This window comes from Mastacembelus armatus, chromosome 15 (genome assembly GCF_900324485.2).
Source record: "Mastacembelus armatus chromosome 15, fMasArm1.2, whole genome shotgun sequence".
NCBI classification, from domain to species: Eukaryota; Metazoa; Chordata; class Actinopteri; order Synbranchiformes; family Mastacembelidae; genus Mastacembelus; species Mastacembelus armatus.
Genome location: NC_046647.1, coordinates 15322207 through 15446233, shown reverse-complemented (window position 1 = coordinate 15446233; position 124027 = coordinate 15322207). Strand labels below are relative to the sequence as shown.

The following is a 124027-nucleotide window of genomic DNA, read 5'->3' as shown; positions in this document are numbered from 1 at the left end:
AAAACTGATGGAACCAAGTTGATAATTGAATCATAAAACAAACCTCTAATTTCTGTTTGCAGTTATATTAATATGCACCATCAGCTGGACTACACTCAGAATGCTCATTGTGTACAGCGGTGTACAGCGGCCCATGTATATAGATTTGCTTGTGGATTAGTATATGTACTAGAGTTACACATGCATGCTAAATCTAATGTAAGGAACATTAAAAACCAGTTTCTACAACAACAAAAAGGCAAGAACAACAAATACAGTAAATTAAAATAGAGTGTAAAGTGCTGCAATGCCTTGCCTCTTCAGTCTGTCTAATCACTATGTGAGTGAAACATTCATGGTACACTAGATCAGTTCAATATTTAATTTCTCAACAAAGACTACATGATGGAACAGATGCTCAAACTTTGTATGCTTCTCAGGAGAGCAAAACTCACTTTCATGGAAGCTACTGAGTACAGTAATTGTGATTGTGTACAAGGTTTGTCTTGACTTCTTTGGGCTCTTCACCTATTCACGTACAGTCGTGGATAAAAAGATGTTCAAACATACTAAGCGTGCATAGTGAGTCGGCGCTCACACCATGGACTGAATATATCAATTGTTTACATCCAGGGGCAGTGAGAACTCATGTGTGGAACCACATTAGTGATGCACCAAGGTTGCCCTTTGCCTCCATGTCACATTTCAAGTGAAAATTTGATTTGGCATGTTTACATAGGATTTCTTCATCTCCCTTTTAAAGCCCTATGGGCAAGCTGAAGGTGAGGGGAACTAAGATTATTATCCCTCGTTTCTCTGAGGAGCTTTTCTTTATGCACACCCTCACAGATGTCGACATTTGGTTAGGCGGTGTACATAGAAGCCCCAGATTATCTTGTGCTTCAGGAAGTCTGTTTAGCTAAAGTTAGGAGTGGTTACTTTCCTGCACCTTCCTAATTTGCTCTTGTGTTTTATAACCTGGAGACATCTGTGCTTAGGTATACATCTTTACCAGAGTGAGTAGTAAAAAAAAAAAAACAGTGATTGATTGATTGAATATTGCTGACCATTCAAGACCACAGGTCTTAGTTGTAATAATGTTCACATCAATAGACTCCACTTGTGCAGACGTAGACCTAGTCACAGGAAGCGTAACAGATGGTGTACTATATGTCATAATGCTATAAAATCCAACAGGAATTGACAATTGAAATCCCACCCTGGAGTTTGCCTCTTTTAGCTTTGGCATAATCTTCTCAGGATTTCAATTGCAAAGTCAAAGAGAATAGCACATGGGGACTAGTTATCTGGGGCAAATGCGGTCTAAGGTTGACAATGCAAAGGCTATGTTTATGTGCATCACACTTGCTATACTGAATGCTTCCCAGAGTGCAAGAACATCCTCCCCTGAATTCTATTCCTCTTCCCACGTCCCAGTGCTGCCGTGGAAAGTAGGCCAAGTGAGCACCAGGGCGTTGCTTTTTTAAGATGATCAGTTTGTCAGTGTGTTTTTGTGTGTGCTCAGGATGGCTATTCATGTGGCTTGACTCTGTAGAACAAAGACCAGCATTATACAATTTGCAGCACTTCCAATACCAAGGAAAGGGGAGAGGTTGGAAAATAGGGACAGGACAAGTGTGGATGAAATAAAGACAAAATCTGGCTTGTACTCTAATTCATTTACTTCCTCTTTTCCACCTCTTTGTTGCAGCAAAAAGGTCCCTTGCCAGTAACTCTCCTCTGCAGAATCATACTGTACTCTAGCTGGCATGGCTTATTTTTAGCTATTGCTGTGCAGCTTTCACCTTGACTCCCTCTCTGTCTTGACATCGTAATTAACATTTCTGTTAATAGTATCACAGTTCAATATTAATAAGGATTTCTGACTAAAATGAAAATGCAGTTGTAGAATGGGATTGAATTGTGTTTCATGGCTCATGCAGCATTTTAGATGCCCTGCCAATCACCATCACTTCTGTATCTCCTTAATGTCAGTAATCCCTAATCCCTGCAGATGTAAATTAGAGTCACTGATGCAACATGTTGAAAATCTACATTTTGCTGTGAGTGTCTTGAGAATGACTGGACTCCTGCAGGTGGGACGAAATGACTATAGGATGGCAGTAGCTCTACCACAGGGGTCAACAAGCATATTAAAGTTCTCTAAAGTGATGAGGCAGAGGCTGCTGCCTGTTTGCACTTGCACACACACACATGCGTTTGCAAAAAAAAAGCAAGGTTAAAGCTGATACTTCCCCTTTTGGAGGCCACATTGTCCAATGCAACATGTCCTTATAACATAATTACTGGTGAGATTTTTTTAATGACCTTTAAAGTCATATTTTCGCACCGTTTTCTTCTGAATGGCACAGTCCGTTTGGCATTAGGGCGCCTATCTTAACATAAGTTAATATGTTCCGATTTAGAGCTGAATAATCAAATTTACCTCACTTCCATCAGCACCACTGAGAAATGTGAGTCGGTGTGATAACTTTTTAAATAAAGAATTTTAGATAGGCCTACAAAACAGTGATGGACACAGTGAAGACGGGGGTGCGTAAGAGCGAAGGTGTCCTGGGTATTTGGTCATGTGTATTTTGGTCTAATTTTCCAGGGGATATTTTAGATGTTAATAGCCCTGAAGTGGTCTCGGTTTCTTATTTAATTTCTCTCGCCTTCTTTAAATGTAATTCGCCCACAGACTGCGCCGCGAGGCTCTAAACCGCGCAGAAACTCTCTCATCATTTCCACAGCAGAATGGAAATGCAAATTGTGCGCACGGGCAATGCCCTTGACAGAACTCACCACTGCACACAATTAACATGAGCACTCTGACAGAAGTTAGTGACGAAATGTGAGGTCACACCAGCTGTGTGTCAGATAGTGTGGTTGTGTTTGTATGTGACTATCCCACGTTAAAGGCATCAAAAAGATACACAAGTGGACTCTGTGTAATAATAATAATAATAATAATGATAATAATAAAAAGAATAATATTGACTATGTGACTATTTCAATTTAATTTTAAGTTGTTTTACCGCATAGAAAAACAACACGCTCAGCTCTCCTTAACCTTTGAGCCTTATAAATATGTATGTTTCTAAAATCTAATTTCAGTTTTTATTTCGACTGCACGCTGGTCAGTGTTTTGGTTTTTTAAAGAATTATCTTCCAAAATATCGTTTTATTATTTGGCATAATTTGTCCTACACACCTAAAAACAATTTATTTAGGGGATCTTAGATAAACCTATGTTGAGATTTAGCTACCTTGTCATTGAAGACCACAGCTGCCTCATATCGACACAGTGATCTCAAGTGTAACCAACGAGGGGCGCTGTCTGTCTATCAGCCATAACTAAACACGAATAACCCACATGATTGATCCCATCACTCTTGGTCATTTGTGTTTTACCCCTTATAATTAAAAATAACGCCTAAACTGTATTTTAATATTATATTTGAATATGTGAGATCAAATTTCAGGCAGTTCATTAATTAGGTTAATAGCTCCTGGAAACAAAGTTTTTGCAAGGAGGTTCTGACTGTAATGTTGAACAAACATTTTCACTAATTTAATTTTAGAAAACCAATTACATTTATTCTCAAGTTTATTTCAGCTCTCGACGCAAATCAAGTGATAGACACTTTCAAACAAAAGCTGCAAATCTCGCAGTAAATTTGTTTTCACGCGTTTTTATGCACATGCCACATGAACCCAAATCGATAGACAAATAAATACATATATTTCAGACTCTAACGATAGACACAAAATATAACAAGACTATATGGATGAAGCAGTCTTGGCTGAGTTGTTGTAAACAATAAGTGGGCTGACTGCCTATTTGTTCCATTCGGAATTTGAAATGATGCGTAACTGTAGGCGTATTTGATTAATATTTAATGGAAAAATATCACTTTAAAACAACCTCTGTGATAAGGCCGTGAGCGAACTTGCTTGGTGGGTGCTAATAAGATTTCTCTTCCCCTTTTCGCCAATCAATCCATTAGGAAACAATGCAGGTGAGCATAATGAAAGTGTTGTCCCAATAAAGTGCATCGATGGACAGCTGGGCAGCGGCCGGCTGATTGACTTTGCCTTGACATCTGGGAGGCCCGCTGGCCCCTGGCACGCGTATAGGCTGATGTCGCCATTTACATGCAAATGTAAGGAGATCATGAGGGCCTCGCCCCGTAAATTCACACAAAAAAGAAGACGTCACCCTCAATACGGAGGAGGCTCGTCCCGTCGAGACGGGAGGTCTTCGAAGTCACCGTGTACATTTTTATTGGGAGCCACGCGTCCCGAGGAGTTTTTTGGTTTTATACCACTGGTCAGGGCCCAAATCTTTGGGGGTTCATTCATTGTGGCCACTGAATAGAAGAATGAGATAACAGGCGCCCGTGTCATCAGCCGGCCATTGACAGAAGCATGCAGCCTGCCACTGCGACCAAGATGCAGAGATCAAACAAATAGTTTGCACTTGTTTCCCTGTTTGTCACCCATCACTTACCTCCGGCGTGTTGTTGAGAAACAACATTTTTGTATTGAGAAACTGTGACTAAGATCCTCTAATTCCACACCCGTGCAAAGTTATCATGCACGCAGCCACTAAAACAAACGGGGGATCAACATTTCCTTTATTTTGATGCTAACATTTCACCTAATGATGGAGAGCGCATTTTCCACGGTGTAAGCCCACCACGCAGATGATCCCACAGAATGAGCTGAGACGGATTCAGGCTCCGCGCCTCAGTGTGTGGAGCAGCTGACTCCCTCTCTCCACGTCCAGATGGCTCCTGCACACAGATTTGCATTCATTTTCCTCTAATATCTTCTGAAATAGCGGGGCAGCTGCATTTGTTGTCAAATACGGTTTAAAACTCCCTTTCAGGACAGCATCGTTACCTACGTGACGGGTGTGGAGATCCATTTTCCCTCTCCAGTCAACAGTATCAGATCTAAGAGGATTTGTCTCAAAGTCTCCTAATTTGATAATCAGATTTAAATCGCCTTGGTGCGTGTAATCAGGGGTTAAGTTCTAATAAGCGACTTGAAACTGTGCAAAAAAAAGTAAAAAGAGTTCTGTGCAAAAAAGATATTTGCAATCTCGGTGAAACAGACAAAACATTTGCAGCATGCGACTCGGTTTTTGTCATGTAAAGAAAAACAAAGATCACATTTTAACAAAGAGGCCACCTTTGAGTTTTTTCCGGATATTTTTGTCTCCACAAATTGAAACTTGGATTTGTCTTAAATAATAAAAAGGTAAAAATCCACACCCTCATTTTGTGACTGGGCAATTTGGCAATAGATTGTGTAGAGGTGAAAGCAACAGCTTATAATTCACTTATCTTTGGCAGCAGCTATTAACCCTCAGCACCAGCTAGATAGATTGCTCAGGATATAGCACACATCTCTCTTCCTCGCACCCTCCCCTCTCTCCCTCCATCCTCTCCTCCTTTTCACCACTAATGAACCGAATTGCCTGCTTGCCCCTCTCGGACAGAGTCGGACATGTAGGCAGTTGGCTCTTTAAAAATGATTAAGATGTTTCTGATTATTACTGATTTTACATGACGAGCATGAAATAAAGAAGACACGGAACCATGGATTTCCTGAAGTTTGTTTAATGTCATGAGACACCGTGTGCTCTGGTTTTTTTTAGCCCATTAAACGAGGTCAGAAGATCTGACTTTATCTTCTGTAAATGGCAGCGATATGACTGGTTTGTTTTCACATTTATAATACGGGCTACGTGCGCGTTTGCGAACTTTCTTCATATTTAATTCCTTACAGCAATGAAATGACACATTTTCTCTAGACAACAAAATCAATCACGTGTTGTTTAAAAATTCTCAATGAAAAGTTAAACGAGATTAGTAGATTTATAATCATGTCTGAGCCTCAGAAATCAGCGTTATATTAATTACATTTTAATTACACAGAATTAGCCGCAGCCCAGAGTTAAAAGTGCCCAATAAAAGCATATCAGTTATATAAAGAAACATGATGTGCTATTATTGAAATATGATTTATGGCCTGGATTCACACAGCTATTATGAAGTTCATTGAAATTAGTGAGAAAACAATTTCATCAAGTCAGTTTGTAATGATAATAATAATAACAACAAATCCAATCAAATGAATATATCAAATGCTATTCATTTTAAATATTAGAAACCAAAAAAAAAAAAAAAAATCTAATTACGGAAGAAATGCAATCATCAGGCCAGCTAAAAATAATAAGCAATGAATCCTGAATCCCGAGTTATTATTATGTATTTTTTATTATTATTTTTTTCCTCATTATGTGTGATGGTTACACCCGGTTGAATTTTCCATATCATCAAAAAAATCAAACTCACCACATATAGGGCCTAAGCAAGAGGAAAAGTGGAGCGAATGAGTGTTCTCAGGCTGCTGCACTATTGGGCTGTACCCGCACAGTGGAGCGCCACTGCTTGACAGGAACCGTCAGAGCGCCATATATGGTCAAAGCCACGCCCCTTCAGCGTCATATTCTGACAGCGCCTCTCCCGTGGGTTTAGAGTTTTGGCTCCCGGGAAAGATTTCAGTCCTCGGGGAAAGAGGGCTTAGTTTTGCATGTTCCCATCCATCCTGCACGACGCGAAAGGGCCCCTTATCCACCTCTCCTGTGTACTAGGAACACCTCCACTGGTGATCAGCCTTTGCCTGTGTTTGTCTTGTGGAGAAGCAGCAGCACCTTTTCAGGAGTGGGTTTTTTATTCAAGAAGAAGTCCTGAAGGTTTTGGATGCGGTGCTTCAGGGATGTGGGCACTTTGAGAGCAGCATCACCCACAAACACAAACAACTGCCATCGATTTTTCTGTGAATAGCACAAAAAAAAAGAAAAAAAAAGAAAAAACAAAGAGGAACAATAGCAACACAAAAATCTTGTCTATTGAACAATTCACTTTTCCAGTCTGTGGATACCGCTCTAACTAAGTACAGCACTTTGAGAATTGTTCACATCGGACGGACTGAAGAGGGAGGCAAGACCTGTGGACCGGGTTTTCCCTCGCAAGTCTGAATCGGCTCTCGCTACTTATCCCGTGAAAAAAAAAACCCTGAAGGATAACACGCTTGGACGTTTATTTCTCTAATTTCGCAGGAGGCTCTTTTTCACGCAAATTGTTCTAAATGTTTGGGATTCAGGAAACTATACCGCGGGGTGGGACGACGATGAAGGAGGAACCGCTGGGTGGACTGAACTCGGTCCGCTCCTGGATGCACACAGCTGGGGTGGTGGATGCAAACACAGCCGCCCAAAGGTACGCATGCCAAAAGCATCTGATTTTTCTCACGCATTCCCTCCTCATCATATCGACCCCTCAATCCCCTGAATACTCTGTATCAATTACGGTCTCCCAATAAATGCCCCCCCTTCGGCTTTCCCTTCTTTCATTACATCAGATTACCCATTATTGTGACAAATCAAGAAATCTCCCCCGTACTCAAGCGTGCTTCTGCATCTCCAATGTTTCCATCAGCTTCTCCATCATCTAGTATCCCCGGTGTCCGGTGCTTAACCGAGATGGTCTCTTGTTTTCTCCCCGCAGCGGTGTCGGCTTGGCACGGGCACATTATGAAAAGCAGCCCCCTTCCAACCTCAGAAAATCCAATTTTTTCCATTTCGTCCTGGCGCTGTATGACAGACAGGGTCAGCCCGTGGAGATCGAAAGGACAGCTTTTGTGGACTTTGTGGAGAAAGAAAAAGTAAGCGCTGTATTTTAGAAATACATGCACCCCTGTACATAATCAGCACATGTATCGAAATTATGTTCTCTGAAATGGCAGTGGGTTAGTAAGGGGAAGCCACGTGTAATATTGATTTAAAAAAACAAAAACAAAACTCAATTCCTTGATGACAGAGTCGTTTTAACAACTAAAGCTGTTTCTCTTCTTTGGCACAGAAACCATAAATATTTTCCCCTCCACACACGGACATGTGGTAATGATGAGCAGTTGTTTTGTTGATGCTGATTTTCACAAACTGTTGTCTTCTACAGGAACCAACCAGTGAAAAAACTAACAATGGGATACATTACAAACTACAGTTATTGTACAGCAATGGTGAGTTAAAATGTCATTAATATTCCGCAAACACGTGCAAATACATCAAATATTAGTTTGTCTGTTTGCACAAAGCCAAATAATAATAGGTCATAAAAATATTATTAATAATAATAACAATATGCCTAATAATAATAATAATAATAATAACAATACAAATAAAAGCAGAGGGGTCGTTATATAAATGTAGTAAGAAGAATTAGAATCTTTTATATTTTTATGACATGTTACTAAACTTTTTAGGGGCTTTCGTCTTTTTCTTTATTGTCGACCATTCTTCAAAATTCACACTGCTCTTGTTTTTCTCTCCCCAGGCGTCAGAACAGAACAGGATCTTTACATACGGTTAATCGATTCCATGACGAAGCAGGTAAGCTGCTGCTACACTTGTTTCTATGCGCACAGTGCAAACCCTCCTCATAGCCATGATTCACTTGTGCAAAACCTTAACATGCCGTGCAAATTGTAACAGCTGAGACACAGACACCACACGGGTTTTCAAAAAGAAGAAGAAGAAGGAAAAAAAAAGAGAAGCTTTTCAAAATGCAGTAGTGACACAAAATAAATTCAAATCAGCAGTGCAACAAGAAAAGGCAGCCTGTGTTTTGACTGTTTACGTTTGGCCATGGACATATTGCAAGAGTTTAAAGTCAGTTTTTATTCTGCCAGAGTTAGGCTGCTTTATGTCCTCAGTTTATTCAACATTAACATTTAAACACCACGTCTGCTCCATATGATCTGATCTGGCGACGCTCTAAATACATTTTTAAAAAAATCTACATCAAGTCTTATATTTATAAATTTCATATTAATAGTTTTGCTAAGGTGCTGATGTACTCCACTAACACATGGGTGGCTTTTAAGCCAGAGCCCAACGCACAAAATGTTATTATAAAGTCTTAATGCGCGTTTTAAGCCAACGCAGAGATTTTTAAACGTAATTATAATTAGGGAAATAAAATCAGGCGTTCTAATTTCAGCTCTGCAGCTTATGTTTTGTCAATAAATGAAGGGTTTGGGTATAGCCTTTCTGAATAGAGCCGTGAAGCCTGGGCCACTGGTCACAGACAACATTCCTGCGCGAATGATCCGAGTCAATGACGCAGAACAAGCAATTTATGGATTTCTGTTTCTACAGCTGCAAATAGCGACGTAAATCAAACCAATATAGATAATCGCCCAGTTCCCAGAAAAAAAGGGGGGCGAAAAAAAAAACACATCAGGTCAAGTAGGACAGCTTTAAAAAGCGAGAGAGTGATGCGACCTGGTTCAGATATGTCACTTTTCAAAGTCACTCTTTCATATTGGCCTGAAGCGTGCCAGAACAAAAATCATAATAATAAAAATAATAATAATGATAATAATGGAATTTAGTCATGGCAGCAAAAAATGCAAAGAAACGTCAAACTGCTTATTTATTGCGTTTTTGTTTGTGTTGATTTATAAAGTATTTTGTCAATAATGTGGTGCTTTGCTTGCGTTTACACTTGGTGCCGGTTCAGTACGAGGGAGTAAAGTGTCTATCCTTAGAAATGGAAGAAGGAGGGAGGGATCGAGGGAGGGAGAGAAGAGCGGCAGAACTGATAGCTCCACGCCATCTGTTTCAGCCAATGCTCAAAAATTACTCAACCGTACCGCCAGACACCGCTTTTTATCCACAGAAAGATCATTGTTAGCGGCTCAAAATAAACAACAGATTGCCCATTAACACTTTCCCCCAAATATCCCCAGATTATAAGCATATTGATGACACTTCTATTGGATCTCTCCTTATGAAAATCTCTCTGTCTCTCTGTCTGTGTGAGCCACAGGATATTATCTAGATTAATAAAAATACAATATATTTTTTTAATCTGTCTTTTGCATTACCATTAATTTTATAATTATATTTTTGATTATTTCTATCACTAAAATGTTGTTGCTGTTATTTTTAGTAATAGTTATTTTTTTATAATTTTGTTGATGTAATTGATGCTTATATAAATGAATGTAATTTATAACACTGGGGGAATTGATGTGATTATCTTAACCATATTTCTTATTCAGCCTTGCTATTCATCTAATATATTGTGTTGTCCTAACATCATGTGTGTTCATGCTCTGATTTATTTTATGAAGTGCAAAAACAGAAGATGTGTAATTATTTGGGAATTCAGAGTGAATTAACATGTGTTTAAGAGATGACTGTGTTTTCACCTTTTTCCATGTTTTCTTTTTAAAGGCCATAGTTTATGAGGGCCAAGACAAGAACCCAGAAATGTGCAGAGTTCTTCTTACTCATGAAATTATGTGCAGGTAAGCATTATTTTTGCTCTGTCCATTTTGCAGATCCAGGCACAAAGTAATTCCCTCCCCTTCAATAAGTTTTGACACTCATGTGATGCAGCAATCCAGAGTGTCCTGTGGTCCTTCAGCAATCACAGAGAGAGAGAGAGAGACAGAGCTGCTGTCATTTCTAACTTTGATAGGATGTGATTCAACTTTGATATGAATATGACAGTGAAAATGAACTGTCTTTTTCAGTGAAGGGGAATTGAATGTGTAATAAACAGTCAGTGACACAGTAGATAAATTCTGTTTTTCATTTTTTAGTTGATTTATTTTTCATGTTTTAAGATCTGTATGTCATCATTTAAGCCTCCCAGAGACAACGTGTTGTCTGTTAACTTATGCATAGACATTGCTCACTATGTAGCAGTTTTTTTTTCTTTTTAACACAGCTAGTCAGGTCTTGGTTGATCCCACCTGTCAACAATGATCAGCGAGCCTTTTAGCGTCATTTAACCACATAAATCTCAAGCTCTCATATTGCGCTGCTATTCAGCGGTGTCATTGATACTAAAAGGAAAAACGTCTTTTGTTGTTATTGTTGAGCTCAGCATGAGCTTTGTGAACATTGAATTCGGATACTGTCGGTTAACCTCTCCTTTGTTGCACCGGTGCATTGTTCAAGTTACTGGTTGAGAGCAAGTACAGCATGAGAGCTGAGAATGATTTGTCTTTTTCCATGCATAAACTCATCACTCACGCTCAATTTATACATGCATCCATCACTTATTTGTGACACGCTGAATATGCTTGTGCTCTAGAGGTAATATTTTTTTTGTCAAGCAAAAGTGTGTTTTGCTGCTGGATAAAGAACTACTTTAACTGCTACCTATTATCAGATAAATTGATATACATAATAAAGGCAACTTTAATAAGAATAATTTTTTAATCTGATCCTATATCTTAATTTGTATGCACATATATAATACTAGTTTTTGAGTTACATTCCTGCTCTAATACTTTGCAGCGCCTTCGCTATAAAACACATCTTTATTATTGCTGCTAGAAAGTCATGTAAATCAGGCATATTTAAATAGCATGTGGTTGACTGACAGTAGCTTTGCACAAAATCTTTGTTTTTCCTTCTGCACCATATGGCATAAATCAATCTTACTCACATATGTTTATATGTTTTCATTTCAAATGGAAGCTGGAATGATGTATTTGTTTGTTTTTGCAGTTTTGATTCAAGTCCCAATCAAAGAAGTGAAAGGCAGCTAGCTATAGGCTTAGGGAGGAGATGGTTGAAATGTGGTGGAAGATAGATTAGTGCTTTTGAGGCCATAATTGATAAATGCCCCGCAGAAATATTGGTTGAGGGTGGCACCTTGCATCTCCCTCAGAAATAGCAGCTTGGCAATTAGAGGTAAACAAAAGCTGAAGCTGTGAAAAGTGACTCCCCTGCCTCCTGGCCCAATCCCCACTCCCCTCCCCTCCAACACTAAGCCAAACAACACAACATGTTGTTTTCACCATTTTTATCAGCCATCAGCATCAATGGAATGGATAGATTGAGTGAAGGAAATCTCATGGCAATTTTTTTCCCGATATCAAAACCACTCCAAGGCACTTAATAAATGTATGTGGTTTTGCGTGCATTATTTATTTATTTTTATTTATTTAGCAAAGCATTGCTTGTTCTGACTCACTGTCTATGCTCCTTTAGCCGATGCTGTGACAAGAAAAGCTGTGGAAACAGGAACGAGACTCCATCAGACCCTGTGATCATTGACAGGTAGGTTGTGTGCAGCTTCCTCCGTGTTTGTGAACAGGGAATGAGTGAGTGAATGAGTGACTGCCTGACTGACTAAATGGATGAGTGACTGAGTGGACGAGCTAGTGAACAAATGAGTTCCCTCCCGGTGTGCCAGACGGCCCAGTTGGGCTGACTTGCATCTTATAGCCCACAGTGTGGGAACCGTGGGTGATTCTGTGTGAGCGGCTGAGGGGCGTCTTTCCCAGGTACTTGTGCACTGAGGGGCGGTCACCACCTGGATAGGGTTTGTTCAATCACAGGTGGTTCAATCACTAGAGGATCATGGTGGGAATACACCTAATTAGCTTAGGCAAGTTCACATTTATTTGGCTGGCTTCCCTTCTTTGTTTACAACAGTGATGCTTACACTGTCAATAGTTGTTTTTCATTGACTGTTTCCTTCTCTCAAGTTAGCTGTGAGCTAGATGCCATTAAAGTTTCGTTTTAGAAGGGATAAACATTTTATGTCTGCTATTTTGTTCTGCACCTTTAGGGAAGTTACATCTGCCACATTTATATTACCTTCAACACTTTCTAAAGAGGGAGAATAAATGGTCTTCTTTCAGGCATTGACATTTTTCTCACACTGTGAAACTATATGTCGTGGTCAGTCTGAATATGTTTAGGCTGGTGGATGAGAGCGCGCGCGCGCGCGTGTGTGTGTGGTGGATATAGGGGTGAGGTAGGGGGTGTAGTTTGAGCGTCGATCTCAATGTAACTCTCACCACGTAGTAGGGAGAGACAGCAATGCTAATGTTTGACTAGCCAGAATCACTGTTTGCTTAGCGGAGAATGCCTGGTATCTGACAGAGGGGACAACTCTCTTATTAGTAATCAAATAGGGCTGAGCAGTTGTTGCTGCCACTCCACTCCAGCGGCTTCTCATGCATCAGGAAGTAGGAGCTGGCTGCCCTGGGAGCCTGGATGGATTACCAGAGCTACTGCTGTCTGAAGTCAGACTCACACAGACACACACACGTAGATAAATGCAGATACGTACTCGGATGAGGACACAAACACACAGACAGACAGGCACCCACACACACTCATGTACATCCTTCATACGCATGCATGCTGCTTGAATGTTGTTGGTGCTGTTGCCCTGGTGTTTACAGGCATGATGACAGTTACAGTGCACACTACTAGGATAGAAAGAGCTTTTTTTTTTGGCTGTATCTGGTACCAAGTGTATTACTTAATTTCTCAGTCAGGTTCATTTGTTAGTGAAGGGATGCAAACATTAACATAACCTGAGATGTCTTCTTTGCCTTATTTCCGCTGCTTTCATCTTTGCTTTGTGTCACTCTGCTGCCTTTTACTGCTTAGAGTTTCGCACACCATTGTTCTTCACTCTGCGGGACAAAACATGTAACATAAGTACAATAAGCAAAATGAATGCATGAAGAATTAAAGTCAAGAAGAGGGGTGGGAAAAAAAAGCACAGGGAAAAAAAAAAAGAAACGGATGGATATTGTAAGCTCAACTGGCTCAGGGAGGGCTCGGACTTTCATTGTGACAAGTCTGAATAGGAGTAGAGTATCCCTTTCCCTGCACAATGAGTGGCTCTGTTGAAACACAAAAGCATATGTTCCTCATTAGACCCTCCCATTGTCTCCATGTCGTAACTATGAGCCCGTCAGCTCACCCTAACAGACCCACACAGGTTCCCAGTGACTGAAGGAGGCTTGGAGAGAGGGGTGCTTGTGAAAGGTTGCAGGGTTTACCAAGAGTTACGGACACGGCCAGAGCACACTCTATTCTTGCTGTGTAAGATTATTTACTGCAGTTACTGGACTATTCCCGCTAAGCTTTTAGTTAAAGCCCCCATGTTTTACAGCCATTTCTGTTACATCTGTCATTTTCTCATGCACATCATTACAGGCACCTGTGCTTGCGGCCGCTGCTGGCAGGAACTGATTATTTCCAATTGAGTAGAACATAGCTGAGTGACATAAACCTAGAGGTAGAGGTTTGATTGTTGAATCAGGCATCTCATCTGTCTCATCTGTCTACAATTATAATATGAAAACCAGCTAGCACTGCCACATTTTCTGGAGAAACAGTAGCATGGCCGAACCTTAAGAAACAGATTTGGAGTGAATCATTGATGGCGTTCATTCGCTGTAACATTTTCCCAGATGGTAGGAGGGGAAAGCGTGCACAGCTAGCTGGCATCTAGCAAGACATTAACTGGCGTTCCCATGGATCTGGCATATCCAACGGAGTTTGGGAAACTTATCATTCCAAATGTGTCCTATTTTCCTGCGGTCAAGCCAGACATCTGTTTACCCTATTTTCTCTCAGAGTTTTGATACAGATTTTCACTCAGATTTTTGAAGAGGAAGGATTCTGTTAAAAAAAAGTTGCTTAGATATAGGCCCAACAGCTGTCACAAAGTTTCAGCACTGCTTGGTCTTTAAATATTTCAGCACTTACACTTGATGCCCTTGCATTATTCATACTCATTTTTTGGATGAAGAAAGTCCCTATTTTTGTTGCATTTTGGGTGGCTTTGTATGTGGCATGACTCAAATTTCAATATATTTTTGGAAAGTCTGTACATATTTTCCTAAAAAAAAAAAAAAATCCATTCTCTTTCAATAGCATGACCGTGACTTTTTCATTTCTTCAGACATCAAACAAAAAAATAAAAATTTCAAAGTCAGTTGCCTCTCACATTAAATACAAGAAACAATAATTTTTCTAGTGAGTAGTTGTAGTGTTGTTATTATGGCCACTACACTTTACAGATTGGTATAATCATCTCTCCCGTTTATAAATCCAGCAGAGCTACAGATGTCACATTTATAAGTTAATGGTGCCTTAAAGTAAGTGGGGGTGTAGGTTTATTCAGTCGGTAATTTGAGTCTTTAGAATTATAGTGATGAGGTACCCAATATCTGATTAGATGGTTTTCCCATTTACAGTGCATGTAGTGTATAGCCAAACATAACTCAATTTGCGATGGCTCCCCTGGTCTGGTATCTGTCTTCACTCTCTTGCATATTGACTATGTCTTCCGTTGTGTGAAAGATTAGATACATTGCTCAGTCTTACACATGGAATAAGACAGCACATGTTGTTAAAAGAGGAGAGAAAATTACTCACTCTGCGTGTCGGGGTTCAAAGGTCACTTTTTACTCTGAGATGCTGGAGCAATTTATGCAAGTAGAACTGAGACAGACAGAGAATGTGTTATCAGTGTGTATTCTACCCGTATGTGAATTTTGAATTGAATGTATGTTCATACAGTTTAACATCCTGTGTCAATTTACGCTGCCAGTCAGTAACAGATTCCTGGCTAGATCTAAACATGTCAGCTCCATTTATTCCAGCGGCTACGGCACTCCCTTTCACTTCCTGTCAGTAAGGTCAAAGAGCACTGACCTTTGGAGTGCAGCCCAGCCACTGAATAATTCATGACATTGACTTGTTTTTCCCCTTATTTTTCCCCTTGTCTCTTTTTTTGGTCAGCACACATGGCTGTGCTGTGGGAGGCTTTTATTCATTTAGCTCATTTATAAAGGCCTCACCACACCTGTTCGTGTGTTAATGCAATTAAATTTTGGCCTAATGTAAATTTTGCTTAGCTTTCCGTTATGTCCCTCATTAGCAAGCCTGTATTTTCTAAATGACTTTGCGTTATCGTTCATTTGTGGAACACCTACGAGGTCATTTCCCAGAGTGCACTTGACTTGTTGTCAAGTTGTTTACCAGAAACAAAAGACCGCAGCATAAGAACGTCTCACATGTGGTTCCCTCGGCCTTCTAAGAAACAAATCGGAAAATTTGTGTGCTCCCATCTGGTTTTTGCAAAACCGTGATTACCTCCAAAAGCTGAACAAATGCCAGTATTTATAAGGTCAGCCCTTTATGTGAAAATGTGATGTAAATGAGAATCAGCGAAAGGGGACATTAAACAAAATTAAATTCATTGTCTCCTTTAATGTCATTTACATTTTTGGCTAAGCCCTGGACTGTCAAAGAGGATTTCTAAAACCATTTTAATTGCACATCAGCATTGGAAAAGAGGGTGTGTTTTCACAGCGCGGCTGTCTTGACAACCTGCAAAGAGAAGTCTGTTTATGAAGTGCCTAAATGACATGTTTTCACTGCATCTGCGGAGGGGCAATTAAGATGGCACTTGGTAGGTAGTGTTAATCTAGCATTGCACTCCCACCACCCATAATGAAAATGATGCAGTGGATGGGTCACTGTTGTTGTGATTGAGAGCTGATTGCTGCAGGTGTTTCGTCTGGATTTTTTTACATTATATGAGCTGTGGGAGCTGCACTGCAATGTTTTTAAGCGCTACAGTGAGTCATTTAAAGCTGTTAACGCGTATAGGAAATAGTCTCTTACTGTATTTACACACATGCAAACAAACACCTGGGCATATCTTTTATTTCTGGCCTTTGCGGCTTTTTATTTATGGCTGTGTTTGGTGTAATTCATGTGACAGATGTGTGTTTTTTGACGCCCATTGAGAAATAGGAGAATGGCCACCCCTGCAACGTGATGTTTGAGTGAAGCTTGAACTCCTGAGCCAGAGTAGGAAGAGCAGGAAGTGTTGAGAGCGAAAGCTGTACTTGGCAGCTCTCCTTTGGCTTGCACTTGCCGAAAAATGAAACCCAGACCCTCTCTGCAGCCCCAGAGCCAGAACCTCCTTCCCAGTGCTCCAACATCCAGGATTGGGTAATACTGTTCACTAAGCAAAACATTACCTCAAATTATTCTCGCCCTGTTCTCTATTCCCTCCTCCCTCATGTCGGTTTTATCGCAGTTTGTAAATGTCAAGACACGTACAAAGACGCACAGTATAAATGATATTTTCCAAATTATGCTCACATGTTTGGGTTCACATGAGTGGCGGCTGAACGTAACGTGGTGCCTGACGTTCCCGAGGGAGACCCACCTCACTAGGGTAGGATTCCCCAGTGGCATCAGCTAATGGCAAGACTTGACAACAGCAGAGAAGTCGGGGGTGTTGTGTTTTACTAGCGCTGAGCAGGGGTGATGACTTTAACATGTGTGCAGAGAAAGACGGAGATGTTTGTGTGGTGTGTGCGTGTGTTCTGTGTGTGTCTCTGTGTGCGCACACACTTCATTGCATATGTGTGTTTGCATGCTTGTGTGTGTGTGCCGCACTAAAGAGAGAGGTGTGCAGTACGAAAGAGTGGCGCGGGCCAACAGAGCGACGGATTCGGCTCCAGCTTGACGGCAGTGAAAGACGAAACATGGTTCCACATGTGTTGAGAAAGAGCAGTCCATCTGTCCATGGAGACAACCCCTCCCCCCTTCACCACCCCCTTCTCTTTCCCTCTTTCCTTCTCTTCCTCTCTTGCTTCTCTTGCTCTCCTCTCCACCCCTCACACCCCCCACTTTTACTCCAGTGGTTCACTGCTGACAGAAACAAGGCCAGAGCTGGGGTGATGGGATGAATGCTGGGCCAAGAGCAACACTGGACCTTGTATACACACACACAGCTACACACATACACACATGCTGAAGAGAAATGAGAAAAGGTTATCAAACTTTTTTTTTTTTTTTTTGCGCTGTATGTTTTTATATGTTGTTAAAGTTTACTATCTTCAGTTGCATTCACTGAGTTGGTTTAGTGCTGCGTTAATGTGATTTAAATGCGGCTGTGGAGCAATGTAATTGATTTATTTTAATATTATGAAAGAAAACAATCCATTAAGATTTATTCACTTTTCCCTGACACACTGCTGCAATAAGCCACTATGGTGAAAATCTTACATTATTGAAATTAAATCTGAAGTAAATAAAACATGCCACTCTGTCTCAAATATTTAGCAGCTCTCCTTTATAATTAAACTTTGTAGCTGTTTTGAAGATGTTGTTCGTTTTTTTTAAGCATTAATGACACAAGAGCTTTGTCAAACAGCTCCTGATTCTGTGAATCACATTTAGGTCACTCAGACCAGTGTTTTTTTAGCTATTTTTTCTTTTGAAAAAGGGTCTCCTTTCTTTCTCTTGGCATGTTCTCACTCCCATTCAATCCTTATTAGGTTTCCCCTAATTGTCAAACAAACTGTTGGGTCAACCTCAGTCGTATCTGGCCGTAAAACAGCACATTAGGCCCTGGTGAGGGATATATGTGGTATTTCATCGGAGACGGAGTAATGCTGGGGTTTTATGGTTAAGTACCAGTTCACGCCCACGCCATTTGTTTCGCATTAGAGTGGAGGTTTTGTAAATCAGATCAATATGTTCGCTGAGATGTGATTCCTTGTTGGGATCTCCCTAGTCGTTCTTTCCTCAAGTATTTTTCTTAGGGGACTGGTTGTCGATGCACACTCCACCACTCACCCTCCCCTCCCTACCTTCCCTTTTTCCCTACCTCTGTCAGTCCCTCCCTCCATCTCCACCTCAATCTATTTCCATTTTCTGAATGTAGCAATTTGTAGCGTGACACGGGCAAGATTAGGATGGGAAGCAGTCTGAAGATTTCATCGGACATGGTCCTGCTCCCGCTGGTGTGAGGTCACAGGACAAAGATGGGGGAATTCAGGGATAGGGTCATCAGTTACCTCGGGGAAACGAGCTGGTCTGCTGGCTGCTCTGTTGGCCCCAGGGGTGCCTGGGATGTATCGGTGGAGAAGCCCCAGAGAAAGAACCCTGAACCAGTGTCATTTATTAAAAGTGACAAGTTATTTCTAACTATAGCTCTGTTTTTATTGTTTTACAATGCTGTCATTTGGAACAGTGCCCCTCTGTTCAGGAATCACAAACAAGTGATGAATGAATGAGGTGACCCGCTTACAGGCCTAATGCACTTTGGTGACACACGTGTGCCGTTAAATTATATTATGTATATTGTTGGGGTGCTTAAATTAAACAAATGTGCAAGTTTAATAAAGATCGACTGTATGATAAGTATAATAAAAATATTTCACCATTTACCAGTTTTCTCCAGGACATTTGTTCAGTAAATTAATAACAGCTTACAGTATGAATCTCAAGCTGACCTCCGCATAATCAGTCCCAGAAATTCCACAGAACATGACCACACTGTGGTGCATGTGTGCACAGAGAGTAGAATGTCTATTTTAGTGTTTGAGTTGGTTGGGGTTCTTTAGTCTGGAGTTTCTGTGTAAAAAACACAAAATTCATGCTAATAATGGAGTATTTATTCAATGTTTGACCACTGCTCTTCATTGAGGGTCACTGAGGTACTTTGCTCCCCCTCTTTTTTTACTGCCTGCCCCAACTGCATTAATGATATATGACAGAAATTTCCTTGTGCTGGTTCAGTGGCAAGAAAGGTCCTGGCTAGTCTATATCAATCCATCTGACTTATGTTCCCATGTCTTGAATTACCGCTTGATGGAAACCTGCTGCGGGCTTCTCTTGCCAATTGAAATCAGATCTCCTCCACAGCCTGGTGTGATATTGATCCATATTCAACACCCAGGCTGCCGATCGATCAGTATTGATTTACAATAAAAAACACTCCTCTGCTTGTTCAGCACAGCGATCTATACTTTAAAGCAAAAGAAAGAAAAATTCAAAAGAAGAAAAACAGGACTGTGCTTTTTTGCCATGCAGCTGTAATATATAAAAATGTGAGATGTTTCATTTCATTAGAGGAGTGTGAGTTTCAGTGACCAAACCTTGATCACACCGACAACCAGCAACCACCTCCGCAGTGAACAACGATGCTGTCCTGCCGTGTGAGACAAACCAATAAAAATGGTTTAACGGGATGACACTTCTATAAGGACTCATTTATTGAAAGAGGTGTGTCTGTTTCTGAATTAGTGGCACATCTGCACTGCAATGGGGAGTGCTAAAACTGTCATATCAAATATATCAGAAAATTGAAATGGAATACTAAAAGTAGCGGATCAAGCCCAAGCACTTTCGCTTGATTTTGGCGTGTTAGCACTGTGACATGATTTCCTGTGGTTTTGATTTTAATTTTTGTGTCATTCTCGTTCCTGCCCACACACACACACACACACACACACAGGCCAGGCCTCTGCCTCCCCCACGGTCATCATTAAGGCCCTGTACAATGCAGAACAAACTGAAACAGACTAAGGCGACTCATTCAGCTCCATTCCAGATCCACTTTTCTCCCTGTCACATCTTAGTCCTAATCTCTCGGACTTCCTCCTCTCTGCCAAATAACCGTTCCCATCCAGCAGGTCCCAGCATTGGTCCAGGCTGCCAACATCTGAAAGTTATTATCCCCAATCTCTGACATCCAGGAGTTTACAGTTATATAATGATGGGGAAAACCACATGTCCCCAGAGGCAGAGAACATTTTTGAGATGCCTCCCCATCTGTTTTGGGGGAACTGCCCATTTTGGGCCAAACTCAGAATGGCAGGCAGGCAGATTTTTTTTGTAATCCTTTATTTTCTACCACTGTAACAGGACAGTCTGGGAGTCATTATATGGGGTGATAAAGCAAATCCAACTGGGTCAGGTTCCCCTCCGCACAGTGCTGGTGGCACCAGCTCTCCTTGCCTCACTGCTCGTCCCTGACTGTGTAAGTGGTGGTTGTTTGTTTGTCCTAGAGAGGCTGGACTGGGGGACTAATGCAAGCCCGGGGGCCAGCCAGGTCGGAGGCGATGGTAAACCCGAGCTGCCTGGTGTACCAGTGCTCCCTTGCTGCTGGCTCGGCCTTGTTTGGACTGCAGCTCCAGTTTGCTTTCTTAGAGGGAAGCTGAGCCTCCGTAATCACTGATACTTTTGCTCGGGTGGGGAGCACAGCCGAGACCAGAGGGAGCGATGACATAGGTCTGCAGAGGCCTGGCCTGGTCCACCCCTGGTGCTCTTAGAATATTTATTTTCTCTTCTCATTGTATGGTTTAAGTCACACCGTATTATATTCGGACCTTATGCACGTGCATAGGCGCGCAGATATGTTGAGTTGCATGGCGTAAAGCTTTAGGCTTTGTTTTTATTAATAATGTCTGGGATTAGTGACTTGGTGACCTCAGTGTAATCTTTATTAGTCTCTTAACCATATACTCAAGTTACAATATGAAGCAGCCCTAATATGACAGCACTGACACAAACCTGCATGTGGTTATTAAATCAACAACAGATTATTTTATGTCTAGATTTCTGCTAAGGTGTAAATGTTCTTTGGATTTAGATCATTTAAGACCCCCATCATTCCCCCTGGGCATTCCTCAAAAATGTTTTATTCAACATCACCACTCTGTTCTGTTTTGTTACGTTATTGAAATGGGTTGTCGATTCGAATAGAGTCAACCTGGTGGGCCAATCTCCCTGTAGCCAGTGGAGAGTGAAAGCCATCTCTGCAGCATAGGCTCACCAGAACACACACAGAGATTGGACAAGGGGGGCAGTGAGAGCGAGAGTGCCTTCTCCAGATGGAGATCCCAGATATGGGGGAAAATGTCTGGGCCATTTTCCAGGGTTTCCATAATAGGAATCTACCCCTTGCTTGCTTATTAAGTTGTGCACACAAGGAGGAGTGAGGAAAGAGATGGAAAGGAGAGGAGATAAGGGCAGGCGAGGCGAGAGATGGACAACCTGCACGCCGTCACCTCTTTGTTGTAAGTGTCAAGCAGACCCTGTCAGAGAAATCACAGGTCATGTGGATAGATGATTGTCAAAGCACCACATTGATATAAGGGTTTTCTTTTTTTCTTTGAGCCACGGAGGCGCATGATAAGATTTGTTTTTGTTTTCTGTTGGAGAGGGAGAAAGTATGACGCTCAGGTCAGGAAGGTTGGCCCTGGGGGTCACAGGGTCACAGCCTTTTTGGTACCTGAGTAACCTCACATGGCTAAGCCATTTCTCAGGCTCCCTGAAATGATGGTGGGGTGTGGAGAGGAGGGGGTAGGTTGAAGGGGTGGGCAGGAGAGTGATCTATCAGCGGCAGCAGCAGACATGCAGACAGCATGGCAGCTACTGCAGCTAAACAGAGTGAGACAGATAGGCAGAAGTCTCTCATACGTAACACCAGGAGCTTTAAGGAGACAGTGCTGAGTGTTATGGATGCTTGACATTGACCTCTTATACAGAGGTGCTGTATTTATCAAGGATATAGGACAATGGTGTATTTGTTTGTAAATTATTTAGTTCACTGGGTGAAATGCTATTTTCCTCACATAACACTTGCCACTTCTGTAAGATAAGAAAAATCTGTGTCTATTCTCCTTTTTGTGCTTCTTGTCAGCTGTTTTCTACAAGGATTAGAATTTAGCTGATCATATTTTGAATACTGTCACTTCTATCAAGTCAAATCTACTTTAAAAAGAGAAGAGGAAAAAAGCTCTGAAGCTTACATTTTTCTTGAAGAGAAATATTTGTGTACAGATAGGCCTGTCATTCTGTGAAACAACATTCATGATTCTTTTATTGGTGCTCAGCCATCACCCCCTCTCTTCCTCTGTGGAAAAAAGGGCTAGTCTACAAAGTGGCTTTTTGTCGTTTGAGAGAAGTAAACTTCATCAGGTCGACGGTGAGGTGTGCTTCACATGTCACTCAGTCGAGCTCCCTCCTAATGAAATGCTGCATACAGATTTCTGCCTGCGGGCTCAGGGGGATAAGACCGTGGTAACAGAATGAAACAAACCCCTTCCCATTCCCTTCACTCACACACACACAAACACACACACACACACACAGATACGACTGTACATACACACACACTTGCTGGAGAGCATCCATGTGAGGAGATCCAAATCTGCAATTTATTCAAATATTGATATTTCTACTTGTCAGGAGAAAGGTGCCTTGAAATTTCCTCTGAGTACTCCTGTCAAAAAAATAGCAGGAAATATGTCAGATAATTCATAAATGGAGTTCAGCGCTGCAAAGTCAGTTGGGAACAGCAAAAAATATATATGCTTGTCAATGAAGAATAGGAGCAATATTACAGAGGCTGCTGCTCATTCTTCCATCATGTCAAGCAAACAGCTTTTGCGGGCCCATAAGTGTATGTTTCTCAGTCTGTGTGTGTATTTGTGTATATCCATGTATATTTGTATATGTCCCAGTGTATGTGCATGTGTATGTATATTTATGAAAGTGAATTTGTGTGCGCTTTTGCTATGTTGTGACTCCTACTTAGACGTGTTTGTTATCTTTTTCCATCAAGACACCCCATTTCCCATCCTGAAGCAGCCAATGGGAATGTGTCATTTTTTTTTTTTTTTTTTTGCAGAGGTCCGTAACCGGACGCTGGCCTCCATGTGGTTTGAATTAGGGCCCCTGAAACTGTGAAGGACGCCTCAAATGACGTGAGGCACTTGTAGACCAAATTCCATTCTGCTGAATGGTGGAGAAAAGAGCTCTCCGGAATCCTCCGAGATTTTTTGGCTCAGGCCCGCCAACGATTAAAACAGGGCGGAAACCAATAACTCAGTGAATCATGAGGCAACGTCCCATGAAATCTCTCAATGCTCTGTCACACCCTCATGCAAACCCAAATCAACTCAAGCTCTGCTGATTAGTCTTTTTTCCGAAGTGGAAAAAAGAGAAATTGGACAAAAGTCTTGTTCTTTTCTTCTGTTTATCGAACCAAACTTTCATCGTCTTGAGCAGAAAAAGCACTCTCTCCTCTGCCTTCTCTCTGTTTGTTAGCACCATTTTGACAAAGTGTGGGCTTCCTGATGATACATCGCTTGACCATTTTGTGCCAAGGCAAGACAGAATAGGACTGCACATATCTCCTGTGGTCATGTGATGCCATAGTTCATAGCAGTTGATGAGATGCAGTTTGGCACAGCTTGGGACCCATCTGGGAGATGCAGATACGCAGACAGGAGAAGTATTTTACAGCAATGCATCTGCGCACTTGAAGAGCTATTTAGCATATGCTGCTATATGAGAGAATTTGCTTTGCTGTTGCCAGCTGCAGATTAGTCTTCATTTCTCAGAAATCTGACAGAACAGCTGATCCATAGTCAAAAATGGGAAGCATTGACCAAAATAATGTTTTATGTTAATGCAGCATGTTATTTAATATTTTACTTAATTGCTTCTGCATTGCGTTGAATTATTTTGTGAAATGAATGCAGGAAAAAAAACAGTCTATTCCTAGTTTTTCTTGTATCAACAATAACAATGTCAAGCAGTGCAGTAATGCTGCTGCCAGCACTAGCCGGTTTGTTTCTGTTAGCTCTAGCAGAAGTCAAAGCCGATGCTGCTGCTCTAACTCAAGTGGCTGATATGTTAGGCCATCTAGGGCATGGCAGGCGGTTGACAGTCCATGCAGCCTGTCTACCCACAGGACATCTCCACATAGTGTGTCCACAGTGGGGCCAGTCCTGTCATCTGAGCCCACTATGGACCACTGCTCTGCTGACAGTGAGAGGGTAAACGTTTACCACCTCAATCCCCCATTAACTCGGTGAAGGCGCTTCGATCCTCTGTGAAAATAATGATATTGATTGGAGCTTGCTCTACAAACGAAACGGTTGCAACTAAAAGAGGGATGGGCCCTTGCATTAGAATATGGGATTTTCGAGGATAAAAGAGTGTTTGGATCTTGTTATATTTTTCCTCTCCTCCATCTCCCTCTAGCTTTCCCCCACCTCCTTGTCTCCTCTCTTTCTGCATTTTTATGTGTGTGCATGTAGTGTGAGAGCCTGTGTGTCTCCTAAGATTACCCTCCGCTATCCCCGCAATCAAACAACAAATGACAACATCATTGCTCAGGCCTTTCAAAATACGACACAAAAAGTGTGTTGTAGCTACATTAACTTGCAACAACCCCCTAATAGACCCTTGTGGGTTTTGTATCTCTCCCCTTTTTCTCTTCTCTCTTCTCTCTGCTAGGCTGTCACATATCCACCCCCCTCACAGTGCGAGCCTCCAAGCCTCGGTGGAGATCAGGAGCTCCCTGTCGGAGGTGCTTTGTCACGTAGCCCAGGGAGCGTGGAACTCACCCAGAGCTGTTGAACAAACACAAGCACAGGGGCTGTCAATAGCAGCTCCGCAAACTAATTGCCTGTCAAATGAACCACCCTCGTTAAGCTGCCCTCACACACACACACACACACACAGAGGCACACACACATACACATACACATGTGCATGCACTGGGACATTTGTACTCTCACACACACATGCACACACACCCACACACAGAGGCGATTTGATTCAAAGAGTAGTGATACCTTGTTAGAAGAGAAGACACACGAGTGGCACTTCTCTGTTTGCCGTCTTGTTTCCGCAATCGTTACCAATGTGTGTAGTGCAGTCACCGTGAGATTGCCTTTTTGTTATTATTAAGGGGAACATAGCATTGTATAGTATAGCTGATGTAATCCAAACACATCCCACACACCCTGCAGCATATCAGCTGGCGTAATATTTCAGTTTTTAAAACCACTCATTAGATGGTAGCAGAGCTCCATACGCCAAATGTTATTGTTTTTGTGTTTGTTTTGCTTCTTTTCTGTAGTCATTAGGCGGTAGCAGTGGAGTGCCCAGCGCCTTGTCTGGGTGCCTGTAACAGTGCTGTCGGATTGACACAGCTGGGGAGAGCAGCTTGAGGCTGCACGCTCAGGAATACACAGGGGTGTTCAAAGCCCCTCTCTGAATCCTGATCAGAGCGCTGCCCCGGCCAACTGATGGCCTATTAAATATACATGCGCAGAGGTCAGAGCTGGAGGTCCCGGCTTCCTCCCAGCCATGTGCACTTAAGCGGAAGGGCTGGGCAACAATAAAACCTCCTCTCGCTCCACCGAGCTCTCCCCTGACACCCTCACCTCCAGTGTGTACGTCAAGTACAGTGCTCACCTAGCGCTATATTACAACTGCCTTTGTGAAAAGGCCAAATGATGCATTTTTTACATGGTTATTATATATTTATATTCAATAACACCAAGGGCCACTCTTGCGTCTGTCTGTCTCGTTTTTTTTTCTATTGTCACTGATAAATAGCCTTGCTCGACACAAGTATACACAGAGTTTAAAGTGAGTCCACATCACTCATCTTTGTAGTTTATCTGAGATTGCAACAAGAAGGTAGAGGGAAAAGCCCCATAATGGCCAGTCATGATTAACATATTCAGAGTGCCACTCTCTCTGTGTTCGTTCGTTAAGCCTGGTCTGTCTGACTAATGAAGTGGAGCGGCAGTTTATCAATTAACCCAGCACTGAGCATTTGTGCTGGGGATAACACTCGCGCTGGATGTCACAGTGATCCAGTTTGGTGCCCTTTAACCTCCACGAGTGTCCAACAAGGCAGGACTGTGTGACAATGACAGCAAGACACACAGGCCCACAACTGGCGATCCTCTAAACAGGATCTGTGCCTGCTGCTCATTGGCAAAATGTAGAGAAAAGGGTGTGGATTGATTGGGTAATAGGATCATGAAAAAAGATCTCCACAAACTAACATTGGGGGTTTTCAGCATTCTCAGACTTCGCATAGATCATAGCAAACAACTTAGTGCTGTCTCTATTAAAACAAGCCCTCCCCTGCCATTATCTTTCCCCCCACTGCTCCTTCCTCCATTTCACATTGTTTGTGTTCATTAAGACATGGGCGACCTGCCTTATCCACACATCAGACCTAGCTCTCAAGAGTAATTGCGATGGTCTCGCAGAGGATAATGTGGTTTAAACTCAGTATAGCCTGTCTATTAGGAGAGACATGATGGCAACCACAAATAATAAAGAACTATTTATTCCTCTCTCTGTGACGCTAACTAGGTAACATATCAAGCCAGCACCGCTAAGGGTCTCTCTTACTGTCAGATATGGCACCCTTCATCCATTCCCAATGGCCCTTGCCTCAACATCTCTGCTCTTCATTTTCTACATGAGCTTGGTCATAAATGCACACACACCTCATATATATTTGATAGTTAATATTTATCCTCGCAAGGGAAGTGCACTTTACATGTGGTAACATACGATTACCTGCAATTCTTATAGCAAAGAAACAAAATCGATATGGATATATAATTCATGACGGAGGGGCTATCAGTTTTTATGGCTCTCTATCCAGGCTCATTAAAGTTTTATCGTAATTGACTGCAAGCAAGAGTTTTTAAGGCATGTTTCTCCCTCACTTTCTACCTTTAATAATTAAGTAAAGTTTAATTGGTTGTATTTTGAAACACCTAGTAGATGATAGGAGTCTCCCAAATTCAGAAGCATGAATTATAGAGTGATATGTTATGCATTAACCTGTCAGTTTGTTCATTTGTTAAGGCAAAAAAAAAAATATGGTCCCAACCCCCCAAATCACATCCAAAAATCGAATATCTGGCCAAGCCCTTCAAAAAATTCCTTTTTATGTCTTTCATTGCTGTGTTAATGTAGTGACATGACGCTGTCACTTAGAATGCTCCCATCAACCGCCAGCCCCGAATCGACTCCGCTGATTGGTGGTCAACTTGTTCTCTTGAAGGGAGATTGACAGATGGAAAATTGCACTCTCAGATTTCACCCTTCATTCGTTGCAGTTGTTCTTCCACTCGTCAACTCTCCGCCATGCCTGAGACAGACAGAAGCTTTATCCATTAGCTGCTGGGTTGGCGGGTGGGTGGGCAGATTGAGGCGGGATGGAGGAGGAGATGGGGGTAGGAAGACAATCCTACATTTGAGCACTCTGAGGGAAAATCAATCATGTCATCATAAGTGAGAAGTATGGATGAATTTCATCAGCTGGTTCCTGTCCTGTTCACGCCGCTGGCTCTCTGACTGGCCTGTCCCTCTGATTGGCTTTTTCAATGACCCTTAAATCCGAAAAGGGAGTGGATTTTGAAAACACTTTAATAAGAGAAATCGGACAGTAGTTTGCGGGTTACAATTTCCCACTTCGCCCACTGTGGGAAACCTCAAGTGGTTTCTCTTGACAAAGTGGTAATAGATTTACCATATGATTTTGTGCCAAACCAGCATTAGGCAGTTTTGTAAGAAAATGTTTCTCAACTATTTTCTGTCCACAGCAGATATGATGAAGTGTTATAAAGGGCAGCAGCAGAATTTATTTTATAATTTTCCCCATCATCACAAGGTCACAGATGAGCACTAAAAGCATCATAGGTATATAGGGTGTGAAGCAATCAAAAATGGATGAAAGTGAAGACATGGAAATCACAGATGAGAAATTGACAGCCGTTTACAGCCTTGTTGTTGATGTGAGTGACAGAGTGAGGGAACAAGTGAGAGAGAACGAGTGAGAAGGATAGGGAAAAAGGGAGAGTTAAAGTGGTGATAAATTTAATGGAAAAATCAAATACAAAACAAATTCATTCCTCTAAACTTGATGCTTCAGTCGTTCTTTTCTTGGCCCTTGCTAAGCCTTAGAATAAACTGTCACTCCTTATCGATCGCATCTGAATTGTTACCGAGATTTCTGAAAAGTAGTCTTGACACACACTCCGCGAATAGTAATCTTGGGAGATGAGAACATCCAGACTGAATAGCTCACACCCCTGACTTAAAATAGAGGCTTTTCTTTGCTCCCGTTTTCAAATCCAAGCTAATACACTTTGGTGAATTACAAATTCAGTGATAAATATGTTGCGGTGAAAGATGTGCCCTCGTTGGATTTTGTTGTCTTTGCTGATAACTGTGAATGAAGGGGGGAGGGGGGAGCTTACTATTTTGTCATGGGAAATGTTTATAAACAGCAACTGAGCATGAAATGTTTGTACACCGTTTGTTTGCCATTTGTGATGGAGATGACATGATCAAAAAATCAATTCACTTCACATTTGATTTCCAGCAAGCGGTTAAATGACTGCTGTCGACAGCCCCCACCGAAATTCATGTATCATGGTATGGTTCATTATATTCCGATGGTGTATTAATTATGGCTATAGATAGAGAGCTCTGCTGTGAGCGGTAGCCTAGCTGCTGTGTGCCAGGGGGAGCTAGCCTGAGGAGGAAAGCTCTGCTTGTATCCACTCATCCCTCAGCTGACAGGCCTACTCCAGGAGAAAAGGATTTCTCCGGATTGAGTGCCATTTTCTCTTCTTTAACAAGGAAATTAGTGTGTAAAGGAGATCTGTCAGGATAAAGTGCAGCTTGACTGCTGCCGCCCTCCTTTCCTCTCTGTCTTTCTTTCCCGCCCTTCCCCATCCTGCAACTCGCTCTCCACCTTTCTTTTGCTGTCTCTCCCTCTATCTGCCTCTCTCCTTCCTCTCTCTTTCTTTCCCTTTTCCCCCACTCAATGGCTCCCTCAGGGGATCTTCCTTGAGCATTAGCAGAACACATCCAATGTCCCAGCTACATGATTTCATGATATGATTTGTACCGGGGATTTGCAATAATCCGCAAATAAAGTTGAAAGTGAATGACTCTCAATAAGAGACGCAGACAAGCAAAACCAAACCTTTTAAGATTTTCTTTATCTTTAATGGCATGAAAAATGAATTTGTTTTGCATTCGATCACAACAATTTAGCAGTGGACTGAGTATGTTGTTTTGTCTTTGGCTTTTATGATCATGATTAATTCCTGCACAGGAACCTCAGTGATATACATAATGCATCATTCGCTCATTTAAATGTTCAGTTCCTCTGCAGTTGCACAGAGCTTGGTAGCTCATTACACATTACCCATGTGTGCCTGGGAGTTAGAGTGTGCCAGCTACTCACTTGTAGTCAAAGCTACAGTATCTCTTGCTTTAGCAGGATGTCATGAATTGACGACACGATTAAAGTCAGGTGTCATCTCCATTGCTCCAGCGTCACTCACCCCATGTTAGTCCCTTTATTTTGTCTCAACATTAGTGAGAACTAACTTTTTACCTTGACTAGATGGATGGGGATGAGCCCCACTGGCACATTTTAATAAGTCTGCTTCAAAGGTGTAGGGTTAGAAAAAAAAATCAAAACATCCTGGGTTAATTTGAAATGTACTCTGCATCTGTGATGGGAAACAGCCTCACAGGTAAGTAAGGGAGACAATTAGGGAATATCCGTAAGTGCAGGAGCTGCATACTAAAAAACGCAAATCACTATTTCCCCATCTGGCCCCTACTGTGCCGAGAACTGCAGCTGAGGTCCGATTTCACCCGTCAATCACAGCCGCCTCGCTGTGGGGTGTGTGTCCTGGTGAGAGAGCCTACCCCCAAGTCATTAGCACACACAGTCAAACTGTACTGAGAACTGCCCTGCATCGCTCTTCTCTGCACCACGGTTTAAATATCCCCAGCCTGTGACAGGATCAGTTTAGCGATCTGTAGGATTGATCTCCTCTTTAAAGTTTTGCCTGAGGCGACTCTAATTGGGAACGAGGCTGCCTCCCACTCCCCTCACTCCCTTAACTGTCAGTCTTGGCTTTGTTTACTGAGGACATGCCCAAACCTATTTACTCAATAATGAGGAGACGTGGTGGGGATGCTGCTGATCACATTGAGGCCCCCAGCGGGACTTCTACATGCTGAGAAGGGCGGGAACATCATTTTAGACTTTTTGAGCTGGTGAAAGTTAGTCTACACCATCACTATAATGTAGAGTGGTAGATATTTTTCCTCCTTGTTTTCTCATATGGCTCTCATTGCTTGAGTCGCAGAGCACTTGTCTACCTCAGGGAATTTAATGTTTTTTCTCTGTCATACCATGCAGTTAGCTAAAATAGAACAGCAGTTAAAAGACAAAGCACATAAGTAGTATCATTTTCCACTTGTAAAATGCCCTCCATATGTTTTATGCCATCTAGAAAGAATTAAAGCAGACCAAAAGGTATCTCAAATGCCGTGCTGTGGAGTGGACTATTCATGTTTGGAGTGCTCGGGCCTACTGGGCCATTTCCTTGTCTTTCATAGCGAATTCCTCAGATTCTCACTCTCATTTAGCTTGTTTTCATTTGCACTGAATGACAAAGACTTTGGTGTGGATGGCAGGGCTATAGAGTCCATTGATGCCCATTGGGATTATGAATGATGAAGTGGAGAAGCTGCCGCTATCAGAGGGACACAACACTGCTCTTAATAGAAAAGCATTTAGAAAGGCAGCAGGGAGGAGGTGGTGGTGCTGGGGGGCTTTCTGACACTCGACTGATAAGAGGCAGCTCTTCAGAGGTGGTAGTGTGTACAATGAAACACGCTGATTGGGATACAATGACACACATGTTGCGCCTGACAGGCAGTGATTTAGATGTGGGGTTAAAAAAAAAAAAAACTGGACACAACAACAGAGAGTTTCATGACGTTACACCCTTGGTACAGAATTTTCTTGTGAGGCTGCCTGTGCATGTTTCTACTTATTGGTTTGATTTGAGGGAAAATGCATTGTCATTACTCATATCCATGCCTGACAGATTGAAGGGACAGGGAAAGGGAGAGAGAGGAGCTGGTAGTGTAGTGGCACGGGAGTGAAAGAGAGATATGCAGAAAGGGAGAGCTGTCAGTTTGAGGAATGAGCCTGATAAGAGGAAGGGACTCGGCAGATGGGCAGAAGAAACCGGCAGCACACTTCTCAATTAAACATGTAAATACCAAAAGCAGGCAGCGATGGAGATGAGAAAGTTAAATAAACACAGCACCGTGCTGTGATTACAAGCTCAAAACACCACCACCTTTGCCACTTTTTTGAAAAATTCCTGCAAATCCAAGAAACTCTTTAATCCAACTAAACTTCTGCTTTAACTTATTATATATTTCTTTTTGTTTTTTTATTATCTCCCTATGCTAAATTGATTCATGCAGAGTGCAGAGTCAGATTCTTTGGGAAGTTGCACACTCAACAGGAGATATTTTTATAGATCTAATTGAGCTATTCATCCATTCACTTTGTCCTTTGTTGTAATTTCTCTATTTTAATCATTTTCTACTAATTATTTACGATAAAAATGATGGGCAATACACACACACACATACGCACACACCCTCACACACACACACACACACACACACACACCCCGAGTGCACCCTGCTGTGAACTACAGGGAGTATCTTAAATACTTCTGTAGGCAGTGTCCCTGACATTAATAACAATGAGATTGGCATAACCACAGTACATTCTTGGGGAAGATTCACAGTTTGACATTCAGCCCAGATGCTATCGTGGAGCCTCAGTGTTTAAGACCGCAGAGAAGACAGACATCTGTCACTTGTTACCTTTGAAGTGAATAAGAGAGGGATGCAGAAAAACACAGTGGACAAAAGGCCATTCTGACCACAGACCCTCAGTGTTTACAAACGGAAAGAGAGAGTGACAGGAGAAACTCAAGATGAATGGATCGCTGCTGTTGATCTCGCCTCCTCATTCCATGTGCTAAGTTATTCCGTGGCTGCAACCCCAGTGGGGGGTGTAGGGAAACAGGAAGTTGAGAGAGGAAGGCAGAGGCAGACAGAATGCCTCAAGGACTTTGGAGGAGCAGAGCATTGCAGCCTGCATGGAAAAAAAACTCCATAACAACTTACTGTACACTTCTCTAACCTGAGGTACCAAACATTACAAATGTGAACATAATCCACATTTTAATGAGCAGATGATGCTATATTAAGGCAATATTTGCAATAGTGTTGATTTGTCTTGTTGGAATAACAGCGTCCGTTGCATTGTAGACTGTAGACAAAGAAGTGTATTTTGATATAATTATTAGAACAATGGCCGTATTCATTTATCTTCTGTCATGTCTCTTCAGACCTGTTTCTATTTCAGGTTGCACGTCAAGTGAGAGCAGCTATATCTGGCTGGCAATTAAGCTGGTCCTGCCTCCCCTTGATGCTTGATTAGTCCGATTGATGGAGGAGGCCATATGTGGCGGTGTCAAAACTTGGCAGCCAGGCTCCATCCTCTCAAATGAGAGGCAGGCAATAAAGAGGCAGTCTGCCCAGAGTGGGTGCACGTATGCAAGGCCTGCAGCGCCATGATTCGGGCCCCCTGATATGTTGCATTTTCTCTGGGGGTCTTTGAGGCACTGACCGCTCCAGCCAAGTTCTCGTCAGGGCAGAGGTGGCCACCAGCAAGGGGTGTCACTGTACTGAGCCCTCTGGGGCACAGGCTCCAGGCAAGGCGTATAGGGTGTGTGCGGAGAGGTGGAGTGCTAGATGGGGGGTTGGGAGGTTTAGAAAGCTGGAAGATATGGCCCCTTTCCCAATCTCGCTCCGAGACAACAAAAAGGGAATGCTTGAGAAGGGGAAGCAGCGGGAGGAGAGCACAAAGACAAAGGCGCGGGCAAGGTCAGTCTAGCTAATGGGCCTGAGCTGTAGGCTGCCTGGGGCTAGGCACACTTCTGTTCTCTCTCACACACTGGGCCTTCAAAGACCCTTCAGTCCACCCCTCTCCTTCTCTCCTCTCTTCCTCCATCTCTTCCACTCCTCTTTTACTCATTTCCCTACTTCCATTGGTGACACTTCCTTCCTTTAAAAGGTCCTGCGCAGGTGCCTTTAAAAACTGATTTTCTATGAAACATTTCACAATTCAACAATTTGATGTTAATGAATGACACATCTCCAAATAAAATGATTCTACTACAGCATTTCCAACGTTGGAGCAATTTCCGAATTGTTGGAGAAGAATATTTTCTTTTTTGAATCTAGAGGATGCAGAACTCTTCAGGTTTATCTGCTGTCACCAACCGTCATTAGATCCAAGGTGCGTCCCTGGAAGTGCTAAGCGGAACTGTTGTTGGAAATGAGGAGGAGGTGGAGTGTTGTTGTCAGGTTGGCTGGCTGGCGTTGCTTGGCTCCACTCGAGGGCTCCTTTAATGTGCAGCGGAGTAGAATAAGTGAGTGGCTGTGGGCACCAGCTGAGCTCACTCTCGTCTTCGCCTGGTAGCTGAGGGGTGAGCCGCTGCCACCTGACACTGGGCACACGGCTCAGGGCTCCTCTTGGCAACGTGGCACAGCACACATGTCCCCTCATTTGGATGGAGATTCAGACACAACACACAAAAGCTTTACCACCCTCCTCCCCACCTCCCCCCCCTCCGTCCTCCTCCCTTCCCTCACTCACTCAGTCTCTCTTTTTCCCCTCCTGTTTTTTTTCTCCCCTTCCTTTAGTTTTTGACGGCATCATAATAATCTGAGTATCTTCTTGATCATGCCCTGTGTTTTTTTTTTCTTTTTACTCCTCATCTTCTCGGAGACGAGTTTGAAATTGCCTGCGTCAGGACTTTGCTAATTAAAGTCATACTTTCAAAAATGCCATAATAACTGTTAATTAGCTTGATGCTATTTTCAGCATAATTTGCTAATTAGTGGAAAACCTGTACAGCGTTTCTCTCTAATTACAGTATGGCTCCGCACGGCGCATCTGTGCCTTGACTCCAAATGATACCATTACAAAGTCCCGTATTACGCATTCTCTCAAAACAGTTAATTGCCTCCACAGATAGTGAGATACTTCAGTCAGCTGATTTTTATGGTAATAAATGGACAGGCACAGACACAGACCTCCCTAGTTCATATTTATGAAATATGAAAAAGGAAAACAACCTCCTTATGAGATGCATGGAGTTAGTTTGGAATATAATCTGGTTGGTTCTGTGATGATTTTGTGTGCTCATGCGTTGAGTTGCTGAGACTTTTAATGAAGTTTGATTTATTTTATGTTATAATCTTGGGAGTGAGTAAACCATAACATTGTAATTAAACCAAAGATGTAGATAGTTATGACATCAACCTTGTAAAAATATAAAGGCAAAGCTGTGACGGATTGTACTTTCAGTGGTGGTGGCCATGTAAATACAAGCAGCAACATAATGTGGCCGTGCCACAGCTTATTACTGAGAATGTAACTACCTTGTCGCCATGCCAGTTATTTTCATGTAGTCTAGCAAGGGGAGAGAATTATGGACATGACCACAAGCTGACCCTAATATATGTGTATACTAGACACAAATTATGACTCATTAAGTGTGGTGCGGCGCGTGATTGGCATGACCCCTGACCTCAGGACGTCAGCTGTGCCCATCCTCCGCTCTGCCCTGCTTTTGACAGCCACCAGTCTGACAGGGCTAGCATCGGCGCTGGCTAATTAATGCACCACTTCAGAGACCCTTTCATTTATGGCTTCTGAAAGGCATTATTAAATTAATTAAACCACCAAGAGTTAGTCATTATGAAATCAGGAGGTTTACATGGATGACAGCGTTTATGAATTAAACATCCCCAAAGTTCCTCGCAGGAGATACCCCGAGCTGCGTGCGGGTACCTAGCGCGACAGATGTTTGCCCCCCCCTCCTCAAGCTAACCTGTATTGCAAGCGATTTAGGTCTCATTTGGGGGTTTGAAAACTGAAAGCAGGAGAGAAAGAGGTTCAGGATAGCTAATGAGCAGAGAAAGAGAGGGGAAAAGGAGGTCACTAGCTCTGTTCATCTGTAGACAGTACAGATGGTTCTGTTTTATACAATACAACAATGGCGTACATCAATTTGTTGATCGCTAATAGATAGATACTCTCAGATGAATTGCAGACTGGGATCAGTTGTCTGTGGGTTTTAGCTGAAAACTCTACATTTATAGCCTGGAAACATTTAGAAAAGCTGTGTGCTGTTTTTAACTCATCATGTGATGTGAAAACTACAAATGGTTCACGAGATAAATCCCATAAACTTGGGCTTAGCTGGAGAGCAGAGGGCAGAGATGAGTAGCTCACTCAGGAGCCTTGACGATAGACTCCTTTTCATCTGTGGACTGAGATTCACAGATTATCTCAAGAGGCTCTCTATCTCTGTCCTCGTCTCTATTTCTCTTTTTCTGTTTCTCCACCCTCCCTTTCTCGCCCCTTGATTCAGGAAGTTTGCCAGCTACTGTCTTTGTTTACAATGCCAAGGGAAAATGTCAGAGCCGTTGAGAAAAATATCCTTAGAATCTTTTTTTTCATCTTCTTAATCTAACAGTTTACTGAACTTGATAAGTGTCCTATCAACATGCTAATCAAATTACTTCGGAACCAAAATTGACAGTTTTCATTAATTATACAAGATTATTCTAATTGCAATTCAAATTTATTCATTCCGAACAGAAGGTATTCAGTAATATTTTACAAAATTTGCATATTAAATGGAGGGAGTTGTGCATTATGCATGGTAATGTATGCACAGTTTCTTATTTTTAACTTCATGGCCATATGTGGTGTCGTTGTAGGAGCAGGTGAAAAGTCTAAGTGTGTTTAATTTGCTTGACAAACATTCGGCTGGAGCTTGTCAAGGGGAGTATTGTGAATGCCAATCTTTATTCCCTCTTTATTGATTACCCCAAACTCTAAACATCTGGAGGTAAATGGCACTGAGAGAGATGAACTGAATCATGGGATTAGTACCTTCAATGACTGAATCACTATCAATTACTTCAATAGCATAATTCAAGTGTACTGCATAAAAGCTACAGTACCTTGGTTTGAGCCAGGATTAATATTGCAATTTAACGTAACAATGGAAGCATGGGAATGATATGGACGGTGTCCAACTTTTTCACATTGATGTCATAAAGCTAATGCCGTTATCTAAATACGAATGTATTTAATTCCTAATTTAGGCTTTGTTTGTAAAATGAAAAGGCTCAACGCATTAGGCACATGTTTTAAAAGGTAATGGATTCTGTGACTAAAACAACCTTATTTATTCACTGAGACGCAAAACCCCCAATTTGCTCTTTGTTTTTATTTCCTAGAGCGGGCAGTGAAGTGCAAACAGCTTACTGGGAAGCTGTTTACCACTGTATATGACAAAGGGTGTGCATGCATGCGTGTGCGTGTGTGTATGTGTGTGCATGTGTGTGTGTTTGGAGAAGGGGGCGGCTCTTCCAGCTCCACAGGCAAGGTCTTGTGTTGTAATGTAAGCGTAATAATTATCAAACAGCATCGGGGGCTCTGGGTATGGGCTTTAACAGGGGGAGGCATGTTTGATATGTAGAATCAGCCCATAGTGCATCCATAGAGGGTGACTAAATCGCACGGTTCATGGATCACATTAGTATTGCTCTGCATCCACCCTCGCACTATAGGTGATTTCCATTTAGACACACATTTCCACATGAAGATAAATATGACTTGAATCGTAATTTCCCTGAAGTAAATATAATACAAATACAACATAATACAGTGTCAGGCCAGGCAGGCTAATAGATTACTAGCTTGTTTTCCATTTGTATGGTAAGCGGTGAACCTAGGTGGTGGTCTGGCAAGTAACAAATTGAATGTTTAATCCATCTCAGTGCAGATTGAGGGTATCAGAAAGATCGGCAGTCATATGAGTTCTCTTGCGACTCGTAGTATATTAGGTATTTTTACTCTTTAGGGGTTTGACGAATGTTGGATTAACAAGAGGTGCAAAACGGTAGATAAATGCAATTTCTTATCTTTCCTGAAGTCATCTGTTGTTTTGTTATAGGTATATTTGGCTTTGACGAGCAGTATTTCCAGCCACTCAGTGATGTAATCTCTGAGGTCAGATTACAATAACATCAGCTCTGTTTGAGTTAGATACTCTTACGATAATTTATTACTTTTAATTATAGAATTTTATATTGTATTTTATATTAGAATATTGAATTATTAACTGGACCCCATTTACCAATTACATATGTGTAAGTCATTACGTTCACTTGATTAGGTTCTTTCAGAGGTTTCTCCCTTACAGTTTATGTTAGAGAGATCATTTTGGAGAAACCATGACAAATATGTAAAAGATGTGCTTCCTTAATGTTACCAAACATTCTCTAAGTACATATTTAATTCTTTATAAATGTTTGCTCTGGCATTTTGGAGAAGCAAGATTAGCGTCAACTGCAGAACATCTCATATAAAGTGTGACAAATTGATATTTTTATATAGCTTAATCTGTTTACTATGATGTTTATGTGAGGAATTATTACAAACTAATTAAAGAAATCACTTTGATATAATTAGTCAGATTTCAGGAAGCTCATTAGTAGTAATTTGCATGAAAAATAAGCCCTGTAGTGGTGCTTAGACCCAGCTATTCGATCTGTGTTTTATCTGGTTACACATCAACCCCTATTGTTTGTTGTTTGAGGCTGTCTGAAGTGGCCCACAATATTTTCAGTCATTGCCCTGAGAAGCGGTGGGGTGTCTTTCAACAAATTCCTCCCCTAAAGCAAGTCAACCTGTATGTGGAAGCAGACACACGCCTCTGTGTACATAAGGCAGGAGGAGTGAGCGGCAAAACACTGTCTATTTATCTGTCAGGTCCCTGACAAAGAACTGAGCTGACAAGTAAGGGTTTCCCTCAGCAGAGCAGGGGGGCTTTATTCACCGTACTTACATGCCCAGTCTATGCCCAGAGACTCATGTTATTTGCAAATCACACTCTTTGAAAACTCACAAACGGGGCGAGACATGCCACGCTATGGGTTTGTCAGCTGCCTTCACAACAGCTAGCTATATCGCTAACAGTGTGCGGTTCTGTAAGGAAGCAGCTTTCGCTTAGCATTTGCCTAGCTGTCACTTTTTCCAACACATGCGATCTGTGTCTTCATGCTTGGGGTCTCTCCTCCCTCAGAGGGTTGCCATCTTCCCTTTGGACTGACAAATAAAACGCCCACACTCTGCTGCTGAAATAAAAAAAGAAAGGGGGGGGAAAAAGCCTCTCCTGGAATTACATCATTCTCTACTGAAACTGTTCCTCCACAAATTGATGTACATATTATATTCATGTAGTTAGATAAAAGAATGATTTAAAATAATAAAATAAGATATTTTAAATGCTGTTTTTTTTCTCAGAGTACCCCTCTCTTAGGTAGAGTGGTCTAAATGCTGGTACGAAAACAAGACCTGTTTATTCTCTATACCCTTTTCCCACCACGGACGAAATCCTTCCCTAAACATCCGGACAGAGGAGCACTTGTGTGGCGCTGATGTCACAGACCTACCTGGCCTCCCTCTCACAAAAGCTAAGGTATCATTAGCTAGGCCCACACAATGGCCATTCAACCAAGCCACAGTGCTCCTCAGGACTTGGGAACAATGTTATTTTTTGTCTCAGAATTATAAAGACAGAGTTTTGCAGGAAACCTGACAGACAAAACCCTTTAGAGGTAAATGCTCCAGGCGGCTTTTGGGTTTAATCTTTTCCCATTAGCATTTTGCCCCCCCCCCCTTCTTGCTCACACACAAAGAGCATATTTACGGGGTCAAAAGTAAAGGCTCTGACTCTCTTGAGACTGCTTTTGTGTAGATCTTTACTATATATTGGGAATGTTTTTTTTAATTTAATTTAATTTTTATCTTCTGTCAATGTATTTCATATAAGCCACTGAATAGCTGATCAAAATCCTAAACAGGTATAGTTCTTTGTAGTGCTAAATAATTTTTTTTGATAACAGAATAACAAAACAGAACAAGAAATCTAACATGCTCCTTCACCCTTAACCAAATACTGTGAGAAATCACACAAGCAAGCATATTAAAAATTATGAACCCACAAAGCAGGGGTTTATATAATATAATAGTTATATTGTCAACAATACAACAGCAAGGCTAAGGGTTCATATGTGCTACCTTTTCGTGTGTGTATCAGGGCATGTGTGTGTATGTGAGTGCATGTGCACACATTCACTTATGCTTGTATGTGTGTGTGTGTGTGTGTGTGTCTATAAGTGTGTGTGTGTGTGACTCCATGTGTGTGATTCATTCCAGGGCAGTTTTAGTCCTTATAAAATATTCATTTTGGTTGTGCAGGGCCCTGTAATTGCCATCTCTCACCCTGAATTATTTATACCTCGCACAGACTGACAAAGCTTTGCCATACGGCCCCAGATGAATCAGAAAGCAGCCATCTCTGCTGCCAACAGCACTGGGCTTTCACACAAATATGGCAGCCACGTCTCTCTGCCTGGCCTCTCTTAATTTGACATTTTCTTTTTCCCCCTGCCTTTGTCCTAGGTGCACAGAAAGGTTACCTGTTAGCTTTAAGCACCGACCTGCTCTCTGTCTTTCTGTCTCTATCCCTCCTGCCTACATGACAGTCCACAGTGGGTGTTTTTTCTCTCTTCTGAGAACGTGCTAATGTGGCGGCGATGTCAGAGTGGCTGCCTCATGTTTTATGATGACTGACCAGTCCTGACAGCCACTTTACCTGTATCTATTATACATTAGTAATAATATGATGATACACTTGCATATATTTGAGCATGCATGGACAGACAGCAAAAACACTGACTATATGTAATACACACAGGCATGCAAATAAGTCTCCACTAGCCTGGCTGGGTCAAAGCCCCCCTGCTGGTCCTGCCTGTACAGCTGTGTTTTTTTGCGTCTTGCCTGGGTCTGATCACTCCAAGGTGCCACAGGAGAGAAACAGCGCTGTATGGCTCTCATTGTAGACCAGCTCTGGGGCCTTTCAGAACCCCATGTCCAACACCCTAAATACTACTATTCACCAAAGGCAACATATGCTTATCTTCCATCTCACTAGTGCAGAGAGGTGCTGACTGGTATTTCCTCATGGCTCTGAGCTCCAATGCTGACCAGTAATCAAAGCACCACATTTCTCCTCCCACACAAAACTAACCAGGAGATACCTCTCTGCCATCTGGTGAGCACAGTAAAAGTTCCTGACAACTATGTTGTTTATGTACAAGACTATTTTTGTAATGTCAGCAAACTTGTGCCAGACATTAAGCCTGTCATAATCATTATCAATAATCATCAGTAGATTTTTATGATGCTGGTGATGATTCAATAATATTTATGAATTTCAGTTTGAGCATAGTTGATGTTGGCTTTATAGCAGCAAACACTGTTTGATTCATTTTTACAACAGGGCCACGCAAGACAAAACAACGCAGAATTATTTATGTATTGTGTCTTATTATTATGTGTTCAAAGTCTTGGTAGAGACAAGCCGTATTCAGAGTAAAACAAAGAACAGCGTGCAACAGTACACAGCCTCAGCACCATCTTGATGTGAGGGGATGGGAGTAAGGCAGAGAGAAAGCTCGGGGCTAAACATGCAGTATGTGGCGGGCTGGAGCTAAAAGCTGCATAAAGCACACAGCCTTAGTCCACTGTTAGCAAGTGATGGATAGTTAGCAGGAACTCTGAGTCTTCGTCTAATCCGTTACAGTAAACCTGTGCCAAAGCCTGAGGAGAATCAGTGGAGGCTAGCTAGGAATGGGTTTGACATGAATCCATTTGTGAAGACGAGCGATTCTCTTAAGTAAGAAACTAACAGTGTCCGGAGAGAGAGAGAGAGAGAGAGAGCTAGAGAGCGAGACAGGAGGTGAGGAGAATGAGTGAGAGTATGAGAGCGAGAGAAGGAGGAAGAGATACCATAATGAGTCCTGTAGCCATGGAGTAAATGAAGAGGGATTGACAGAGTGAGGGATCCTCAAGTGAAATAATGTCAATGCCACTCTGCCCATTAGAGAGAAAGGGGGATGGTGGAGAAGAGGGTAAAGAGGGATGAATGTGGGGACACAGCTACATCTTAGGGTGCAGAAGAAGCATATAAATTATTTGTGACACCCCTCCAACACACATACCACTAACAAAAATATGAAATATGAAACAACAAAATGAACCAACAATAGCAGCTGCAAAATAAAGAAAGAAACAAAAACCAAAAAAGACCTTGGAAATACCCAATAAATTCTCCAAGACATGTAGTTGGGATATTTGATGTCGAACAATAATAATCACAGTGACATCTGCCTTGCTGCTCTCGGAGGAGCTGGGCAGAGTGGAAGGGGTTAATCTCCCAAACCCAATAAGGTTGGATAGTGAGGCACTTGTTCCCTGATAAAGAAGTGATAGGATCTGTGGGTCTGGTCCCTTGGCGCTTGTACAGGGGTAGAGCAAATATTGTTAATGTGCTGTGGTTTACTTCAGCTAAGGCGAGAAAAACAGCTCTGTTTGACGAGAGAAGACAGCGGCGAACCAGAATACGACAGAAATGGCCATGCAGCTCAGACTCCCAGGGACTTAAATGGCATATATATGCAAACCCACTCAGTTGCATAAATAGGTGTTCAGGAAGATTAAGATCTATAAGTGTATCTATTTCTCGTTTTACCTGCTCCGCCTTGTCACAACAGGGATCTGAATGCAGTTCAGTGGAGTGCCTAATAACTGGAGCCGTAGGTAGGGAAGGCAGGAGGCTTGACATTAAGACCCTGGCGTTTTGGAAATCCGATACGCTATTGACCCGTGTACTACTATCTCAGCGTAGAGATCTGGTGTCAGCAGATTGTAGTCTGGTGTTGGGAGCTGTTTCTTACAGGGCTCCTGTAACAGGGGCCCATTGAATCTGGGAGGCAGCTGGGGCCTGATGGGCTGGAGCTGGGTGGTGATCGATACTCACCGCCCTGCAACGGATGACCTCACTGTCATGGCTGCCGGCTGTGGACACTGCATGCTAGTCATTAGTGCCGGGGCACCAATCAGGAGCTTAAAGTTGTCAATACCTGACTCTTACAGATACTATGGCCATCTGTCAGTGTATTGTGTAACAGCCTAAACAAATAGAAGCTCTTTTGTACATTTAGAACAAGGTGTACTATCGAAAAATCATACTCTCATGGATGTAATGGATGTAAAGAAACCAGCACACAAAGATAGTTTCAAATAGTGCAACTGTAAATTTTTTACAAGTTATTTGAAATAGTAAAAATCTGAAAAGGAATGGATAAATTGACTGGGCAGCTAACCTCCACTGTCGATGGAGCCTTCTTAATAATACAACATTATCCTTATTTGCCCTCTTCACTAAAATCAAAGGGATGCACATTTATCCATGACTGACATCAACCCAGCAATTAAGTTGGCCATTTAAATGAGAGAAGGCTTTCCTCACCTTGCCTGTTTGTTTTTTCCCCCCCTCTCTCTCTTCTTTTTTCTATTCCCCCTGTGTTTGATGATGGGAGAGGGTGAGCTAGAATTAGGGCGATGGGTCTTCCTTTGAGTGTCAGCCTAAAATGATCAGAGTAAAGATAAGAGGGTGTAGCAGCCCTCAAATCAGTCAAAGTGCCAAAGTCGGCCTTTTTCTCCTCAATTACCGGGTCTGTGAAGCCAGGGAGTGGAAGGCGCCGAGCCTGCTGCATTACTAAAGAGACAATCTATTTCCCCTTTGACCAGAGGGAGAGAAATCATTATGGCATGATTAGTAGCTTCGGCAGTGGGCGAGCATGGAGGTACTACAGGAGAATCGTATTAATTGCCCTAGACCAAGGCATGAGCAGGATTGTTTTAACGTTGATTTGTGGACCTGTATGACTAGCTGTCGGAGATAAAAGCTGATGTCAGGTCTTAGTTATACTGGCAGACTTTGGGCACGCAGACAGAGAAGGTTCATGTCAAAATGAGCTTCCGTAGCTGCTCTGGAAGTCTTTCTCTATATGCCTGTCGATGTCTTCGTCTTTGTCTTTCTTCACACTTCATAGTTTTCCTTTACGCCTCCCACTATCTCTCCCTCTACTCCCCCTTCCCTCAGATGGACTACACCCCACCCCTTCCCACACTCCCCTTTCTCTCTCTCCTCCAACTGATAGCTGCCTTGGCCGATTATTTCATCCAGTGCGGTCCACTGAGAGCCTCCTCTCCCGGCTTTGGAAGAGCTTTAATTAGCCATGTTAATATCCCCTTCATTGGCCTTAATATCACTCAACACCTTCCTCCATCTCAGCGGCCACCAGGGTCCCCCTGTCCTGTCAGAACAGCTGATTATTGAGAAGGATAGCTTTAATCAAACCTAATTGCAGTTCATTCTTTCTCTCTATCCCCCTTTGCCCTCCATTGCCAACATCTAATGGCAGCGACGACTTGATATCCCATTAAAAAACAATTAAACAACCTCCTTTTGTCTCTGTGCGTGCCAAAACACCAGCACAAACTTCTGTAGATATTTAAGAAGTAAAAGAGAGAAAGAGGGGCCTTGTCTTAATTGCTCTCCTTTTCACCAAGGACCAATTTGCACTGTGCTCATGGAGAATCTTAACCAACTCAAATGTAATGGATGCTATAGCACTGCCACTGCTGTGGACTATGAAAATTAAGCTTATCTTTTTAGCAGAGAAATTGTGCTTAATTGCCTTCATAACAGTAAACATAAAGGAGCTACTTTAGGATAGCGTGGGCACTCAATATCTTGTGTTTATTGTTTCTTAACTTTTGGTTTCGCTGTAGTAGAAACAGTATGTAAAAGCATTAAAGTATCCAAGAAAAGAGACAAGACCAACTCTGAAAGTAATGTGTTTCTTTTATGAAGTCAATGCACTGACTGGGAAATGTATTCTATCTCTCGCTCTGACATAAATTGTCTACCAACGAGTGATGCATGTACATACACATGCTCACATGCATACATATGCGTGTATGGGTGCACGTGCATGTACACACGCACGCATGCACACGCACGCACGCACGCACGCACGCACGCACGCACGCACACACACACACACACACACACACACACACACACACACACACACACACGCACACACACGCAGACATACACACACACACACACTCTGGCCTTCCCCAATCTGAACGAGAGGCGACAGACAAATAAAAGTCGTATTTCAGGTCTGCTTTCCGCAGATGTCTGCTGCTCTACATTATGACTCTTTGGGGAAATAAAAACAGGGTCAGGGAATTAGAGTACATAATGGTCATTTTGATGATCAGCCAACAGATGCAACCCGAAAACATAGTGAACACAATCAAGTGAAATGCACTAATGACAAGTCAGGTTTTTTATGGCCTCACCACACACCGACAGGCAATCAGCATTCTGGCATGGGTTAAAACATCTTTTATTGATGTCCAAGCCAAAGCTCCTTGGATGTGGAGTGAAAATATTTTCTCACCTCTCCTCTCTCTCCTGGGTCCTCAGCGAAGCACAAGGTATAGGAGTCTATTGAAGAACACTTCTAAATGACCAGTGCATGTGTTAATGTGGCCAGGGTTAGAAGGATCATTTCAGAGTCTTGATTTATGGCCTGGCCCGGATCCCACTGGGTGAACGAGAAGTCTTAAGTGTTGTGAAAGCGTCCTCACAGGCCACACAAGCCACTGTATTTAGCTGAATGAAATGGCCATGCAATCTGTGGTGCAATCTATGGTAATCCGACGAGCCGCTGTGATTCTGTGAGGCAAGTTAGTATTACAATGGAAACCACAACATTGCATACAGAAACGCTAGTGCACTGTGATGAAAAATAAATATCATGGCACTGTGTTTATAATGCATTGGAGAAAGCAAAGGCGCCATTGTTCATGCTTTTGTGGGGAGAATTTGCAAAAACAAGTCAATTTCATTGTTTATGCTGTTTAGTTGTATAAGATTTTACACAGTAGGCTACATCTGAGACAATTACTCTTATTGGCCTTGGTATTAATCATCATGTCCTTAACTACTTTATGTTTGTGAGACCACATCTGATATACAGCTCTCAATATGTGGCTTTATCAATAAATTCGGTGAGACCCAAGAGAAAGCGGAAGAAGGCGGCTTACAAACTAACCAAGCCCAGATCTCACTCAGACGTGACATTTGTTCAGAGACGATTAGCCAGGTTGTAATTTGTGGCATAATTGCCTCACCCACCCACAAGTGCATGGGTGTGTGTATGCATCATGTGCGTGTGTCTCTCTGTGTGTGTGGCATACGGTAGTCCCAGGAGTGTCCGCCTAATTGCCTGACAGGACTATAAGTTTTGTGGCGCGCTCTCACCTTGTTAGGTCCTTTATCCCTGATGCTCTTCAAACAAGACCTGGTCACAGGTGGGCCTCATTTGCTTCCCTATTGAACAGGAGAACTTTAATTGCACAGGGGGTGTCCTGGGATTAAAGAGGTGGGTGGAATATCAAGTGACTTCCTGTATGTTAGTGGCAGATGGGTGTTGGGAAAGACCCATGAACTCAGGTGAGGGGATGAGATGACAAAGAGACTGATGCTCTTGATTTTGAGGAAATAATAAATACTGTGATTTCCTAAACAAAAAGAGTATAATGTCACCTTCATGTCTCACTGGATGGATGAATGGATCCGACGTGTCTGACAAATCTTATTTAAATATCTTATCACGTTGCTACTTAACAATTCAGCTTTAAAGGTGTAATTAATGGTTTCTGGTTTTGTTTTGTGCTCTGTTTCAGATTCTTCCTAAAGTTCTTTCTCAAGTGCAATCAGAACTGTCTGAAGAATGCAGGGAATCCACGAGACATGCGCAGATTCCAGGTGACTGAAAGCTGTTTCACACATATGCTCTTGTCTATTTTTGTCTCTGTCTCTCACTGTCTGTTTCTCTTCAGACACAAATGCACAACTGCACTAGTCACTTCGACACGCATTCACATATGAATACAATTCTATTATTGGCACTGAAGGAGACAAAAACCAGGGAAAAAAGAGAGAGACGGATTTTGTGTCCTGTGTGCCCCGGACAGAATATTTATTAGGGAATACCATCTGACACAAATAAAGATATAGGATTTAAGAGTGCCATCAATTGTGTTCCTGACAGTTTTCTGAGCCTCGGCACAGAGGGGAGGACTATCCAACCACATGTTACAACAGTGTTAACTCAGGATCTGTCTGGCAGCGGAAACGCATACCTTCTTATGCACACATATGTGCAAGCACGCACATGTGAAAGCATACACATACACGCTAGCAGCGTATAAATTAACTTTCTCTGTATCCCTGTCTCTTTTTTACCCACACACTGTATGCATACACTTAAAGTCACACATGCGTTTACTTGTACGACCAATGAAAACCATCTTAGGCCATCTGAAAACCATCATTATTGTGGGCCGACAACATGCGATTTACACTAAAAGGACATGACCACTGAGCATTTTTACTGCTTCTTTAACCCTCTGGCTTCTAATGTGTCAAGTAGTTGAGGCTTGAAATTATCGACCTCCCTGCTGATCCATTTATCCATCCATCCATCCTAGTCAGACATTTTCACCACAAGCAGCCCACTAGGTCAAGGTGAGAGAGTGAGACTTTAGTGAGATTTGTCCTATCAGGACAACGACAAACTACAGGAGGGCGTCCATCACTGACAGCACTGTTCTGTGATAGACACACAAGCCAGCATCCTCCAGGAGGAAGCCCAGACATGAAACAGACAAGACAGGGTGTCCCCTCCTGATGTCACCACCATCAGACTTCCCCTGCCTCCTCAAATCTTCCCTCAGGGTGAATGTGGACTGATGCATGACAGCCACCAAGGGCTTTCACCTCTCACTCGTATGTGTCAAAAGGAATGCAAGAACCAAGTTGTACCAGCACACTTTCAGTGAAACTCAAACGTTCACATTAAGTCTAAAACAACAAGAGTTCAAATTTTTTTGCTGATGATCATCTCTTGTCTTCAGTCCAACAGTTAGTATGCCTTTTTCCCCAAATAGATTTCCCAGATGCTCCACCATAGGTGTTTCTCTGGCCAAAGTTGTGTATTCTGCATGCCTTCCACTCCACTTATTACCCCCCAAAACCAGCTGGAGGCCAGAGAGGGCCCAATCCATCATCCTCAGCTTGGCCCAGCTCTGAACCTGCTCACAAGAATGGAGCTCTTTCACTTCCCCTTCTCTCCCCTCTTACCCGTACACCCCCACCCTTCCCAAATCTAACCAAAAAAGCCCCCCCTCTCCCTCCTAAATTCCACTGCTACACTGAGGTCACTTACCAGTGAAGCAAACCTGACAGGGGCTCTCTGTTTCCGGCTCAGAAACACTTTGACCATTCACATGCGGCTCACTGTTTGGAGATGTGGTAGCCAAAAAAACAACAACAAAAATAAGCATTATGAAATATGGAGTGTGGCTTGGAATCTGATCCTAGTAAAATGTTTGTTGAGTGATGGGATGCAGTACAGTTCTGTTGCTAATGACTCCAGTAATATTTTAAAAGGGAGGCCTTCCATCCTCAAATAGATGGACAAGCTGATCAATAATTCTGAACTTGGGCTATGATGACAGTTGGTAGAGTGGATAAACGGAAATGGTATTTTAGTGATTGAAAAGTCAATTAGCCATACACAAATGCAAGACACTAAAAAGCAAAATGGCTGAGAAGCAGGGTAACTGTAATGCAATATGTCCAAACAGAGAAACCACTTCTAGAGGTTTGACAATAGTGATCAATAGCACACAGGCATTTACCTGGTCATAACAGAATATCTAAAGCATCCATGTATCCTTTGTGCCAGCACATCAGTGTCAATGTGAAACTAGATTTCTTAGTCCTTGCAGTGTGCTAAATTACACATTTTACCTTCACTCCTCTTACAGGTTGTCGTATCGACGACTGTCAATGTGGACGGCCATGTCTTGGCTGTCTCTGACAACATGTTCGTACACAACAATTCCAAGCATGGGCGAAGGGCTCGCAGACTCGACCCTTCAGAAGGTACGCCTCCTTATCTGGAGAATGGTAGGCACATTTTTACATCTTATAATTTGCTACGCTCTTTTTACTTTTAGTTTCTTTCAGACATCCTCCCACTTTACAAATCACACACCTACTATAGCTCACTCTAGTTCCTTAGAATCTTTTGTTCCACCATCACCTTCATTTTTACTTTTTCGTTGCTTTTTGCCTCCCTCATATGTATTGTTTTGTGTTGACTGGAAATAATATGCATTACTGAGTGCATTTATCATTTTGATATCACTAATGATGATGATAATACTCAGACTAATTCATGATTTAAAAATGTTTTCCTACTTCCAGTCTCCTAATGCACCTACATTTATCCTAAAAGCCTATGTGAAACATGATCAAATTGCTTAAGAATTTGGCTGTGAGGTCAATTTCCTGTCATTGGGTTGTGCAGATTTAGCTGTGAGAGCTGAAACAGGGGGAGGAAGGAGAAATGAGAGAAAGGAGGGGGAGCGGGGGGGAATAGTGCGTTGATGGCGTGTGTTGTGTGTGTGTTCGTGTGTGGAGGTGTGTGTGTGTGGGGGGCAGCCTATGAGAAAAACAGAACTTACTGTTTTTCTTCCAACTGATTCCATATGATAGACTGATTGCCTGCTCAGCCAAAGGAGAGAAAAGAAGGACCACCAAACCATGGGAAATCCAAAAAGTGAAATGCACTAAACATAACCTTATGACCCTCGTGGCCTCCACTTGCAGATGGGAGCACACACAGCTGAAACATTGTACGAAAAAAAAAAGGAGAACTGACTTGGGCCAATTGTGCAAATTGCTTATCTTCAGATTTCAAGAGCCAATTATGGCTGGGCAAACAGTTTATATACACCACTGACTAAAACAAGCTTCTCTACACATTAATGGGCATTAATGGTTCTATCACCAAAAGCAAATGTAATGTTTAATACAACAACGACTAATAAAAAAAAAAAAAAAAGACTAGACAATTAATATATCTCAGTGCTCTCCGGTCCTAGTGGGGGAAAAAGCTAATCTATTTGTTTTTGTCTTTATTAATGACTCCTCTACTGGAGAACAAAATCAAATAATTAAAGTCCTGCCCGGAGCACCAAAGTCATTATGTTCACTGACGTTCTGTTTGTGTGTTTCACGTTTATGACACGATAGGTGTGGATCGCCTAGCAACCAGTTTCTTAATGAGGAGAGCAATTAAAGAGGTTGAGCCCTCGCCTCCATGTTCCCCCACTCCCATGGGACCCTCTGTGTTTTGTGCGTGTGTGTGTATGTATATGTGTGGGTGTGTTTGTGTTCTTTACAGGTTACCTCAACCCATCCCTTTCTTCCTCTCTTCACCACACTCTTCAAAGCAGCAGAGTGACGCCCCGTAAAGCAAGAAAAGAAGCTATTGTCAACCGCCCAGTTGAACATGTCTTTGTCTAATAACTTTAATACACCTTCCCTCTGTTTAACCATGGATGCTTCTCACAAGTTGAGATTTGTTTTTTTTTTTCTCCCCTCCCAGGCTCAGCTCCATAACAAACTAATTTAACATGCATCAGCAACGATTGCTCGCTTTGTTTGAGTCACCTTTAACAAACAGAGATGTGACACATGAGAAAAGGAGACCCAGTCATAAAATGCAATTCTAGTCATGTCCTCCATAGCGCAGTGACAACAAGCGGCCAGACAGACAGCGTGCTTTAAATTAGCAACACATTCTTCCTCTGGAGTTCATTGGGGGAGAAGGCTCAGACTGACTGACTGTGTAGCTGACACAGAGAGGTATCCTTCCTCTCAGCTCACACAGACTTGCCTCGCATTGATCAAGAGGTGCTGCCCCCTATTGGTGGAGAGATGGCATAGCCCGTGGATGACAGACTGAACCCCACCATGTGACATTTTTGCTCACTTGTGTGGACTGTCACACAACAAGCATATTATGCATTCAGACACGAGTGTGCTTTGTGACTGCCTGTCACTCAAACATGTATAGATTCAAGCTCATAGGTGCATAAACATACTCACAAATAGCCGTGTCTTTCATATACAGCACCCCCTCCCCACACACACACACACACATATATACAGACAGACACAGTCAACACAGTGCAGCCACACACAGTCTTTTTCACACACACGTTCCTTAGCTCAGTTCCACCATTATAGAACCCCAGACAATATACGAGACTCAGCATAGAGCCTGCAGCGCCTGCCTCATTTGCATGCCAAGTGGCTGTAATGCTGTTAGGGTTTATGCAATAAAGACAAGTGAATCCAGACTGCTGGGCCTAAGAGGAAGAAAGAGAGGGGGAAAGAAGGGTGAAAAAAGAGAGGAGGAAAGGAGAAAAAGAAGGAGAGAGTATGAGAGAGAGAGGTTGAGAGTGAGAGAGAGGGGGAGAAAGCGAGAGAGAGAGTCAAAGGGAACAGATGGCCCAGGGAGAGGTAAAAGGTATAATCCCATCAGCTGCACTATCAACCGACCATCTGGACATCCCACAGCACAATTACAACACATTTCAGCAGGCAGAACAAAGGACGGCTTCGTGGGGCCACATCAGACCTGTTTGAGTGTCACAATAGTAGAGCTGGGACCTCCTCTGCTCAGATCTTGGATCGGTTTTGACGTCCGATACGACTAACCCTAACCAGAGAGGAAAAACATTAGCACAGATCACAGATCGGCTGCCTGGAGTCATTTCACGGCAGAGCGGATCTAGAAATAAACACACAATCATATAGATAACAGGTAACAATTCAGCACACAAAAAAACTAAACAAGCCATGACATATGAATTTAAATGGAGTGATTTTTTTCTGTATTGTAGCCCAAAGTTTGAAAAGACTTATTGATGCAACACTCAGACCGGCAGGCCGGGTCTTTGCATCCTCATCCGTCCACTCCTCATGATACCTATCATCTGCTGAGGGGGCATTGTGCGTGTCTGTCATCAGATCGCCTGCGCTGACTGTGTAATCCACTTTGCCACGGTCCCCATTCAGCACATGCTCCCCTCTCTGTCTGTGCATTGAGACATATGCAAATTTTTAGGCAGAAGGGTGGACGGCTTAGGGCCTCAGTAGCTGCATCTCCATGAGTCCTTCTGTGTGTGGGAGGGGGCACTGGGATTTCCGAGGTGCTGTGTCTGTGTATGTGTGTATTGTGTGTGCATGATTGTGTATGCCTGTCGTAGGTTTCAGGCTGCAGCTGCCCCCCAACAGTCACCGTCACCATCAGGCCCTCTTCTTGCCTCCCTCCTCCTTTCTGCCCCCCTTTCTCTCATCCCCAAAGTCAATTTGTTTACAGTAATTTTGAAGGGTGAATTATTTGCTGTAATCGTCCGCACTGATGAAGGTCAGGCCCTTAGAGGGGGCCCAGCATGCCCATAGAGGGTTGGTCCTCTTTCAGACGCTCCGCTTCGCAATTAAGGAAAGCAAATGTCACTCCTCCAGGCCTCACAAATGAAAATCTGTACGAGGTGATTAGCATGAAGTCAACAGCGCCTGTTAAAGTCAGATTCCCTGTAGTACCAATGTGTGTGTGTGCACTTTATGGGCAGAGAGAGAGAGCAAACATGACCTGAACAGACCCAACAGCAAGGCAAACAAAGGGAGATGTCTTGTCTGAGGTGATCCATACAACAATGGCCGGCTGTGATTTACTTACTGGATGGAAAGGATAATAGAGGTTTAGAGCTGAGCTTGTAAAGAAAGAAGAAACTTACTGAAATAGTTGCTCATATTTTTGAGGAGTAGGGAAAACATGCACAATTCATAGTGTATTAAAATATATTGATGGAAATAGATTAAATTTGATATTGCTATTTTATGGCTAGCTGTCATGCTATTTCTGTTGTAAACATGGTGTTGTGCTGAACACCATATTAAGGTAATGCATCAAATGACAGTGAATGTGAGGCCCCAGATCACTCAAATTAGATTATAATAACAACCCAGACTGTTGATGAATGGCAGAGCTACGTAGCCGAAGTCATGCCAGATGAAAAGCATTGTAATAAACAATATGAAATGGATTGAATCGATCACAAAAAGGAAAAAAAATCCTTAATCTGAATAATTCATGAGTGCATTTCACGTTATGAAACCTGAAACCTCTGCTCAGTGTGCCTGCACTGTACTGCATATGCAGAACAAAGGTAATGAAACAACATGAAGCAGCAAAGCTTTAGCTTGTCATTTCCACTTTAACAGCCTGTATTCTTGACTCATTTAAGATGTGTTCAACTTTGAAAATTTTACTGTAGATGTGGCTACATGCTTAATCAATTCTGATAGCTACATTTGCCCTGACACATAATTTGCTCTATCAAATCATTTTCCTGGTGAGCCCGGCGTTTAGCCTTTGTGAAGTGGACCATTTGAAGGGTCTGCTTAACTACACCACTCCAGCGCGCTGATAAATGATTTTGATTCTCATGCCTTAAAGGACAAATCCATCATTTTTTTTTCCAGGGGCAATTTCCATGATATGTCTTTGTGAGAGAGACATGGAGAGCTGAATGTTGAGGTGATGCAGTAATGTGTCTGTGTGGAAAAAGACATGGTCCCGAGTGCTGAAGCCTATAGGTGCTGAATTTGCTCTTCTCTTTGTCTTGGATAAGCAGCCACCCCATGCATCAAGGCGATCAGCCCCAGCGAGGGATGGACCACTGGAGGAGCCACTGTCATCATCATAGGGGACAACTTTTTTGATGGCCTACAAGTCGTGTTTGGCACTATGCTCGTATGGAGTGAGGTATGGGTTTCACATTTATCTTTAAGAAAGAGCTGACTAAAATCCAGTGAAGACATAAGTAAATCTGATATTTTTTTTTAATTAAAAGAGACACATTTTTTAGATAGTAGTTATAACAGTTCACACAACTCTGTAGCTTGTTTTGTAGAGGGCTCATTATTTCTTTTCTTTATCTCTGTAATCCAGCTGATAACTCCCCACGCCATCCGCGTCCAGACTCCACCTCGTCACATCCCCGGTGTTGTGGAAGTCACGCTGTCCTACAAATCCAAGCAGTTCTGCAAAGGTGCCCCTGGGAGATTTGTCTATACTGGTGAGTAAAAATCTCCTCTTCCTCCTTTCCTCTCTTTCTAAAGGCTTCTCCTGTGCCCCCTTCCCTCTCCTTCCTCTGTCTGGACCGTGCCCTTAGACTAAAGTCTAGGTGCTAATAATAAACTAACCAGGGTTCTCTTGCTAAATGTTAAATGTGTGAAATCTGTACTCCAAGTGAAAACGTTTTTCATGGAAGGGCTCCTACAAGTGCAACTTGATCCCCCTCTGACCTGCTATCATACAAGGGCACTGCCAAGCTCTGTTAAAGCCAATCTGTCAGGATAACTCATTCTGCCAATTCTCTTTATCTACCCTGTTGTGAGACTGATAATGCTTTCTGCTAATTTGCTGATTTTGTTAGGCAAAATATGGTTTCGTTTTTTCTGAATCAGATTAGAAAAGCAATATCTAGGTTAAGTGCATGAGTGTGTCTGAAGTTATCCTCATGTGTGTTCAACATGAATTCTTAGGAGAAAGCGTGCAAAGAGATGACAGGGATGTGTATGTGAGAGAGACAGGGCATGTGTGTGTATCACACTTTAAGTAAGGGATCTGATTATCTTAGCTAACAGAAGGAAGTGGTGGTCTTATCTGTCATCATTGGTGAGGAGACAGAGGTTGCGGGGGTCAATGCCTGTCTGACCTGGAAGCCTCTGTCTCTTCTAACTCTGGGCAGAATGAAATGGGGGCACGTCAAACCACTCTCACTTCCCCCAGCAGCCCCAAACCTCCAGCACAGCCCTGGCCTTGAGCACAGCAGAATTGCAAAGTGGGGGCTGGAGTCCCCCCTGCTCCAAAACCCCCTGTCCAGACCCCTCCATCCTAGGGCAGCTGTTTCTCATCAAGTCCCCCCTCTCTCACTCCCCAAACCTCTACCACCACTGCTACCACCCCCAGCCATTCGTCCCCTTCTCCTCCAACCATGCAGTCTGGCCCAGCTCTCCTGCATTTAACCTCCCTAGCAGGAGCAGAGCAGAGGCCAACAAGGCACCAGGATAATGAAACAGGAGTGTAGTGTGGCTGTGTAAGTGTGTGTGTGTGTGTCTGATTGTGTGAGAATGCAAGAGCGAGCGAGAAAGTGAAAGTGTGTGTGTGCCAGTGTGTGTCTGTGTGTACATGTGTTACTGCACAGCCCTGAGAAGGTGTATAAGTTAAGACATTAATGGCTTCTATAGCACCCTGGTGAAAGTGCCAGGTCCCTTAAGAACAGACCCCATTAGTCACAGAGGCTAAGCGGATTGGGATGATTACCATCAGGTTTTACTGGGGAAACGTGTCCCCTTCTCTCTATCTTTGTTGATTTCCCCCCCTCCCTATTCTTCCTCTCTGTCTTCCCTGGGTTCCTACTCACTTCCAGTTAGTATAAAGATACAATTACCCCTGGAGGCAACTGTGGTACAATTGATTAGTGTGCTGAATTAAAAGAGAAAGTCACCAATAGACAGGTCCAGTTCCTGTGCTCTTCTATTCCCCATGTGGCTCACCCTTATTGTACAAGGGTTGAGGCTTGAAAGAATGAAACCGTTAAAGAGAGCAGAATGCATAACGCTAGAATTAGGTATCACTGATTCCATATGTACAGTAATTGCTAGGTGAAAGGATGTTAGCTACTTCTCTTAGGCATTAAAAAGTGAATGGGCTGATGCATTGAGTGCAGAAGAGCAGATCATGTATTTAAGAGTGAAACAGCTCATTTCAAACCGCATCTTTTCTTTCTGTGTTACAGCAGTTGAACAAATGGTGCTACACGAGCAAATAGATTTGAAATAACCTAGAGTTACAATAGCAAATTAGATGGGCTGAATAGGGCATGTAGCAGCACAGAGCCTTCTAAAAGGCACAGAACATTCCAGTGTCGGATTGGAGAGCAACATGTGCATATCAAAGGTCTAGTTATCAAAGCATAAGGCTTCAAGCGTGACTTGAGAGCGTGGCTTTAGAGGAGTGCCTTTTAAGACATTTTTTTTTTATGTTGACTCTTCTTGCACCACCACCCTAATTGTGGAGATTTAACTCGCTCAATTTAAGAAATTATCACAAATTACCAAGAGTCAACACAGAGGAGACTGCAGTCAATTCGAACAGCAGAGGGACACGTCCTCACTCGGGTTAGTATCCTGGAACGGCTCCAAAACTCACAATCCATTCTCAGAAAGAGAGCACCCTGTAGTGTATGTCAAATAATCCTGTTGGCATTGACGATTGAATGTTTAAAACACTGATGAGACAAACAGACACACTATATAAAACTTTAGGAGGGTGTAGTTTACTGACTGCTTCAAGGAGCTCATATCTGTACTTTAATTGGCACATTTTTAAAGGAATGACATGTTGGCTATTTTTGTTATTTTACAGTCTATACCTTTTACCTTCTGACAAAGTGTTGTCCCTTGGAGCTTGCTAGCTTGTCCTCTGTCTAATCCATGTATTGGTTATCCATTGGTCAGGCTGGAACTGGTACAACCAACTGTCAGCAAGGTTGTAGAAAATCAAAAGGAGAAAGTCCTGGCTGTACCTGAGTCAATACTTTAGTATACTTTACACTTTATTAAGTGCTGCAATCAGAACATGCTGGTTTAAATTTTTTTTTAAACCACAAATTCTCAATTTTCAGCCTCATTTGCAGCATTTTAACCTTTTTACTGCAGTTACAGCACTGTATGAAGGACTAAATCATAAATAAAAACTTTGACCGTACAGTTTATCCAATTCAAGCTCCTAATTGCATCAGAGCTTTTGGTTTTCTATCTTGGCCAAGTTTCCACGAGAGCTCCCCTCCTGGGGCAACGATGCAGGCCCTTGGTAATATGGTTCTGCAAGCAGTCCTAACACACTCAGCCACTATTTATCCTAATCAGTGACATCCACATAACCAGGATTGCTTAAAATGAACCCCTTCCGCGCCCCAGAAAATGCACATTTACTGGGACCCCATTTGTCATGGGTAAATTGAGGGTCAGTAAACTTCGCCTGTATCCTCCAGTGGGGATCCAGGACATGCATCATAACGTTAGGAGAGAATGATTGGCGAAGGCGAGCTGTCACACATTTGTCAGGGGGAAGGGAACATTATTTGCTAATTTCCCAAGCTGGGCACTGACAGGGTGCTTCGTCTTCAGACCTTTGGTGACCAGCATGGCTTCTCAGCTATTAGTACAAGTCAAGTGTTCTTTCTTTTTTTCCCTCACTTTTAAGCGCCAGTAATAAGAGCCACTCGTTCGACCTCAGAAGATTACAGCACACAGGGTGAAGGATTTTGGATGGAGCAGATGCCCCATACAGAGAGCTGCTTTTGCCAGGTCTTAGTTGAGGCCAGACAGCCTTGAGGGCTGATGGATCACAAACTTTCCTCGTCAAGGTGACGCTATCGACTTCACTGCACCAAAATCTGACAAAATGGGTATGAGGCAGTCATTCATCAACATAAGGACAAAGGGGTCATGTGTGTTTCACTCAATACTGGTGGAGATCAAGAAATGTCAGCCCTGTAAGGAATGAGAAAGGAAGATGTAGTAGAACAACAGTCTTCTTAGTTAAGCTTCAACTACAATTTCCTACTTTCAAGATGTAAAAGAAATCTCAATTTCTGTACCTTTACATGCCTGTATAACAGCATGTGCCTAGAACTTTTCTGCACAGCAAATAAGAGATATAAATAGTGATATCCAGATTGCAAATCCAAAATTAAACTCGGTTCCTGTTCCACTCTTAGAAAGAGGAACAAAATGTTATGTTGTCTCGGACCCTCCTCTCTCAAAAAACTTAAACAAACATAGACATCTTTATCGGAGCACATCAGATAGGGCCCTGTGCTGTTCAGCCTGTGAATCAGGCCTATCCTTACGTCTCCTCTCCGCCCTACTGTCACTTTGAAGTCCCAGACTCAGAAGTTGATCAGATGGAGAGCTTCCTTTTCATTTCCTGTCCTGCAGGGTTGGGTTTGGCACTCTGCTGGTTGCTGGTCAGTTGTGGGGTGTGGCCTACAGTAAAGATATGCTATAATCAAAGGCATTCAAGGAGGTATGTAAACAAATCTACTTTAGAGGAGAACTTCCAAATGCATGCCAAATTCACTGTATAAGGTTCATAAACTCTGATGTAAATTTCAAATCCTTAAATCTGTTACTCACAGCATTTTCAGATTTGAGACCATTTTTAACCTATTTGCAGATTTACATAACTGTAAATTCACTTTACAATATGAAGTGCTGCAATGAAAAAGGATGACATGCATTTATAAATGTCATCGCCATAGTCAAGTGGGTTGTAACCAGTTGGCACAACAGTTTTAGCATGTGTCAAAGCATGTTATCCACAAGCCATATCCCCATACCTGCCTGTCTCATTACAACTCTGGTATTTAGCACTAGCTCCACAGGAGTAGAGCAGACACTCGTTGCCAAGTTAGATAGGCCTGGTTTGAAGGCCTTGTGCGCTTGTGTGGACTGCGACAAGATTCCACTGAGGTCCTTGTGTCCAATTAGAGGGCTGACGTGACACGTGCCCGCACTCCCCCACTGTCAGGCAGCTTGTCAGGTAGGCTTTGAGTAGCACGCTGTGGCATTATTCCACAGCATGTTATCAGCAAGTGACCTGTGAAATCCAGCTCTAGGAAATTGATTGAAATAAGTACTTGCAGTTGAGTATGTATTCTTCCCCATTACATCTTCCCGTGAAATGCATTGTGGCTATATTTCAAGAGAAAAATGAAAGTATAGGTGTGTCTTTTTTTCCCCCCAGCAAGATGGTATTCATTGATTTAATTTTAATTGGACCCACTTTTTGTGCTGTAGTATTGTTAGAGGTCTGTTTTCTAATGACTGTTAAAATGGATTGTCCTCACTAAGTCACAGCATCAGTCCTCTACCATAGGAAAGACAAACGGAGGAGGCAGTGTGTTGTGGGGGAGCTCTTGATAGACGAGAATCTTTCCCCTCCTCCTTCTTTCTCTACCTCCTCTTCTTGCCCCATTTTCAGTATGATCCACACCCAACGGGCTTTAAAAGAACTCCACCTCTTCCCCCCTCCTCCACTGCTGCATTTTGATTGAAATTCATCGGCAAGTTTATTGAGAAATGAATGAGGGAGGCAGCACGGTATTGACTTTGAGAGGAAAACACAACTCATCTTGAATGAGAGGGAAAATGCGGCCGTAATTTAGCCGTCATCGATCTGTGCCCCGTCCATGTATTGATCTTCATTTTACAATATTAATTTGCGCTTGCAATCAGCTGTGAAGGGAACCCATTTGATTTCTGTTGGCCGGTAATGTGTGAAAGTCTGCCGATGTCCTTAGAGAAGTGCCACACATACTTTAGATGTCATCTAAGAGGATTGAACAGGTGTCTTTGGCTCTTTCTAATAATACAACCGATATGAAGGGAGTCTGAAATTATGGATGTGCAATCTGTAACATTGCTCCCTTTTAACCGTGTTAATTACATTTTATCTGTTGCAGGAGCAATATCTGCTGGAGACTGTAACTGTCTAGGTTTTTTCATCTGTATTGGCTCAAAGTTCATGAAATTTCAATGAACATTGATCTGTCTCCATTGATTTATCTTAACTGCAGATCTTTGAAATTTTAATTTCCTGTTCATCTTGAGACTGCTGGAGATGGAATCACTCAGTAATAACTGGCTACAGTGGATGGAGATGATATGGTCAGTGTTAAAACAGATGAGGTTTGCTTTGCGTGGGTTTGCTGTGAAAATTCCAATTTGGCTTGTTTTTTTATTTTAAGATGGTCTGTACATCTGCATGCATGTTTTCTGTTCTACCAATACTGGAACATAGCAGTACTGCAGCAGCATGACTTCTGAATATCTTACCTTTTTTTTTGTATGCACAGTATTCAATTTTAACTCCTTACTGTAATACTGAAAAGATATTCCCTCTTTCTATGTCTCCGATAGACTCTACTGAGCATCAGTAAGACAAGGTCATTATGTGTGCTGAAGTGCTGAAGTGCATCCATCTAACAGACTGCAGGTGCCTAGAAGGCTTCAGTTAGACTGTTTGACAAGTCACAAATGCAATAACACTTGAATGAACTTCTGCCTGTGCTGTTTATCTGTCTCCCCCTTTCCAACTCCCACTCCACCTCTAATTTGTGTTAAGGGGAAAGAAAAAAATAACTGCTCAATGGTGTAGGAGGAGTGGAGATAAGCTCGAAGCAGTTAAGTATAATTAGCGAAAGTAATAGCTGGCAAATGGCAACAAGGCTAGGTTTTTATCTCCTGGAAAGATAGAGTTATCGTAATAAGCTGTAATGGCTGGCAGGAATGCTAGTACTCTGTGCAAGCTTCCATTCAGGCTCATAGACTTAACAAGGAACAATTTCCTTAAATTTACTGCTTTGCTCAAACATTTCCCTATGTTTATACCCTGATACTGTAAGTCAATACATGTGTTCAATCCCCTTCCATATAGACTGAGGGCACACAGTAGTGTATTGCCATGTAAGCACTTCTGCCTGCCAACGTCGGCCATGTTACACTGTTGCTGTGGAGCGGTTACTCATGTCCTATTTCTAGAGAACATGGAGAAGGAGCAGCAGACCACACTCAGATGCCATGTACATGCCATCCACTCTACATTTTAAGTAAAGTGGCTAGACCGAGGCGGCTAAAGGGGCTCTCAGAGAAAATGTGCTAGTGGCATGAAAGGACAGGCAGATTAAGGTGTCAGATCAAAATACGATTGGGAAGTGCACATTCCAGGCAGAGGAATGCCACTGAAGCTCTGCCATGAGTGCTTGTGCGCATGCGTGATATTCAAAATTGGAAATGATATGGTCACAGCTGCACACCGAGTCATGCATTCCATTTCTTCATATTCTGAAACATGATCATTCACTCTGGAGTGAGAAAATTGCTGAAATACTCATAAACAGATCTTCCAAGCCTTCAAGAAGAAGAAGCAGACTCTTCAGCAGGTCCATTATTTTGTCACTAATCATGTAAATTTTTACTCATAAACGGCAGTAAGTCCTTCAGCGTTCAGCTGTCAAATTTGAAACATTTTCTTGTCTCATTACTTTTGTTAAATCCCAATCACCTCTGAAATTAAACCACTGAAATAAATCTATGAATAATACGTCACTGTATATGTAACACAAGCAGGGGAAATATATAAGTGATACGACTTAAAAACATAACCTGTCTAAATTTGAACAGAAGATGAGAGAAAATGAAAATTCTATTAGTCCATAATGCTTTCTCCTCTTCCCCATGTGCTCTTCATCTCTTCTGCAAAGTATTCAAATGCAAGCCCTGCCTTACCTCCCCGTGTCTCTTTTTCTCTAATTATCCATGAGGTCAGTAAGCAAAATGGGGAAGAAGCCAGGAGATCAATACAAATTATCCCTGAGCAAACCAGTGCTGACAGTTTGAATTGCAGCATATGTTTACCCAAAATCAGGCAATTTATCTTAATATCAGGCGAGTAATGCAGCAGGGGTGAGAGGTCACACAATCTCTCCACCTCATAATTACCCGCCTCTAAAACAGGAAAGTGGTATTGATTGGCCGCGGGCCGGGAAGCGGGCGTGACTGGAACGTGCCAGTGAACCCCCCTCCCCCACTTACTCACCCCTATCATACCTCCCCCAGTTGCCCCCACCTTTCCCTGTCTCTCCTCCCCTCTGCTAGACTCCCCACCCAGTGTACAATTTATGGGATGTGTGTGGAGGGTTTCATGTTTCCTTGCAGCGACTAAGAACCCTTACAGGAGGGGTAACGGGAGGGGGCCACACACTCCTTCCACACCCTTACATCCCCTCTTTCACCAAACTGTGCTGGAAGGACAAGGAGGGGCAAACTAATTTTGTCATGCATAGAGTCCTGCAAGGGCGGAGCTAAATTTGCCTGTTATATCTTTAGAAAGTAAAGTTTATGACAGAGTGTGAAGTTGGAACATAATGATGTGCCAAGGATTAAAAAAGACACAGGGCAAAGAGATGGGAGATAAAGGAGGGGAAAGGCCACTGTCAATGTGTGTGGTGTAAGAAAAAGTAAGAGGAGAAGTCGGAATGATTCTTGTAAAAGCTCAGCAGATGAAAGAAAATCTTTGCTTGGAAGAAAAAATGTACAGAGCAATGCAATGAATACACACATAACACATTTATTGTCTAGATTGAATATAAGTGCTCAGTATATATCATCAGTAGCTCTTACAGGGTTATTGACATTGTCTGTGTCTGTCTGCACCAGTGTACATGCTATGACTACAAAACTGTCAACTCATCAACTGACAGCACCGTTTAGCGCTAATGCAAGTCTCCATCAGCTGTCAAAAGCATTTGCATGAAATCAATAGCAGATGGCGGTCTGTGTCACCAATTTCATTACGCCGGGGTTGTTACAAAGATCATCTCCATGATAGATGAGATGGCGACATGTCGACATGTGGAGATCATGGCTGGCGCTTGGACTGCGACTGCTAGAACATTGAGTCACGTTTGAAACTAAGAGCCAGATGAGTCCAAATAACATTTTTGTTTAGTCTGACATATTTAACTCCCCATATGTAATTATTTAAAACTATACATAAACTGTAATGACTGCTGATAAAATTCACTTTAAACTATTCTTTGAAGCTATAGGATACCCTACCCTCCAAATCACATGCTTCATAATTCTTAGCTATGCATTTACAGTAGGGCATCATTATCATTGGGAATGCACATCAAACAGAGCACCTCTTCCAACCTAGGTCTCGTCCTGTACTGTACGTCTCTCCGGCTGTGTTCCCAGCATGCCTGGCGGGTTGTGTAGTCCCCAGCTGAGGCAGAGGACAGGAGAGCGTGATGTATCACCCTGAGAGAGCCCACTGACAGCCTCTGATGATGGATGGCCTGATTATGGAGTGCTTTTTACACATACACAATTTACATCACACTGAGCAGCGGGGTCTGGAAGGGCTGTCGTGCACATACAGTACACTCTCACAGCTGGGCACATGCACTCACACACCCAAACCCAAACACACACACACACACACAGACATATGCATGCTCCTGTGTGTACATGTGTATGAGACTGCCAGAGTGCAAAGATAAGAAAGGAGGTGGAAATAACAAAAGAAAGGGGGCAAATTCCTAGCTACAGCCTTGTCATGTACGATCAATATGGCAGATCAATCCTTTATCAAGGAGAAGATGGCGTTCCTGCACATTCTGAAGCAGACCTATGTCGTTTTGGGACGCATGATGACATGTCAAATCAGATTTCCAGCTGTGTTGTTGTTGCGATGGGTTTATTCAGGTGTGCCTCGCCAACAGGGATGAATACCACTGTATTTGCAAACTAGATCCTCACTATTGATTAGGACCCTGCATTGTCCATGCTTGAACACATAATTGCTCTGTTTGATCATGGTCGAGCTGGCAATTACTGTATTCAGGTTGTGGCAGAACTGGTGCATGTGTACAATTGTACATATGTTTCTGAGTCTACGACTACTGTACATATACAGGAGTAGGTACAGCATGTGTGTGTGTGTGTGTGTGTGTGTGTGTCTCTCTCAGGTCTCTGCATGTGTATTTAGATGGGAGGAAACAAAAGAAAGAGTGAGGAACATAAATGTTCATTTTCCTACTGTGGCACCCTGGCTTGTGCTTCAGAGGCCCTGCCTGCCTGTGTGTGTGTGTGTCAAGGGGGGGTGTTTGCTTGCTTACACATTCTCTGGTGTTCAGCAGGTTCAGCGAGCTGTGCGGTGTTAATGCTGAAATTACATGCTGAGTAATGAGTGATGGGCCAAATTACAGGCTGAACAATGAATAGAGGCAGGCAGCTCTTATTAGTCTCCATAGAAAGCCATTGATTTATGAAGCGCCTTGCTCGGTGGAGTTACTCTCCTGAAAATGATATCTACATTGAGAAGTGATGTTCTCTATTAAGTCGTTCCTTCCCCCTTTACACTGCTCTCCTCCTAACCTCCCCTCCTTCTCTCCTCTGCCCTCCCTTCCTTGCCTTGTCCTGCCGATGAGTGTACACATGATTGTTTAGAATCAGGCAGAGCTGTAAGGAAGCCTTCAATTACCCATTAGGACTGTCAGACATAAAACGCCCTGCTCTCACCAAAGTCTGGGTTATGATTCATTTACTTTGTGCGTCTGATTCATCGCCCAATATGCCTCATGCCCCAGATTACTATTTGAGGGGTGGGAGAGATTAATGGCTCGATGGGATCTGCTGCCGTATTTCACGGGCCCAGTGTTGCAGTACAGTTGGTGCAGAAGGGTGAAATGACAGCAACTTACACTAGATCAATGTGTGGACAGCCTTTCACAGATTATTAAAGCTCTGTTAGATTAAAAGACCCCTGCTATGTAGTTTGCTGTAGTCAATATTCTCAAGCAGATAAAAAGGGGGAGGGTCCCTCTGAAGGATTCTCAGACTGATGTAGGTCATCATGGCTGTTAATGGAATAACACTTGGTGACACAAGTGTCAGAGGAACTGGTGTCATTTTCCATCGCCTGCCCCCCCCCCCCCAGAGCCACTGGTGTTTCATAAAACATTGTCTCACCCCTGAGGTTTCTATGAAATTAGGCATTCTAAAATGACTTCTGTAATGTAAACTCTAACAGATTTCTCAATTAGTTTCTTCTTGTCTCTGGAAAAATTAACCCTGAAATTGTTTTAATGCTCATCTTTCTTCTCTTTCGTTCAGCCCTGAATGAGCCAACCATTGACTATGGTTTCCAGAGGCTGCAGAAAGTCATCCCCAGACACCCTGGCGATCCTGAGAGGTTACCAAAGGTCGGTACAGTATCTCTATTGCACAGAAAAACAATGAGATTGAGCTGTCTGGGTTATAACGCCTTAATACTCTGAATATGACAAATAAACACAACAACATTACAATCAACGCAGAGCACTGTGACCCCAAACCGTAACAGCTTTCCTTCACATATGTGGCTTACCCACTAACCAGCATGGTAATGGTATTGGTTTTGTGTGTGGCGCGAGGCGTAAACTCTCTGTGTGGTAAAATAGCTCAATCAGGCGTTTTCCTCTCCAGTAGTCTGTGGAGATGGTAATCTGGTCAGAAACGACGTCTGCACCCTCATTACCCCACTCATGTTTTCCTTTCATTTTCTGCAGCTCGATTTGGTTTAATCTTTTGTTTACAGAACCCTGTGCCGTAAACCCCCTAGTCTTACTGCAGCTAATAGACAAAGACTGCATGTTATTATGCTTTGGCTTTCTTATTGTTTTCTTTTGAACCTGGGTAAAGGAGTTGAAAGCCACATCAGTTTTAGACACACTGGTGTTGCACATAAATAGGCTGCCATATTGAAAGAGCTGAGCATGAAAACTAAGGTGCTCATGCTTTTTTTTCCATTCCTTGCAGAAACTCTTTGATTCTTTTATTCTTGACATTCCCTTTGATTCTTTTACTCTTTCCATTTCCTATTGATAAAATCTATCTGTGTGTTTCTTTAATTGCTACCCTGCCAGTAACCATTTTGGTGACTGACATTCCAGATGTGTCAAGTGTAATAATATGACTGATTAGTACATTCAAAACCCCTTGGCAAGTTGTAAAGTGGTGGCCACCTCAGAGTTTTAATAATACTCTAAAACCTTTAAAGACCTTATCTATTAAATCCCAGCATGCAACACAGCAATATCATTAACGTCCAACGGACAATTTAATAAAGAACAGACTGCGTGGTAGCTATAGACATTTGACCAAGGCAATGTGGAGAAACAGAACATCACAGCTAGTCCCTGGTACAGTATATGAAGTGTTTCAATTAGACTCAGTCCCTGTGGAGACAGGAAACAACACCTAGCATGAAATGTTACTCTAATTTCAACTGTAAACGCAGACCAAAAGGTAAAGTACGCTTACCTTTAATATCCACATTGCTCTCTCTATCTCCACGGTCATCACCAGTCAATCTAGCTACACTGTTTCTGTTTTATAAAGTCGCAGGGTCTTTGCGAAATTCAAGTCTTTTGGCCAAAGAGAACAACAATGTTAATAAAGCAACAGCTTTATTACAGCTAAACCTTCGTTCCTTCCTTGAATATAAAGCGTTGTAAAAAAGATTTTGACACTGAAACCAAGATTAGTTTCCTGGGTGTGTGTATACTTAATATAGCACGGTCTCCGGGCCTTTGCATGAAACAATCACAGAAGTGAGATGAAACCCTGCACTTCCAATAAACAACATAAATATTTGATTTGCTCTCTAATGGACCCAAATATGGGGTTCAGGGGGCATGTAAATGATCCCACCAAGTGATTCGTCATTGTTAAGCTTGCCATCTGAGGGTCAGCTTTCGGGGTCAAAAGCACATTCCCAATAAAGCAGCCTGCGGCAGGCTGAGCCGGGCGTGTACGTTTGGAATGAGAACAGAAACAGCATATAGAGAACAGCCATTACAGGGTGCAGGTGAGGTAGGGAGACTCTATAAAAAGAAGATAAAGCTGGAGGACGCACAGTGTGCATTAGCAGAAAGGCAAATCGACACCAAGCCCACTCACCGCCTCTACTAACCCCCCCCCCCCCCCCCATGACTTCACCCTCCAGTTGATAATATTACTGCGCTATTGATTTCCACCAGCCTTCTCCCTGGGACCAGTAAGACACGTGGTAATTGTAAGGAGACAGAAAGCCAATATGGGAGTGCTCATGGATAGCAAGGGATGCACGCTAATATTGTTGCTACACAGAGAAAAAAAAGGGGGGAAGCTGCCTCTGATTGAAGTTTACCTCGTAATTCTAAGACAACATCGTAGATGACAGTCTGACCCTGTGGGAGGAGTGGAGATATAAAAATTCAATGCAAAGTCCAGGGTGAATATGAAAGTAATAAGTGTGAGCAGTCAAGTGATGAGAAAGGAGATTGGTTTGCGGGCATCGCGTTAAGTGAAGAGAGACTTTGGAATTCACCCTCCTTTTTAAGATCTTGTTATAAAACAATTTTCTATTCATAATATAAAAAAGACAATTTATAATACCATTTTGTGCCCTCTGGCAGTAATGGACAAATAGACTGGATATCACATTATATCACACTCAATTTCTCTCTTCTGTAACAAATTAGATTCATTATGAAATTAAAAGTGGAAACTCAATATTGTTTTATTATTAAGCTGATTGCTTTGGATTCTTTTCTTTCCTCCCAAAATGAGCATAAGCCCATTCTTTTCCAATTCTTTGTGTAATCCACAAGGAGAAAATATTACAAATGTGTTCATGTCAAGCAATTACCCATGTATTTAAATGAATCTCTCTTCCTGTGCTCTTTGAAGTACCTTCATCTAATGGCCCTATGCTTCTAAATGCATTCATTACCTCAGGCTAGAGCTAACAGAGTAATTGCCTTACAGTTTTATAATGGCATTAGCACTCCAAGCTACATAACCTAGGCCCTCTTTTATTAACTGTAATAATATAAATACAACATCCATGTTAATCTTGTGCTTGAAGAATCACATTCAGGCTGTTTTAGGCCACATTTCCTTATTGTTAGATATTTTTTATAACACATCATTTGTTACGGCTTCCTCTCATTTTTTCTCAGGAGTAATGTAAAACACTTTCTAAATCTTAGGTGATCTGTCATCTGAGCAGCCCTATTTAAACAGTTGTTGAGCATGAGACCTTTATGTAAAGCAAGACAAACAATAGCAGAAATCTGTCACGCATTTGTCACACAACAACAGAAATCATTTGAGGCCTTTAATTGTTTCAATTTAACATGGTGTGTTCTGATATGTCTCCATGACAAGAAAGCCAATTACACTTATGCTGGAGCAGTATTGAGATTTACATGGAAATGCCCTCAGAACACTATTCCGTGCTAATCGTATTCACAGCGTGAGCTGATACGCATGAAAGCATCTCGTCAGAAGAAAACAAACTTCTTCCTTGATTGGGTGCAGCACTTCTCATCATCCTCGGATATGACTAGGTTGCCACTTAAGCATAGCCTTGCGAGTCAGCTTGGTTAGTTAAGACACCACGCGGTAAACGACAGATTAAGGATGAGAGGCAATAACGTTTTCTCTCCTCCTTTTTCCAAGCTGTCCTTATGTCACTGCTGCAAAGTACCATATGGACAAGGAGGGAGAGGACGTTTTACAGAGAATGAAACATGGCATGTGAACGAGACAGTCTTAATTGCTTTAATTGTTGTTTAAAATTGAGAGCCATGTAGGAGATCTTGAAATATGATAGAATAGATTATTGGTAATTATTAACTGCAGACAAAAAGAAAGAAAACCACTTTATCTCACTCAGCAAGAGAGAGAGAAATCTGTTCTGCCTGATGAGAACACATCAAGACAGCTGGTCCTCTCATTTAGTCTACCTGCCTCACGACAACCATAATTCTTTATTTGTATGCAAACTAGATGCATGCAACGTTGAGCATACACACCAATTTCAGAGGTAAATGCCCATTCTAAGAGCCACCCATCCGGTAACTTGGGGTGGATTAAGCGATATGTTTCTATAAGAGAGCATGGCATATGCTGGAAGTGGCTTCTACAGTGATTCATCTTGATAAATCAAGGACTGTGGTAGATATGCTCCTCAGGATGAAAGGGCCCATACACACACACTCCGTACACACTACATACGCTGAGCCTTGGAAATGCAGGCCAAGTCTTGGAGGCCGCTGTTTGAAGGCGCGAAGGCTGTGTTTACATTCATTTACGGCAGCTGCCGTCTTAATCCCACACTGCTATTGCCAAGTGATGGAACACTTCAGACAAATTACTGAGGCCCGCAAAAGAAAACACAGCGAATGTGGGAAGAAAACAAGCACCATCTGAGATGTTTCTGGTGACAGATTTGCATTGCTTTTAACCAGGGTTCTAACAGCACAGTCGACAAATCTCTGCTCTACAGCAGGTGACAACAAGCTTGCATTTTAAAAACACATGCAAGAGCCATGTCTGCAACTTGCCTTTGTCAGATTAAATGCACTCTAAAAGGACGAGAGGGTTTTCATACAGCATATTGCCTTCCGTATTATAGAAAACAAAGAGAGCAGTCTGGTTTCTTGAGAGGGATTTAATTGTAAGTGCTGAATTCAAAGAGGAGATAAAGACACACAAACGGGCCAAACCCCACCTAGCTGAAAGCTCGAAACAGAATGGGGGAAACGGGATCTGGGGCCAACTCATTTTCAGTGTTAAGAGCCAAAGCAACACAGCTAATCCGCATTGTCAAGCCGGGGCAAGCATGCAGACATGGATAAGACCACATCCTGAGCATCCATGTCCCTAAGGCACAAGCACCCAGCTTTTGCTGGATGGGAAGTCATTTGTGAAGTCCTTTGCAACAGCCAGTCAAAGAGGTTAATTGAAAAATTCCTTAATGTCATTACAACAGAACTAGATTAACCCAGAGCTAATTCACTTTATTGTTCTGAAGAGAGGGACTCATCGCTGAACTCCGGAGCAAACGTGAAGCCCAGAATCAGGGGTGAGGTGTTGTTTTTAAAGGACTATGCCAGTTTAATTAAGATAGGGAACATTATTCACTGCTCTGCATGGTTGGAAGGAGCAAAGTGGTAGTGCTGTATAAATGCAGCAATGGTACCTCTTAAATCAGCGTGGCTTTTATTTAGGTGGTTGAATATATAAACATCTCTCCACGGCCCTGCAGTGTTATGTTGTTTTTGATATTGTTTGTTACTGTACAGACCACAGGGTCTCAAACATAATCTGTTTGGGTGTTAACATTTACTCCTGTGTTTTCCTCATCAGGAGGTGCTACTGAAGAGGGCGGCTGATCTCGTTGAAGCGCTGTATGGAATGCCCCACAACAATCAGGTCTGTAGCATGCTTATACCCATTTAATAAGAAACTGCGGAAATTTTACTGATAATATCACCAAAGGGTATTTTCACCACTATATCTGGAACAATGTAGGCTACGTGCATTTTGAGTAGCCATGAACCATGTATCAAAGCAAAAGCACAGCTATAAAAAAAAAAAAACATAAATAAAACCTCTGCCTTCTCTTCGCTTCTCAGGAGATCATTCTAAAGAGGGCAGCTGACATCGCTGAGGCCCTGTACAGCGTTCCCCGCAACCACAACCAGATTCCCTCTCTCGCTAACACAGCCTCCCACGGCATGATGGGAGTCAACTCCTTCAGCAGCCAGCTAGCAGTCAATGTGTCTGAGTCACAAGGGAATGACCAAGGTATGTGATTTAGGGTATGGCTCCAAAACTTGGTGGTTCTCAAAAGTGGGGTCCAAGGACCTGTGGGGATCCTTCAGGGGATTCCAGAGGGGGTTTGTAGCAAAATGAGCATTATAGTTAAATTTCTGTATTTTTTCTTCTTTAAATAAAAAAATGGATTAGAATTTTAGTTTTGAACATCAGGTTCACTGCCCTCATTCTCACTTGGAATACAGACAGTTAAAGGGTCCAATTATGCCACATTCTTTTCTTAATAAACTGGAATCTGCAGTATGTGCTGACATAAAAAATGTTTGATTGAAACAGTAAATTTCCATTATCATTTACATAGATGAACATTTTCTTTGTAAATATTGTACAGAACACAAGAAATGAACAAATTTCCCTTTCCATCTTCCAAACATGTGATTCAGTGGGCTACAGCCGGAACACCAGCAGCGTGTCCCCCCGGGGCTACATCTCCAGCAGCACCCCGCAGCAGTCGAGCTACAACACCGTCAGCAACAGCATGAATGGCTACGGCAATGCCGGTATGAACCTGGGAGTGCCAAGCTCCCCTGGGTTTCTCAACGGATCCTCTGCCAACTCCCCATATGGAAGTGAGTAGCTTGCCACTATCGCACGCTGTAGTAGCACTAAGCTGCTGCTGATTTAATTCCAGCTCCCACATTCGTTTTCACTTCTATGAATCACCTCTGACAGGATTATAACATTATTGATGGTGATAATATATTACTATTCATTCACAGAGGCTTGTTTCGTTTTAGTACTTCGGAGAACACACATGTAGCTCAGAAAAAGAAGAAATATTCGTTTTTATGTGTATTTCACTATATGCCACCTGTATTTGTTCAACCGGACAAGATGTTGATGGTAGGGGCCTGTGAGTACTGATCATGTATCCCCCCTGGCAGTAATACTATCCCAGCCTTACCTTAACTGCCCTCTCCCTCTCGAGCACTACTCACAGCACGTTCTCACTCTCACCCTCCCTCCTTCCCTTTCCCTCCCTATCGTCTCTGCAGTTAAACAAAAGAGCGCCTTCGCCCCTGTGGTCCGACCCCAGGCCTCCCCACCCCCCTCCTGCACCAGCGCCAACGGCAACGGACTGCAAGGTGAGCCCCCCTCACCCCCTCATCCCTTCCCTACGGACTACTGGTCAGATACCGCTGCTCAGGCCTCTGTCCGGTTTGGTGAGGGATTAATCATTACAAATATATCCATTTTGACAGGCCAATTTACATCTCTCAGCTAAACACACACACACATTCACACACTAACACATAGCATGTTTTTCCGCAGACATGCAAGTGTAGGAGTGCAAGCTTCAGCTCTCGTCTGTGCAAACATACACAGACATACATCCTTGTTGCCCTTTCATACAAATGATCCCCTCTGATGTCGCAGGAAAAGACCTTCCCAGAATTGTTTTAGTAATTATGTTTATTAGGTTTTGTGCATGTGTCATGACCAACATGATTGCTTTGAAAACAAGCTTAGCCGTAGTGTGTGCCCCAAGATTAATAACATTGGGCTTAATGAAGTGGGAAATTAAAGTTCATCTTGCTACACGTTCATACTTATTAATACATGTTGTGCAGAAATTAATGAGCAATGCCTTGCCATCATCTGCGTTGGCAAACTTAAAAGCATTTCAACCATGACTCTACAAATATACTCAGAGCAATATAATAATATATCATCCCAGCACTTCACTAGTCACCTAATTGTTAAAACGTGTGAAAATACTGAATATATAAACTCTCAGACTGAGGTACATTTACTAATGATATCCGAAGCAGATGGTCTTGGTAAAATAACGGAAGCTACCTTTGATCTAGCTAATCTCTCTTGGATAATGACGCAGAGGCATGACTTGGGGAATGTAGGACTAATGCGCTGTACAGTGTTGTAGAGTTGAGGATAAAGAGATGAGGGGAGGAAAAGAAGTGATAGAAAGAATCAGAGGGGAGTCTGGGGAGTGTCTAGTACTGTAGCATTGTGGCATTGTGAGAAGTGACCGTGTTGTTGCTCTGCCGTCACCACGGCCGTGTCTCCTGGGAGTCTGGGCCACTGTTTGCCATTACCCCAATGCCAGGAGAAATATCACACATAGCAAGACTGGCGTGCTGGGGGCTGAAATGTCAGAGCAAGAGGGAGGTTTTCAAACTCTCCCTGTTAAGAGGATGTGCAGCAGCAGGCTGGCGGACACGGCAAACACTCTCAGGCACATACGCAAACAGGCACATTAAGGTATTCATTCACGCACTAGTGCACGGTCAGTTGGTTGGACACTCATACACACACGCACACACACACACACACACACATACACACACAAACATACACACAGTAATTCACAACATTTGATCAATTTTTCATATTTATATCCATAACCCATTTTAGCCCCCAAAAATAATCATTTTTTCTTTCTGTCTGTTTTCCTCAGCCATGTCCGGCCTGGTTGTCCCTCCAATGTAAATGCACTTTTATCATCTCAAGCACCAGTCTACACACTACCACTTCACAGGACATCCCCACAGCACACAGCAAAATGCTGGTGTAATGTATAGTCAACCGCTTGTTCTGTTTTTAAAGATGAAGAAAAAAAGAAGAAAAGAAATAATTTTTTTGTTTCTTTTAAATGACTTTTGCAACCTACAGAAAAAAGGATTTCACAAGGAACAATATTTTTTTCTGTGGGATTTCTGTTTGTTTTTGGTTATTTTTGTTCCCATTTTAACACCCTTGAAAAGGACACAGGATGATGAAGGGTTTATTTTGTATACCTGTCGGGTTGTGCTTCGGCCTCAGATCTGTCCAATCAACTACACGCTCAGTACTGGAAGGGACTCACCATCTGGTTGTAAAGTAAAAACACTGATGTACAGTACATTTGCCAATGAACTCGTTTGCCTCAGAAATTGTTTTTTTTTTTCTGTTTCAACTCTCTTTTAATAGATTCACAACAGTTGTGTGTCTTTATAATGTGACTTTTTGTATTTTTATGTGTGAGAAAAATACACAGGGGCCAAGACAGTTTGAATTTCAACTGGAAAATATATGAGATATATAATGATATAATTGATCATAAAAGTACAACAAATATGAGTAAAAGGGGTGGGGCTGGGTGGGTAACGTTGTATCATGTTTCATTCCTGCATTTTAACTTAAATTTTGTAATTTATTGTAGCTAGAAATCATCTACAAAAGTAAAAAAAAAAAAAAAAAAAAACCTCTTTGATTCAACAAGCACACTGACGTGTACAAAAACACTGCTCTGTTGATGAATATGATGTACTTCCATGTCTAGAGCTTCCTTTTAAGCAAGTGTGTTTTGCCATGTTTTTCAACTTTTTTGCTAGCACTGTATATTAATGCATTCCTAGGCTACTGTGAAGTCTGTTTCTTGTTGATGAGGAGCAGTCTCCCCCTTCTAGCTCCAACTCCCTTATGTGTTTTATATGTGGTTAAAAATTGTAGACTATTGTGATATTGCCAAACTTGTGCTAAATATTTATACATCTGTCTTTTTTCATGTTATTTTAGATCAGCAAAAAACATTTAAAAAACAAAATTAAATCCATTGAGAATGTAGGAGAATAGTAGTTCATTGTCATATTTCTGTTCAAATACACACTTGCGCTCACTGAGGGAAATTTTGTAACATATCAACTATAAATAATGTATTTATCTCTGAAATTTTGTATATTGCTTTTCATTATGTATGTATTAATCGTCATGCCCTTAATATAGTGATGCAGCACAGATAATTCAGCCAAGAACTGTTGCCTTCATTTGTTTTCTTTTTGTATTTGATGAAATGCAATGTGCATATATTTCACGTGTATCCTCAAAATTTGTGTTACTCCGTCAAGACTCTCTGTCCATTTTTTAAAGGGGAAGTCAAACTTCATTGTTTATTTTTATATTGATTTTAAATTATCTATACAGACCATTTTGGAGAAAACTTTGTTGGTTGTGTCAAATAAATTGTTTGTGACCCATATGATAGTTGTTAAGATCCAATAGAGACTAATGTGCATGAGGGACAACCTTGGAGATAAAAAAACACTCCATTTGTGGTTGTATTTTTTCTGTTTTGTAGAATGTATAGAAGTCATTTTTACTCACCACTTATGACTCTGCCACATAGCTTACATGTGTTTACAGGGAAGAAAATTTAAAAATGTCAACATTTGGAATGGAAACAGAAATGAATAAGTGATGTTTTATTAAAATTTTCAGTAAAAACACAATAGCTCCTCAACTGTGGACTTCTTCAGTTCTAAGTACAGTTTGGCTGGCAGACAAACTGACAATCAGGACCAAAAAAAAGACAGTAGAACCTCTGAAGACAAACCTGTGATTCGCCTGTAAGTTGTAGTGTTTAGAATTTGCAGCAGAGATACTTGTTTGAACCCTGTGGAAAAGTGTAACATCTATAAAAGATGAAAACTGCTTTTACTCATATTCTTTCAGCAAAGCACTGACATTGTTACATATTCCTACTGGTCTTTGTATCAGCATATCCTGCATCTGTGGTGCTTCAAAGGTTCATTGTAGTCATTCATAAACAGTGCAATCTTTTTATTCAAAGCACCCCAAATGGGGCTCATTCAAATCCCTCATTTCATTGCATTAAGCCACCTAGTTAATAAAGAATCAATACATTGAAAGAGCAAGGTTATCCTTTGTCTATAAGGGCTGGTATCGTTTTGAACCTCTTATAGTTTGAGCGCTGAAAGGAGAGCCACAGTGAAATCTATACTCATCAAGTGGGTCAGACAGAAGGATAGAAGTGTTTGAGGGAAGAATAGTGGGTCCCCTTAAAAACAACTGAGCATCTTATCTGGCATCCTGAGTGGTCACGGAGAGCAGGTCACAAAATGTCAATTTCTCATCAAGGCAACATTGTCCGAGGCCAGCACTGCCTTTAATGCACAATTAAACGACAGTAACCTGAGTAGCAATCAGCATATCACAGCTTATTATGTCAACCAGCATGCACAGATCTCACGGCACAGGAGATAGTCCAAGAGCTGCTGATAGCGCAAAGGACAGATGCGCTCAAAAGAGCGATTTAATTTTCAGGTGCGATCGCCTTGTGCTTCAAATCATTCCCTCGATAATCCAATGTGTCTGATAACAATAGCCGCACAACTGCTTCCTGACATTGCTTTATCTGTTTCAGATACACATACTCGGTTTGGAAACATTACTGACCTACTGCTGTCTCTGATGCTGAATGACAAAATCTTGCACAAGCTGTATATTTATTTACTCTGCCTGTTAAATGAAACCAAAGAAACAATAGAAATAATAACGTTTGGAGCAAAAAAACTGAAAAAGAAAGGCCGATTCTAAGGGTAAAGGTACAATATAAAAACGACAACTTTGCTCTGCTGTAGTCAGTGTTAAGAGCTTCAAAGCCTGGCAGGCAGGCTTGAGGTACAGTATATTGTCTCAGCAGGTTTCTCTGTACCCAACAATCAGCCACTAGTTCTGCCACACCACTCAATCATCGTGAGAGCCTCTTTATTGGAGAACTCTAATGGCCACCCTCCACCATGATCTTAATGTGTGCATTAAATATTTATAAATCCTGGGTCAATAATGCCCCATAACCAGAGCCTGACAGACCCCCACTATACCATGTGGCTGCTTCCCTCTCAAACACAGGCAAAGGTCAAGGGGTCATGCAATCAAAAGAAAGCGAGGCTCACCACATCCATATGTTGCCACTCTTATCAAGACTTTCCTCAGTGCTGGTTATCTGTCAAAGGAAAGAAATATTGAAAGCAATATTGATTTTAACTAGCCTTGTGTTGCCGTGGGCTGCACTTCAAACATCTGCTTGTGCATTGTTATATTTAAAAAAACCCCTTCTTTCAATAATATAGTCTGAGCAATAACACTGGACATCCCTGTCTGATGTATGCTACCTGAGCATCACTAATATCCAAGTTATTATCAAGCATCGTGGGAGATTTTTAAAAATTGCTATATATGTAATAAACATTTCTTCATTAGTGCCGGGTTAATTGTGCAGCCTGGCATCTACGTGGGCGACTCAGGAGCTTCACGTGACCATATCCAACCTGCGCTCCTGTGCTGTTCAGGTGAAAGATTGTGCTCCGGTGATAGCACACACAAAAGAGTGGCCGGACAATGAGCCAGTCAATGGAGAGCTCCAGTTGAAAGAGCCACAATGGACGCATGCTGGGAATTGGGCTGGATGATATAAAGGAATGAAACCTTCATTGAGACCATGGAGGACAAGCATTCAGAGAAGAGGTTTTGTTTGCTCTTTATCAATCTGCCGTTTCCCATGAGAAAAAACAATTCAAACTGACCTTAAAAAGAGAATATTACCTTACGCACCTACTCCCTATGTAACTTTTTCGTGAGTGGCTTATACATTCACTTTTAATGGATATTTACGTGATAATACCTTTGTGCCAACATGTGTACAGTATCAATACGGGCCATAAAAGTAAAAGGTGATTTTATCTTCTGTGCTCGATGGGCAGAGCTGAGAAGTACTTTTTAAGGATTTGCTTTTGGACAGACAGGATTTGTGTAACCTCTGAGTGATGTTTTGTGTGAAGAAAAAAAGCAGCTGCAACTCTCGTGAAGTTTATACATGACTAGGATACTGCTGCTGTGACTCATAAAAGCTGCACAAGTACAGATCATAACATTCAGATCACAATGAATCAAACGGGTAGTCTGACCTTTTTTGAACAATTGCACATTTGAATCAAAACAGAGAATCTGACCCTTTTATTTTTTAAATAGCTCCACATTAGCACAGCCTGTGAATCGCTACATCAGATAAGACACTGCTCCCCTGCTACTGTACACTGGGAGTCAGCTTTGCAAGGAAAACTCTAGATCCTTGCAAAGATTTCCACTTCACTCACTGCAGTCAAGAAGGATGAGCAAAGTATCCCAGTGCTTCAAAATCCATTAAACTTGTATTTGGGTGTCATTTGATACTTCATCAATGTTTCAGTGCTTTTCAAACCCACAAATACAGGATTCATTCCTGGTAGAAATGCAGCATTCACCATATTTTCTTTGTATGAAGTTCAGTTAGTCCAAAAATTACACTGTAAAGATTGTCTGGTCAGGGTGTTGGGCTACAGTGATAAAATAATATCACTTCAACTGTATTTTCTGACACAGTCTCCACCACATAGAGCTCCTTTCATAGCACCCCTCTGTAGTGCTTTGTCCAGTAGTTCTGGATATGATATCATCTATTAATAATGTATTGGCAATGGATTACATAAAAAGGGAGCAGAAATAACATCCAATATTCATGCCCCCTGAGCTTGACTGTGTCCAATCCGTTTGGCCCATAAAACCTTAGCCCCATTTCCATATCCGCTGTGGGTCACGACAGGTCTGCCGCACAAAGCCTCACAGAACAGCTCAACTCAGGAAAAGGGCAGTAAAAATCGGGTGGATTTGTGAACCTTTATGAAACAGCCACCCTTTTGAAAAAAATGAAAAAAAAAAAAAAAACCTTTTCCGATTTTAGCGCCTGTGAAAAACCTGGTACTGTATTTTCCTCTTTAATTGTGCCACTTGAGAAATTGACGTGCCTCTGAAACATGGCATGAATCTCACAGTTATTGCAGTCCCCTTGGCAGGGAATGTTGATACAACATCTGCATGCTATAGAAAGTAATGGAAGTAGCAGAGGTGGCAGCTGCAACTCTACAGGAAGTGTGCCATTTTCAGGCAGCGCTGCTGTGAGAACCACTAACTGCCAGCCTGGTCTTGCAGGCAGCTCTGATTGCCAGGACACTATGACAAACACGCAGGGGCTGGGAGTGTTGCATCCTGGGGGATGACAGCTTCTGTTTGATTGTCAATAAGGCTCATTAGCAGAAAAAATGGAGAATGCGAAAAGAAATTAAATGGCTTGAGATAGGGTCCCCCTCTTGTTTCATTACAGAGGATTTATCAGGGCCTTTATTCCACAAAGAAAAATGGAAAAAAAAAAAAAAAACAACACTTACTGCTTACACCCCCAAAAATAAGAATGTAGCTAAATGTACTTTTAAATAATTCTATACCTTCCAGTTTTGCAATGAACTAGATATTGCATCAAAACAGACCAAACAAATGATAATCAAGCCCTTTAAACATCATCTACACCCTACATAAACCTCTCTGTTCCTGCTCTAAGCGACTCTCATCTTAAGAACAGTGTCGGATGTTTCCCTCCATCTTAGGGAGGAACGGCCAACAAAGCAGCGTGTAAGGGCCTTTCCCTGAAGAGTCCTTGTCACGCCGCGCCAAACCTCTGTGATTATCGTTGTTTTTGCAGAGAGTGTCCATGCCTGCCAATACCGCTGTTCCATAAATGAATTTGGCCCCTCGTCAACGAATTACCTAACACGCAGAACTGTGTATGTGTCACATCCAATTCCAACTCACCGGCTTTGGTGGTGTGTGTCAGCTGGAGGACTTAATCATCAATCGTCAATCATAATAAGCGAAGCACATTGATAGGGCTTCTTTTTTTCTCCTACACAGTTAAATAAAGTGTAAAGGGAGAAGTTAAGACTGACCTTGTTAAATTGGGACCACAATTTATATTCCTAATTTAGTGTATGGATTAATTAGTCTTGGCAAGTGTGTGTATCCGTTTCCATGTGGCACAGCGTAGGAGCTATATCCACTTGATCAAACCGTTGCTCACTTTCATAAGGAAACTCTGGAATGATATCTGTCACTCTGATCTTGATGTTTTTGCTCAGAACAGCCTTTGCATATTTTTAGCTGCACACTTTTAATTAATGCTTAATTGGACACTTTATAGAGAGTACTTTCTCAACATTAGTCACTAGGCAATAACCCCCATCTAACATCATACAAAATTAATCACTATGACCTGCTATCTGGCCATAATGTAACCATAAACACACCTACATGCATGTAACATCCTAATTGGCAAAGCATAGATTTTGCACAAGGCTGAGGAATCTGGCTCATATTTTCCCTCTCCCTGATCCAATCCACTCCTCTCCCCGTCATATAGATCGGAGTCTGCAGGGGCCAGAGGCGCTGACAGAGCCCAGATGCTCCCAGTCTGTCTGGGGGACTAGGGAGACTGGTGCCATGGGGTCCTGGAGCCTCTGAAGTGCCGCCCCTTCGTCAACATGACCAAGGCTAGACCTGCATTTTCTCCAGGCTGAGACACTGCGCACCACGCTGACAACCATGCTATGCAGACTCAGATTGATATATACAGGGATACACACTCACAGGCACCCACTCTCACGTAACGTATGGACATCCATCAGCCGTTCCTAATTAGAGACCCCCAGACCAACACTGGAGTTCAAAAGGTTACAATGACACACCGATACAAGGTAAGCAAGCTTGTAACGGTGTGTCATTGTAACCCCCCCCCCCACACACACACCGACGCTGATGCCTCTCAGGTATTCTTTTACTTTATCATCTTATTCTACTGTTTCATCACCATTGTCCTAAACTTGCTCATGTGAAGGTGCGATGTCTTTGTTCTAAAGAAACAAAATTAAAAAAGGCACCATACAAATCCTCCATCTTCCTGCTTTCTCCCTCAAAACACAAAGATCATTACAGTAGCATCAAAGTATGCCATGTTTGAAATGATATTTCTCTTTGTAGTGGTGGCATAGCATGGGGTGTGTTGGTATTAGATGCTGCTGTGGCAGCTGTCGTGGCTGGCTGCGTGGTGCCTCGGTGTCAGGGCCGCTGAGGCCAGGCTGTCCCGGCAGACAGACAGAGGGGGAGGAAACCTGATAGTGCAGCCAAGCCCTACTCTAATGTCTGTCTATCCAGCTATCTATCCCTGTGTCTATCTGTCTGACTGAATGACTGTTGGACACTGCCTATCTGCATGCCGGATACTCCTCTGGCTTCTCAGCAACAGTGCACTGCTTGCGGCTGAGTTAATAAATTCCAAAAAGTTTCACTCTTATGTTTTTAAGCATACAAACTTCTTAAGAAGAACAAAAGCAGCTATTTATGAATCACTGATGTGGCTGCAGGATTAACTTCTACAGGGTCCCCTCTAAGCTTGTGACTTGTACCAAGGGGTGCAGGTTGTGATAACAGTAGAATTATGAGCCGACATGTATGAAGAGCAAGAGATGGAAGCACAGAGTGTATTTGATGTGGGGGCAGAAAACAGTTCTATAATGAGAAGGGGTGCCAGGATATGAGATGGGATGTGGGGAGTTGGAGACAGGATATAAGTTATGAAACGGAAACTATTGTTAGTAAATGCAGCTGTTGTTGTATAAGCTAAAATGTATCTTACAACTATCGTCCATGATTAATACAGCTCAGCCAGGTCAAAACCACGCACTAATGCTACCAATGCCACCAACCATATCCATGCTCTTTCTGGGACTCGAGAGTGTGTGTTGTATCTTTGAGAGAGAGTGTGTGTGTGAGGGGGTTAATAAATGTTGAATCAAACGCCGCACGAGACACTCACACTCCTTAAGGGTTGCCCATTAGCAGTGTGTGGGTGCATGGGGAGTTTATCAGTGTCTGGGTGATTTATGAAGTCAGACTCAATATCATCCACTTCACCCACACACATATGGACATACACATGTGCACACACCAACACGCATAGCCACATGCTCACACACACGCACTCAGGTAGCCTCTCTGAAATGGAGGCAGATATTAGGCCAAAATTAAAGGTTTCACAGAGATTAACAGTGCGGATGATGAGATCGTCTCAGCCTCTTTTAATCTAATTCCTTTTTATCTCTGAGCCAGCATGATATGGAAGTGGTACACATGCTGAACATATGAGCACAAAATAATACAAACACAATAACGCAGGTACTAATATTGATAAGTACCGAGGTAAAGTAAAAATGTAAAAAACGGAGAAAATTTAAGGTGTGAATTTCCTGGGTAGAGTTTCCCTGGGTATGTAAACAATTACATGGCCAATTACGGGCTGCATTTCTGAAGCTTTGATGCTGGACTTGTTTTTTAACATCAATCGCAGAACTCTACAGACATCAGTATCTCTGGTTGCTAAATTCATACCATTCAATAGAATTTACTTAGCCACAAGCAAAAAAAAGGAGGGTGCTTACAGTGCACTTCAGAGTGCGCTTGGCTTAAATGGGACCCCTTGTGGCTGTGTCACAGCTCCCTTCGTTAGGGGGCTGACTGTAGCCTGTAGTCACCACAGGCATCATTAGCCCTCTGTGAAACCACAGACTGAGTCTCATTCTTCATCTGCCTGTCTGCTGCCTCAACATCTACGCTGCAATAGTGCTCCAACTGCAGAGTGAGTCCAGCAGCAGTGCAAGATATTCGCACGAAGCTGATCGGATAAGAAATTCAAAAATGCAGAAGTTCAAATGTATTCAGTGAGCAGGCCACTTGAATTGGTTCTGTAAAGGTTAGAGCTGAGGTTATTTTTGGAGGGTGGATTATTAGGCTACCTGGGCTGAAGAGAAGAGGAATAACTATGGGGAAGTAAGGGTCACTCTGCAGCTGCACTAGGCAGTGAGAAGAATCAAGAATTTAGGGGGAAAAAAACACTAAACTGTCAATGTTACACCAGTGTTGTGAGGAAATGCAGAAAATAAAGGCATTGGACTTAATCATTTAATATAAAAATTTCTCAAGACACACAGCTACTGTTGCCCTCTCCATAAGGTCTTTTTTACTAAAGAATAGATTATTCCAATGGGATTAAACTGGGTTGCGGTGAAAATAACATGTAAACATTTCAGTTACAGTTTAAATGCGCAGGATGAATTCAAGGTTGAAATGTTGATTTCAGTTTCCCGTTCTGTACTGCCCTCTAATGGAAAACACTACTCTGAAATAAAAGGAGCTCTGACATACAGAGCTGCAGCAAGAAGACATACAGCATAATTAATTATGAGCTGTACTGAGTGAACGCTACATGAAATCAATTTTTAAATTAAATACAATTATGATGATGAAAAGGCAGAATTTGTCATTTTGAGATGTATTTATTTAAACACATCTAATGTACAAGAGTACAGTATATAATACATAAGACATCTCCACTCTAGGTAGATTATAAGACTTGAGCAAACAATGAGATCTAAATGAAGACAAAACAAATGCTTCACTACAAAGCTTTGTAGCAGTAAAATTCAGAGCCTTTATCACTGGATGTTGAACAAAGCATTCACTTGGCAGGAAATTAAAAAACCAACGAGAGGTACAAAGACTAATTCTGCTTAGGAAAAAACAACAACAACAACAACAATGCAAGAGACATATTTTTAAGGGAATAATAATTCTTTAGAAAAACCATTCCAGCACTATCTGGCAAACGCAATGGAGACCCACGGGAGCATATGTTTGTAATTCCTACTGTTCTCTGTTTAAGTTATTTTTGTACATTCTAATTCTGCAACAACTCTGTATCACATTAACTATGCAGCATCTCTATTCTTAGATTTTAAAAAAGGAGTTTAAACTGAATATTTACAAGTAGCTCCAGTTGTTCCACGGTGTGTGCCAAGCACGCTAAACTTTATGGCCCTGTTTTGTGTTCTTTTTAAAAAAAAAAAAAAAAAAAAAAAAAGCCCCGGCCTTGTGTGTTTGTGTGTGTGTATTGAATGAAGGACAGTTGGCTTCTGTCATGCTTTAGCCTTCCCCTCTCAGCCTCTCATGGGTGAGCAGCCATTGTTTGAGATGGTCGCCCTTGCCGCTCATGTACGGCCCACTCTGTCCACTACTAGAAATGACTCGGTGGCAGGGGATGAGGAGAGGAACCTGGCACCGATAGACAAGAGAGAAATTCAACTCTGAGGAAATAAACATGTGCAACCTTTGCAAATATTATGCAAGAACATTTTTACATGCAAACACAGACTAGTTAAAAGTTTGCCTGCTTTTGACACTTCATGAATTCATGGAGTTTTCAAAAAGCAGATTTTTAGCATACATGTTTTAAACTTATAATAATAATAATTGTATGATCTATGACCACAAAACTAAGATGCGTTAGGGCAGAACAAATATATGGATAAAAACTGTTAAACAGACTGGAGCTTTAAAAAGCAAGCGTCTTCTCATTCTGAGGTTGACACAGCAACAGACCAGTTGGAGGAGTAGATATGTGTTATATATGAAACAATCTCTGATTATCCACATAACCTGTGGGACTTAAAAGTAACCAATGTGCAGTAAATATGAATCTGCACTTTTTTGGTGCTTTATGTTCATGCACTGCATGACAACAAAGTGCTGCACCAGAAGTGACTGGTCTTGATGCTGCACAAATCCACATTCAGGGTGATGGCTCAGTCTTTGGGTATAAATGTTTTTTACTCTTTAATAGTGTAAAGCAAAGAAGCAATCAAAAATTAATGGGCAAAAACACCAGCAGGATGAATATTCAATCGAGAGGGTGTCAACATTAAGATCTGATAACCCTGTGATCATTAAAAAGAGGAAGTCGGTGGAGCGTTTACTCTTGTTGCAGACGACTGCCAGGGGGGTCCCAAGTTCTTTGTAAACTAAATGGCTGGAGAAAGATTAAACAAGCAAGCCTAAAACACTTCGATCATTGTAAATTCAGAACAAGAAGAGTGGCAATGGTTGGCGTGAATCACAGCAATTATTTTTTTTAAAACATTCTCAATATTGCCCTCATTTTGTTCTTGTTACACTGAACAGAAAAACATCACCGCCACTGCTGCATTGTGACTATATTTCTCCAGTTTAACTGAGTTATACAGGCTTGATGGCTGCACTTCCAGCATTTTATATAAAAGTTGGACATGCAGTGTGTTTCAGTTCAAATCCATCATTAAACCCGCTCCCATATCAACCGCAATAAAACTTTCCGAGCCCCAGATTAACCTTGCAGACAGAGAAATACTGCTCGAGTATTTGGATCAATATTGTTCCCCGGGTTTGGAGGCAGAGCAGGGTACCCTCAAGGCCTTCGGATCTGCCTCTTCACTTGGGGGGAAAAGAGCACTACACCAGGCTTATCAATACTCAAATCCTGGTGAAGAAGAAGTGCCACAGAGAGGCGAAGATCGATTGAGCACACTGAGCTTTTCACAGCTGAAGCCCGAGCGGAGCAGCGCTACTGACAAGTAATTGACACTGACAATCTGACTCTGGATCTGTATCAGGAGCTGAGGGCTCAGGCTCCCAGCCTCCCTGACGAAAGGAAAGAAATGTCTGAAAAACATGAGACTGAGAAGCATTATACAGCCATCCAGAAGCAATGCCATTGGCTAATGAAATATAAAGAAACTATATGGAGAACATCAAAAATAAAATCTGACTTTTAATCTGCATTGGTTTATCTGCATTTATTCCATGTTATAAATTGCTTTCTCTCATTAGAATTTTTTTTAAAACAGCAAAAAACACAGTACTAAAATGAGGATGTACACAAACTATTTTACACCACATACGGTATGAGGGAGAACATCTCACTGGCTGCCTTTCTGTACAAGAAGTGTTCTCTGCCTCACAGAGCACACCGGTGGTGCCCACAGCACTACATGGGCAGAGCTAAACGGGCTTTGATCAAAGGGTTTGATCAAAAGAAGACACACCACTTGCCCTCTAGCCCTCCATTTTGTACACAGTGGATTCATGGGCAAAATGATGCAGGCCAGGTTTCCTACAAGAATCGGAGATTTGCAGCAAACATCTACAGTAAAGACTTGAGAGAACAGGAACAAAAGGTGTGGGTTTAAAATCGTGTTGGAGGTAGACTTTTACTTCTTAGCCATTCTCAGAGGGGGGCGTTTATTTCGCCATCACGCATATTCAAACACACCTACAGTTTAGATTACATATCCTGCATCAGGGAAAGCTCCTGAGGCGTACACAACTTGTTTTTGAAAGTAGTGCCTCTCTTCTATAAATATCATGTTTCATGCGTTTCCAGTGTTAACCGTAAGTTGTGTATGTGTACATATATGATCATATATGTGTAGTTGTACATAGCATAGATCGCAATTATATGCATTTATTATTTTGTTTCGCATTTGTTTATGCAATTCATTTACCTTATTATTAATCCATTTAATATTTTTCCAAAATTTTATATGTAACTACAGGACTAAAGACTAATGTAAAACATATTGCAACTACTGCATGTTTATCCACATAATCCAAACTACAATTATATGATATTTAATTAGAGCTACAACTGTTTAAGTCTATAGATCTGAAAGTTGTGAAAAACATCCATTGGAGTTCCCAAAGTGACATTTCCCAGAATCATTGGAGTTTTCTTGTTTTCCCAAATAGAGATTTAAATCACTAGCTTATCAAAATACTTGTAGATTAATTACCTGTCAATTGACAGCTGCTCTATATTGAATACTGTGAATGCTGCCATGGTTTCTCCAGGATTACTTACCAAATTCATTATTCATTACCCTTATAAAGTTATTAACTTTTGACTATAGTCAGCATTATTGTCTGTCACTTTGCCACGCACAGCAAATTTAGACGCGGTAAACATTAAAATTAAATAAAACTACAAAATGCTATCCTTTTACCTATCTGACTAAAATAAAGTAAAAGAGAAACCTGTCAATCAGTGTCATCCACACTCACCGGGTTCCTCCTCATGGCCCCTCCCACTGCCCGCACCGCTCTGGGGTTTCCCGCCATCTCAGCGAGGTGTTTGTATGAGACTGTCTCTCCAAACTTCACGTCTCTCAGTAGCACCTGCAACACGCGGCTCGTAAATGTGTCTACGCCACAAAGCAGAGGACAGAGCGGAAGCACAGGAGACACAAGGAGAGAAGAGGCCCTCATTTAATCAATCAAACTCAGACAGCTGACTGTGGGGCTGATGACAACAAGACACAAAGTGGATTGTCCTCTTTTCAAATAAACTACTGCTTAGAATTTAAATCAAACATTTGAGGCATCACTGCTTTGATGATTCTGATTCACTTAATAAATATTTTTTTCATCATATCCAACCATGTGCTTGAGGTCTACTTCTTCAAAGGGGCTTTCTCTATGATTCCCTTTTTTTCTCGTTACAATACTCATTAAACAACAAAATACATAGAAGTCACTCAATTTGACCTCAGAACTAGTATTAACATGCTACAGAAGCTGATGTGAGAAAATTATTTCTATGGCAGAAAAATCTAGGTTATGCTTTGAAAGGTCACAGCTAAAATTAAAAAAGTTCGCTCCTTCATTTAAAAGGATTAAGAGAGGCCAAAAAGACTGCAAATCTGCTCCAGATTTTTAATAATAATAATTTGAATGTTGCACACCATTTGTGGCGGTGGGATGACTTTGAGGTTAATCAGACCAATTTGTCCTTTTAATTGCTTTCTATTCAGAGTAGATTCATTATATCATCTTCACTTAAATGGCGGAATTCTTCAAATCATCCGCAGCTTAACCGACCACATTAACGGCTTTGATTTCATTAGCACTTTAGCAGTAGCATTATCTTTTTTCTGGATTACCAGGCAGTGACTGAGAGGCATGTTTGCTTAGCTCTGATTGCTAAAGAAGAGGGGAAAGTATTTTAAGCATCTTAAAACCTCAAGATACTGATGCACTGAGTTTGTGTAGGAAGTGAACAACACTTTTTTTTTTTTTTTTTGCACAGAGAACAAGATGGGGAACAATAGTCTCGTTATCAAGAGGGGGTGAAATTCTTCTAGTATATACATGTACTCAGTCATAAAAATTCAATTAGTGATCTCCCATTCTCTCTCATTTATATGGTCTAAGAGAGCACATGACAAGTGATCTATGAGAAATCCCTCTAAATTGGCATTGTGTGAAAACATGTCACACCCCTGTCTCTCTTCTACAGAGTGAACATCCTTTGCTCCCCAGGCTCCATCGCTACCTTATAGTCACTCTCCGCTACACAAAGCCACGTGAACAAGGCAATTTGCCTAAACTGGGGGGAATAAGTGTAAAACCTAAAGGGGATACATTTGATTGATGCACACCCATGTGAGTTCTTTGTCTTGAACAAGGCCCGTAGGTACTGTTTAATAATTTTTCAGGTAATAATCACGCTGTCAACGAGATGACGGGCTCTTACGCAGACAGACTTAATGTTATGAGGAGATAAGATACAACCCAGAAATTTCGTTTATGCACTCTTCTCCCTGATAAATCTCGGATTTGGCCACATGATGTGTGTGGTACATACTGATATTGCTTTGTCACTGGTGGGTAGATGACAACCTGCCCAGACTATGGCTATGACAAATCCCTGTTGATGAAAATGTTATTGATAAACAACCAAAGTCAGTGTCACACCAACAGACGCTACTGAGCACTTTCGCCTACGAGCAGAATCTACATCGCTGTTCACACCTTTCACAAATCCTGAGCAGCTGTTTCTCCTGGAAGGTTTCACATCTTCAACATTTCCGGACAAAAACAAGTGTCTGCTCTTTTATGTGTGGATTGAGAGGTTAAAGAACTTTGCCCTCATCAGTGCAAGTGACAGAGACTTCAAGCAGGTCACACGAGGTGACCAGCAATGATTTGGAGCACAGTCCCCTAGCCCCATACTTCATAAAGAGCCTAATACGGTGTGTCTGGGGTCAGGACCCTCTTTAGATCAGGGTGCAGTGATGTCAATTGTTTAAATAAAAGTTGAGAGGAACCACTTACATGTTTACAGACATCCCATAATTATGTCACAGGTCATTACCTGCAATGAGGCCAGGCAATAGGGCCACTGCAGAGGCAGAGTGACCCAGAGTAGAATCAAGTACATATTGTGATTATAAAGATATTGACATATGATTGATTTGCTCATAATTTTGTATATGGGGGACAATTTGAAAGGAAAGTAAGAAAACAATAAATTCAATTCCATCTGCCCTGCTAATGACAGATTGGAAGAGATGATTTCCAGCTGACAGTCACCTCATACATGGCTGTGAGAGTAAAAAGACAATAGCAGAAATGCAGCTACCTCATTATCCTTTGTGTCTAATGGGAGGGAAGACTTTGACTCCTAGTCAAAGTGTCTCTTGAGTCTTGAGGGATCCATACTTTTGAAGGCTGACGGGGTGCTGATGATTCTCTGATTATTCGATATTCTAAAAACGTTCATTTCCCTAATTCCTCTCCACATCACAGGGGCGAGTCCTGGTGAGTGTCTCATCTCACCCTGCACTGTGCACAGGGGGAGGTTCAGGCTCCTGCAGGAACACAGTCATTTGGGCTTTGAAGAGCGCCCTTCCCCCTTTGCCTGGCCCCCTCCCTGCACATTCCCTTTGCCGCTTACCGAGACTAAGATCCTCTCGTCTGTTACATATGGATGTATAATTAATGAGATAAGAATATGCATCGTTTTAAGAACCTACGAGAGTGTCTGTGTTTTTCCGAGGGGGTGAATGTGCATGTAAGTGCACGCACACACAAAACGTACACGTGCTCAATGAGCAAGACACATGCACACACTCGCCATTCCTTCACCCGTCGACCAAACTTGTGTATGATGTTGCACATGACAGTCAGACAGTATAGAAAACTGCACCTCACGTCTCCTTTCATGTCACCTCTGTTGTTCACGTATATCGTGACAGCTAATATGAAAAGTGGCTTGTTTTGTCAGAAATGTGTAAATAAACATGGCAACGCTTCAAGTGAAGGTCACAACTCAATATTACATGACAAGTGCTGCGAGAGCGCTGTCGTGTTCAGCTTCTCCCACAAGATAACTGAGCAAACAAAAGTTGGTTGTCACAGATTGTAATGACCTGATTAAACTTGTATTTTTTTTTTCCCAGGCAAGCAGTGGCTGCATTACTAGATCGAGCAGGAATTTGTACAGCAGTAAGTGATCCTTAATATTTTGTGAATCAACAAGCACAAAAAAAAAAAAAAAAAAAACTATTTTCCTCCCTCAAAAGACAAATACTCTTGATGCTCACATTTAACATTTTTATACTGGCATGGCCTATGGTTCTGACTTCTGAGAGCAATCTAAGCCTAAACCCTGTATTTACTGAGCCCCAAAACAACAGACGAGGGAGAGAGGTGGAACACAGCACAATCACCTATTCAGATCAGGTACTAATGAAGAATTCCATCTATCCTGAAATTTAATTAAAACCCCAAAGACTTCAGATGAGATGCGATTTGAAAGAGCCTGGGGCTGGTACACAAGCACTTGGTGGCGAAGGGAATCACACTGAAAGTTGATATCGTAATTGGTCCTGATGTATTTCTGCATTGCCTTTGCGGGAGCGTGGGACTCATAGCTGTATACAGGGTCTCGATGGAGTACCTGCTCATTGAAAATGCCATCACTCAAGCACTGCAGATCTGCATGAAATTAGAGAGCAACTAAGGCCTGATTGCAGGGGAAGAGAGGCGCAATTGTTAAATGCATATATTAAAGTTATTTTTCTTCTGTGTAGGTGTGTTTCTGGGTCTAAATGAGCGCTTCTGAAAATCTTTAAGTTAAAATGCAATGAGTGTCTCAGTGTGACAAAGAAATAGCTACTAATTGTTTTGAAAACGGCACGAGCATGATAAGTTTATGATTTCAAATATGAGTTATCAGGTTGTGTGCATTGTTTGTTTCCATGAAACGAAAAAAAAAAACAGGGATAATTAATTCCTCTCTATTTTTCTTTTCTTTTTTTCCCCTCAGTCCTCTCAATCATTCACTCTGCAGTCTCAACTACCAGTTGAAAGGACACTAATTGTCCATTTTTGGGGTACTTTCATTTTACTCGCCTTAGGTGACTGGTCAAGCCAACAATAAGCTCATTCAAACTTTACCACCATTCACATGTTCTCATTAAAAAAAAAAAGCTTCCTGTCTGAAAATGTCAAGAGTGGAATTCGATCAGTTTCAAAGAATGTGCCAAGAATCATGGAAAAGCTTGCCAAGACTAACACGCGTGGTAAGAGCTGCCACAGATTACTGAACCAAGTTACAGCTCTGTGTTCTGTTCTCTCTCCTTTGCTCACACTCACTCACTCGCTTTTCCTCTGCTCTTGCTCTCTCCCTCTCGCTCTCTCTCAGCCATAAAATACTTCATTATAACACAGTGAGCCAGTGAGTGTAAGTGATGTAACTGACAATTAAGAGTGAAAGCCTGATCCCAGTCATGGCTCTGCAAATATTTATCCATGACAGACCTCCTTGCAGGGCGGGGTGGTGAAAGGCAGGGAGCGGGAGACTCCCAGTGGTCTGTGGCTCACTGAAGTACGCCTGGAGCCATTCAACACAGCGCTGCAACTCAGGGCTCGTTTCTGCCAGGCTATCGGTGACCACACAGCTCAGGGGGGCCTCGCTGCTCCTGTGTACAAGATATAAGGCAGGATGGGGAGGAGATCACAGGAGCAATCATATCACCCAATTCTTGGTTCAACAGCACTGAAATATGTCACAAGAGTGTAATAACATGCCACGTGTGACACAGATGCAGGATGACATAATTTGCTGAGTGAAACTAAAGTTGTTAATCAAGGCTCATTTTAAATCTAAAGTCATATATACTTGAGCGTCGCTCCTGTCACTCGGCTGTGACAAATATCAGAGCTGTGAAAGACAGAAAGAAGCTCAAGAAAATATAAAGACAGTAATCCGGGCATTTGTTACAGTAGACATATATTTATATGAAGTGCAGCATGATAGAGTATGAAAGAAAACATTGTCAGGTCATGAGAAACGGCGCTAACAGTTTATTTCAAACAACTTTCAGGAAGCAGAACCAGAGTCTGTAAAAAGGAGTTTTCCAAAGTCTTACAGCTGTTAGAGAAAAAAGTTAAGAGCACAGCGTTAACAAGAGTTTCAAATCTGCTTGGGTCTAGTTTATAGTTCATGACAAGAATAAATGGATTTTTTGGCCAGAGCCTTGCTGGCCAGCAAAGTACTACACTTGGACGTGCATCTTAGCATGAGTAGATGCTTGGAGGAATTTGCCGATGGTTGAGTTGGCATCACTTAACAGCTGAAATTTCCCTCCGCTGCTGACCACCCCCCAGGTCAATGCAAGCAGACTGACCCATATTTGACACTTAAAGACCCTACTGGGAAGGTCCTCTCTTAGTATGTGCATTACTGCAAAGCGGACCTCAAGCTGTGTTGTGGATCTAAAGCAGCCCGCCAATTCCATTAACTGGTGTACAGGACTTATAAATAAATAATTTCACCATTTAAGTGCTCCTTTTTCAAAATTGGCTTATCCTGTATGGTATTAATAATAGACATTTACTTTGTTAAACACACAGAGCGTCTCTCTCCTGCCCGCCGTAACAACATGGCCCTAAAGTGTTTTTACACTTGTGCAGGTCGTAGTTTGAACCACGTTTTATATTGGACATGTGAAGCTGAGGTTTACTGGAGTGTTATGACTGAGTAGGTCAGTTTTCAGAGAACTGCTCTGCCTGCTAGTTTGTGGCTGTGTGATGAAAGTCTCCTGGGTGCCGTTTAACAGTGGGTGTAAATACAGTAAAAGGTGTAAATACTCTCATTTCTAAATAAACCACACAGCAGTTTATAGTTGAGTGGTGAGAACTCGGAAACCCACTGGCGGGTTCTGTGCTGAGACCCGCTCAAACAATGGCCATGGCTCATGGCAATCTCTGTCGGCATGGGTGAGTGCCCAGCCAGCCCCTACTTGTCATTGTCTCTCCTTTCTATCCCTCCCCATCCCCTTCCTCCTCCAGCTCTCCCTCCTCATTTTCCCCCCTCTCTATTTCTCTATCCTTCTACTCCAGCTCTTTTGGCTCCCCACCACACACCCACCATCCCCCCACCTCTCTTTCTCTCAGCAAGGATCTTCAGGCCACTGTCCCCCCCCACACCCCCCGCGCCTCTTCCCACCACCTCCACAACCACCACCTCTATCCCTGCACACCCCCTCTTTCTCTCTGAGAGGATGTTCCAGCCGCTGCACACTGACAGCTCGGGGATATTGTGTGTGGAAATGTTCCTGTTGGACCCGCAGGCCCTTACAATCTACCGGACAAAGGCTAGAGCACCTTTGCTTAAGGCTCTAACCTTTGACCTCCAGCTCACACTTCAGACTTGTCACCGTGGCTAATATTCCTCTCCCCTCAGCGCTCCGTTATGGATGCGCCTGCTTTAAAGGTGTTTTGAGTGATACTACATTGACAGTAGTAAAAGTTAATGCAATGCGGTACATGTTATGGCCAGTAAACAACACCAAAATAAATAAATAAAAGTGGAACAACATCAGTTGAGCTGAAGTCTGTCACCTCTAGGTGCAATGGGAGTTTGTTTTTAAAGAGCATGTGGGCAGTTGAGATGTAGCTCCTGTTCTGGCAACATTTCCAGCCGCTTCAGTGAATTCCAAATCAGGAAACATCATATGATCTTCACGAAGTCCAGAACGGCACATTAGAACCTATGCCCTTCAAATGAGAGATTAAAGATGCGTAATGCATGTCAGGCTAGTTACAGAGAAAATCTCAAAGGAGAAGCAACCTTTACAATGTCTTTAACTGCAATCCCACTTATAAAAACAAAAGAATTATATTTTAAATAGCATTTCAATAACTCTGTTTAACAAGTGTATTTAAGCTTAAATAAACAATTGTCATTTATTATCTTTTCACTAGTTAAAATTATATTTTCAGTGTCCTTCAGGCGTTTACTATTTCATCACAGGTAAGGAAATAAGAAACTAATTCCAAACTAGCCAGAACCTGCTGCACTAAAAAGAATATTTCCCTTGATAGAAGATTTTGATTTGAGAAAATTTCTAATATTGTGCTCCTGTCACAATCAATTTCCAATTACCATAAATCATTGCTGCATAAAGTGGGAGTCATTTGGAGTTCTACCTATTTTCCAACTCTAATATAAAGAATGAATTGAGCATTTATATAATGTTGAAGGTTATTTCATTCAACCTGGAAGAAACAATCAAAGGAGACAAAGGAAAAAAAGAATAGCTGACATTAAATTTGTCAATTTCCGTTGGCATATTTTGTTTCTCTACTTGCACAAGACTTCAGTAAGACTTTTTCTATCAGCTGCAGACGTAAGAATGAAAACAGGTTAACCACAGGATCTAATTGAAAGGAATCTGGCGAAGGGTGTAATGGTATATTGCACAAAAAGGGGAAAAACTCAGAACTCAAGCCTCCATTCTGTGAAGCGTGATGGCGCTCATCCTGACTCGATTGGCTGTCACTTTTGACACAGCCTGCCAGAGTTCTCCTTCACCGATCATGGGTAACATGGCGGGTCAGAGGATGAAATAGAAAAGGCCAAGAGCAGTCCAATATTTTCCTCAGCCTTATAGCTGCAGATACTTAACTCACAGACGTCAAAGACTCAAGAGAGCATGAAAAAAGCCTAAAATGACTGTCTAAAAAGGAAAAAAAAATACAGCATGTCTCTATGAATGTCAAGATCCTGATGGTCTCTGAGCCAAAGGCTGTGATACAATTGTAAGCCACTTGTTCAATGCAGCTCATTCAACCATTTGAAGATCATTCAGATGCCTATCTAGCTACCGCAGCACTAAAGTCAAGAGCTTTTGGAGTGGTAAGCTGTAAGGAATGTTTCCTATTCTGTTGTAGGGCACACGTTTTGTGCGCCGCTGTTTCAAAATAAAAACAACTGGGTCGGATAAACTGCTCTCTAGATATCCAACAACTCTTATTAGCGAATGTCCACCAAAGAGGCTGCAACACTCAATCCAATACATAAAGGTGGTGGTAAAATACTGCAGAGTAGGCAACAAAGCACACAACAATTAGGTCTTCTCCCAACTGGCCAGCCACCGGAGTCAGTGAAGGCATGTATTACCAGAGCCTTAACTCTTACTCCATTATGTAGTGTATCCACACCCCGACATAGCAATGTTTATCTACAACAGACTACTGAGCAGTTTCAAATAGCGTTTTTAGCCTCTATTCTCAAGTGCCACAGTAAGAGATTCCAATTACCCGAATGGTAAGGAGCCAGTGAGGGAGGCATAAAGTACATTAGGGATCCCCTGTAACTGTAGGGACCTTTTAGAGCCTCAACTGAAGAGGGCCGAGAGACTGAGGGGACAGTGACCCTGCATGGATAGCCTCTGTCAAAATTTGACCACGTCAAGCACAAAGGCATTATGGGAATCCAGTGTCACCAAGTCCTAATTACTGTCTGTGTTCAGAGCAAATTACTGCCTTGTTCCTCTGATTAGCGAGGAGGCTAATCTTCACCTGTGTACGCCAGCACTGCTGAGGGCCCTTGAGTGTTAGCGCTTCGTCTTCTGTAATTTATTTTTAAATCAGTGCCCGCTCCCAGGAGTTTTGAGTGTTTTGTTGTGAACCGCTTACCATGATCCCCACCACCGCCCCCTCACCCCTAAATCCTTGACTAAATCCTTGTTTGGTGCCGCAGGAAGATAAGCAAGAACAACACTTGGGCATAATTGACTCGTACTCCTCTCCAAGATGTCAGAGCGGAATCATCTCTCTGCATATTGCCTTAGTATGTCACACACTGTACACTTCTGCATGTTGCAGATATAGAATCCAATCAAGTTCTAAAACAAACTAGTACAACCCTCGTGCCAAAAAACTTTGCGGTCGACAGCAGAGGATGAAAAAAAGAAAAAACAAAAACAGCAGGAGCTGCTTTCAGCCTCATCTCTACAGTGAGAGGTAACTCTCGCTCGGCTCCTGTCCTCACCCTGGAGGTTCTGCTTTAGAAACCACAACATTTGCAGATTTTCATCTGAGTGAATGTCAGTGTCTCGTCTGCGTGGGGCGGTTTACAGGTAGTGTGTTACACAGGTGTTGGTTTACACAGGAAATGGCACATGCAGACTGATTGGGACAGTCCCGAGAGACTGAGGCATAAACATAGAGCACAGATGGGTCCAAGGGCCAGTGGGAGCAGCACCTTAATGAATACGCAGCTGAGTACTGCACTTCACAACATGCAAAACAATATTCTAAGGCCGTAGTAAAAAATAGAACAAAATCATCTGAATATCATTATACAATGAATTATTCATACTATTTCTAAAGGGACTACGTCAAAAAGTCTCCCCCAGCTTTTCTGATGATTTCATTCAATATCTCAGCAGATCACAGTTTGTATGACAAAGCATTTTAGCTCCAAATGTAGGCAGTTTATTATTTCTGTATATCAGACATAATAATTATTTAAATTCATTCAAATTGTGTGTGACACTAAAATTAAGAAACCCAGAGAGAGAGAGGGAGAAAGAGGATGAGAGAGAGAAATTATATTGGAAAAAAAGTTGTTGATGTGGTTCCCAGTGTGTGAACACATCATGTAAACAGGAACCAAACAGGGAGCACATCTACCATACCGCTATTCAGCGTGAACCAGGACATTGATTCACAACACTACATGAGTGTGAGAAAAACGATAAATGCATCACCTCAGATATTTCACACTAGCGTTGCTAGTGTGTAAAAGCTGTTGTGACAGCTTGGGTATTAAGGCTAGATAGATGGAAAATGTCTGGCTGCTTATGAATGCCAATGTGAGTGAGGTGACGGGTTTGACACAAAAACACTCCACCTCAGAACAATTAGGCTGTTCTCAGGCCCCATCCAGTGTTGTCAGTGATAATGGAAAGCTGTGAGGATAACTGGTGATAAATAGACTTTAACACCCTCCTCCTTAAGAGCAATGCAGTCCTGCAGTCCTCTCATATGCTTAACTAATCATGACCATGGCCGGCAAATTCATACAAAAGACTAATTACTGTTGTACTTCACTTCAGTCTCAAAGGCCTCTTATATAAGGACTTGGGGGTTCTCTTGCCTCCTTTCTCCTCTTGATGGGTATTTTTTACAAGTAGGCCTCATGCTAGACAAAAGCATTTAAAAATCGGTGATTGCTTTCATCCCCTTTAATTACATTCAGAAATGGCATTTCTGCCACATAATACAACCCTATTGTTTCAGAATTATCTGGCTTGGGGAGTAAAATCTACAATATTTGACGATGCTCCCGAGCTAAATCGCCCCTTGAAATTGAAATATGCTGCCGAAATACAAAATAAAACGCCAGCCTTTGCTGCTGATATACTGGAAGCTCCTTGGCTTTCTGCAGAATGCTATTATTATGCATATCCAGGTAGAAAGTTAATTAACCCAAAGCTTAAGCTAATTATGGTAGCAGAATGCTATCAACCAAACGCTTTCAGTCAGACAGCTGTCCAGAATTTCATTTGCTAATCATTTGTCTTTTGCTGGAGCATATGGTACATTTCCCCGCTATCACAGCAACAACAAACAGATGAAAATCATTAACTAAAAACAATGTGCAATGTGAAAAATCAGACATAGATTTATACGGCTTTGTGTTAGAGAAAAAAAGGCGGATTTATGGCCTGGGAAATATAATGATAATTTTTGGTTTAGCCACTTAGGATTTTAGGGATATCACGTGACCAAGTGTGCTGGGAATTCAGATGCACAAATATATTGTTTATATCTACATGCAAATGAGACAGAATGTTTATCCGTGTAAAATTAATTACAATTTTCTATAGGAGCATATGCAAAGAGCTTGTTCTAAAAAAATTTTTAGCTTCTAGCACATTCTGTGCCTGTTTTGCCAATACAATATTTTTATATTGTTAAAAGTAGAAATCCCTCAGCTTGGAATTAAATCAATTATTTCCAAGAAATGCTTCATGCATTTTTTTTTCTTTTCATAAAAACACATCACACTGGCTGTTAAAGAGTGATTGATATCAGCATTGCCTTGCGACATTATCAGGCAATAAAGGCTACTCAGGTTCTAATGCAACATGTCATACACAGGCTCCTGTAGTACATTTCTATTGAGGACCTCACAAGCTAAATTGCTTTTTTCCTGCTCCCCCACATCTCAGCCAGCTTGACAGACAAATTGATCAAAGCATTGTAAAATAATATGCTCACAAAATGTCTCGGGGCAGGAGTCCAGCCCTTTTTTCATTTTTCACCCTAATAAAAAAGTGCTCTATGATTTCCTCTGTATTATGTGTCTGTGCGCTGTGTGAAAGAGGCAAGAAGCATCATATTTCAGATAATAGTAATCTCCTGTAAACAAAATGCGTATCATTTTTCTGTGAACGCTGAGGCCATGCTAAAAACTAAAGGGGGGGAAAGCTGGTTAACAGGGAGGCTGGTGCATAGGGCCCCAACAGGGGTTGTTGAGATGTAATGAATTTGTTCATCTGATGGTGCCTTCAGGGCTGTCGTTAGACTGGCAGAGGAGGTTGATTTCAGGAAATGTTCCTAAGATCAGTTAGGAAGCAAAAGGGGCTTGAGACGTTTCTATTAGAAAGAGCTGACGGTCATGGTGTGTAAGCAATACTTCAAGGGCATTTATGTAGCTATAATGGCATTTATCAATAACTATCTATCAATGCCACACATGCTATTGCTGCAGCTCCGGCTGTTCAACACCAACCGATTGTGAATACAGAAAAACAAACACGGTCTCATAATCCTTCAAAACATTGACTTGCTAACAAATATCTAGCATAGTTCTCCCTTTGTGTTATGCATAGATGCTATCTATTTCCCTTATCCAAAATATGGTCTTAGAGATCATTTATCACACTGACTTCCTAAGCCTGTGCCACACCACATCCAAAGCTGGAAAGAGCCTTGTTTAGTATGTCATAAATAAATCAATGGAAATGGCTGATCTGAACTATTACTGCTACAGGCAGGCTTTTCTGAGATCTACATGTAAAGCCGGTTGCAAAGATAAGCCTATATTTTGTCACTTTATCTTGCCTCCCTTAATGCCTGTTTACATTGCGTTACTCCATATATCTGAGGTGGCCCTAGTTCCCCTATCCTATGACAATAATGTATTCAACTGGTTGTCATAAAATCTAAACGTTTGGTTTAATGATTTCTTGCTCATATTTTTGAAAACATACAGACAGTGACGTGATCGAAACTTCACTTATGACCGACATAGCAAATGATATTAAACTGAGAAATGATCTAGTGATGCGAATCATTAAATTCATTTGCATATTCCTACTGAACCTGAACCCACAAATTAAACCCTGTTCACAAGGAGACGGAGAAAGGTGCTTGTGCATGGTTACAGGACATCTTCCATAATCAAAATTCCATATTATTAATTTTCTCACTTCAACTCATTAACAAGTGGAATGTTTTTACTGCTTGATGAATTTTAGGAAATAGCAGACAGTTGAGAAGGAAACACATGTTGAGGTATAATATACAAGGTCATTAATGGGTTTCCATAAATTAGAATTTGAACATACATTTTCAAAGGAAAACTTCGTATCTGGGTGCATTTGAAAATGGTTTAATTTCCTAAACCATTCAAGTTTATCAAATGCAAATCTACGATACATGGATATTTAATTTCAATCTAATCAAAACTAATCTGAGATGTAGGATGTGGACCTGTAAAAATAAGGAATAAGTGCTTATTAACACTGAGTTTAATCAGTTTCAACCGCTTCAGTAAGACTGTCAACATTCTAACAAATTTGAGGGATGGGCAGGCTGTGAAATGCAATCACATATTACATTTCTGAGTGTCGGTTGACACTCAGAACTACTGCATACAACTTGGAGGTAACATAAATAAACAGGAGCGAACAGTCCATGCTCCCCATGGCCTTTGCTGACCCTACAGACATCAGCTCTAATCAACTCCCATGTGGGTAATAAACAAGTTATTTTTCTGAAATTTCAAATATACTGCAGGAAGAATCACAACCACATGCCATCAGAAATCTAATTTCAAGCCCAACTGTATTCTAGTGCCCCTCATATTTCTAGTGCCTGCTCATATTTGCCCAACTTTCTCCAGGATATTTCTTGTGGGATCTACAAAAATGCCCTGCTTCCAATGAGGAATGGTGGCACTCCATCACAGGAGTGGATTCTGTCTGCCTGTAAATTTCACACCTTTGTTTATCACGTCACCAGCCCGGCTGTTGTACAGTACCTTTCAGCAGGTGCGACATCCATTAGGATCTGGATGGTGTGCACACCATTCTCACATCCGCTGACTTGGATCGTCCCCAGGGGGCTCAGCAATGAGATGGTCTTCTGAGTGCACTGGCTCTCCCACTGCTTCATCATCTTGCTGCCCTGCTAAGGAAGCACAAATTACACTGCGTTCATTGACATATTCATGTGGCAACTTTCAGTTTCCCACACATATTTGCATTGAATGATCTATTGAAAACCTAGCGGGCCACCAACAGATGATGACTTACATATTTGAACACCTAGCCTCCAAACAATGTCATGATGTGACTTGATCCCTACATTACTATCCAATATTTCTTTTGTGCATGGAAAAGAATACGCCTATCTAACCAATAAATCGCCCATTTTTTCCCCTCTTTCTGTTCTATATATCACATAAATGAGAAAAACAATGCAGTCTGTTCCCTTGTCTGGTGGGGGATTCCCAAGATAGCTCGACATTATTTTCAATCCGTCATTTTTGGTTGATGGCCGGGATGTTTTTCTAGCATTAAATTTGTTCCTTAGGGTGCAACTCCGATGGGATTCTGGTTTCCAGCCCTTAACAACAGCAAAAACGTGCAGCTTTTCTGACGACTGAGATGGATACTGGCAATAACCAGACAGCAGTTCCTTTTTTATTTTTACTTTGAGGGAAGGAGAGATGATTGACTATGTTATATGTGAGTTTTTGAGAGATGGGGGTTATAATAAATAAAGGTCACATTGATTGTAAGAGTTTCAACCAAGAAAACCTTTCCTTCCAGGATCCTTGATCTGAAAAGTGTCTAAAGGGTACAAATATATTTTTATTACTAATATTAGATGTCATCCACATTCATCGAAATTTGTTTGTACATTGTGTACATAATGCAAACAGTCACAACTAATCATTATTTAGCTTAACAATTAATCTGCTAAATTTTTCCTCAACTATTAACTTCATCATTGAGTTTATAAAATGCCAGAAAACTGTAGAAATGTTCCTTAAAGTTTTCACATCTCAAAATCAAAACATACTATTGAGACATTAAAGACAGAAAAGTAGCAAATCATCAGATTGGAAAAGCTGTAAACCAGAGAATGGCCAAAAGTTTTGCTTACAAAAGTGTCACTGATTATCCAAATAGGAGTAATTTTCTGTTCATCGTTGCAGCTTTTGCAACAAACTTGACAAGAGGGAAATATTTCTTTCATCAGCTGATCCTATGGTTATGGTGTAAACAAATTCTTCAGAAAGCAATTCAAAATGTACTCGTAAACTAACAACATATGCAATTCTACAGTTATTAGTTATGGAACAAAAACAAACTAGAGCTGAAACAAATTAATCGCAAAGAACAATTATTAATAAATCTTTGTGTTCATTCTCATATAGTAAAAACACTAAACACTATCCATCTCATCACATGACGTTTTGCTGTTCGCTGTCTTTAGCTTAGAAAGACTGTGTGCACCAAACTATATTAAATAATTATCAACTGTAGCCCAAAAAGAAATTCATGATAAAAATCCTCCACTGCTCAATATGTCCTGTAGTTTTAATTTAATAGATATATTGATTTTAAAATTAAACAAAGGCTATGTGATACAAAATAAAGTAACTATGCATTTACAGTATTTCATTTAGACTTTCAGTTGCTCCCCTTTCTTCACACAAAGAGACACAGTGTCTTACACACACACACACACACACACACACCACCACCACCACCACCACCACCACATCTGTCATGGTATGCGATCACAAATGCGTCTGCTTCAACTTTCTTGTTTCTACTTTTGCAGCTCTCACTGTATTCATCGGGGGTTTGCCTGAACTGACAATAAAGGCGAGAAATTTCTGAGCCAAACAATGGTACAGTGCACTTTGGATAAGCACTGAACACACTGCCTGCCATTTAGCAAGCTGGTAATAGACTCATAGATAGAACAATGGACTTTGGCAATAATAGCCTTGGCTAATAGTCTACACTGATTAAAAATAATGCCATCATGTTTGCTCTGTGCCGTTTTCGGTGCAGTAGACAAGGCTATGCGACTATTTGAATGTTTGGATGTTTACCCAGCTCTTCACGGTGAGGAACAACAAACAATAAGCAGCTTATGTTGGTAGAAATCACTGGCAGCTTCCTCCTGCTCGTCAATCATCTGACTCGTTTCTCATTAGACTAGCTCCTGGTCAAACCTGCGTGATTAATTGGGTAGAGCGCCCTGTGACTGCGCAGGTGTGAAAATGCAACATGTGTGCTCTCTTTTTGAGGAAGTAAATTTATGCCCAAAACGTACAAGAAGAAGTAATTTTTACGGTGTACATGTGTCTCCAAAGTAGCGAAAACACCTTTTATTTTAAGGGTGATATTAAAATGTCGAAAATATAAGCAGGAGCTTGTGTCTGAAGGCCTACACTAACTTTGTCAAGACAGCCCTCGAAAGTTCAAGAATATACGGATAAATTCTTACACCAGGTTTTGTCAGAGACATTTCAGTACAGAAATTAGCCCTGCAGCTTACAATAAAGCCTTTTGCATTCGTCTGCTGCCCATGCGACGCCCGCTTTTCCTCTTTCTGCAAAACAAACGTGACAGAAAAATCTCTTCCTGTTTCTCCAGACAGCGTGGTCGAGCCGGCCAATCACAAGAGGGGAAAGTCTACTCTCGCTCTGCAATTGGCCGGTAAAAAGTCTCCGCTCCTCCTCCTGCCAGGGACAGACACAGAAGGCTTGTCTAATAGGTCTCATACTGGGATTTGGGGTCCTTCAGGGGGTCCCCAGTACACCGAACACTAGTAATGGTGGTGATTTAGATATTTGATTTGCTTGATATTTTTACAGCGGGAAAAATATGATAATGCATATTTTCAGCATTAATTTCAAACACTGTTACCTTTCCACTTACAGCTGAGACATTTATCCAATTCTCTATCTCCAGTGACAGTTTCTCAGTGAGGTCTTTAGGGTCCCAAGCATAATCTTTCTGGATAAAAAAAAACACCTATGTGACTCCAACAACCAATAATATCTAATGTACTACCAACTAATAAAGTCAGCATGCTATTATGAACAACACATACGGCAGTGTGAAATCCTCTTATTAGAGTTTGCTGCAGTTTAAAGGAGAGGGAGCTGCCTTATGTTGCCTAGAGCAGCCATAGATTTAGTTGAAGCATATATTTTAGTCATTATGACCAAGTGTGCGGCATCAGTCATGTATTGCTTAAAAGTGTCCTGTCGTCCTCTGCAGCTTTATTTTTATTTCTGTAGTGCCTTCAGCTCTCTGCATGCCTCCATTTGGAATGTTTAGGCCGGCGTGGGCCTGTGGCCCACACCCCATCTCAGCAGTGAGGGTGGGAGCGGGGGAGAAAACGCCACCCCTGCAGAGACCATTTTGAAATCTGTGAGGATTTCCGTGCCATCTGGACCCGCTGCCAGTCTGCCCCAGATAGTAAGGGTTGGCAACGGTACCCGACGGTGCAATATGGCTCTCTCTTTAATGAACTACTAACTGTCCCCCGTTTTAATTGATGTGACATTTGAGCCATTTATCTCTGACATTTCAATGAAGGATGATTCTCAGCCTTGCCATTTACTTTTTTGTGCTATTTTCTAAGAGTCATTTGCATTTTTCTGCTCTAAACCTGCTTTTTGTCTCTCATTAGCTAATTAGAGAGCAACATGCACAATTAATAAAAATGAACATAACCTAGTTTGATATAGGCTTGATGAGGGATAATCAGAAAATCACTGTTTTCTTAATATTCATCAAAAATGATGTGAAGGGCTACCTGTGGTAAAAGGTGACTTCGATAAAGCCTTGTAACCTTTACCCACATACCAACATGTAGCCTACAGTGTGGGACAACTTATGTTCGCAGCATGGGGAGAATCAAGCTCAATTAATCAGCATATGATTGCAGTAAGCAGCCCCCTCTGCTGGATCTTCTGAGCCATACTGTTTGAAATCATTTTAATGCTGCATTCAGTGGCCAGACAATTATCATATGTGGCAGTCACAGTGAATGTTTTTTTTTGTGTGTTTGCTTTGCTACTTTTACTCAAAAATTGCCTCAAATGTGCAGTTTTAAAATTATTTAAAGACAGCTTTTGTTTTTTGTTTTATTTTTGTTTTAATTACTGCTGGCACCTCAAGGCTGTTTTTCATATTTCATATTGTTTGTACCATTATATATATATATATATTTTTTATTCTGGTTCCAAATACCTTATTTTAAAAACAGGAAATACTTTGGCCGTGCTGTGTTGATATAAACAGTTTGAAGTACATGTGAGTGACAAAACAACCTGGTATACTAAAAGTTCCAGGCTCAATTGTTTTCCATAATGACACATATTTTCAATCATTTTAAGATATCCTTTAAAAACATAGGTCCACAGATGACGACTGTTCCTTTGATTGTGAGCGGCATCATTGCCAAGGTGTGGTGCCCTGTCTGTGTTGGCAGCCGGGCTGATATCTTTTGTTTGAGACTCAAAGAGCTCCTTTTCCTGTTCAGTTTCCCTCACTATTTTTGTTTGTGTGAGGTGTTGATAGACTTATATGTTGCACAGCTTCCTTTTAGTGTACAGCACCAGATGTTTGTGAGAATAACAACTCCAACCTTTTTGTCATAAGACAGAAATTGTTTATTAGCAGTTTTGTCCATCCGGTAATAGATGATTGTCATGGCTCAGTCATATACTCTCTGTCTATGTCTTTCTCTCTTTTCCTGTGTTCACAGTCTCGTTCTCATGTTGACGTGGGAGGAGTTGAAGTCATTTATGATATCAGATATTCTCTAGGAGAGCAGGAAAGTCCTGACAGACTGAACAACCACCATCCTCTTGCACAGTGGTGTGTGTGAGTGTGCATTTTAATCAGGAAAAATGGCTCTGTGGGCCTCACATTGCACATCGAGGAGGTCTGGGTGTTCTCGTTGTGTGCACCCAGTGTACAGTAGATGTTATGTCTGCTCCTCTAAATCAAACCATGAAGCAGGCATGAAAACAGCAACCTGTTATTCTGTTCTTTTCACTTTTATACTTTGTTATCTCAGTCCTCTCAAAAGAATTAGCCTGATCATCATATAAGCAATGCCGCGACCACAAAGATGTGACAAAATTTGTCTGTACCCTCTTGTGCCCACTTATTTAGTGTGCCTGTGTGCCTCTGCCCCTCCATCTCTGATATGATGTGGCTTCTCTATTTTACTGTTGACATAGTGCTATGAATTTCTGAGCACTTTGCAAATGAAGAGGCTTGAACTCCTGACAAGCAGTGTCGCTGGCACCATGACACACTGGCCCGCACATGCTGTGCGGCATAATGATGACATTAGGATCCAGTGATAATATCAGGACGCACTTCAGATAAATGACTGATAAACCAGGGGTTGTGCCTCTCGTATTACACGCTTGACAGAGCAGCTAATCAGTGTCCAAGTGACTGCTATTACATAAATCATGAGCTCGACTTTGATGCATATTCCATCGGTGTTCCCTATTCATCACGTCATCTGGGGGAGACTCTCTGGATGACTGGCTGCCGGGCCAACACACATTTTAAGAGCACATTATGTTTTCATTAGAATTTGATATGATCCATTCCAGTGTTGATTTGATTTTACATGCTCGGGTCATTTGATAGGAAACTACCAAAGAGAGTGTATTGTTTCATTGTGTAAGCTGTTTTTGGGTGTCATTTCACTCTCACTTGCTACATTTACAATAAAGATGCTTGTTGATTAACAGTTTTGTTTTCTTCATGTAATAATTATATTTTTACTGAAATTGTCCAAATTATTTTTGTTTTTAATTTTAATTCAATTCAATTTGTTGGTCAATTTACGGAAGTGTTCTAAATAAATACTTTAGCAATAAGCAGCTGAGCAGTGCATTATTGTTTTATTTAGCAATAAAAATCAAATACATTCAGACATGAAGTTGGAAGGGAGATGCGGGGTGTTGAAGTAACTCACCATGTATGTTTTATTCTCCAGTATTGGGGTCAGAGGATGTGAAGGTGGGGGTGTTAATTTAATCCCCATTCTTACCCAGAGCATGGCCACACTCTCTAAGGAGCTTTATCTCTGACAACTGTGTCAAATTAGAGAGACCACGAGCCCCTCATAAAGAATATGTCTGTCAGACTACATTGTTCCTGGCCTCTGAAATATACGGCCGAGAGAGACAAAAATAGAAGATAACACCGTAGTCCCATAGTTGGACTTGAACATGATGAAATAATTTTCAAGCCATGTGATCCTGTCAGTGAAACAAACTGCTAATAAAACTGACGTCCTCCAAGTATTATTCTGTACTTGCTGTGCTTTGCAATTCACAGATTTCAATGACAATTGTATTCAAAAAGCCAACATGTTCTGGAATTATTCCTAATATCTGTGTAGTCTAATTAATTTTATACTAACAAAATGATTGAAGAGAATTATTTAGAACACTGTACTGGACATTAATTCATTGTAATTCAGTCTGGCAGTGTATAATTAATGGCAATGTTACATTCCATTAGCCTTGGTACATAACTCTAGGTCAGTCCAGTCTGATAAGTGCCCATCATTTATCTCCCTGGTATCATCTCTGTCCCACAGTCAAACATGTAAAACAACTCTTAATGTTCTCCCGAGTCCCCTATGGGTGTTTCTCCCTGTTATCATCATTGCCTCTATTCTAAGGGGACTTCCTCTGGAGACAACATTTTCATAGACCTTTGACCTAAACCATATTTTCCATTTGAATGGTCTGACTAGTGAATATTTACAAGCATGTTTAATGTATAATAGATCTCATCTGTGAGTATCAGGAGCCATTTTCTGCTCAGTCAGGTTCTTGTGTTGGCCTTGGCCCCTTTGCTTGAGGTAATATTGACCTCTTAAAAACAAAATGACCTGTGCCTCATTTAGGCCAAGTAGTATGCATACATATTGTACAAGTCCTAAGGGTATACATGTTTATAACAAGGAAAGCTGGCGGTCTCGAATGTAAACATCTTAGCACTGTAATATTATTGTATCAGTAAAGTCCCAGAAGGTGGTAGATTTAATAATGTGGGTGGATTATATAAGAGAGAGAAATAAAGCAGTAATTTGAAATTGTTTGGGGACCTTTTGTGTCAATGGTTATGGAGGCTAAGGGACAATTCTGTTCCCTCAGGCCACTGTTAAAAAGGCAATGACTTTTCTTGTACATGCACAGCATTTTGGAATCTACATGCATTACCAGCACCACAGGCTTTTATCATGTGATTAGTAATACATAATACATTTTATTTTCTTATCATGCATGAAAAAAAATGAATGAAGGTGGCGAATGAAATAACATGTTCTGATGAATAGTGTCGGCAGTGAAGTGCTTGAATATACATTTAATAGTGAAACAGATCTCGGTTTGCTTCTCGGGTGCTTATACAACCACAGGGTTTTTAATCTCTTTCTTGCCGATGAAAGTCCCAGTAATTGCTATATTTCCCTTTTTGTTTCAAGGACCTTTGATGATCCCTTGGCTTGCATCAGAGGGCAAAGTCATTAGTGGAGAAATGAGCTCAAGTGAAGAGAAAGAGATTGCGGGGATCCCAGCATGATTGGAAACTTTGCCTCACGTTACATCCTAATTTGAATTCAGGTTTCAATGTATATGTGATAAGGACAATTAGAAAATAGGTACTTAGAAAAATAGTTTAGTACTTGTAAGCAGTATATCAATATTTATTAAATGGCTTAAATAACTATGTTTAAATAATTCTAAGTATATATACTGAGATATACTGAAAACAGTTCAATAATATTTAGCAGTTCTCAAAATTTATAACTTGCTTAACAATAATGTCCTACATTATCTGTTTATACAGCCCTCTCCAGTTATAGATGCTCACAGGAGTTACAGTTCTTAAGAAATGCATAAAAATATAGTATATTATAAAATGTTTCTATATTGCTTATAAAAACAGTACAAAACACCAATTAAAACTCTTCCTGAGAGCATACATGGAGGTTGATGTAAATAGACAATGGATGACAGCATTATAAAATTTGTAATTATCTAAAGTCTTCATGAAGGAATTTTGAATTGCTGAATACTGTGCATTACAAATGTTCTTATATCTGTTTACAGCTACATAAATGTACTGTAATTATTTACAGCATATAATATTCACCAATGGTAAAGAGAAAGTTAAATTAAAAAATGGTTGAATTTTTTAAAAATATGTTTTTCTTTTAGCTGCTCATCTTGGTATATAATACATATTTGAAACCCTCAGAATATCCTTTTATCCTAAAATTTGACTTAAATAATTTTAATGTACACTTAAATAAATAAATACAAATTGCCACTCATATTGCGTGTTAAAATATGGGGTCTACATTTCACAGTAGCTAAACTGGCAATATGTTCTATGTTATAATGCTGCAATCATCATCAAGTTGTTCTGGGAGGGAGTAGGGGGTGCAGGGACATGTGAAATATGAAATCCTGTCAATCAAACGGCAGTATACAGCACTCTGTTGCGGTTGGGTGACAGTGGTTCTTTCATGTAAATCACAGACATTAGAAATAAAAGACAGGCCTGTTGACTTGTTTCATGCTGGGAATCGGTGGCCCAGCATGTGTTGCTCTGTGCTTCACTCTCCTGTGGAACTGCTGTCCCCTGGGTTCTAGCAGTGCTCCCTGGGGTGCACTGCATATAATTACCCACAATCCACCCTGAAACAGCTCTCATTTACAGTAATCAACAGTCTGCACTTCAAAGGATTCATGTGGCATCAGACACCAGGAGCCAGCGTGTGTTATTACAAATTATTCTTATTGCCTCACAGTTACCTATATATACTGAAGCTGATGACTATGTTAACTAAAGAGACTGAGATTCCTGCATGTTATTATTTTTTGGCCCATTAAGGGCTGATGAGGGCAAAGATGATATGCTACATGCTGTTAACAACTTCAAAAGCAGCCTTAGTTTAATATAAGGTATGAACAACAGCAGTAAAAGCATCAGGTGCCTAATATTATACAGGAGAGTGTGAGGAGAAATGGGGGGATTGTGTGTGTGTGTGTGGAGGGGTAAACTTCATCAAGGGCCTAAATTTACATGACTAACGAATTTAGACTGCTAGTAAGAAATGCAAGATCATTTGATCATTTGGCAGAGATGATGGTGGTCTGTGTGATAATGGTCATTATCATAAACCAGAGCCATCATTAGGCTTGATTTCAGATAATGGTCAGTGTGGAAACCATTTTATACAAAGAAAAGCCTCTCCCCATTAAAGACATATTAAGTGAATTAACTCACATCATGAGTAGGAAACCACTGTGTGGTATTGCCTGGAACCTAATGTGCTTATAATGTGAAGTGATTTTTTTTTCTGACTGGAGACAAGTCAGCCAGTTTAAATTTATAACAATTTGCTTTTACCCTGCATCATTCACTAAAGACAAATATTATTTTCTTATTTATAACTATATAAATGACAAGGATTAGATCAAATGTATTATATGTGATCTATTAATTGTTTACAAACATGCACATAAAAATGTTTTGCTCTGTCACATTTTTATTTCAGATTTCATACAGTACTGGAGTTTTTGTATATCTTAATGCAGTCTCCTACAAAAACATACACGTGCAACATACACATGTTGTCTGAAATCAGTATTTTAATATCTATAGTCAAATGAAAATATGAAAAACACATGTAAATACTGGATGTTCATAAATATAGTTTTTAAGATGCAAATTTTAAATGTATGTTTCTGGCAGTTTTTAATATGGATACAGGTATACAGTATATAAGGCATGTGCAAATAGTACATACCTCAGTAATTTAGTAATTCAAAGGTTTCTCTTCCAGTTACCTCTTGGCAAAATGGCTGCTGTGCATCCAGAGAGACCACCTTCAGACATGACATCCTCAGCTCTCTAGTGAGAAGAGTAGCGTCCTCCACAGAAGCTGCCTCTGACCCTCTGGCACTGCTGGGCCTCATCATTGCCGGTCCATTAGGGATGCTGGAGCAGGTCTCCAAACGGGCATGACTGCACAACATTACTCCTATGCCTCACTTCTGGCAGGTCCCCTAGTGGCCAGGTCATGTCATGGCATGGGTGCCCTGTGAGTGAGCTTGTACCAGGTCTGCCCTTGACATGCCCCCCCACACACTCCTCCTCCTCCTACTCCACCGAGAAAGGAGAGCAGACCGTCCGGATGGGGCACTGGGGGTGCCAGCTGGTGCCAGCTGCGAGGGGAGATATCCAAGGTGGCGGACACCTGTCCTAACTCGCGCCCCCCAGCTCCCACAATGCATCTGGTGCGGCCCTGCAGACCCATCGTGGGGAAATGAGGCGCTAACCTTGAGGAGAAATGCTCCCAGCGTCGCATTAAGAGAGGCCCTAATTGCTGAATGCTAGCACTGCCAAATGACATTAGGAAGTGCTGTCGTTTACTTTAACATAATGGCTCAGCGTGTTTTTTGGCTAAACTTCCTTTGCTTCTCTGAGGTGTTTCACCACAGTGGCCATTTTGGCCCTGTCATGACCAATCAGTATAGGACTTGAGGATGATAGCGATTCTTGAGGATAATAATTCTAAAGACATTTGAGAGTTGAGCACTCAAATGTAAAATTGAGCTCTATGGTGGGAAAAAAACTGCAAAGGGCCACATGACTATACTATGAAGTCACTATACCATGTAAATGGCTGCCATTTGTGAAATAGCAAGTGCATTAACTGTACAAGCTGGGTGAGTGTTCGTATTATTTATTCTCTTTTTTATCAATCCACATGCTTGTATGCCTTTGTCGTTTCAAAGAAATACTAACACAGTCCACTCCGTGTGATTAAATTAAACAAGCATGCTCATTACATTATGCATACTGTAATAAGAATAGCCCTGACCGGTCTGTAGCAGTATAGCAGGCTCCACAGAGAATGATCACATGTTTCTCTGCTGTACTAGATTTTTGGGGCACCCATTAGCAGAACAAAAATCACCTTTGATTTAATGAAAGGTCCTCATTTGCTTACCGGCTCCGCTCACTTACGGGCACATGGTTAAATTAAGCACCCCCATCACCATCCCACCCCCCCTATCTTTGCCTCCTTTCGAAGGAGACACCGTCCCCACTCCTGCAGTATAATGCTGTGATGATTCTATGATCTGGTGTTTCAAGTCTGCGGGAGTGTCAGAAATCCACTGCAAGGTGCTTCTAATTGCAGATACACCTCAGCACTTGAAAGTAATGAATGTGAGCATGGTGAAACCTCCAAGGATCAAACGCTAGTAATACATCATCAGTTCTGAAAAGGGTAATTCGTTTCCCTTCGCCAAGCAAAATATTAGAAGTTCAGATAGGGGGTTTTATTATTAATTTATTCTTCTCCCAATACATGATTTTGTAATTGAAGTGCTATGAATAAAGTAACCCATATATCTTAGAGAGCCACGATGCATCCGTTGACTAGACGTGGGATTTGAGTGTGTAAATATTGTCTGTAGCGAGTCGCAACAAGGATGATTCTTCCTCAAACACACTTTGGTGATATGTTTGATTGGATTTTGAGCCATGTATTTCCCAAGATCATAACAAATCATACTTTATTGTGTCTCATCTCAGATCTATAGTGTTATTTACTGTACTTCTTGCAAGCTTAACTCTGTGATTTTGTTTGAAGTTTTGTTCAGATAAAGGCTCATATTGTTGGCAGGTCTTTTATAATTGTTTAAGTCTTAAATTGAACAGACTTTTTTTCAATTCAAGAAGGTATTTGTAGCTTTTTCCATTCCCATACACTTACAGATAGACATGAATACAATCCAAATGTTATTTCTAAACTTTGCTTCACCTGATCCCTCTGAAGAGTATCACCTTGAGTCACCATGGGGTAATCATGCCACAGGGACCCAGTCAAAACAACTCCGGCAGTTCACTAGAAGACGGCCTCTTACTGCTGGCTGACCCATGTGGCCACCAGGCTATTGACCCCAGGAAAGCAGAGGTAAGAAGTTCAAAGCCCAGCTGTCCATGCGTGATCTCCTCGTCTAGGCCGTGGTCCTGCGCCACGGGGTCACTTCCCCCTGCTGCCTGAAACCAGTCTTCACTCAAACAAAATCAGGATATGCTATGCTCCTTCAGTGGTGCTCTAAACTGCCGAAGCTCAGTTGAGTGTTTGTGTGTTCACAGGATGTAATTTATGGCCTCATGTTGAATGTGAGTTACCAACTTGTGCAGGGACCAGTGTTGCGGCTGTTCATGGCATCTGCTCAGACAGCCACTGAGGAACGAGCATAACAATGTGCCATTCACGGACCAGATGATGTCCAACTGCGAAGACGAGCTCGGACAGGAAGGGTAGGAGAAGGGCAAAAGAGACAGGAGAGGTTGATGGACTTCAGAAGAAAACTAAAAAAATACAAAGTCTAAAATCACAAAAACAATGCTGCATGTAGCTAAGAGAAATCACAGTGCACAAGTGCAGTTAATTTCATATTTATCACATACTTACTGCCGTACAGCCTGTCACCAGTTTACCTGCACCATCAATTCTTTGCTATTTCAATGGAGAGACACATCAGAGTTCTGGTCTGCGGTTGAAGCCAGGTCTCAGCAACCTGTCATCTGTGGCGTACAGTTAGGAGGTGGCTAACCCCTAAGGGAGGAGAGAAAGTGCTGGGGGGTCTGAGGTGTAAAAACCAAGGAATTTCAGGGGCTGATAAATGAGGCTCTTCCTAACTGCATATGGTATGTGTTTTAAACTGACTCCCCCTCGGCCCTCCTCGTAGCCAGCCATCCTTCATGAAGAGTTCAGGGGCCCTCTGCTGTACACGGGGGCCCTGTTTTGTTGCCAAGACAGGCCCCCTGCATAGGCTGCATATGGGACTGTATGACGTCTGGCTTGGCCGGCTTTCATGGATTGTTATGGTGGTGTTATGAAGGCTTCACATTGGGTCATTGTTAATTTACACTGACTTTGCAAGCTATTCGTTTTACAAAGAAAATGGTTTGTCACTCAAGATATACACCTGCTACCTGAGAATAACAGAAGTAAAATTACAACCTTAACAGTCAATAGGCATAGAAATAAATGACATCTGTCTGACAGTTTCTTAATGTGATCTTGAAGTAAGAAGAGAGATGAAAACACCTTTAACACAACCTTCCTTTAAATGGAGTCTTCATATATAGGTGTGTAGCATGAACATAACACTATGATGTTTCACATTAACAGCAGTAATTGTGAATTTTAACTAGTGACAATACTGTGACCTTTTTGGAGCAATGAGCACTTAGTATTGGTCATTTCTGCATGTTATACAGTAGTTGACTATTGGCTACGGTGGTTGCTCACAGTCCTGTTCAGTAGTCTTTTAACCAGCCAGCCGGACACATATGCCCCCCGGTTATTCCAACGGACCTTTACCTCCTCTCTTATAATAGCACCCCACTCGCTCAGTCTTTCGAATGTATTCTACTCATTGTTTACTGTACATGCGGGTCCAGAGTAATAATAAATAAGGAGCGTGTGTGCTGTGCCAACATGATTGATTACGACAGGGAGGCAAGGTCAGGATGGAGGAACAGGCTAGGGCTGTCCGACTCATTGAGTTAACACTGTATCCGTATTGTATGAATGTCACCAGCGATCCTGTGATTTATTACTACAGCCACTGCTCAATTCTCCTTTTCTACCTCCCCCCTTCTTTTGGTACCTGACCGAGATACAGGGTATGAACAGAAGTGTAGACAAAATTCTGTATGTCAGTGCGCAGGTTACATCTGTGTTGGAATATTATATCTTAAATTTAAATATTAAATATCTTGTTTAAATTACTAAAACAAATATGAAACAGGAGAAAGAAAAAGTAACAACTTACATTTTTTCCTTTTTTTTTGACATTTGTGCATTTGTCCATGTAATATGTCTATTTCAGGAATTCTGTTCTATTTTCCAAACAGGATATTCCTGAAGTAAACTTATCATAGTTTTTGAAGTATGTGGAGCCTTGATCAAAACAAGAATAAACACACACAAAAACATATATACCTATATTTTATTTTACCTGTCCACCTGGGCCTGTGTACAAAAAAAAAAATCTGAAAGGGCTGACTGAATTGTTTATTTGCTTGAATAACACACCAAAAAAACGTCATTGTCACTTCCAACAATATATACTGAACTACTCTCTCTTTTCAGAGGATCTAACCTTTCGTCTTAGACTGAATACACAATGCCCCTCTGGACCTCTGGACTGCTCACTCTTTAGTGCATGTCAAGAAGACACCAGTCTGGACTATTTCCTCTGGGAGGTGGGTAAGCAAGCGCCACGCTCTGTCAGTTAGCGTAAAATGTTTCAGACTGAAGATGGATGGAGACGATGTGTCACTATGGCTCAACCGGGCTTTCACTGCTGCCATGGCCATGTCCTGGTCACATCAACCCAAGCGACCGAATCGCTAGGACCTGTCCTTCCTTTTGAGTTAGCATATACACTACATGACAGAGCTTGTGGCCTTCACTCAGTCAGGGCAACAAAATAGAAAAAAGACTCTTTTTGGTACGGTGGGCCATCTGGATGAAACAAAATACTTTCACTTATTTGATTTGAAATGCTCTAGCATGTAAACAAAAAGTTTTTTGAACTGTACAATTTCAAGTGAGGGGTGGTGAAGTTATCAGAAATGATACTAATACTTTTGCAAGGCTTGATTTTTTAGTCAATGAGCATCAAAATTAAAATAAACCAAAAGACCTAGAACAACTTGAAGGGTTTGACTAGAGGGACCTTGACATGGAAAGTCTTGGAGTGCTGACCTGTGCATTTGACCTCCTGCAATATGTTTCCACAGGCAATTCCATAACTCTCCAGCCAACATTTAAATGCTTCCTGTTTGACAGGAAGTTCCACATCACTCTGTGGGACCAGGGCTTGTGCTCAACTGTGCGAAACGGCAGTGCGCAGAACCCAGAGTTAATTTATATCATGTCTCATCACCTTTTTGTGGTAGACTGCACCCACACATGTACACAATCAGGTAGAGACAAACATTTGAGTGTGGGGCTTCTTGGTCATGCATGCTTGTGGGCAAACACACATGCACACACACACACACTCTCTCAGGACTGGTAATGTACCCACCATTTGAGTCAGAGGTACAGTATGTGATGGCCAAACACACTTGCTGAAGTAAAGTCTCTGTATGACAAGATATTTTTCCTCACACTTTTACTCTCTCTCTCTCGTTCCATCCCTCTCTCCCTCTCTATGTCTCTTAGTCACTCACTCACTATTTCTCAGTGTTGTTATTGGAATGTGTGTGTGTGCTGGTGCGGACTGTGAAACTGATGAATGACCAGCCATGGCAGATTCATAGTCCGGATCCTGGTGCAGCTGGAGAGGAAACTAATGGCAAGCTGGGACTATGGAGGTCTCAGAGCTAATACCTGTCTCTTCCATCAGGAGACCTGGGGGCATTTTTTTACACCCAGCCAAATAAGAGCCACCCCCCCTCCACCACCACCAGCACTCCTACTTTTAACACCTTCCAACTCCTCGCCACCACCTCCTCAACATAAACCCCCTCCCTCATGCACATACATACACATACATGCAGGCTGCATGCATGCACGCACATGTGAGCAGTCAAGCAGACAAGCATGCAGCCACACACAGATGGACACACACCCCTGCCGAGCCCCCAAACTGCCCAAACTGTGGGGTGCTGGGGGAAGACTTTAATAGTGAATGGGTGGCCTTACAGGTACCAGGCATCAGCTGTCTGAGAGTAAATGTGCGGCAAAAAGACAAGGATGGGCACTTTACTGGACATTGGCTTTTGCTCCCTGCTGATCAACCACACTATGAAACAGTGCTCTTCTTTTGTACGGGAGGTTGAGTCATGCAGCTTGATGTTGTACCCATGGAAATGTTGTGGTTGTACCCATTTCCCCAGCAACCGGGCTTAATTCTGAACCCATGTCTCGATACATGTATTAATGTTTGCAGTCGCATGCATCCCAGTGTTATCCTCATTAGTGTTCTATACTATGCTTATCCTGAGAGCAGGCTGTGAAATAGAATCAGCACGCTAGTGGAAGTCATTAGTCAGTTTTGAGCGTGCATATGTTCAATTGACCTGCAGTATGTAAATTCCTGCAATGCTGGCCTTGCATATGGGCCGAGTGCCTCACTGGAGGCCCGTCCAGCATGGTGCCTCATTACAGAGCGGCTTTCCAGAGTCCTCTCTGTTAATTAGAGAGCCTTTGTCCATCACGTGACTTCACTGGTCTGACACTCTGAGGTCACAGTAAGGACTTAGGGAGCTTCATCCTGCAAGGTCCGTTTGTCTGTGTGTCTACTTGAACTGCACTGCAAGTTTGTTTGGGTTCACATGTTTCTTTTTGTGTGTTGAGCATTGAGCTCATCCATCAATTTTCATGGTCAAAGGCTCAAAATAATTCAGCAACTTTCAAAGTCAATGTTTTGGTTAATTAAATCTGTATTTCTTTAATCTACTGTGAAACAGAGCCAGGCCAGTCTTGTTTTCTTGTTATATTCCAATCTTTGAAATTGTCAAGATGTTCCTCTTTTCTACCTTTTCACCTGCTTGTCAAACTTGCAAGGCACTCAGTGAAATTATCTCTAGGGCAACAACAAAGCATTGTCAAGATACCCAACATCCTGCGGCTTAATTGTTATTAATTTACTGCAATTAAAATGTGTCTCTCTGTCTGTTTTTTTCATGCCTTGACAAGCATGGATATTGTTTACATGCAAAGAGAAACTGTTGAAGAACATTTCCAAGCAATGTCACTGTCTATGCATAGCTCTAAGCAATTCCGGCGCACATCGCGATAAAGCCCATATTTGAATAGGAACGGATATCAAACACATTCATTAGGTTACATGCTTCACTTGATTAATTATATCTGAAGAAAATTGCGGGCACTTCGGATCTTAGTCTGGTAGTATCGCCATGTGCCACGGATCCCTAATTTCCAAAAGAAAAAGGAGGGGGGGCAGAAGGGTTTTTTTTTTTCTCCCAGTCTATCCCGGACAGCCTGCCTCCCTCCCTAAGGAAATGAACGTATTCAAATGTATCTCCATCAATGAGCACAGTAATTATGAATTCAGCACTAATTAGTAGATACACTACTTTCCTTGCATATTTGATTTCCACTGTGAGATGTTAATAAGGGAAGTGCCCATTTTTGTCCTATCTCATAAAAATTCCAGAGTGCTGGAGAGGGGGGAGTGAGGGGAGGGTGGAGGGGGAAGAGTGGGGGGGTAGGGTGAGGGAGGGAGGGCATGGGGGGAGGTGGAAGGGGGGCAGATGGCGAGAGGGAAACAGGGGATGCATTAAGTATGCATGGAAGTCGAAAAAAATAAGTTTACAGATAATTGGCGTGGTTACTGAGGGGCTAAAACAACACTGCTTACCTTAGTTAACATTCTGCTGGCTAAACATGCCTTTTAAAAGACATACATTGCATTGTGTTACTCTTTTCTCATTTAGCCTACTAGACAAATAAAGGCTTTCCATCAGAAAAAAACAACCCCAAATTCAATAACATGTTGAATTACTGATGTCACACCCTTTTCAGGGAGTACACATTAACATATGAATAACAGACAACCACTGATTTTTTTTTTTCTTCAAATTTTATATCTTTGTTGACATGTCATGAAAAAATAAAATCTGAAACAGTTTTGCTCTCCTACAACGCCAAGGGGTAATTACAATATTTTCCCACAGAGAGAGAAATAAGAGGAACCCTCCCCTTCTTTGATAATGTTGCTGAAACATATTTACAGTGCACCACTGCTTGTGATTTATTAATATTAGAAGACAGCTTTTGTTAGCGTTTTCATAGCCAGTGATTAGCACAACAAGCTATACAGAATAGATTCATAAATTGATTAAATTATCAAAGTAGAATAAATCTAATAATATAAATGTTCATTGGAAGTGAAGGACTTCATCTTTCCAGTACTGTCAGATTAGGGAGCAGATGGTCACCCTTATGCCAGTGTGAACGCTCATGTCAGAGGCCATACCTTTACCAATAACATGAACATATTTCTGGACAACACACAATTGCATTGGATACAGTGGATTTATCTAATTAATCCAATCATCTCTTTTGAATGGGGATTTCTGTGCCCATTGGTCTCCTCCTTTTTGACTGAGATTGGCGTCTTTGTGCCAGGCTGCCAGGCTGCCAGCCTAAGAGGCTGGTCCCCTTCTCAAGGAGACTGTTATGACCATGTGGTGTTCGTGCCAACCTCTGGCTGTGGCAGGGAGATAGGGAGCGCACAGAAAAAAAAAAAAAAAGAAAACCAAAAAGCAAGAAAAAAAAACACACAGAGGTAGAAACATAAATGAGAACACATTAAAAACACACATAACTATACACACATATATACTCACAAATACACTTACATCGTTGATGTACTCTTCCAGACACACACACACACACACATGCACGCACGCACACACACACACACACACACACACACACACACACACACACTCATGGGCAGACAGGACTGCCACTCTACAATCTACTTAATCTGTGATCAGATAAACTACAATAAAAGCAAGTCTGGCAATAGAGGGCATGGGCTATTATGAATGATCTGTATGTCACTCAACCACACACACACACACACACACACACAGTAACAAACACGAGGACAGCCATACAAACACATGCACATACTCACAAAGGCAGCCCCCTCACACTCTTATTTGACTTTGTGTGTGCTTCGCTGGGTTTATTATGACAGGCTGAGCGGCGGGGAGGGAATTAAACTGTTAAGCAGACATCAGAGGCAGTCTAATGTTTAATGCAGGAGCCGGGGCATGTGCTGACTGATAATGAATACAAACAGGCCAACGTCTTATTTGTTGTGCTTTTCATTGGGAACGACTGGGGTGCTTGACATCCACAGCTAATGTACTGTACAGGGCTATTGTTCTAACCCCCCTCTCATCCTTCCTCCATATCTCTCTCTGTCTCACTCTCTTTTTTTCATTTCACTTGTCTTCTTTTATTGTGCTGATTCTTCAAAGCTTTGCTGTCACTGCCATCACACAACAAGCCTGTCTTGGGCTCGATGTGACAGGATAATGTTGTAATTCTCGTGGAATCACAATCTCCATCATGATAATGTGTTGATGGGATGTGGTAATAGTTGTTAAAAGGTCACCCAGTGTGCTGTAATTGGCTCTTTCATACTTCACTACGTTTACTACGACAGAAGGCATGACCTCGCTGGCAGAGACGGTAAATATGCCATCTTGAGAGTGTAATTATACAAGCCAAGCCTTCTTGGATCTCTTTCTCCCGCCTCCTTTGCCCTCTCTTGCCACTCGTTTCCTTACAGTCTCACTTTAGATGTCCAAATGTAACTGTAACTTGGCATGATAAATGAAGCAAGGCTGCAGTACAATACTGTACGTATGCCATGATTGGCAACTGTACAGTATTGTTAGAAACAGGCAATTGTGAAATGAAGATGTATTTTGAAGAGACTTCCATTTTAGAAAATATTCAGATTTCTCATCTCTCTGAAAGTCCACTTGTCCACCTCATATAAATATACACAAAGGATAAACTGACTTCTGCCATTATCTACATAATATATTGTAGCAGTTTAATTGATACCTTTATAATTGAAGGAAATACAAATGTATACTTAAGCATGTACAAACAGTTTAATCACATTAGAACTGCAGTGTGACAGCCCAGGGAATAAATAATAAATAACAATTCTACATATTTATTTTTCGAAGACAGCAGCTTCTGTTCTTAATTAGTTCAAACACACAATTAAGTGGAAAATATGATGTATTTTTTATTGGGCATAAGGTGTTAAGTTGAATCAATACAGTAATTAATACAATGATTCATTGAGAAATTATGCATGAACAGTATAACTGCTCTAGTCACACAGAGATAATAAAACATAGTAAACACATATTTACTCAAATTCAAGAAATCTTCTGAGTGACTTAGTAGTACTTAGTAGTTTTTGTGCTATATTTCTATGTAACTATTTTGTCATTTAAAGATATGTTTAATGTATTTTAAAATTTTGCTATTTATTATAATCAGTTTAATTTTTAAACATTAGATAAAATGATTTTTTCTTCTCCACAGCTCATTTAATCTACAGTTTATGCATTTAAGTTTATTTGAAAAAATAATGTGCAGTTTACCTAAATTATATACATATATATATAATTTCACAGGTATCATCTAATAAAAAGAGAACAATTGTTATTTTCTGTGTATATTATTTACAATAGTCACATTTAATTTTATACTTTTGACTAAGCCCTATTCCTTTCACTTATAAATCAGTCTAAATTTTCATTTCTGAAATTTTATGTTAAACCCTTTTCTATTTAGGCTTCATGTAAACCATTTCCTGTTGTATGGCTGTTTCGTTAAATGAATGAAACTAAATGTGTTAGGTAAAACTGTTCTTGCAGATGTTGAAAGCAGTCTTACAAATTTGATCATTTATGTAGTACATGTGCTGCAAGTAACAGGGGATACAGATCCATAGCACCTCCCTGTGGTGCTGACCATCTTATTGTGTGTAGTGTAAATTGGCTCCACTCACAATATCTTATCTTATATCTCTTCTACTTATAGTCACTTTTATCTACCTGGTGAGAATTTTCTTTCCATTTTTAGAGTACCCTGTTAAATTACAGCATCATAAAACATTAAAAAGAGTGCTTCTTTCAGAAAACTTATCATCCAGTCTGACAATATGCTTCATTCGGTTTAGGCAGCTATTGAAAACTGCTGCCATCATTGTAACAATGTTATGGTAACTGCTTGAGTGAAGTCACCAAATCTTATTGTAAAATCTCCTACAATATCATAATAACACTTGGAAGCGGGGGCAGCAGAGTTTGACAATAATATATCTGTGGAAATCTTTCCCCCTCTCTCTAGATCCTCAGTGAGAGGCACATCAGAGGAGACATTTGCGCTTTATGAAGTGCATTCATTTGGCCATTTGCCATGTTTCCTCACCAGAGGACTGCTATGATGAATGAGAGAAGAGAAGAAGCAGATTTTCTCTCCCACCTCTCGGCTCTCCCCTGTGATTACTAATACAGAGCCCTGCAACCTCCCACACTATATGAAAACTGTAGGCTTGCTCTCATATCCTGGGTAATCCTCAATTTCCCAGAATCATTAAACTGAGACTAGCATCTCTGATGGCTGGAGATACTTGACATATTATGATTATTATCATATGAATACCTTGTTGTTACCAAGGAAGTGGTCAGGTTGCCTTAAAATCGATGTGGAAGACTGGCATAATAGCCTTTCTAGGTTGTTGCATTTGAGAATAAAAGTCCCTTTTTATATGTAGAAGATAAATCTCTGGGAATTTACCCTTTTGTTGTCACGACGGACAAAACAAACATCTGGGAAAAATTTGATGCAAAAACTGAAAAGTTTTAAGTTCAGAGACAAACTTTAAAGCACTTCTGCATTTTGTTTTACAGTAACAATTTAATTTTATTGCTATTGAATCTGCCAAATGTCATGGTTTGTTTCACAGACTTGTCCATGCAACCACCTGGAATTTAAGCCCACATCTGTGACTATAACTCTACAGAGGTGGATACTCCTTTGCTAGCACAGCCACCACAGGCATGTGGTATGGAAACACTAAAACTTTAAAATGCATCATTTAATGTACATATAAACTCACATTTCTGATTATAAATGCTACCCTTAGGTGAAAGGGATGAAATTTATAAAGTTGAAATGCTGAATCCAGAGAATTAAAGTCGGCTGCTACTGTGTTGGGGTAGGGGGGTGGGGGATACTCTGCTGTGGAGGGTGGACCAGGGAAATTTATGTGGGAGAAAAATGTATGTTCAGCGGATCAGCTCCAAACCAAACATATTATCTTTTGGTATGCCCTCCTCTTCATAGCCTCAATCAGTTGTTCACAGTGTGTAATTCGCTGACATGTTCACCATGCACAGACTTAGGAGAACATGCTCTCTCTCTCTACCTCTGAGGGGAAAGATACAGAGCTGATACTGTAGCTAACCTGGCACCTCTTCAAAGATTCAACACAGTTTACTCAGGGAAGAGGATTTTTTTTTTTAAGGTAACAAAAGTGTTAGAATCAAAACAGAATCGTGTTGTGTGCTTCACTTCTTACCCACTTGGTCCACAACGTACAGAGAGGAAGGTTTTTAAGACTTAAGGCACCGTCCTCTGCAAGTTAATGACGAAAAATGTCCAGGAGCTTTCAAAAAGTGGAAGTGAGCAAGAAAAACAGTGTAACCCTTGAGGGTTAGATTAGCAGATCTCTGCTCTGTCTTCTGCATGAGTTCTAGTGACAATTTTGGAGGATGGGTCAGATGAAAGACAACAGAAGGAAAGCAGGATCAAAAGCCACATGCTTTCCTGTATCCCTGCTTGTTCTAAGGGGCATACATAGTGCATTGGATTCATATCAAGGTCTTTGTACAGGCAGAGTCGGCCAACATGCAGTGGCCTTATTATTCTTTACTTCAATAACAAACCCACGTCTTCCTTCTCGCCATCAAAGGCACAGCTCTCCAGAAGTGAAAATACACAACCCCGAGATCATGTATGAGTCATTCATCTTCCTTGAAATTTAAATAAGTCCTTTGAACATTGTCTTTGGTAAGTTGTGGCCAAATATGTAATTCCGCATGCACTGCAATGTATAACATTCGTCTGAGACAATTCGGTGTCTACCAGACTCTCCCATCGTCATGAATACAGTGTAAGAAATGTTCCTTACTTTTCTCACACTGAGAAACTACACCACATAACTTTTCATACCTTTCAATCGACTCCCATTCGCAACCCAGTAACGACATTCACTCCCTCGCCCTGAGTGACAATAACTAAGTTGTCCACATCCATTCCACACAGTTATCTGCCCGTAGCCTATAAAACAGAAATAACGTGGAGGTTTACTCACAGTGAGGGGTTACTCTCAGACCGGACCTGGGCAGCCATTTGAAGTGACAGGGCCGCCCATCATGTGCCTCTAACGGGGTCAGGGGGCCTTATGGGGACTTGATCCAGAGCGAGGCCAAGGGGACTGGGCCTTTAGAGAGGATGGATGGAGCTGTGGTTAGAAGGAAGGACAGGCTGATTACATCATTTTTCAGACACACCAAAAGGCCCTGTAAGGACCTTTGGGCAGCTGGATTGACAGTTGGCCTCTCTGCTAATACATTTTGGAGTGATTTGTCAAAATGAAGAAATTGTTCTTGCTGACCTATCTTGCTCAGCTGTGAATGACTCAGTTGGTGAGACTTGACGAGACAAGCGACATATTGCTCATGCTTATAGTGGTTCATGTTGAATATATGAGAGCCAAAGTCATAACAAAGCATTCATCATTCTGAAAAACTCTAACTTACTTAAAAAAAAAATCTTCTGAATCCGATGAAATGACATTAGGGGAAACATGTCAGAAGTAGAGTTAATCACATCCTCAGTTTGTGATGTACTGTAGGTGGCGTTTGTTTCTGTTGAAGGGAAATGTTTTGTTTTTGTGCATTTTCTGAATAACTACAAATATTCCCTGAAGGCACGCTGCAGTGCGATGTTGCGCCACCTGTTTTCAAGGCGCATTCATTCCCCAGGGCGCCTCAACAAATCATCTTCCTTGTTTCTCCTGCGGGGAAAGAGACACTGTCACTCCTGGGTTTTGGGTGTCATATCATGCTGAAAGATGCTAGAGCAAATTCGACATTTCCGTCTGTCCCAACAGGTAAGGTGAGAATCAAAAAAGCAAGTGATTGTGAAATTACAGAGAAGGTTGGAAATTTTTAGCAGGAGTTTTCCTTTTAGTAATCCATCAGGTTAAAAAGGGGTGTCTCTCTTTCTTTGAAATTTAATGGAAAACCAGTTTTGTGTTTCTTGTTTCATGAGTTCTAAGTGTTTAACAAAGGTGGATATACTCTTCACGTTTCCCTCCTTTTTTCCTCTAATGCATAAAACGGCAACACCACACCCTCAGCTTAGTCCTGTATCTTTGTCTCAGCAGTGTAGGCATAATGACTGACCTGGATTCATACTACTGTTTTCAATCACCATCTCCCTCCAAGGTTATTGGCCAAAATCCAAAGGTTGTTCTGGGATTCCACTTTATCAGAGGCAGAGGCAGAGCAGCATGCGGAGTTAATAATAATTTGGTCTGTGTTTTACAGCTGTTACACAATGGACACTGTGTAAACCTCTTACAACACAGGGGCCTCGGAGCTTCCCATTTTAGAACTAGATCTGTCTCTGTAAGACAGTCAATGACGAACAAATAACGGAAAGATATTAGAGAAAAGAAAAGAACAAGACAGTGTAATTGGTTGTAATCTGTAATGCAAACAGTGTGTTACATTATGTTCTTTTAATGCTGTGTTCAGGCAGTGACTGTGAAAAAAATGTTCCCTTAATAGCACTAGTGTGAAAATTTCTATAGATTTTCATTAGGGTCTCTTCATGTGGTGTGAGAAAGTGGAGTAAGGATGGTAGTGAGTATTGTGGGTGCTGCCACGCTGAACATCTGCTTTTTCCATTACCAAGCCGAGCAAGAGAACACATTAAAAGCTACAGGTAAGCATTAATGCAGTGCTCTTCGGTGAAGTCACTATTGTTGTAAGTTTGCACATTCAATATGAATTAAACCAGCATTATGATAACTAGGCTCATCCAGGCAGCAAACATTGTTAAAAATTGAAGTTTCATGCATTTTCCTGCAGAAAATAAAAAGAGTTTACTTATTTACTGCCTGACTCAGAACACTTCTAATGATGAAACTTGATGTCTGTCAACAATGCCTTTTTTTGAGGAATAATGAATATATTTACAATGTAATTCAGAACTCCAGTTGCCTCTAGACAGTTGAGCTTCCCCTTCATGCACCTCTGTATTTTATTCAAAGCAGAACCTCACCAAAGGAAAATCTTCTATTATCCAGTCTAACACTGCAGCCTGAGGAGAAACACTGGGTAAAACACTGACTTAATATTTCATATTGGTTAGATTATTCATCCACACAAAGACATTTCCCTTTTTTTTTCCTCCCTCACACTGCAACGTCCTCATTAAAAATGGGACACTGCACATTGAAACTTTTTAAAAATTCAAATATTTTCTTTCAATCTTTAAAGAGCTTATATCTAATGAACTAAGATTTAATTTGGCATGGCTTAACATCCATTTGCACTGTTCATAATTAGGAATGCAGACCTCAGTATTAAAATGAAGGGGCAAAGCCCTCAGTAAGTTCCCAAGTGAAACAAGAATTGGTTCCACTTTAAGTATTAATTGATTGGCTTTGCAGTAT

General features: G+C 41.5%; 2 protein-coding genes across 10 annotated transcripts; one reads left to right on the top strand and one right to left on the bottom strand.

Moving 5' to 3' along the window:
• Window positions 1-6575: 6575 nt before the first annotated feature.
• LOC113132128 (transcription factor COE3) lies at window positions 6576-72758 on the top strand. Of its 8 annotated transcripts, none has more exons than XM_026309994.1 (16): window positions 6576-7274; window positions 7563-7719; window positions 8013-8076; window positions 8391-8446; window positions 10298-10371; window positions 12071-12139; window positions 46152-46233; window positions 48300-48441; window positions 53025-53158; window positions 53345-53471; window positions 64147-64235; window positions 69211-69276; window positions 69480-69651; window positions 70065-70250; window positions 70677-70844; window positions 72101-72758. In XM_026309994.1, exons 1-16 carry the CDS (start codon window positions 7144-7146, stop codon window positions 72130-72132), a joined length of 1749 nt encoding a protein of 582 aa, XP_026165779.1. In that variant the 5' UTR covers window positions 6576-7143; the 3' UTR covers window positions 72133-72758. The 8 variants fall into 8 exon arrangements, with proteins under 8 accessions (XP_026165779.1, XP_026165785.1, XP_026165782.1 ...); XM_026310000.1 differs by having other exon boundaries at window positions 7144-7274; window positions 48300-48417; window positions 53028-53158; window positions 70677-70766; XM_026309997.1 differs by having other exon boundaries at window positions 7144-7274; window positions 48300-48417; window positions 53028-53158.
• Window positions 72759-81670: 8912 nt separating this feature from the next.
• Window positions 81671-101257, bottom strand: LOC113131384 (methylated-DNA--protein-cysteine methyltransferase). 2 transcript variants are annotated; one of them, XM_026308543.1, is made up of 5 exons: window positions 101158-101257; window positions 98618-98766; window positions 89815-89975; window positions 85273-85412; window positions 81671-82452 (listed from the first exon to the last, which is right to left on the bottom strand). In XM_026308543.1, exons 2-5 carry the CDS (start codon window positions 98752-98754, stop codon window positions 82324-82326), a joined length of 567 nt encoding a protein of 188 aa, XP_026164328.1. In that variant the 5' UTR covers window positions 98755-98766; window positions 101158-101257; the 3' UTR covers window positions 81671-82323. The 2 variants fall into 2 exon arrangements, with proteins under 2 accessions (XP_026164328.1, XP_026164329.1); XM_026308544.1 differs by having other exon boundaries at window positions 98618-98763; window positions 101158-101243.
• Between the last annotated feature and the right edge of the window lie 22770 nt (window positions 101258-124027).

Bases quoted from the DNA above. Each gene is read 5' to 3' on its own strand.
- LOC113131384 (XM_026308543.1), bottom strand. From the start codon at position 98,754: ATGATGAAGCAGTGGGAGAGCCAGTGCACTCAGAAGACCATCTCATTG. The intron at 89,976-98,617 runs GTACTGTACAAC...TCTTGTACACAG, and splicing joins GATGTCGCACCTGCTGAAAG to GAGCAGCGAGGCCCCCCTGA. The intron at 85,413-89,814 runs GTCTGTCATGGA...TTTGTGGCGTAG, and splicing joins CCACCCCGCCCTGCAAGGAG to ACACATTTACGAGCCGCGTG.
- LOC113132128 (XM_026309994.1), top strand. From the start codon at position 7,144: ATGTTTGGGATTCAGGAAACTATACCGCGGGGTGGGACGACGATGAAG. The intron at 7,275-7,562 runs GTACGCATGCCA...TTCTCCCCGCAG, and splicing joins GCAAACACAGCCGCCCAAAG to CGGTGTCGGCTTGGCACGGG. The intron at 7,720-8,012 runs GTAAGCGCTGTA...TGTCTTCTACAG, and splicing joins ACTTTGTGGAGAAAGAAAAA to GAACCAACCAGTGAAAAAAC.